Consider the following 140,356-nt stretch of genomic DNA (forward strand, 5'->3'; position numbering starts at 1 on the left):
TGTTTGTCGCTCTAATGTGGTCAATTAACCCTCTGTTGCCAATGCTCGTTTTCTGTTCTTTTAAAGATCTTTACTTACTTCAATCTCCTGAAGATATGGGTCCCATATTTTCTTCCAGAAGCTTTGTTGTTTTGCCTTTTACATTCAGAGCTATAATCAGCTTAGAGTTGATTCTATTGTATGATGTAAGGTGATGCCAGGATTTATTTTTTCCACGTACCTTTGTCATTGAAACAGCACTCCTGGTTGAAAGGACCATCACTTTCCCATGGCGTTGTGAGTCAGTTTCTGTTCTGTTCATTCTGTTCCACTGGGATATTTGTTTATCCTTGCACTAATACTGCCCTACCTCAATTACTGGAGCTTTATAGTAAACCTTGATATTTGCTATAATATTGTACTAAATATAACCTTCATTATATTTCCTCAGGAAGGTGGTTATCGGGGTTCTGAGAGCCGAGAGCAGAGGCCAGGCCTCTTCTTGGGTGAGCCTAAATGCTCTGTCACGCAGCCTCCCATCCATGTTCTGCCTTGGGACACCATGTTCTTCAGCCTTCTCCATAGATCTCGGAGGACCATACTCCCAGGCTTCCAGCCTGAGCTTGTCCTTACGATATTACTCCACCTTGTTGCCCATAGTCAAGTGTTGTCACCTGACCCCTGTGATGCTGGAATCCTGTCACCCCAATCCGAACCAAGTTGTAGTTCAGAATCAGCATCTTTGAGAGCCAATCAGCATCTGTCTACCGAGGAGGCTGGAGGAACCAGGAGAGTGTGCCTGGGAGTGGACACTGGGTGGTGGCTCAGGGGAGAGGAATGAAACACTGGATGAGAGGGACTTTGCTGATGCAGAGTATTTGAGGGCACAAGTACCATCTTATGGCGGAAGATACAGAGGCCCACTTTGTCCCTGTTACTGGCCACATGGTTTATTAGGAGCAGGTGGCCTGATTCTCAGATGCTCAGTCACCTGCTTCCTCATGAGTGGACCTTCTTTGGCTGGTTATGAATTCCTGCCCCACCTGACCTGGCCCCAGTTACTCCTTATCTCTCCACCTCTCCTGCTCGGATCTCCTTTCATTTGTGGAGCTCCGTTGCCCTCTTACCTCCTGTGAATCTCATCAGCATTCCCTGCGGTGAATTCTTCTTCCCCTTTAGCAGATGAGCTGACGCTACAGAAGGAGGTACAAGTCTTACCCTTGGTCCCCAAACTAGAACCGAGACCTCTACTTGCTGGTCTGGTGCCCGAGTCCCAGTGGCTCCCTCTCATCATTTGTCTTCCGTCCCACAGAAGGACATTATGTCCCCACAGCACACTTGGCAAGCCGTTATCTTGCAGTGGATTTCCTGCAGGGATGGGGCTGGAGCAAGCCTCAGCAGCTGGGCAAGCATCTGTCCCTTACTGGTCAGAGGGAGCCACACACGAGCGAGGCCAGTCCTCCAATCCATGTGACGTTCCCTCTGTACCTGGGGTCTGCACAGCTTCATTTGGGACTCTCAGGTGTGTCAGGAAACTGCATTTCTGAGACAGGCAAGGGGGTTCTGCCCTTTCTGTAAGGGGTGAAATTGTTTTCTAGGTTCCCCCGTCACGTGGAGGGTGAGGCGCAGGCCCTGGAAGCAGGATTTGGGTTCCAGCAGGTGGAAGAAGGTGAAGATGCAGTTAGGGGGGTAGGAATGTTTTATTCAGAGGTGACAGCAGCCTGCAGCCTCCAGCTTCAGATTTACCCCCCCCCCAGTTCCATGGAGCCCCTCCCTCTCTCCCCCAGTAGTTCCATTTTACCTGCCCTCCCCTGAGTCAGTTCCACAGGCCCTTTTATATGCAGGCCACACAAAGAAGGCACACTGCCCACAGGTCCCTGTGCATGCTCACGGCACATCTGTGACCTTGAGTACATACACTGAGTCAGAGCGTTTCTGATCCTGACCACACATCGACCTTAATACAATTGACTCATGGCCTTGGCCACACACTAAAAACGCAACAGAACCTGCGGGAAACCGTGGTGAAGGAGCCTGACTACAGCCATTGTGGGCCTGCCCCTGTGTCCCTATTCTGCCTGTCCTAGGGACAAGGGTAAAAGGGATACACTGCTTTGCCACTTTCTTGACTACAGATAGAATAACCATGGCCAACACATAGAGCAGGCACCACCTGCCAGTATTCTCCCAAGAGCTTCATCTGTACTAAAATCTGATTTCCACAGTAAACTGGGGACTCTGCCACCATTCTCACCATTTTTACTCATGAGGACACAGACACAGAAGTCACATGGCATCTGGGATCTGTTTTTTCCTGTACAGGGGATTGAATCCAGGGGTGCTCTACCCCTGAGCTACATCCCAGCCCTCTTGATTTATTTATTTTTTCATTTTGTTTTGAGACAAGGTCTTGTAAATTGCTGATGCTTGAACTTGCGATCCTCCCTCCTAAGCCTCCTGAGTAGCTGGGATTACAGAATCTGTGATTTTTTTTTTGACAACTTTGATTTTATTTGTTTTTATTTTGATGTGGTGCCGGGGATCGAACCCAGTGCCTCACGCATGCTAGGCAAGTGCTCTGCCACTGAGCCACAGCCCCGGCCCCACAATCTGTGCATTTTAACCAGAGGCTTTTGAGGCTGTTTTGGCTGCTGCTGGCTCCGTGCCCATCCGTCCCCAGAGCTCCTCTCCTTTATACATTCGATTTCTCTGGCTCCTAAGTACAATTTTGTTTGCAAAATGTATCTTGTAATAAAATCATTGGGAAAGGGAGGATGGGAGGCTACGTAGGGGATACAGAGACATTTCCAAAGAACAAAGTGCAGCTTTATTCAGTGCACGTGTGTGTGTCTGTGTGCACACGTGAGCTGGGGCAGTTGGTAGAAGAGTAGAGCCAGGGAACCCTGATATCAGGGAGGCTGACAGACTCTGGGGGCAGAGGAGCTGTTTAGGGGGAACGTGGGGCCCCAAGGAGAGGCTCTATTTAAGGGAGCCATGAGGAAGAGCTGTGGGGAGCGCCAGGGTGCAGGGTGGACGCCCACTGGATGCTGCAGCCTGCCCGCCCTCCATGGGGAATAATTTGGGGCACAGAGCAGTAGAGAGGAGGTCCAGTGAGTTGGCAGCCTTGTCCCTGGCCCCGTAGTTTCCTGCTGGGGACAGACTGTGGTCCTCCTGAGGCCGGGTCTTGGAATCTTCTGACCTGATGAAGATGGACATGAAATCCAGGCAGGCAGCTAACACACAGGCAATGTGTTTGGAGCTTCCGTTTAGGAAGGGAGATGCAGTTCTCACAAGAAGACATCAGGCTGGGCACGGTGGCACACGCCTGTAATCCCAGCATCTGGGGAGGCTGAGACAGGAGGATCGTGGGTTCAAAGCCAGGCTCAGCAATGGCGAGGTGCTAAGCAACTCAGTGAGACCCTGTCTCTAAGAAAAATACAACTAGGGCTGGGGATGTGGCTCAGTGGTCAAGTGCCCCTGAGTTCAATCCCCAGTACCAAAAAAAAAAAAAAAAAAAAAAAAAGAGAAGACGACATGGGCTGTAACAGTTGGGTTGTGTATGTATCAGTCCTGGTCACTGTAGTGTGCACATCTGCACATACAGCATCTATGCTGGACAGTGGACTCCTGCAGGTCAGGATCTGGACTGGCTCTAAACCCTCATCCCAGACATGGATGGACACTAGAAACTCAGAATTTCTTTATTTTTATTTTTCTTTTTTTAGTTGTTGATGGACCTTCATTTATTTATATGTGGTGCTGAGGATCAAACTCACTACCTCACATGCTAGGCAAGTGCTCTGCCACTGAGCCCCAGCCCCAGCCTGAGACTCCGGATTTCTGCAGAGTGCAGAAGCCGGGCTTCAGGGTCAGCAGGTCTTAGGTTCAAATCCTGACTTTGTCATTTATTAGGGTATGCACTTGGGAAATCTAGCTCAGCTCTCAGTTCCAGTTCTGTCAATTAATGGGATCGCCTGTCATGCAGGGCATTCTCAGGGATTAAACGGGAGAAGCTTTGGAAGCTCTCAGCACCCCACCTGGCGTGTGGTAATGTGGCACTAATGGCAACCGCTTTGCATTATCAGCAGTGAATGAAAGTTGGTTGAATGACTCACTGGGTACATAATGGGAGACTCGGATTCCACTTGCAAAGCCCCAGCCGCTCTATTACCTGGGGCACAGCAGACCTCTCCCCCTTCCACTCCCTGCTATTCCAGCCCCATAAGATTAGGAAGGCCAGAGGGCTGGGCATGGGGGCTGGGTTGGCAGGCGCCTCTGAGCCCCAGGGCAGGGTCTTGGGTGTGAGTCTCCACCAAGAACAGGGTCATGCTGGGGCAGCTGAGGGAACAAGCCCCAGGCTCCCAGCCTGGGCCCAGCCCAGATCCAAGTGCCATAAAAGGGGCACCTCTTCACCCTGGAGCACACCTCTCTCCGTCTTCCTCCTGGTGCCTCTTCCTCAGGGTCTGGTGAGTCCCCGCTGCCTCTTGCTTGTAGGTTCAGGCGCAGGGCCCTGGCCCGCTCTGCTCACAGCAGGAGACTCTCCCTGGGCGGCAGTCAGGGTGCTGGACAGTCATCCCCCATCTGCATCCACCTCGGCCTCAGCAGGCTCCTCTGGGCAATGGAGAACGGGCTGGGTATCTAGCTCCTTTCTGTTCTGACTCCTGGTGGCTCTGTGACATCCCATCCTTCATCGGGAACCAGTGGGACAATGTCTTCCCAGGCAACTGAGGACATGGCCGGGTCTAGGTTTCCAGAACTGTCTCTACCCCTACAATCCTTCATCCTGTGGTTTGGGGGCCCCTGGGCTCAGGTCTCCTCAAGATGCTCAGAGGCACCGAGGGGCTGGGGGTCAGCCCTTGCCCCTAGAGCTGGGAGAAGGACAGTCCTATCCACAGTCTCGAGAGCAGATGCACCACTTCCCTTTGGGGATTGCATCCCATGACCTTGATGGCACTTGCCAATGCAGCTTCCACTCTGGCAGGGCTCTGGGGGGCTCTTCTGGTTGGGCCCAGAATGTGTCCAGGATAATTGTATGTGAGTGGGGGGCCCTAGGACTGGCCCAGCCCCTCCCCGTCTGTTTCCTGCAGCCTCTCCTTGGAAGGTGACTTGCCGGGTGACTGCGTGTGTTTCCTGCAGCTTGTTGGAAGACGGGATGGGTAACACGGAGGCCGAGAGGATGATGACGGGCTTGCTCCACCTCTACCACCAATACGCCCAAGACTCAGGGGCTTTGGACAAAGCTGGCTTATCCAAGATGATGCAGGAGAATTTCCCCACCTTCCTGTCGGCCTGTGTGAGTGGGGACCTAAGTGGGACGGGGCAGGAGGGGGCAGCAGTGAGCAGCACTGTGGCCCTGCTGTGCCCCAGAGTGCCAGCTCACTGGGGGGCAGCCACAGGACCGGGCTGACTGGCGTCTTGTACCTGGACCCAGCCTTTGGCAGGCCCATCCCCTTGAATCCAGACTGTGGTGGACAGACCCAGCTTCCTGCGTAGCCACTGCCATTTCCGTGTCACACTGTCACAAATACCAGCCACCCATTCCCCCTAGTTACCTCAGACATCTCATGGCGACACGGGCACCTCTTTCCCAGGGTTGTTATGAGCATTTAAATGGGCAAAACACGGAAAATACTTTGGGAAATGGAAAGAGGGGTAAGGCGGTAACAATTGTTATTACCTAGTCAGCCGACATGGTGATCTGTGGGTCAGGGAAGGTCTCTGACGTGATTTTCCCTTTCGGTACTTGGGATTTAACCCAGGGGTGCTCTACCACTGAGCGACTTCCACAGCTGTTTTTACTTTTTATTTTGAGACAGGGCCTCACTGAATTGTTGAGGCTGGCTCTGAACTTGCAATCCTCAGCTTCTTGAGCCACGGGGATTACAGGCTCTCTGTTTTGAGTAGCAAAGAGTCCTCCTTTTAGAGTACAGCTGCTTCTTTTCATGTACCCCTGGGAGTCGAAGTAACACATTAGAAATCAGGTGCCAAGTGAAATGAGATACCCCCGAAACCTCCAGCCCTTGAATCTGCTCACCATAGTCCTAACCTCACTATTGAGTTATCAGCACACACCAAACTCACTGCACAAAGAATTCAGTAGGTCAAATCCCAGAGGTGAGACCCCAAGGGCCCTCAGCGTTGGCGAGTTTGGATGGGAATGAGGGTGGAGGCCGTTTTGAGGTCCAAGGGGTGCCAGGCCAGGAAGAATGAATGTGCTTATCAAAGGCCGTGGGCAGAACCTCCTGCCAACTCTGACTTCCTGTGTATGTGCTCACTGGAGCCCAAGAATTGCCAGTTAAAAAGCTCCGAGTCAGAGGGAGTCTATAATGCCAGCTACTCAGGAGGCCGGGGCAGGAGGATGGAAAGTTTGAGTACAACCTGGGCACCTTCGTGATGCCCTGTCTCAAAGTAAAACAGAAGAAGTTTTGAGGATGTAGCTCAGTATGAAAGTGCCTCTGGGGTCAACCCCCAGGACCAAAACAGAACAACCACCACCCCCAACTCAGGCGAGTCCCCGGCTCTGTCCAGCACGGTCATCTCACCGTCCCTCCTGCAGTCCTTGCCCTGACCCCCAGATGGTCCTCCCCCTCCATTCCCTCCTCTTCCTCCTGTCCAGCCCAGGTTGTAACTTCATTTTCTTTTGTTGGTGATCCTCTCTCCTTAGGAAAGAAAGAGCCCGGATTTCTTGGAGAAGTTCTTTCAGAAGCAGGACGTGAACCATGATGAGAAGATCCGCTTTCCTGAGTTTCTCTCCAGTGTTGCGACAGTGGCCATGGATATGTACACCGAGTCCCAAGGCCAGAAGCCCTGTTCCGAGGGCTAGAGACCCAGCCCCACCCAGCCCCGCCCAGCCCTGAGGTCCCCACTGAGGCCTGGGGTCAGCAGACCCCAACCAATAAACTGCTGTCTCCGTTGCTCTCGGGGTTGGTGTTATTTGCCTCTTTCAACCCTTGATGGGTTGTTTCATGGTTTTAAAAAGTTCTATTTCCCCTTATAGCTAAGGTTTGGAAATCCGACGCGTGCATCAACACACACACACACACACACACACACACACACACACACACAGACACACACACACAGACACACACACACAGACACACACAATTTTTGTGGTTTCCTTTGAAATTTAAACTTGCACACAATATAAGCTAGACTGGAGTCTACTCCTGAACAATATAAAGAATTCGCTTTGAGAGATTCTCCTTCCAATTTATATACTATTATTTCTCCAGCCTTTGAGCTCTACCTGTTAAAAACTTCTCCCCTAATTAGGAATTATTATTATTATTATTATTTATTTTTGTTTTTGGTACTGGGCATTGAACTCAGGGGCACTCAACCACTGAACTGCATCCCCAGCCCTATTTTGTATTTTATTTAGAGACAGGGTCTCCCTGAGTTGCTTAGTGCCTCGCTTTTGCTGAGGCTGGCTTTGAACTCATGATCCTCCTGCCTCAGCCTCCACAGCAGCTGGGATTATAGGCATGAGCCGCAGCGCCTGGCATAGGGATTATTATTTTTGATTGATACGAATATTTGGTTTGAATTCCTCCCTGGTCTACTGACCACTCCCTTTGCCCTTCAGCTCTCCCTCCTAGGGTGATTTTCTTTTTCTCATAGTACTTGTTTTTGAGAATCTGTGGGGGTTAGCACTCTCAGTTTTTGACTATCTCAAGGTGTCCTTTCACCATGTGAATCTTTAAAAAAATTATGAAGGATTTTTTTTTCAAATACAAAAGTAGAGAAAATAATGTGATGATTCCTCGTGTATCTATTGCCCAATTTGATGATGGTCCATACACAACCAATCCTGTTTCATTTGTAATTTCACCTACTCCCATCCCTAGTTATTTTGGAGCATATTCCAGTTATGATATCATTTTATCACTATTCCAATTTGTATTTCTAAAAAATAGGGACAACTTAAGAAACCCATAGCCACATTACTGCTGTCACACCTAAAAATCACGGACACTGTTTCTTTAACAAAACCAAACATCCAATCAGTGTTCTCATCTCCAAATGTCAGGGAATTTTTTCCTAAGTTTTTTTTTTTTTAAACTGAGATCAAATAAAATGCATACATTACAAATGGTGGATGGTTCTTGAAATCTTGAAAGGGTACACCTTCTACCCCCATGTCTTCTTTTTCCCCATTATTTTTGTGGTTGTCACTGAAGAAAATGGGTCATTGGTCCCACATGATTTCCCAGGGCCTGCCTCCATTTCACCGATTGCATTTCTGTCTTGTCAGTTAACAGATTCCACCCCTTCTTTTAAAATTGGTAGTTAGGTCGACAGCTTTGGTTTTATTCAGGGCTCATTTTTTAAAATTTATTTTTCAGTTATACATGACAGCAGAGTACATTTTGACATATCAACCATACATGGAGTATAGCTTCCCATTCTTGTGGTTGTACGTGATGTGGAGTCACGCTGGTTGTGTGTTCATATACAAACATACGAAAGTTATGTCTGATTCATTGTACTGTCTTTCCCATTCCCATTCCTTCTCCCTTCCTTCATTCCCCTGTTCAATCCGCTCCCCACCCCCATTGAGAGTCAGCATCTGCGTATCAGAGAGAACACTCAGCCTTTGTTTTGGGGGAGTGGCTTACTTCACTTAGCTTGGTAGCTTCCAGTTCCATCCAGTTACCAGCAAAGGTCATGATTTCATTCTTATTTATGGCTGGGTAATATTCCATTTGGCATATGTACCACGTTTTCTTTATCCACTCATCTGTTGAAGAGCACCTAGGTTGGTTCTTCAGTAGCTTAGCTATTGTGAATTGGGCTGCTCTAAACATTGAGGTGGCTGTGTTACTATATGCTGATTTTAAGTCCTTTGGGTATACGCTGGGGAGTGGGATAACTGGGTCAAATGATGGTTCCATTCCAGGTTTTCTGAGGAATCTCCATACTGCTTTCCAGAGTGGTTGCACCAATTTTTAGTCCCACCAGCAACATTATAAGTGAAGCTTTCCCCACCACCCTCACCAACATTTATTGTTGCTTGTATTGATAATTGCCATCCTGACTGGAGTGAGGTGGCATCTCAGTGTAGTTTTAATTTGCATTTCTCTGAATGCTAGAGATGTTGAACACTTTTTCATATATTTGTTGATTGATTGTATTTCTTCTGTGAAGTGTCTGTTCAGTTCTTTTGCCTACTGATTGATTAGGTTATTTATTTATTTATTTTTGGTGTTAGGTTTTTTGAGTTCTTTATGTATCCTGGAGGTTAATACTCGATCTGAGGTGCAGTGAGAAAGGTTTTCTCCCAGTCTGAAGGCTCTTTCTTCCTGTTCTCGATTGTATCCTTTTCTGTAAAGAAGCTTTTTAGTTTGATATAATCTCAGGGCACTTTTTTTAAAGCCAAGTTACTTTACACGTGGCTTTGACTATTTGTGTCAAGAGTACATATTATCTCTCTTTTTTATCAGCCATGAATGATTATTGCCAGCACCAGGGGAGTCTCCCCCTGCCTATCCCACTCTGACTTGTGCAGTGGAACTTGTCGGGAGAAGAAGACGCTGACCTTGTTGACAGGTCACACTTTGTGAATTTGTGCCCTCTGTCAGCACCTGTTCTCCTGGGGTTTTTAATTTTGTGTCTTTAAATAATAGCTATCTGCTTATGACTTCTCAATTATATTTTATCCAGAACGTCTCCCCTGAACTCCAGGCTAGTATGTCTAATTACCTATTTAAGTGCCTATTTAAGTAGGTGTTACCTATTTAAGTGCCTATTTAAGTAGGTGTTACCTATTTAAGTGCCTAATAGGTCTACCTAACTTGACACGCCTGATTCAAACTTGTTTCACCTGCAGTCTTTTATATCTCGTTTAATAGCAATTCCAAACGCCAGGTTGCTCAGGTCAAAAAAATCCTTGGCATTATTTGTGATTTTCTCTTTACATTCAAAGTCATATAAGTTAATGCCTCTTTTAGCTCCCATGTGTTATGTGCTAGGGCTCAAGAGAATTCTACATAGTTGCGTTGTTTGTGTTAAAAAAGCAGGTTTTATTGGGGGAAGTTTACAAACTTTCTGGCAAGAAGAGAGGACCCAGGTTCCACAGTTCCCTCCATTGTTCCCCCACACGGCACATTAAGACATGGAATTTCATTGAATATGCTGGTGTGTGGATATTTCAGAACTTTCACTTTTTATAGGGCAAAAACTATAGCACCCTTGAAAATGGAAGAGTAAACAGACTTTTGGTGCCAGGCACTTGGAGTTAGGGTACCAGCTGTGCATAGGCATAACCTGTTTGGCAGCTGTGACTCCCGGGGAGCCTGGGAGCCATGAGTTGCACGCCTACTTATTCTGTAGCGTTTGGTTTGCTTCTGCATTTCTGAGCCATAGTCTGGAATCATATTTTTTGCCTGTATTAATTTTAGAATGTTTATTTAATGAGGTTATGCTTGAAGATGTTGTTTTGCTTTCATTTTTAAAAGGATGTGTATGTGTGTGTGTGTGTGTGTGTGTGTGTGTGTGTATGTGTATTAAGATATTGTTCCATCGTCTCTGGTTTCCATACTTCTGCTGAGAAGTCAGGCTGAAAGTGTTTTGGTGCTCCTTTGAGGGTAGTGTGTCCTTTGCCTTTTCTCTTCTTTGTCTTTGGTTATCTTGTACTTTACCGTGGCTTGCTCGAGTGTGGTTTTCCTTGAATGTACCCTAATTGAGGTTCATAGTGTTACTTGAATATGTTCCTTGACAGTCTTCCTCATTTTTGGAAAATTTCAAGTCCTTATATCTCCAAATATTGCTTTTCCCCATTCTCTTTTGCGTCTCTTAACTTGTTTTCCATTTACCTACATGTGAGACTTTTTACGTGAGCTACATCCCCAGCCCTTTTTAATTTTTATTTTGAGATAGGGTCCTACAAATTGCCAAGGCTGGCCTCAAACTTGCAATCCTCCTGCCTTAGCCTCCCTAGTATGTGAGATTACAGGCATGTGTCACCGTGCCTGGCCAGAGAGACTTTGTCTTTTTTCTTTTTTGTAGTGGGACTTTTTAATTACAACTCATATAAAAGTCTCAAGTGTTTTTGTGTTATTTTGCATTATTTTCTCAGTGTGATTCCAAGTGATTATTTTCTACCAATCTTCCAACACTAATTCTCTCTTCCCTGTGATTAATTTACTGTGAAGTCTGCCTGCTGCAGCCCTCATTCTAGTTTCCTTATTTTAATTCTGGAATTTTCAATAAAATCTTATATTCTTTTAAATTTAACTTCTCTGTGGGAATTCTTTATTTTGTCAGTTATTTTATTGAACACATTAATCATATGATTTTCTCAAGGTTATGTTTTTATTAAAAAGTTAAGCTCTACGTTTGTGCCTTCCTTTACATCTGAAATGATTATATAAGCCCTTCAGGCAGTGGCTTTGATTTTGGGTTTTTTTGGAAGTTGTGCTAGTGGGTCCCACTGGAATATTGCCTCTCCCTGGGCACTTCCCCTGGGATAATGGCTCCTGCCTACGCATGTGCTGGACAGTTTGTCACAGTTAATTTTATTAATGTGGATGTTCAGTAACTAGATCATCTGGGGTTTCTTCCATTTTCTCTTTGTCTATGTCTTTTGTCGGGGAGTAAATGGCATAAATAAATATATTGGTTGTAGTTGGACACAATATATTTATTTATTTGTTTGTTTGTTTGTTTATTTATTTATTTATTTTTGTGTGGTGCTGAGGATTGAACCCAGGGCCTCGAATGTGCTAGGCAACACTCCATCACTGAGCCACAGCCCCATCATATTTTTTTTTTTTTGACTGAATGCTAAATCCCAAATGGGAAAATTTTTTTTATAGGCTAAGGATGCTTTTTGTTTTCCTCTATAAAGAATTTTCTGGAGGGCAAATAAACTTAATTCTAAGATGGGATAAAGTTGATTCGAGACTGGGTTTTAGGATTTGAAAGATTTGTTTTATTTCTGATCTGTACACACTTCATCTTGGGACCAATTCTTTCAGGGTTCTAACTGAAATTCTGGAATTTTAAAGGGTGTTTTAACTTTGGTAATCCTCTGAGCTCTGGTTTTTATCTTCCAAAGGTTCTGTTTTTCTATTTGAGCTCTTAATGGTATTAAGAGTGTATGCCCAGGGCTGGGGATGTGGCTCAAGCAGTAGCACGCTCGCCTGGCATGCATGCGGCTGAGGTTTGATCCTCAGCACCACATACAAACAAAGATGTGTGTCCACCTAAAACTAAAAAATAAATATTAAAAATTCTCTCTCTCCCTCTCTCTTTAAAAAAAAAAAAAAAGAGTGTATCCCCCCCCCTCGGGGGGGAACCACAGAGAGTTAGGCATTCACCATTCTTTGCTTCCTTTTTATTACAGTCTCCGTCCTTCAAGTTCTGGCTGCCTTGAAAGTTTTAAACTCTGTTTTTCACCTCATCAGCCCTGATGGATTATTGCAATCTCAATCTTCTTTGCTTTTTATAAATTACTTTCAGTTTTGTCCAAAATACTTAAGAACTAATTTGTGTTCAAAATACTTAAGAACTAATAAATGCCTCAAGGAGAGAAGGGGCTTAAAAGTTTGAATTCACTCAGTGAGTTTTCTTTTTCTTGCGATCAAAAATTTTCAAGTTTTGGCTACTTTGGTAAGTTTCTGATACCTTTTTTTTTCAGTCGTGGATGGACACAATACCTTTATTTATTTAGTCTATTTTTATGTAGTGCTGAGGATTGAACCCAGCACCTCACAGGTGCTAGGCAAGTGCGCTACCACCAAATTACAACCCCAGCCCTCTGACACCCTTAAACAGATTATTTCTTGAATTTTATCCATCTTCCCTATATGTTTTATTGGGATAACTGGTCTGATAATAAAATACACTGTGGTCAGGTGCAGACATTTTAGCAGTCATATTGAGCTACAAGGGTTCTTAGTTCAGCTAGAGAGAAAGAATTAGTCAGGCTAAGAGTACATGTAGCCTGTGTCCTACTTAAATATATATACTCCAAAGAAGTACTCACATGATCCACAAGGAACTCATGTACCAACATACATCATAGCATTTGTGTTGGTAAGAAGGGGGAGGCAATCTTGGGGTAGAGCTTGTATCTTTGGGGGAGCTGTAGACAAAGTATTGTGGCTTCACATTATTAAGTAAATGCACATTGGATATAATAATCTGAGAACAGCATGGATACAAGTTGGAGTTCCACTAAATTTCTTTAAAATTCTTTTGTTGGAGTGCATGAATTACAGACTCATGTTCTTATACGTGATTGTCACAGAAGTTGACTGGCTCCTGTGAGCTTCCTTAATGTATTTTGAAAAAATGCAAATGGATAACGTAAGATTAAAAGATAGTCAAATAGCAAAAATGATGCTAAGAAGCCAAAGACTCAACAAGAAATTTGGAGTCTTAATACGAAATTGAGTATAATCAGAGACAGAATCATGCGCCCACTGAGAAGCAGCCAGCATTTAATCCAATAATTTTGAGGTGGGGAGGAGAGGAGAGCCCTGGAACTTATCTCATGTTTGTCAAAACTCTTGTAAAATAGAAATTAAAACAATGAGATTTTATCTTACACTTAACTGAATGTATTTATTCTTAAAAAAAAAATCTTGATTTGTTCTTTTAGTTATACATGATAGTAGAATCCATTGAATGTATTTATTCTTTTTGGCCCATTAATTCCTTTCCTGGGAAAGCATACTAAAGAAATTATCTCATAGATCTGGAAGGATACAGGCATGGGAATGCTTGTTATGGGCATTGGAAACAATTTTTCAAACACATCCTGCTCTTCGATGATTTTCTGTTCTTTCCCATGTGCTGTTTTCTGCTTGGAGAGTTGAGCTCATACTTCAGGACCCTTCTCAAAACCCACTTACACATAGAGAGAAAAATAGAGTTACTGCAGAGAAGGTTAAAGGGTGCTGAGAGCGGTGGTGCACGCCTGTAAATCCAGAGATTGAGAGGCTGAAGCAGAAGGATCACGAGTTCAAAGTCAGCTTCAGCAACTTAGCAAGAGTGTTTTTATTGAGAAATAAAAAATAAAACGGGCTGGGGATGTGGCTCAGTGGTTGAGCGCCTCTGGGTTTAATCGTGGTACCGGAAAGAAAAAGGGTGAGAAGAGGACACTACGGTTCAGCACCAAGGACAGTAACACGCTGGTAAAGTTTATCGACCATGCAAACGTTACTGGAGTCCTGTGATCCTGGGATTCCTTGGGATCCTTTGGATTCCCAGATCTTTCTCATGTTGGCTGTCATGTGAGTTAATCACAGAGTTATTAGTTATTCTTTCTCTTTAACACTAACATAATGCATAAATTCTACTAAATTGCTCTTGATCAAGGGATCAATCTTGCTCTAGTATGTTTCAGGATGAAGGTTCAATTCTGATCAGGATGATTCTAAAACTTGTACCCTTAGGCTCATTCCTATGATCGTCTACTTTGAGTCTCAAACAATATCTTGATTCCCTACCCTGTTACTTGAAATTAAAAAAAAAAAAAGTCTGGTGAAAGCCAACTCAGTTTCCAGTTTGGTGACTGGTGCCCTGGGCCATGGCCTGGCTCCCTCCCTCCTTACATCAGTGCTCTTCTGTAAGCCACGGGGTGTGCTGGGAAGAACGTGTTTCTCTTGACTTCCTGCCATAGCATGAACACCAGTATCTCAGGACGTCCGGGAATTGCAGGCGAGACACGTGGTCCTTGCCCTCAGGGAGAGCTCCTCTCTGGGATGACATGGGAACATAAACCGAAAATTCATGATAGGCGTGATGAACCCAACTGGCATAGACAGAAGAAGCACTTGGAATGTGGACTATTCTCAGGACCACCACTAGACAAGTCCTGCTGGAGAAGGTCACTTTGAATTCTAGACAAGAAGGATGAAGAAATATTTGTCAACACATTTCTTCCTGAATTTTATGTGTCGTTGCCAGGTGAAGGGAGCATTGTAAGGTTAAACCTGTGCTGGAAAAGAAGAAGACAGGGCAAGCCGACCTTGGGATCATGGTGCTGGGCTAGGGGTCTTTGGTATGCTGGCAATGAACTTCAAAGTCCAGTGACCTGCACGTTTTATTGAGGGTCTTTTCTCCTGGGGGACCAGGAATTGAAACCCGGGAGGCTTTTAGCGGTTTCCGTTTGTCTTTTAAAACTGACTTACTTATTTATTTTTCTTACTTTTTTATTGGTCACTTTTAGTTCCATTAATCTTTGGACCTGATTCTTGGGGTGCTTTCCTCTACTTCACAGCCTGCCTACAGACTTGATACCAAAGGTTTGGCCTTTTTTTTTTTTTTTTTTTGATGCTAATCCAATAACGAGGATAAGGTTTTGAGAAAAAGAAGTTTCATTGCTTTGCTAAAAAAGGGGGAGTCCGCACAGGGGAACCCTGCCCCAGAGACTGTGATTTCAACTTGTAAGGGGGAACATGGGCTTTTACACAGGGGACCTAAAGGCCATGCCCCACCTGTGCCCTACCAGGGGTCATAACCTTGAGAGATAGTCCTGTGGCCAATGAGCTGAAGTACAGGTAGCATGGCCTGGGACGGGAAGAGGATTGATCTTGCTTCCTCCATAGTCACTTAAAGAATAAGGCACAGGGGTAGAGCAGCAAGGTTTGTATTCAAAGGAAGAAGTGTCTTCCTGTTAGAGTCTGGAAGGTTTTAGATTTTGAACTGCTGTTAATAGTGGATTTTTGACCAGGCTTTAGACAAATACACTTTCATTAAAAAAGATTCACGGTCCCTGTGATGGGCTAGGGATGTTGTAATGTGCCGGAGTTCCTATGTGGCTAAGGTAGGTGATTTTCCTCCATAACTCGGGGCTGTCCAGGAAGGCAGAGGGGAAAACTGTGATTTGGTTGCTAAAGTAGGTTTGGGTTAAGAGGTGCATGTGAGGGAGACACCATTTTTGGGGGGGTAGAGAGTTGGCAGTTCATTCTCTAAATGTCTAAGTAGAAGTTAAGGTTAAAGTTCAGTCTTGAAATTTGATGGTAATCAGGCAGATTAGACATTGCCATGTATTTTATGGGGAGGGAGCAATTGGAAAGATTGATATTGAGGCAAGAAATAAAGAGATATGTTGAGGGTGGGCAGTTGCAAATACTTAGAATTGTAGGAGCTAGTTAATGGGGTTCCCAGAGTCCTGGCCGGACAGGAGGTCAGACAGCATCTTTTGGAGGCCTGGCATGATGGTTCCAAGCAGCCCTGGTATGGGGGACAGAGGACAAATGGGGGAGGTGGATTCAGGTTTGGAGATTCTCAGGAAGCTCTGGCATAAAGGAAAGGGGCAAGGGAACTGACATTAGGTGAAAGAGCAATTATTGTATAGTGGTTCTTGGGGAGGCAGGCTGCAGAGGGAGAGCCACAGGGGCTGATAAGGAACACAAATGACATTTTCGGGAAGACAAGATTTTGTGATTTGAAAAGAAGCAGAATGAGAATGAGGGAGGGAGCTGGGAGCAGTGGTGTGTACCAGTGACTGGAGAGGCTGAGGCAGGAGGATTGCAAGTTTGAGGCCAGCTTCAGCAAATTAGGGAGGCCTTAAGCAACTTCGTGAGACCCTGTCTCAAAATAAAAAGGGGTGGGGATGTAGCTCCGTGGGAAAAAAACCCTGGGTTAAATCCCTGGTATCTACTTCCCACTCCCTATTCCAAAAAAAGAAAATGAAGAGGGAGTGGGAGTGAGAGGGAGAAGAAAGTAAGGGTCAAAGGCTAAATATTGGGATGTACCCCTGAGTCATGACAAGGCGAGGAATATGGTCAGGAAACGATGCTCCACATGTGGAGAGGAGGTGGTGGTCTATGAATAGAGGTGCTAAAGGAATGGTGTGAGCAGGGAGTGGACCAATCACCATGTTCACAAATAACTCACTGCACGCGCTGCCCACAGGTGGGATTAAAGAGAATCTGCAAGACAGCCGCCCGATTCTCCCAGGAAGCCTGGTCTAACTAAGAAGTTCACAGGCCTGTGGCCAGGAGGGAGGGTAGGGCTGGTCGGACAGACGAGGTGACTGTCACGGAGGTGAAGCTAACAGCAGCTCTGGGGGCGTGGTCTGAAGGCTGCAGAGGAGGTGAGATGAGGCCCACCCTGGGCTGTGGCCTCTGGGGACCCTGCACTTCTGGGTAGAGTCAGCCCTGCACTAAGGCAGCCCCATGTCCTGATGTTTTCCTGCGTCCTCAGCCTCTGCACAGTGCCTGCCCAGAGTGGGCCACCTGTAAACCCCTGTGCACCCACCTGCAGAGAGAGAGGCCGCGAGGTCTGAACCTGGCCTGACTCTCCGTCCCTGCTCTTGTCAGCCTTCCCGCAGTGCTGCTGACCCAGGCCGGTCTCCTTCCTTGGGCCTGTGTGGGCTTCCAGACCACCCGGGCTCCTCAAAAGCTGTGACTTTCCCCACCCCGGGGACCCGCGGATTCTCACTCCTGGCGTTTGACAAGCCATTACTGTGGGTCAGCTTAGCATCAGGTGGACTCTGTCACTTCCGTAAGGTCACCTATAGCCCATACACCCAAGTCAACAGCACCCAGACAAGGGCCCAGCCCTAGGGCCCACCCACAGGATAAGGCAGCAGCCCTGAGGGCCCTGCTGAGGCTCCCATCCACCCAAGGGCCCTGGGTCCTGATGCCCTCCAAGGAGGTACTGGCCTCCCCTATGCCCTGGAGGAGTAGATGGGACAGGAGCAGAGTTGGGGACAGGGGCATGGAGCCCAGCAAGAGAGAGACGTGGGCTCCTTCTCAGTGTAGGGTCTGAATAACTCTGACATCCGAGCTTTGACAAAGAAATGCATCCCTGCCACCTGGCAGAAGGCTTTGCCCAACCTCCACCCTGGAGGCCGCCATGTTGGCTGCACTTAGGGGTCAGGAACAGGGGGGACACAAGGTCCTTTGAGAGAAGTGGCTTAGTATTGCTGGAGACCATAGGGAGGGACATTGCTGGAACATTCCTGGTTGAATCCCCTCAGGGAGATTCCCCAATAAAGTTGACCAAGAATTGGTGGCTTTAGCCACGTTGGTGACCATAAAGAAATAAGTAATGAGTGAACGCGGTGAGTGTCCTGCAGGAGGAGACGCTTTATTGTTCTTGGTGGTCTCTGGTGGTTCCTGGGCTGGGCTCGCTGCTTTTCCCCGGAGCAGGGTGATGTCTGTGAGGATGTCCCCAAGCAAGGACAGAGCTCAGAACACTCAATCTTCTTATCATTATTCTTGTCCTTTTTCTCAAAGATAATGACCAAGAAATCTGCTCCCTTTTGTCCTGTGAGGAATGAAACATACAAACAAGAAAAAGTCAGAAACAAGAACGTTGTGGCTGGAAGGGCAGATGGGGACGGAGGGACAAGGCGCTAGGGCTGGTGTCTCTGAGGCTTTTGTGTGTGTGTGTGTGTGTGTGTGTGTGTGTGTGTTACTGGCGATTGAACCCAGAGGCACTCTACTGCTGAACTGCACCCTGAGTCATATTTTTTTTTATTATTATTATTTTTGAGACTAGGTCTTGCTAAGTTGCTGAGGTTGGCCTTGAACTTGGGATACCTCTGCCTCAGCCTTCCGAGTCAGTGCCGTGACAGATGAGCACCACCAAGCCTGGCCGCCTGGAGTCCTTTGTGGGGATTCCCTGGCTAGGACATCACTGTGGAAGGCAGGGGTCAGAGTGTGCAGCAGGTTCTGCCCAGAGTGCTCTAATGAATGGACAGGGTGGGCAGGGGTGTCCGGCCCTGTCCCGTTTCCCCCTTTCCAGCCTGACTGAGAATTCACTCCCCGTCTACACCAGGGACTCAGTATAGGCCTCATGCCTTGCTCTCCTCCTCCCCAGCCTTCCTCCCCGTTCTTCTCTCTCTCTTTGCAGCGCTGGGGATGGGACCCAGAGCCTCGTGCATTTTCTGCAACAAAACCTGCGTGTTCTGAGTTCCTTCTTCTTGGTACCTAGACTCAGGGTTACCTGCAACCCACATTTTGTTTGTTTGTTTCAGGTTTGTTAATGAGCGTTGTCAATTTTAAAGAGGAATGTTCATTTCAATTAGTGGTGGCTTTAGCATAAGGTCAGGTCAAGTTCTGTCCCATGGAGTATCAGTGACAATGGGGAGGGGACCCATTCACTGCCCACAAGTCGCACTTTGTTGACCACCTAATATCAACCCTTTAGATCCACATAACTCCCCATCTTCATGCCTTTTCACGTGGACACTTTACATGTCACAATAATCCCCCTTTTGCAGATGAGAAAATTGAGAACCAGAAAACAAGGGTGACTCGTGCAGGGTCCCAGAGAAAAATGAATCCTCAGCCTTGCCAGGGCTCATCCCCACTCAGATTCCCACTCACAGGCCTTCAGGGAGTTGGGGACGTTCCCCTTCGTCTTCAGCACGTCTGGCTTGTCCACTGTGTCCTTTTGTCCCATGTATTTGTGAAACATGTCGATGGAGGCCATCCTGGATTTCTTAGTGTTGCTCATCTCTGCTTATCAACAAGCTTCAAAGAAGACAAACAATGACCCGGTTTTCCTTCCCCTCACCTGTGGCTCTGCAAATATGGGTGATGGTGCATGGGAGGGCTGAGGACCAGGGAAGGAGGGTCAAGATGGGGCAGAAGAGATTTGATTTCCCAATGTGAGGGATAAGTTGCTCAAAAGCAGAGGGTAGGTTGGTGTCTGAGACCCAGGCCCCACAGGTCAGGGTCTTAGAGGAGATGTGCAGGGATAGCAGAAGACCAGCTGTGGGAGCCCCGGCAGCACGGAGGTCAGCCATTCAGAAAAGGACTGAACCCCGAGGTGCCACACCCAGAATCTGGTCGACCAGCAGCCCCAAATCCATTTCCTTCAGCGTCAGAGTGGGGGTTAGCGTCCTTGGGGCCACGTCCTTAGGATCTGCTCTCTGACCTCTGTGGGATGAAGGAACTGGACACCTGGGGGCCCGTCTTGACTCTCTGCAAGCTCTGAATGAAACTGGAGGCTCCAGGTGTGAGTAGGAACGCGAGTGTCCTGAATGGTGGTGGAGGTCTTCTGCCTCCATCTTTGGAGTGAGAAAGAGGAACTGGTGAGAGTGGTTGGCCTCACTCAGAGGGTAATAAACCCCCTTGGAATTAAAAGCTCCGAATTGCCTTGGCTCCTGAACTTCCTCATGTTGAGAATGGAAACTGAGACACTGTCCCCAGAGCCAGGTGGTTGGTGCTAGCAAGGGCTGAAAAACAGGAACCGTGACATGTTCTCTGGGTAGCATCGCCTACCGAGATCCACATGCGCACATCTCCTGTCCTTCATTCCTATGAGTTGTAACTGCTCCTTCAGGACCAGCGGAGACAGACTCGCTGCTTCTCCCCAGTTTGGGCCAAACTGCCTCAAGTTCCTCTCCCATCGTTGGCTTGTTTCTTAGGCGGGCTTGTGACCGACTTCGGTGAGCCAGGATGGAGGCGGGTTCCTGCCTTGGCTGCTGGGAACAAGATCTAGAATAGACAGGATGCCCTGGTTCTCCAGCTGTTGGATGGGGTGGAGTGGGGCCTTTAGATTGTTCTTGTGGAGTGTCAGCCCTATGCTCCTCTCTTCCTTCTGGATTGCCAAGGCCTAACCCTGTTTTAAGAAAGATGAAGTAGAGTCTATAGCTGACGGATCCTCAGCTGGACTGGACTCCAGGTCAGAGAAGTCCAACAGTGCGGCTCTCAGACCCCAGGCTCCCCCGAGAATCAGGAAATGGCCTTGAGGTGTCTGACTTTAATAAACCAGCACTTCCCCGTGCCTTTGGAAGTTGTGTCTGGGTCTTATGCCCAGAGCCAATGGGCATTTCCCAGGATGCAATGGGAAGTGCTATAACTTGTCCCGAGCACAGAAGGCTGGACACAGGGCACTATCCCTAGATAGGGCAAAGAGGTGGATGTCGACTTCCTGGGGGAGGAGGTGTCTCAGAGAGGAAGGACGAGTGAGATGTGTGTGTCTGCACAAACAGCAGCTTTATAAGTCACAGTCTCATCAGGGTAGGAGCCCCAGGGCCACCTCCGCCATCAGTTTTCTGGAACCCTGTACCGTCTCGGTTGGGCAGGACACACCTGGACAGCTGAGCCCAGAATTTCCGGACAGTCTCCCAGTGATGGGGGGCTGCGCTTTCTGAAAGGCCTCGCCTGGAGACTTCTCTTGTTCCCACTTGGTCTGGGACTGGGCGGCCAGTGAGTATGTTGTGATAGAACAAGGGGTAGGGGAGGACCCTGGGTCTCTGGGTCCCTGGGCCCTGGGGAGCACTGTGGCCTGTGTTCTCATGCACCCTGTCCTCCGACATGTTTGTGGAGATGTCGAGAGACCTGCTCTGCATTCCCCTCTTAATTCTTACTCTCCTGTGGAGTAGGCAGGTTACCCTCATTTTAGGAAAGGGAAAACTGAGGTGTTCAGGGTAAAGCAAACTTCCCAACTCTGCTAGACAAACAATATTTATATATCTATTTATTTTTAGCTGGACACCGTACCTTTATTGTATTTATTTATTTTTATGCAGTGATGAGGATCGGACTCAGGGCCTCACACCTGCTAGACAAGCGCTCTGCCACTGAGCCACGACCCCAGCCCTGATGCAAATTCTTACTCCGGTCCCCTCTACTAAGCCTCCGGGATCCCATCAAGGCCTGCCCTCTGGGAGCTCACCATCCAGGGAGGAGGCAGCTTTGCTTCAGTGACATCGGCTGGTCAAATCCCCTTGGGACCCTGCAGGGCTAGGGCTGGGGCCCACGGTCTAGATTCAATGGGCCTGGAGGCAGGGGGTCAGGCAAAGTTTCTTCCAGGCTCTGAGACCCCGGCTTCCCCTGAAGTCCTCAGTCTCCCTCCCACCTCTCTAGGCAAGGCAGCCTGTGTGGGAGAGGTAGTCAGGCCTGGGCTCTGAGGTGCCCTGACCTGCTGCAGAAGGCCTGGCTCAAGCCGGGGACGGCAGGAACGGGGAGTCGTGGGAGGGCTGGGACACAGCGGGAAAGCCATGAGTCCCTGAAATGAGCCCTTCCGCTCCTCAGTGTCAAAAGGCCCTAGATGACCCGAGTGACAATTAGAATGGAAATGGCTGAGGATTATTAGACCTACACTGTAAACATTATGCAACTGTTTAGAATGAAAATGTACTGGAGGGGCCGAGGTTGTGGCTCAGTGGCAGAGCGCCTGCCTGGCGTGCGTGTGCGAGGCCCTGGGTTGGACCCTCAGCACCACATAGAAATAAATGAGTAAAATAAAGGCATTGTGTCCATCTACCACTAAAAAAATATTTTAAATATTGTACTGGGAATGTTTTTTGTTGTTGTTGTTAAATAAGCAAAAAGTATTTTGTTTGATCGATTTTTAAAAATAGACTTTTGCTTATGTACAATTATGATGCAACCTTAAAAACATGGAAAATCAATTTTGGGGGAGCAGATTAAAGTTCACAGCAGCATTAAGAAGAGGATGCAAGCCAGGCACGGTGGCGCCCACCTGTAATACCAGTGGCTCGGGAGCCTGAGGCGGGAGGATCGCAAGTTCAAAGCCAGCCTCTGCAATGGTGAGGTGAGACTCTGTCTCTAAATAAAATACAAAATGGGGCTGGGGATGTGGCTCAGTGATTGAGTGCCCCTGAGTTCAATCCCTGGTACTGCCCCCCAAAAGAGAATGCAAATATTCTCCATATGTTCCCTGCCCCTGTACCGCACCCCACATTATCAACATCCCCCAGGATAGTGGTACGTTTGTTAACTGATGACCCTACATTGACACTTTGTCACCCAAAGTTCATGGGTTACATGAATGTTCACTCTTGGTGTTGTAGATTCTATGGGACCTGACAAATTAGGATGACCTTTATAGTATTGTACACAATAAAGATGCTATAAACTGTTGTTTGCAGGTTTTTTGGACACAAATTTTTAAACTCGTGTAGGTAAATCAAGTAGCACAATTGCGTTATTCTAAGGTAAGAGTATGTTTAGTTTTGGAAGAAATAGGCAACTCTTTTCCAAAGTGGCTGCACCATTTTGCATTCCCACCAGCAATGAATGAGGGTTGTATTTCCCCACATCCTCGTCAGCATTTAGTGTCTTAGGTGTTCAGAAATTTTGCCATTCTGAGTGTGTAATGGTCTCTCAATGCTGTTTTAATCTGCATTTCCTCGAGGACATATGACATGCAGCATCTTTGGATATGATTATTTGCTCTCTGTGCTTTTGATAAAGTGTTATGGTCTTTTGTCCATTTTAAAATTAGGTTGCTTGTGTTCTTACTGTTGAAGTTTTAAAGCTCTTCATATGAATATACACTCCTTTTTCTGATGTGCCTTTTGTAAACATTTTCTCCCAGTCTGTGGCTTGTCTTTTTATTTTTTGTCATTGCATTTAATAAATCAGATGTTTTAAATTTTAATATAGCTCAATTTATTAATTAATGGATGTGCCTTTAGTATTGCATCTAAAAAGTCACTTCCAAACCCAAGATCATTTGGATTTTGTCCTATATTATCTTCTAGGGGTTTGGTAATTTTGTGTTTTTGCATCTATCTGTGACCCATTTTGAGTTACATATGGTCACTTTTTAGGAAAAAAAATGAGAAGAAAAGCAATACCAAAGAAATCAGGCCCAGCAATATTAATATAAAACCACATAGAATTTCAAGAAAAGAGAAATTAAATGGGAAAAAAATGGACATTTCTTATAGGTTTTATGCAAATCACCAAGATGCAAAAGCCTTCATCCTTACACGGAAACATAACCTTGAAATATGTAAAGCAAATGCTGAAAGAAGTAAATGGAAACTGACCAAGTTGAGATTCCTTGGCAGGTTTCACCAGAGTCTCTTGGAGACCTCGCAGTAGGAGTAGAAACGTCAGTAATGACACGGGCATGTGTGGCTCACCCTGCGTCAGAGCAGACACAGGTTTAAATTCACAGACCCACGACTGCGGCTTTGTTCCAAGTACAGTTTATTTACAGAATCAGGAGGCCAATGAGCAGTGCTCCGTCTCTAGGGGACAGCTCCAGTAAGCCAGTCACTGGCAGTGGGGACGCGGGAGGAGGGCAGTGGAGTGAGAGGGACCTCAGAAGCCCCCTGCAGTCCACAGGTTGCTTCCTCTGTGAAGGCTTCCGTGGTCAGAGCCATCATCACCCATGTCCTTGTGCATCTTGGTGACAGTCCTGCTCACACACAGGTTTTCCTGAATGGTTCAAGTAAAGTGAATGGGAATTTTGAGGAGGTTGAAATCACTTTTCTGCTATGGGACACTGCCCAGGCTGAGACACAGAAGAGGGGCTGTGGTAGGAAGGCGGGCAGAGGGAAACGGGGAGAATGTTTAAGGTCAGAAAATCGTAGGGGATTTTTTTTTTTTTTTGGTATGGGCCTTGAACCCCGGGGTGCTTCACCATTGAGCTACACCCCCAGCCTTTTTTTTTTTTTTTTTTTTAATTTTGAGAGAGGATCTCAAGTAAGTTCCTGAGACTGGCCTCAAACTTGGGATTCTTTTGCCTTGGCCTTCCGAGTCTCTGGAATTACAGGTGTGTGCCACCACGCCTGGCAGTAAGGGGAATATTTAGGGATGACAAATTGTCCTGAGTGGGGCTGTTGGTGTTGTGCTGGCCAGGTGCCTGCCGGGACTCAAGCAGCAGTTAGGGAGGCAGAAGGAAGTCTCACAGCACCCATGAGACATCGTTGGAACATGTTCCTGCTGCTCACCTCTCCACACTGGAGGGTGGGGACCCAAGGGAGGGTGAAGTCCCCACCCTGCACAGCAATGCAGACTACGCATCTCACTCAATTTCCTTCTTTCTTTGGTACTGGGGATGGAATTTAGTACCCCTTCTTTTTTTTTTAATTTTAGAATTTGGGACGGGGTCTTGCTAAATTGAGGCTGAGCTTGAATTTGCAATCCTCCTGCCCCAGCCTCTCGAATCATTGGGAATACAGGCATATGCCACTGTGCCTGGCTGATAATCTCGCCTAATTTCAAGAGAGATAGGCTGGTGCGTGTAGGCCGGAGCTGCTCAGGTGGAGAAAGCAGCGGTGGCTCAGTCCTCAGGTGGCTAAGGGGACTTCATGATTCTGAGGTGCCATCAGGGCTGGAATGCTTGCAGCCGCCTGGTTTTCGACTCCCCCAGCTTCCACATGGGGGCGCTATGGAGCACCTGCCTGGCCGCTGTTAGGATGGTCTTTCCAGGGCAGCTGGGCTGTCTCAGGGTTCTTGCTGCATGTTGGCCACAGCTTTACACCTTATTCTTTTTCTTTCCTTTTTTAAAGAACCATACATCTTCTCGTCTACACTAAAACCTTCCAAAGGGCCTAGGGACTTTCTTATTTGTATTCAACTGACTCTAGAGCTCACCAAAGAGCTTGTGCCCAAAATCATATTTTGGAGAACGGCTTCAATCAGAATCGTATTTTCACCAGGAATTGAAACAGGGGGGGGAAAAAGAAAATAACTGAATTTTTAGTCGTGATGGATTTTGATACAATATGTGTATAAAATTCCTGTAATAATACAAAATGTATACTTGGTGTTTGTTCCTGACACTGCTGAAACCCTTAGAATTTCCTGAATATTGGGGGCATCTTTTGTCATTCAATACAAACCCTTCCAACCCTCCCGAGTTTGTGCTAGTGAGGTGACTCTGGTGGCCCTTGAGCTCTAGGATGGGGCCCTGATTAGAGCATGGAGACTGTCTGCCTCGCCTTTCCCGTCCTGGGGAGGACGGCTGGAGATTGGCTCAGTCACCTTTGGCCAGGGACTTCAATACTGATCTGAGGAGCTTGAACACATGGAGGGGCTGGGAGAGGTGGAAGCGCCATGTCACGCCCCGTACCTTGTCCTGAGAAACTCCTCCATTCGGCTGTTTCTGAGTTGTGTCCTTTAGGGTCAACTGGCAGTGGTGAGCCAAGGGGTTTCCCAAGTTCCGAGAGGAGTTCTAGCAAATTACCACATGTGAGGAGGGGGCCGCGGGAATCTTTACAGCCATTCGGAGTACGGGGGCCTCATCCTCCAGCCGACATCTAAAGAGGGGGCGTCTTTGGGGGCTGGGTCTTCAGTACTAACTGGGCTGGTTAGTGTCAAACTTGCTCTGAACAGGAGGACGCCCCCTGGTGTTGGGAGAGCTGGAGAACCGGTGGGTGGGGGGAACCTCTCCTCCTTTGGGGTCAGAAACACGGTTGAGAGTAAAGTGGCGCAGGACTGATCACACCTGGGGCAAGAAGGGCTTACTGTCAGGAGCCTCACCAGGCTGTTCTGCAGGGAGAGGGGCGGCAGCCACCCCCCCTTGGTTACCTCTTACGGGCTAGAATCATGGCCGCGCAGTAGAGGCGGGTTTAATCTTGGGGACTGGCATAGCAAGCATCCCCTGATCTTGTGGAAGGCAAGTTTGTTCCTTGGGAACAGAGACAGGCGGTTTTCCTATCTCTCAAGGAGGGAACAGGGAAACCAGCACATCCTCCCTCATCTTAGGAGCCGGTCAGCTGTCCCCTATCTGTCAATGAGAGAACAGGCAGAGGCCAGCGTGTCCCCAGGCTGGTAGCTTTATCTTGGGCCAGTTTCCATTTCTTGGGAATAACAACAGTGTTCCTAATGTGGGGCGGGGAAAGGAAGGTGTCTGTCCTTAGGCCAACAATGGTGAGTGTAGGGTTGTTGGTACGCTGGTGGTTATTCTCAAATGAAGGGATCTAGAGAGCAGAAGATTCTGGAAGATTCTGGAAAAGTCTTCCTTCTGATACCTCCCTTTCTGTTTAAAATCTGGACCCCAAAGAAGACAACAGGGCCTGTCCCCTGAGCTAACAACAGTCATACGGCAGGAAGAAGGATGAAGGTCTGTCAGCACACCTGTGCAGGCACTTGTCACTCACCTTTGTCCTCTGCTTCAGGCCTGTTACGGTTTGGATGTGAGGAGGCCCCCAGAAGCTCCAGTGTGAGACGATGGAGAAGGTTCAGAGGAGGAATGACTGGGTTGTGAATGGATCCCCGGATGGGATCAGCTGAGGGGTGGCTGAGTGGTGGGGTGTGGCTGGACGAGGGGGGGATTGGGGGCATGGCTTTGGGGAGACCTCTCTCTGCTTGCTGATCGCCATGTGATCTTCCCTCTGCCGTGCTCCTCTGCCATGGTGGAGCTGGCTGTGTAGGAACTGAGAGCCCTTAAATAAACTCTCCCTCTCTACAGTTGTTCTGGTGGGTCCTTAAGTCACCGCAGTGAGACGGCTGGCCGAAACAAGGCCCCGTGGTTTAAGGCATTGTCCACTCTGGGTGCCAGCGGACTTTGTCCCAGTCTCTGTTTTCCGAGCCCACTGACATCTCCTTAGAGTCGTTCCCTGTTCCCCCACATTCCCAATTCCCTCCCCTCCCGACAGACAGCGGGTATATGAGCTTCTGAATAACTGGGGCCAGTAAATAACCTCCCCGTGCTGCGACTTCCGTCCTGTCATACATTCTATGCCTTTTCTCCCACTTAATCTTTGTCAGTTTATTCCAGGAAACACTCAGAGGGCAGCAGGGTGAGCAGGGTGTGGGATTTCTCTTAGCTCTTACAGTAAAAGTGGCTCAGAAATCCAGGGTAATGTGCCTGGTTAGAAGGAGAGACACAAACGATACCTAGGATGGTGGTGGTGAAGTGCTTAAAGAATAGTCCTAATTGGAAAAGGTCATGGGAAAGCAGAGCACTGACCAATCCTAACTGAAAGACCACAGGACAAGTTGGCTGTGGCCTATGAATGGAGGGGTGGTGGGGTGGGGAGGGGGGCTGTAGGGTGTGGCATGGTATGGGGAGGGACTTGAGGGTGGCAAGGCCCTGCAGAAGAGGCCACAGCGCTCTGTGCCGAGCTTGTTTTGAGTAAAAAAGTCACATTAGACCTTGGAGGCATGGCAGAGGGGAGATACCCCCACACGGGTGAGAGAAGAGTCGGCGGTAAACCTGAGCTTCGTATTTACAGTTGGTGGATTTTCCGCAAGGATTTCAAGACAGTCATGTGGGAAGGATAGCGTTTTTAGTTATGTTAGTTAGTGAGCCAGGGACAGAAGGACAGACGTCAGGCCTGTGCACCAAGAACAACTCAGGAGTCCCAAAACGGAAACCCCAAGGTACCTACCAGAACAGGCAAGCCGTCGGGGAGCCCGGAGTGGAGAGCCCGACCTTCCCCAGGTGGTAGACCATTGTTATCCTTTAAAGGAACCGTCACTTAGACTCATGGGGACCCTAACTGAAGCAGACAGACTTAGAGAAGTGGTGTCGGGTGGGTCAAGACCTGGCCAGCCCCTGTTAATTATAACCCCTCATCTGTTTGCAGATCATGTTGCCATCGTCTCCTGTGACCAAGTCACCAGGTCCCTCCCTTATCATAAAACCGTGTCACAGCCACCAATCACCCTGGCCACCAGAACATCAGGACTGTCAAGAAGAGTTTGCTGGGGGCTATCCAAAGGGAAGTCAAGCAGTTAAGGGGGCAGGGAAATTGAGGCGAGAACAGGGAACTCAATTTCCTCAATAACTGCAGCTCTAGGAGCGCCACGGCGCCCTCTCTTGGAGGTGGGTGGTCCGCACCGTTGCTGTGCGGTGCCTCCCCTCCTTCTCACTCTGTGTTAAACGTTGATGGCCACTCTGTGCTGTGCTCAAATTCTTTCTGGGAGAATCACAAGAACTGGTACCTAAGGACCTCTGTGGTTGCCCTGGCTGTGCAAGGGACCTTGACCAGTGACATTCTCAACACAGGGTGCTGGGACAAGCCAATAGTCACATGGAAAAGAATGAAGTTGGGCCCCTTCCTTCCATCATATACAAAAATTAACTCAAAATGGGCCACACACCTAAATGTGAGACCTGGAATCATAAAGCCCTTAGAAGAAAATATAGAAGTAAATCTGTAAGACTGAGGTCTTGAATGTATTTTCTTACGTTACAGAAGCTTTATTACTTCACCTTTTTACATTTGGACCCTACAATTTACTTGGGATCAATTCACGTGTGCTTGCTGAGGTCCGGTTTCATTTCTGTTTCCTGTGAATTAATGTCCACACGATCCAGTGAAAAGTAGGCAGGGCCATTTATTTCATAGAACAAGTATAGTGGATGCTCATGCCTTTTTCTTGGCTTTCCACTAAGTTCCGTTGGTCTCTGTGACCAAGTACTCGTCCCTTAGTACTTTAGTCACCGTCGCTGTTATCACAAACCTCAGCATCCTACTGTCCACCCTCCAGTCTCTGGTTTTTCAAGATTGTCTTGGCTATCCAAGACTTTCACATTCCCATATGCTTTTTAAAATTGGCTTGTTAATTTCTACAAAGATCCCAGCTAGGATTTTGGGTTTGGAACACACTGAATCTGTGAGTGCTTTGGGGAGACTTTGCTGTTCTACATTATTAGCGCCTTCTGGTCCATGAAATGGCATCTCTCTTACTGGAAATCCTTTAGTGACTTCCCATCCCCCTCAGAGTAGATTCCAAATTTGCAGAGTGCTGGGCCTCACCTCCTGACTCTCTGCTCTGCGTCCTCCTCCCAACCCTTCTTTTCATCTTTTGAACACACAGGGGCGGCTCCATCTGAGAGCCTTTGTTCCAGTTCTTTCCTCTAACCGCAGGGCTCTTCCCCTGGCCTTCCCGTGGGGAACCCCTCATTATTCAGAGGTAACACAGAGCAGTGGTTAGGCACAGGGGCCTCTGCGTGCGTACACTAGCTGTGTCACTGAGCACGTTGCTTTACTTAGGAAACTAGTTGCCGTGCTGGTTCCTTGTCAGCAGTTGTTAGTTGGGACGGTGAAATGAGTGGGCAGATGTAGAGGCCACGACAGCGCTCCGCCGGCTGAGGGGGCGGCTCAGTGGTAGAGCGCTTGCCTGGCCTGTGTGGGGCCTGGGCTCAATCCCCAGCACCAGACATGAAAACTGAATCAAAAAGACAGCGGCAACAACAAAACAGTGCTCAGTGCAGGAGAAGAACCCGGGGCTTTGCTGTGTCCTCCTTCCCCGGGAGCCTCCTGGAGTCTGTTATTCCAAACATTTCCCTTGAGGATTCTGAAGCAGCCAGTAGCCATCTGCCTTCTTCCAGCCAGATGCATCCCCCACCCAGTTAGATACTTTTTTTTTGAGGTAGGGGGAGTTACTGGGGATTGAACTCAGGGACCTCGACCACTGAGCCGCATCCCCAGCCCTATTGTGTATTTTATTTAGTGACAGGGTCTCACTGAGTTGCTTGGTGCCTCACTTTTGCTGAGGCTGGCTCTGAACTCCAGATCCTCCTGCCTCAGCCTCCCAAGCCTCTGGGATTAAGGTGTGCACCACTGCGTCTGGCCAGTTTAGATACTGAGTAGGATGTCAGTTTGCTCTAACTCTATAAACTAGGTCTATAAAATTAGACTGATGAGATTTGGTAAAAATCCCAAATAAGCCTCAGTATGTCACAGTAGAACTCGACTCATCATCCTGGGTGCAAAGATGACCCTGTTTCTTTAGTTTCCAAAGTAACTGCTTGGTCTCTTCCACCCTCCACTACCCTCTTAGCCAAACTCTTACTATCTTCTTGAGGTCTTTACCTGTCCTGGAGTTGTCTGAAACCTTGGGGGGCTTCAGGGCCATCTGGGGTGGACCCCTTTTCTCCAGCCAACCAGAAAGCCTGTCTCCTTTGCTGCAGGGGCTTCTGGACACCACTGACCGGCCTCCACGATCAGAGAGATGGAAGACTGGGAGGTTCGTGTGTCACACACTTACCCTGGCCTCAGGGTGGGTGTTGGGGGAGTTGGGGTGAGTATTGGGGAGGCACCGAGCTTGTGGCTCTTTGCCAAGCACCCTCCCTTGAAGTTGGGTCTGGATGTCTCACTCCACCTCCGACAGTGGACTTCTGGGAGGAGGAATGTCATTCAAATCTCTTCTGACCCTCTTCTCCCCAGCACCCAGCCCAGGTACAACGAGAACCCTATCACACGGCAAAACTCTGCAGAAATGTCAGTATGAAGTCAGAGTCGATATTAAAGCATATCAACTAAAGGCTACCCAAGGGTCTCACCAATAATGGATCAATAAGACCTTTCGATACATGCCAATGGTTATTATATGGCCATTGAAAATCAGGCTGGCCTTAGTTAAGCGTGTGAGAAGGTATCTAGAACACAACATGAAGGGGGTAGTTACAGCAGGGCTGCGAAGGAATTGTCCCTGTGTACTGGCATGCCATGTAGGGATATTTTGTCTTAGACTGAACAAAAGGCAGGAAGAACTATTGGTAGGATTGTAAATTAGTACAACCACTGTAAAAATTAATATGGAGATTCCTCAAAAGACCAGGCGTGGAACCACCATGTGACCCAGGTCTACCACTCCTCAGTATTTATACAGAAGAATTAAAGTCATCATGACGTAGTGGTCCATGCACACCCATGTTGATAGCAGCACAATTCACAATAGCAAACCATAGAACCAGCCTAGGTGTCTGTCAGCAAGTGAGTAGATAAAGAAAATGTGGGGTACACACACCATGGAGTGTTACTGAGCCATAAAAAAGAAGTTGTGTCATTTGCAGGAAAACGGATGGACCTGGATAACCTTACGTTAAGTGACATAAGGCTGACTCCACAGGGTGGTATGTTTCCTCTCCCATGTGTAAGGTAGAGAGACAAAGGGAGGACAGCCAGGGGGACCAGCAGAGGCAGGAAGGGAATGAGGGCTGGGAGAAGGGGAGGAATGGGGAAGAACTGGGGATGAAACGGACCAAATTATGTTCATGTAGGAATACGTCTCAGTGAAGCCCACTACTGTATGCAGTCATAACACCAATAGGAAGAGGATGATCTTTTGTTGTTGTTCAGTAAATGTTGGGCAGGGTGTTTGTTTATACACAGTGCTGAGAATCAAACCCAGAGCCTCACACATGCCAGGCAAGCGCTCTGCCACTGAGCCCCAGCCCCAGCCCCAGCCCCAGAAGAGGATTAAAAAAAAAATCAGGCAGGCGGGGTAAGAGGAGTAGGGTCTGACTCCCTGGACAGCCATGGGTTAACAATGGGATTTGTTTTGCGAGACCAGTTATTATGCAGCAATTGTCCAAGGATGAGTCACACTGGTCTCCTAAAGCTGTTAATTACCTGACCGCCAGGTTTTAATTTTATTTTTGTTTCTTGATTGTACATACTTCAGTGGTGAATGTTTTCCTTGATTATTGCTTTCAAAACCTGGCTAATGAAGTGCTTGGGATAAATTCCCAGGGAAAGGAGGGCTGAGTCGAAGGTATTTAATAAAAAAATTCTCTGGGCCTCAATCTAGGTATGGCCAAGTTGTTTTACTTTTTTTAGAAATTTGGGTCATATTTTTAGTTTAGAAATTACCAAAGTGCAAGCCAGATATGCTGTCATATGCCTGGGATCCCAGCTACTTGAGAGGTTGAGGTAGGAAGATCACAAGTTTGAGATCTTGACTCAAATTTAAAAAAAAGAAAAAAAAGAAAAAGGAAAAATAAAGGGCTGGGGATGTCTCTCCGTGGCAGAGTACCTCTGGGTTCAATTTCTAGTAAGGGGGGGGGCAGAGAGAGAGAGAGAGAGAGAGAGAGAGAGAGAGAGAGAGGGGAACCACTTGTTTGTTGAGGGAATTGTTATATTGGGTAGAGGGAGTCAAAGTGGAAAAGATAGTGCCTTAAGTATTTGCCTATAATGATGATGATGATTTTGGTGCTTTGGACCCCAGACCTGGCGCAGGCTCGCCCTCTGGGACTGAGCTTCACCCCATCCAGCCTGGGTGGTTCCCAGCCTTCAGGATGCCCCGGCGCAGTCTGGCTCAGCTGCTTATCCTTTGGCGCCCTCTTCTGGGGGACTCACGCATCAGCCTGTGTGGGCCTCCCAGGGAGCTGTTTGGGGTTGGGGGTAGGTGGAGGGGCTGCTGAGAGAAGGCTTGGGCTCTGGTGAGATGGGGAGGGGAGCTCACCTGTCACTCAAAGGCCCCGGTGGCATCTGGGTGGAGGCCAAGCCTCTGGGCCTTGCCCCATTCAGAGTAGAGCCACTTCCACATTGCAGTGGGTTCTTTCCTCAGGGACAAAGCTGGTGCACCCATCCACCACTCCTCACCCACCACCCTCAACTCATTAAACCCCTCTCTTCATAAATAGAAATGAGATTATGGCATTTGCTGATAAATGGATGGAACCGGAGTCTATCATGCTGGTGAAATGGGCCAATCTCCATAAACCAAAGGCGGAATGCTCTCTGTAACGCACAATAAGGGGGAGGGGAGGGAAGAATGGAAGTGCTTTGGATTAGACCAAGGGGAAGGCGGGGAAGGGAGGGGGAACGGGAATAGGAGAGACAGTAGGAAGAACTGGACATGAGTTTCTGTGTTCACCTATGAATTCGCGACCAGTGCACCTCCACATCATGCTCACCCACCAGAAGGGGAAGTCACACTCGTCATGTATAATATGTCACAATACAGTCCACTTTCGTATGTACCCACAGAGAACAAGTGAAGGAAAAGCCCCCTTGGCCTCTCTCCAGGCACAGGCCAGAGCTGAGCTCTCTCTCGGGGTCCAGGGCCCTTCGCCTCTGGTTCACGCGCTGCTCCAGCCTCGTGTATTCTTACTGCTTGTGGGTGCCCCGCTCTGTCCCCTGAGCAGGACTGGCTCTTTCAAACCTCCAAGCCTTGGCCCTCGCTGTTTCCTCTGCAGGAAGCCCCTGGGCCTCCACTTCTCATTGCAACCCACCACGTCTTCTCCGGTCCCAGCTCAAATACCACCTCCCTAAGGAAGTCTCTCAACTCCGCAGGCAGAAGGCGCGCCTTGCCAGGCGGCTGGAGCTCCCTGTTCATGTCGCTGAGTGCATCGTGACAGGGCATGATTGTCCCTTCACTCATCACCACCCTGTGGGCTGAGCCGTGTCTTATTTATAATGCCTAGCAGAGGGCCTGGCACACTGTAGGTGCTCTGAAATATTTGCTGAGTGAATGAATGAATGAGTGTGCCCTGACTGTGGAGTTTGGAGGTCACTAATTGCAGATCCAACAACAGTGTGTCTAAGTGTGTGCCCGACCCCACCTAAGCCCTGGCACCGGGAGGGTGAGCTCGGAGGCAGGAGACAGATGATGAGACCTTGGTGATTCTTAGATACCACGGATCCTGCTTCAGGGGCAGGTGGGTCCCTGAAACTGGATGAGTTCATCTGAGCAATGAGGGTCGTGACGTCACGTCAGGAATGCTGCTGAGGCTCCATCCTGGGAGCCTCAGTGTGTGCTGGGGACCGGGGAGAAGCACACACTGGCATAATAGGAGCACCAGGGATGTGGGGCCTGGAGGGGGGTCCCCTGCTCACATAACTGCCTCCTGCCTGAGCTCGGGAATCTCCAGGATCAACACGGGCTGCTCTGGGGATCCAACGGCCACAGGTCAACATCTCTTCCAAGAGAACCCCAGGGGCAGGGTGGGCTGGGCTGGTGTGCGTGGTTCTGAGGGCACAGGAGGGCAGCCCACCTGTTTTGGAGAGTATGCACAGTGTAGATGGGTGTCCTAACAGCATAACTGTGAGGCCCTAAGCCAAAAGCAGGTGTTTGGGCTTGTTCCCAAGGACAGGGGTTTGAATCCGACTCCAGGGGGGTCTGTTGTGTGATATTGAGAAACTTCTTGACCTCTTTGGGTTTCATCTCCCTACCCCCTAGGAAAATAGGGGTCATGGTACCTACCTTCTAGGGTCACTGTGAGGATTAAATGGGGTAATGTGTAGACGGTGCTTTGTCGCCTGCTGGCCCCATAAGGGTAGAAGCAGCGCCCGAGACAAGGTATAGGAATGTGGTCACGATTCCCACCTGCACAGGATTCAGGGAGGACAGCTGGATCCCCCAACTGGATCTCATCTCCATCTCTGTAGGAAGTGAGGTGCAGCAGGTGACAGGCCTCAAGGTGGGCACTGCACAGAGGTGGTGGTGGGGCCACTGGATTGGAGAGCTGCTGGCATGGCGAGGTCACACGGCGAGGGGATGGCAGGCAAAGGTGTCGATGCACCTGCTGTCGGTACACTTCAGTGAGAAAGAAAACAGCAGGAACAGACTGGGTCCCCGAGCATCTGGGTATTTGAATTTTCTGCTTGTGGAACAAAACTGTTCTTGGCAGGAACGCGGATACTGCCTTTTCAAGGATTTTAAATTTCCATTGTAAACAACATAAACGCTGTTTTGTTTCAGAGGGTCTTCAGTTCCCCCTCCTCCTTTGACGGCAGGTAACTCTTAAACCCAGGTGGTCTGGAGGGGAGGAGGACACAGTTCCTGCACCCAGGACACCTGTCCTCCTCAGTCCAAGTGAGGGGACACAGTGGTATCCTGGGACTCTGCTGGAAAGCTTCTTGCAGGGTAGTGACTTTGAGTCGGTTTGCGAGGGGCCAGGGGAACTGCAGGGAGGACACCTGAGGCCAGGTGCTGGAACGTGGGCAGGAGGAGGAAGGCAGAAGGTTCTGGGAAGAAGCCTCCGTCCTGCTGTGGACTGCCCCAGACCAGATTCTCCGCTGTGCCCAGCTGCTGTCCCCTGCAGCCCCAGACCTGCCCCCTGTCCCAGGTGGGAGCCCAGCAGTCATGCCAGACACACCAGTGGAGGAGTCCCTTTTCCAAATCATCCACTGCTACCACCAGTATGCAGCCCGCGAAGGGGACGTGGAGACCCTGACCCTGGAGGAGCTGAGGGCCCTGCTCACGGACAACGTGCCCCGCTTCATGGAGACCTTGGTGTGTGGGGTCTGGGACAAGGTGGGGATGAGGAGGGGATGGACGTGGGGTTGGCCGTGGGGTTGGAGGGGAGGGTTGGAAGTGAGTGGTGAGGGCGTTGGGAAGGAGCTGACTTCCAGGAGAATCTCCAACTTAGGAGGGGAAGTGAAGCAGAGCAGGGTCTGCCCAGATTCACTTCCCGCCCTTCCCTCCCCTGCCTGCCTCACTCCAGTGCAAGGCCCTCAGACCTCACCCCCAGACTGTTCGTCCATCTTGTCTGATGAGCACAGGCCCTAAATCCTCCCCTCTGTTGGCAGGCCCATCTGCCAGCGACTGCCCCCAGCCCTGGACCCCTTCCCCAGCCCTTTGAGCTCAGCTCCTTCCCCTGCCACTCTGTCCCCTGGGCCTGGGGGAGCAGAGTTCAGGCTGTGGGGGCCACCCTAGGACAGGCGGGGGTAGGAGAATTAACTTTCCTTCCCACCTCCTGCCCCCTGAGTGTTGCAGACCTGGACCAGCTCCGCCCACCCCAGAGGATCCTTGGGGACTGTAAGGCCCACAAGGATTTTTGTGGGTGCTACCCTCCGCCCTCTGTCCTGTCCCCTAGGGTTTCTGAACAGTCATCTCCAGAGACATGAGATTGAACCACTGACTCAAGGTCACCGTCATGTCCCATCCCTGCTCCTAACTGGGAAAGAGCAGAGGAGACAGTCTTGCCCTCTGTCACCTGGAGCGTACCCCTGGGCATGGGTAGGGGAGCTGGGGTGACTAGTCTTATTTCTAGGACACCTTTTCCTTTCCAGGGAAAACTCTTGGGGCTGTGCCAGGACCCCCCAGGCCCTCCATGCACGGGGCTCACAGTCCCACTTAGACACAGGGCCCTAGAGGACAGACACCTGGGCACGGGGAGCAGGCCTGATGTGGCACAGGTGAGGGAAGCCGGGGAGAGCCTGCTCAGGGCGGAAGCCTCCAGCCGTTCTCTGGCGCCCAGCCTAGAGGAGTGATAGGGCTATAGAGCGGAAGACGGTGGTGGGAGAGAGGCCTGCATCTGCCTGCAGGGATGAAGCCTGCCCACCGCCCCACGGCTGCCCACATGCCACAGCCCCTCCCCCAGTGCTTCCCAAACGCCCCCCCACGGTGTGGGGGCGCCATGCCCACCAGCCCCTGCCACGACCCCCTGCCTCGCCGTGCCCACCTGGCCTGGCCACTGCGTCTCCTCTCGGTGTCCCCTCCTCTATCAGAGCTCAGGGCTAAGGTCAGGGACGCAGCATGCGGTGTCCTAGTCAGCGTTCCCTGCAATGGGCAGGGCACTCTGCTGTTACCTGCAGGTGGCCGAGGCCCGGTGGGCGGGCTGCGTGCTTGGAGGGTGGTTGACCCTCTGGCCCCTCCTCAGGGTCGGAAGGAGCCCTGCTACGTCGCGGAGTTGTTCCGGGCAGCAGATAAGAACAAGGACAACCAGGTCTGCTTTGAAGAGTTCCTCTACATCCTGGGCAAGCTGGCGAAGGATTACCACCTGCAGTACCACCGGCAGCTGTGTGCCCACCACTGTGCCCAGCGGAGCCTCTACTAGGGCCGCTGGAGCCTGCTTCCAGGAGGGGTGTGAGCTGGCCACGGGGCCGGCCGAGAACTCTGCTGTGTGTGCAGCTCACACTCGGGCAGCCTCACACTCGTTTGGGGTATGGTCTCTTCATGGTCCTGGGCACCATTCACGGATGGGAGACTCAGCTTCTGCCTTCAAGAGGCCCCTGGCTGAAGGAGGAGGCGCAGCCCCGGAGCCCTCGGGTTCTTGTTTAAGTGGGGACGCAGCCCCGCCCCGGCTCTCAGACTGTGAGAAGGAGGCTCTTCCTTGGGGCAGTTGACCCTCTAATGAGGAAGCCGGGCCTCCCCAGTCATGTTCCTGATGACTCTCTCCCTGGACAGAGGGGCAGAAGGGAGCCACTGGGCAGGAGTACACTGGACATTGTTTTTGAAGGTGTCCCTGCTCAGAATGAGAGTGTCGATGACCCTGTATATCAAGGGACGGGCCTGGGCTCGGGGAGGGACCAGGGAGGGGAGAGGAGCACATTTTAGGAGAGGGAACGGCAGCGGAGACCCAGGACATCAGAAAGTGGGCCTGGAAATGAATCTCCAAGGGGAATAAACCCAGCTCTGTTTGAATAGGTGGGTCTGAGGAGCCTCTCTCTCTCTCTCTCTCTCTCTCTCTCTCTCTCTCTCTCTGTCTGTCTCACTGGGGGGCTGAACGCAGGGCCTGGCTGTGTGTGCTAGGTGGGAGTTCTGCACTGAGCTGCACCCCAGGTCCAGCACAAGACCCCTGCAGTCCTGGAAGGCCCACCTCTGGGGTTGGACTGTACCTGGGTAATGGACCCCGAGGGGCTGTCTAAGGTGGAGGTGATCAACACTCCCCCAGAGGCTACCTGGGGGCCCGGGGGGTAGGTCAGACAGGGGAGAGGCTCCTGCACGGCCTGGCCACAGGGCCATGAGGACGAGGTCAGTGGCTGTATGCAGGGAAACCAGGGGGGGCGTAGGCCCAGGGGAGGTGGGGACATCGAAGCCCCAGGCCTGGTGACAAACTGAGGGAGGGGGTCCAGAAGGAGGCTGATGTTTCAGGCGTGGGTGACAGAGGGGAACACGTGCTGGCATTCGGTGCCGGAGTGGGGAGCCGTGGTTCCAGGGAGGATGTGCCTTAGGCTTTGTTCCTGTGACTCAGAGGTGGAGACGGGTTGAAGAGGACAGTCAAGTCCGGCAGAGGGCAGACTCCTGTCACAGGGAGGGACTGTCAAGCAGGGAAGACTTCCTGGAGGAGGAAAGGTCAGGCCTGGTGTTTACCAATAAAACCTGCTGACGGCTGCGGTGTCCTGTCTCCCAGTTACTCGGGACTCCATGGTCCCAGCCCTCTGGTGGTCCCTGACCCCTCCCGACTGAGACCTGCCCCTGCCCCATCCGGGCTGTTTCTGTCTCGCTCTCCCCTGGAGCCCGGGAATCGGAGGCAGAATTCCTCGGGGAGGGTCTCATCTGCCTTCAGGCCCCGCCGGAGCCCGTCTTGGTGGGCTTCCTTTTCTGAGGATGGGTCTGGGATGGCCTGAGCTTATTGTGATCAAAAGGATGGATTTAGAAAGAAGGACGGGCCCCCATCGCATGCCCACCTCTGGGAGGCCTTGTGCGCCCCGTTTCCCTCTGGGTCTCTCCCTATCCAGGGGCACTTTTTCGGTTCTGAGGATTGAGCCCACGGACACTCTACCACGGAGCCTCCCCCCAGCCCTTTTTATTTTGAGACCGGGTCTGGCCAAGTTGCCCAGGCTGGCTTTGAACTTGTGATCCTCTTGCCCGGGGGCATGCTCTGTTCACTGTCGTTCTGTTCCACTCTCCGTATCCCCAGACCTGACCGTGAACTTGACCCTGAGTCAGCGCAGGGCTGGCTCAGCAGGTGTCAGCAGGGAGGGCTCTGCTGGCTGGGGACCCCGATTCCCCCTCCTGCAGGCAGACCCCTTGGTCAGGTCCTGGTCCGGTCACGGAGACAGAGTATTCAGACCCTCAACGTCCAGGGCAGAGGCCTTGCTGCCCGTCTCACCTGGGCTCTGTGGGGCTCTCCGGGGCTCTGAGGACTCAACCAGGGCACTGGGTTGAGTCCTTTGGGCCTCCCTTCACCCCCTTTCTGGGGATTTCTCCACCACTCTGCCTGCTCTGTCCTCACTTCCTCAGCCTGGGCATGGGCTGAGTCAGTCTGTTGGGACACATACTGGGGACTGGCCCTTTCCTGTAAACACGGCCAGGTTCCGCTCCGCTAGGTTGCCCCATGTCCCCCAGGCTGATTGCAGGTTCAGCCTTTCCCCCAACACGTTTGCCCAATTCTTGGCACCCATCCCCTGCCCGCTCAGCTCAGCCTCCTCTCTCCCTGCAGCCCCCACGTCTACCTATCAGAGGGCTCTGTGGGTGACCGCTCATGGTGTCCCGGGCCAGCCTGCACAGGATGCCACGAGGCAGCCCCCACTCATGACTGCCTTTAGTCTCCTGAGCTACCTGGAGGAGGACCTCAAGCCACACCCCATGCCTCAGTTTCTCCATCTGTCACACAGGGATAATGACACCAGTGACACCCACTTTATAAGGTTGCTGGGGATATCAAGCGAGTCAGTGGATGTAAACACATTTTGAAAACATGTGACACTCTGGGATAAGGTAGTGTATGGCAGGTCATATAGGATAGTCCCTGACGGATACTATATACCATTGATGGGCTGATCACTGGTTGAAAACTTGCCCTGGTACATGGTAGAAGGGGCACTGTAGTCTGACCTAGAGGTTGATTCACCTCTTGTCAAGAAAGTTAAGAGTGCATTTGGCTGATGGATTCATACGCTCTGCCTTCTTCCCCAAATGGCTACGTGTAACGAAGGGAATTTTTGCACTGGGTAAAGAAAACACTGAAATTCAATTTTGTATTCATTTATTACCTAGAGGTGTGCAAATAAGTGGTAGGTTCTCTTCTAGAGCGTTTCCCAGTGCCAAAGAAAAGGGAGACCACAAACAGGTGAATCCTAGAAAGTCAGGGCCAATGTCGTGACGGAGAGGGGCTTGGGTGGCACAGAGGAGAGAAGAACTAACCCACGTTTATGGGGTGTGTGTGTGCGGGGATCAGGTGGCCTCAGGACTGGGCTGGGAAGGATGAGAAGGATGTCACGAGGATGAAGAAGACATCCAGGCAGTGTCACAGCGTATCCTGAATCTCATTGTTCTGTCTCTCCTTGGATCTCGGTTTCCTTGTCTGTACTATAGAAATTGCAAAGTATGAAACTCATAGGATTATTGTGAGAGTTAGACGAAGTGATGCAAATGAAGCACTTATAATGATTCCCGACGTAGGATACAGACTCAGCAAATGCCAGCTGTGATTTTGCAATTATTTGTTTGGGTGTGCTAGGCATTGTGCTGGGTCCTGGGGTCAAGGGCAAAAATGCACAGTCTGGCTCTGGAGGGCTCACAGCATGGCTAGAGAATCAGGCACAGGTCTGGGGCAGAAAGCATGGCTCACTGCTTTCAGCACCAAACATAGTGTGTGTGTGTGTGTGTGTGTGTGTGTGTGTGTGTATAAACCTTTTATTAAAATATAATGCTTAGTAATAAGTCCCAAATTTTCAACTCTGCAAATATTTCAGGGAAATTGACACAAGTGCATTAAAATAGGTTGTATACCATGAACTAGAACTGACATATCCTTTATGATCATTAAGAACAAAAGTCTGGCCGGGCACAGTGGCACAAGCCTGTAATCCCAGTGGCTCGGGAAGCTGAGGCAGAATTGCAGGTTCAAAGCCAGCCTTAGCAACTTAGCGAGCTCTTAAGCAACTCAGCGAGACCCCGTTTCTAAATAAAATATAAAAAAGGGCTGGTGATGTGGCTCAGTGGCAAAGCCTCCTTGGGTTCAATCCCTGGTGCAACCCCCCTCCAAAAACAAAAACAGAAAAAATACCTGTCCGAGTATGGTGGCACATGTTTATAATCCCAGTGACACTGGAGGCCAAGGCAAGAGGATCACAAGTTTGAGGCCAGCCTGGGCAACTTAGCGAGACCTGTCTCAAAATAAAAAGGGCTGGGGATGTGCCTCAGTGGTAGAGCATCCAGTACCAAATAAAGGGAGGAGGAGGAGGAGGAGGAGGAGGAAATGAAAATATAGATTGGCTTATAAATCTATAAAAGGGACATTGGGACAACATAGTAATATACATATATATGTGGCCTTATAAATAGAAGATTGGCAAATATGACATCTGGGACGACGGGACAAAATGTGCCAAGAAAAGTGCATAAGTCATAAGTTTTTAGCTCTATTATTAATCCTCACAAGGTACAATTCTTTTTTGTAGGTGGAAGCATTTTAAAACAACTTAAAAAATAATTGTGGCACAATATACATAACATTACATTTATCATCTCCACCGTTTTTTAAGTGTACCTTTCAGTGGTATTAAAAGTACACTCACATTGTTGAACAACCAAGCTCCAAACTCTTTTCATCTTGCAAAACTGAAATGCTGGACCCATCGAGCAGCTACCCTCTACTTTCCCTCCTCCCAGTCTCCAGCAGTGGCCCTTCTACTTTCCGTCTCTATGGATCCAACTCCTCTAATGACCTCATGTGAGTGGAGTCATACGGCATTCATCTTCTTTGATAGGCTTATTTCACTTAGCATGATATCCTCAAGGTTCATCCATATGGTATCAAATGTCAAGATTTCTTCCCTTTTTAAAGTCTGAATAATATTCCACTGTACATGTGTATTTGTTTATCCACTCACCTGTTAACGTCCTCTTGTGTTCTCCCCTCTTGGCTCTTGTGAATTATATTGCTATGAACATGGGTGTACAAATATCTTTTCAAGACCTTACTTTTACTTTTTTCTGGTATATACCTGGAAGTGGAATTGCTGGATCATGTGATAAACATGTTTATTTATTTATTTTTTGAGAAGCCAACATACCATTTTCTTCAGAGCCGCCAAACCATTTTACATCCTCATCCACAGCACTCAAGTCTTCCGACCTCCCTAGGTCTTTGCTAACGTTACGCTGTTACTTTTTTTTTCTTTTCCTTTTTCTTCTGGTGGTACTGAGAATTGAGCCCACAGCATTTTACCACTGAAATATACTTCCAAGTTCTTTTTATTTTTTATTTTTGAGACAGCATCTCTCTCACTAAGTTGCCCAGGCTGGTTTTGAACTTGCGATCCTCCTGCCACAACCTTCTGAGTAGCTTGGAGTCATGGGCCACCCTCTCAGATATATATATTTTTTCATGATAGTAGCCCTCTTAACAGGGATGAGGTAGTATCTCGTTCTGTTATTTTATTTTATGTTTTTAAGATGGACACAATATCTTTATGTCTATTTTATTTATTTTTATGTGGTGCTGAGACTCAAACCCCGTGCCTCACGTGTGTGAGGCGAGCTCTCTACCGCCAACCTGTAACCCCAGCTCCTCCTTCTGTTCTGGTTTTGGTTTGCATTTTCCTGATGATGAGTGATTCTGAGCATATTGTTCATGTGCTTGTTGGCCATGTGTATACCTTTTGTAGAAATATCTATTTAAACCCTTAGCCCTTTTTTTTTTTTTAATGAGGTTGTTTTTTTCTGTTGTTGCTGAGTTGTCTAGAGTTTTATTGTCTTCTGGATATTAACCTTTTATTGGATACATGTTTTACAAATATTTTCTCTCCTTCTATGGGTGGAAGGCTTACTCCATTTTGCATCTCTATTCATGAATCGCTCTGACTGAGGCACAGAGCAGGTAAGTAAGCGCTCCAAGGTCCCACTGTTACACAATAAGTGGCCTAGTAAAGCCCAGAGGGCTGATCCCAAGGAGAGAGACTGACACCGTCTCCCTCCCCTAGGTGGCGCCGACGGCCCGGGGCCCGGGGAAGTCTGGTCCATATTTGATGATTAAAGGAGGTAGGGAAAGAGGGATTTTCCCTGTCAGTCATATTCCCATCAGAACAAGTTCTAGAACTGGATCCTCTGGGGTTCCGTGCGGAATTTGTCACACCTGCCCTGGGAAACTCAGGGAAAACCCCTTCACCTTTCTGGCCCTCCGCTTCCTCACCTGTCCATCTTCCTAGTAGGCATGCTCTGGAGTCTTTAAAAATCTTTTTTAAAAAAATTATGTTTTTTTTTTTTTAAAGTAATGCATGACAGCAGCATCCATTTTGACAGAATTCCTCAAGCAGGGAATACGCCTTATTCTGATTCTGACCCAGTACCCCTCCTCTCCCTTCCCTTTCCCCACACCTGCCCCCTTCCCTCTGTTGATCCATTTACCCGTGGTCTTTTTTTTTTTTTTTTTTGACTAATTTCTTGTGGATGGACTTGATGGAGAGATTCCCTGGGGTGTTCCTATGTGTTCCTAGGAAAGTCACGTCAGCTTCATTCCGCGGCCTCCTTTTCTCCAAGGTTCTTATGAGACATAATGGAGGTGGCTTGCACTGTGACAGGAGAATCACGCCACAGATCCTCAGCCGTGGAAGCAGGGAACGGGACTGGCATTGTGGTAGTGGTGGGGAGGGGTCGGCCCCTCCTGAAATCCTGGAGAATTGGCCACCTCCCCCTCTCCTCTTCAGCCTGGGGCCCACCCAGCTCCTCCAAGAGCCCTCCCTCTCTCCAACCCAGAGCTGCCTTCCTTCCTCTGGCCCAGAAGAATCACCCCAGAGAGGGGCAAGGCCCTGCTGGGTTCAGGCCCTGGCTCAGCGCCTTGAGGTCCCAGTGCACAGGACCTCAAGCCACCTGACCCCCCGGGGCAGGACGGTCATGAGGGGTGCCAGCAACAGGAGAGGAACTGACCCGGCCGATGACACCACATGTCCCCACAGAGTCCCACCACCCACCCCAAACACAGCACCAGAGAAATACCCCACCCTTCATCCCTGAAAACCAGCAGCCAGGCCCTAGGTTTTGCCTTTCTGGGGTTTTTGGGCCCTTTTGAGAGTCTGATGGAGCCACAGAGGCATGTCCCCCTGCACACACCCTCCAAGGCCCTTCCAGAGACGCGCAGAGTGGCTGACAGGCGCAGCAGCAGCAGCAGTGGCGAGGGCTCAGGAGTGAGGCTGTGGCTGCAGCCATGCAGGGGGCTCCAGGGACCCAGGAAAGGACCTTGCGATGGCCTCCCCCTGGTTGCTGGCCCTGGGCCTGCTGCCCTGCAAAGCCTTCCCTCCCCGCTTCCCCCACCTCCCCACCCCTCTGAAATTCTGGCTGTGCCCAGTGCTTGCCACACCCACCTGGTTGGGAAATGGGAGGCTGGAGCAACTCTGCAGGAGAGCTGCCTCTCTGAATGGCCCAGCCGCAGGGAGCTGGCCCAGCCTCCCCGCTATAAAGGGGAGTGGATACTCAGCGCTGGAGATCCTCTGTCACGCCAGCTTCAGGGACATCTGGTGAGTGGCGCTGCCTGGGTCGGCCCTGCCCTGGAGGCCTCCCTGGAGGAAAGGGCTTTCTGTGAGAGAGGAGGGGGAAGCTCAGGGAGATCTCAGCCAAGACCTGGTGCTCTTGGAGAAGAGCGCCCAGGAAAAGTGGACTCTTCCACTCTGCCAGCGGGCGGGCGAGGGAGAGCACGTTCATTTCCTAGGCAGGGACTTCTTTGACAGAGGGTGGTGCCATAGGGAGGAAGGAATGGGGAGAGAGAGAGAGAGAGAGAGAGAGAGAGAGAGAGAGAGAGAGAGAGAGAGAGAGAGTCCCTCCCATACCCACATCCCACCCTTTACCATCAAAGCCACGGTCACCTCCTGGTTTAATAATTTGGATGGTGGAGGCCGGGTCAAGCCATTACTTGGGGATGGAGCCCTTCGAGTGTCCCTTCCCTCTTCCATGGGCAAGGGCACCACCTCCAGCTCAGGATTCCCCACGTGGCTCCTTCCTTCAGGTGAGCAGACCCTTGGACATCATGCCGACCGATCTGGAGAAGGCCCTGGACTCCTTAGTCTGTGTCTTCCACAAGTACTCCCTGAAGAAGGGGAATTACCATGCCCTCTACAGGGACGACCTGAAAAGAATGCTGACTACAGAGTGTCCTCATTACACCAAGGTGAGGAGGGGCTGCGTGTGGCTGGGGGTCTCTGCCTGGCTCTGAGGAAGCCCCGGGGCTCACTAGCCTTCCTCGCTGCCCTCTGTAGACAGCCATGCTTTAGCTGTCTCTGAGAGATTTAGGCTCTGGCTTCTCCCGCTTTGATCCTCACAGAATAAGGATGCAGATACCTGGTTCAAGGAGTTGGACGTCAACGCAGACAATGCTGTTAACTTTGAGGAGTATCTCGTGTTGGTGATCAAGGTGGGCGTGGAAGCCCATAAACTGTCACACAAGGAGTAGCAGAGCTGTCCCGCCCTGGGGCTGAGCCCCTGTGTATGTACCTGCAGGATAATAAAGTCACCGTACCTCAGTCCTCTCCTGGTCTCTCGCTTTTCTCTCGTGGGATGAACTTCCTGGGGGTTGCTACCCTCACCCCTCAAAGCCTCCAGTGCTCCCCCTCCTCGGCTTCCTCCCCTCTCTCTCCCCAAGTTACTCTAAGTCTCTTCCAGCTCCGTGGTCCCAAGTGATTGGTCCTGGGACTTCAGGATTTAAAAAGTCCATAACACGATAGATGATGATTTTATGGGTTCCCCTCAAATGAGAGATTTGGGAACAGGGTGGAGTTGGGAAAACTAATACTGTTCTCCCAGTTACGTTTTAGTTTCCAGCTAAATGTCTTAGATGTGGCTCTAGGGAAACCAGCGAGATAGCTGTGTAAGCGTGTGTGTGTGTGTGTGTGTGTGTGTGTGTGTGTGTGTGTGTGAGAGAGAGAGAGAGAGAGAGAGAGAGAGGCTGATTCTATGACCGCTCGCGGATACTGTTTAGGTTCTTGCCTTAACAGCACGAGGAGAGATCCCTGGTCGCACATCTGTAGTTTGACTTTAGGGATTTGGGGAAGATTTTCCTCCCTTTTCACTTCCAACCTCCCAGCTCAATTAAATGATACAGGAAGGGGCAGACAGGCTAATCCATTAATAAAATCCAACTCAAGAAACAGGTTATTCAAATGCTGCTCTGTGCGATTTTACTCTCTGGTGACCTGTGAATTATCTAAAATAAATTCCCCAACCATTCATCTGTGGATTTTTTCCAAGGTGGGTTAAAAGGGAGGGACAGAGAGGAACGGGTACCTCTGAGCAGAGTTGACTCTTGAGCTGGATTTCCAAGTTGAGGCTTGGGAAACTTGCTGATGTCCCCGCCTGGGGGCTGGGGCACTGAGGTCAGTGATGGGGAACACGGTGGGGAGCTGCCGCCCAATCTCTAAACCAGGGTCCTTAACTCAGCCAGTCCGCGCATCTCTGGAGGGGCCTTGGAGGGTGTGTGCAGGGGGACATGCCTCTGTGGCTCCATCAGACTCTCCAAAGGGCCCAAAGACCCCAGAAAGGCAAAACCTAGGGCCTGGCTGCTGGTTTTCAGGGATGAAGGGTGGGGTATTTCTCTGGTGCTGTGTTTGGGGTGGGTGGTGGGACTCTGTGGGACACGTGGTGTCATCGGCCGGGTCAGTTCCTCTCCTGTTGCTGGCACCCCTCATGACCATCCTGCCCCGGGGGGTGAGGTGGCTTGAGGTCCTGTGCACTGGGACCTCAAGGCGCTGAGCCAGGGCCTGAACCCAGCAGGGCCTTGCCCCCTCTCTGGGGTGCTTCTTCTGGGCCAGAGGAAGGAAGGCAGCTCTGGGCTGGAGAGAGGGAGGGCTCTTGGAGGAGCTGGGTGCGCCCCAGGCTGAAGAGGAGAGGGGGAGGTGGCCAATTCTCCAGGATTTTAGGAGGGACGGACCCCTCCCCACCACTACCACAATGCCAGTCCCGTTCCCTGCTTCCAAGGCTGAGGATCTGTGGCGTGATTCTCCTGTCACAGTGCAAGCCACCTCCATTTTGTCTCATAAGAACCTCGGAGAAAAGGAGGCCGCGGAATGAAGCTGACGTGACTTTCCTAGGAACACACAGGAACACCCCAGGGAATCTCTCCATCATGTCCATCCACAAGAAATTAGTCAAAAAAAAAAAAAAAGACCACGGGTAAATGGATCAACAGAGGGAAGGGGGCAGGTGTGGGGAAAGGGAAGGGAGAGGAGGGGTACTGGGTCAGAATCAGAATAAGGCGTAGTCCCTGCTTGAGGAATTCTGTCAAAATGGATGCTGCTGTCATGCATTACTAAGAAGAACCCATAAGTTAAAAAAAAATAAATTTTGAAAAGTAACTTCAGGGCATGCCTACGAGGAAGATGGGAGTGGAACTGCCCCTGGACAGGTGAGGAAGCGGAGGCGCAGAAAGGTGAAGGGATTTACCCTGAGTCTCCCAGGGCAGGTGTGACAAATTCCGCACCGAACGGCAGAGGATCCAACAGATGATTTAGGAACTTTGGCTTTTTGTTTGTAGTAAACTGGGTCATATTAAAATGCAGAGGAGAGGGAAAGGTGGCAGGTTAACTCTATTCACTAAGGCTTTCATTTACCTGCCCATTTTATGATGGTGGCATATGAGTGACAAGGGTTGGAAGCCAGCTGAGGTGGAGATGGAGACCTGAGCCGGGTGGGAATCCAATCACAGAACGTGAAGATGGCTCCTGCCAGGTGAGTGGGGGCCCAGGGAAAAACGGTTTTCTTCTTGGTTTTGTGGAAGAATATCTTTGATCACTCTCAAGCCAGTGAGACTGGAACGCACTCGCAAGATGGAAACACGGATTCTGCCGCTCTGAGAGGCACCGCAGGGATCTCGCCATAATTTTCTCCAATTTGTAGTGCAAAGGCGAGCAGCTGGCCCAAATGTGGCTCAGGCCAAGAAAGATGAGAAGGGTCCCAGGGTCACCTAACCACATCCCAGGCGTTGCTGGAGGCTGAGGGGGGGGTGGTTAGTGGGTGCAGAGAGAATTCAGGAATACAGCAGGGGAGAGTACACCGGTTCTGCCTCTTAGTTACCTACGCTGATGGCGGTGGTGATGGGTTGTGTGTGTGTCAGGGTTGAAGTGGGGGGTAACATATCCTAGTGCCTTTGATTGCCCTTAAAAATGCACAGTTGGACTTGCCATTAACCCATTTTGTCCCATTGTCCCAGGTGTGGAACACCAAAACTACCTTAAATACAGTACATAAAATATTGTATGATTATATCATAATATCAACCAGGGGCTGGGGCTGTAGCTCAGCGGCAGAGCGCTTGCCTCGCATGCGGGAGGCACTGGGCTCGATCCTCAGCACCACTTAAAAATAAACACATAAAATAAAGGCATTCTGTCCATCTACAACTACAAAAAAATTTTAAAAAATAATATCAATAAGAATATTATCACACTATAATATGGTGATATTGATACAGTAATATGTATATACTCTAGATTATTATTTCCAACTTATTTTAATGCACCTGGGTAAATTTCATTGAAATATTCACAGAATTGAAGACGTGGGACTTCGTGGTTTCGCGGAGTCTTTGTTAGAATTTATACCATCGATAATGTCTGCCTTTGGTTGGAATGCCTGTGCGTCTGCCTTTTCTGAGCCCATCCAGGGGAACCCTGGGGAGGTGGCCCAGTGCTCTGTGGAGTTTTACCCTAAGTGATGGGCTCTGGTTGTAAAGAACACCCATCTACCAACAGTTGGTTCCTGAGCTTATGGTTGGGCAGAGAAGGTGGCCCAAGTGGCTCTGGGAGCTTGGAGAAAGAGGAGGTGAGGGGGGCAGTTTTTAGAAGCTTCACGGAGGAGGCAGGTTTGGAGATTATCACTGACAAACAAGACGGTGCCTATTACAGGAACCACTGGGCAGAGTCAGACAGGGTTTGTGGCCCAGAGCAAGGTGATCTGGTTTCCCGTTCCCCCAGCTGACAAAGAAGAACAAGGCAGCGGGAAGTTGAGAAACAGTAGTTTGGCAGGAAAACTCGTGCAACGTTTGAGCCCACAAAACAGACCTTGGCTCACCAATTGAGGCAGATCCGGCCATGGAGACTTCCGGAGATGGAAAGGATGACATTGTCTGAAATCTTGCTTCTCCATCCCGGTTCTCCACCTAAGGCTCTTGTGTGTTTGTGTGCGCGTGTGTGCCAGGGATTGAACTCAGGGGCACTTGACCACCAAGCCGTGTCCCCAGGCCTATTTTGTATTTTATTTAGAGACAGGGTCTCACTGAGTTGCTTAGCGCCTTGCTTTTGCTGAGGCTGGCTCTGAACTCACGATTCTCCTGCCTCAGCCTCCTGGGCACGGAGAGGATCTGGAACTGGGCAGTTGGTCTCCGGTAGTGGAGCAAAAGAGCTTATCCCAATGGAAAAGAGTTCCCCATACATTCTCTACTCGGGGACCGAGCCATTTTGCTTGGGGCCAGGTCCCAGCCCACTTTCTGGTGGTCCTGACGTAGGGATTTCCATCTAAATTGAAACAGGCTGAAGAGGGGAGAGGAAGCTCCCTATGCCGTTCGGGCTCCAGCTGTATGTGTGTGTGACAGTGAAACAGAATTTCAAACCTGGAGAAAGACAACATGGTGATCGCTTGGGTTTTCAATCTCATGTGAGAGTTTGTCTGGATGAAAGTAGGTCTTGCTACTTATCATGACCTGACACTTGAGAATCCTGGTGAGCACAGCATGTTTGATTAGCAGTTCACCACAGAAAAAGGAGGAGATAGTTTTTATTTGCTAGACAGGGTAATAGGGGTGTGCAGCCTGGTCAAGACGCTAAACCCCAAACTGTCATGCTTTCTATCTCCCCATTAAGAGCTAAAAAGTCTTGGGCTGGGGATGTGGCTCAAGCAGTAGCGCGCTCGCCTGGCATGCGTGCTGCCCGGGTTCGATCCTCAGCACCACATACAAACAAAGATGTTGTGTCCGCCGAGAACTAAAAAACATAAATAATAAGTATTAAAATTCTCTCTCTCTCTGTCTCTTTATATAAAAAGAAAAGTCTTACATGTAACTTAAGAATCTTACTTAGGCATTCCTTTTCTGACTGTCTTTGTCTATTCCCAAATATTATTCAAACCACCTTTTAAAAGAAAAATCTTCCTTGCCAGTTCTCTCATGAACAAAATCAAATTTTGGTGTAGGCTCAAAATTGTTGATAATTTTGCTTTTCAGCACGAAACGCCAAGGCAGTTGGTTTCGTCTGTTTCCCATAACAAGCCTATGAGAGGTGACTACTGTTTCCATTTTGCCTATGGAAAGACTCGACAGTTTCCTAGTCTGGCAAGCGGCGGAGGGAGAATGAGGACCTTGGAGCTGTCACAAGCAGGAGAGCCTTCTTGCCACCCAAATGTGCCCTTTCTAGTTGGTCTTCCGTCTTGTGTGTGGACAGGACCAGCCTTCGTCTCTGCGTGCCTCTCCAGCCTCTTTCTCTTTGGCCCCTGCCCCACCCCTGCTGTCCAGAGTGACAGGTAGGCAGAGCAGGTGCCGACGGACTTCTCTCTCCTGGGTCCCCTCTGCTGTCTCAGACACACCTCAGGGCCCGCAGTGCTGTGAGTTTTTCCTGGTGTGAGTAACATTTCAGACAAGGATATTCTTGCTGCACGTAGACCAAAGAGGATTGATCTTTTCATCTGGCTAAGCTCGGAGGGGTTGACCCAGCAGCAAGTTCCTCTCCCTTCTGGGGCGGAGGAGGCTTCCTTCCAGTATCCGGAGCTTTGGGAAGTTCCCAGGTGCTTTGAAGCGTGACTGGATGGGCCACACCCAGTTTTGGAGCACTTCCCTCCAGACTTGAAGGGCCTACGTGTGGCCTATCGCCAGGCCAATGGGGGTCCCAACGGCCCTTGGCAATTCCGATTGGAGAGTGAGACCCTCAGTGTGGGTGGCATGCCTAGAACATAGATATAAAATCAGACAGATTCAACATTGCCAGTGGAGTGGGAGGGCGTGTATGTCCTGCGGATTAATCCTGCCACCTCCTTCAGGGCTAAACCAGACACAGGCTTTGTACCATTGTGCTACGCTCTTACAGTGACCACCCTCTAACTAGGTTACATGCACTCCCTCATATATTCCTTTGTGGGGTGCCTGTCACCCTCAGATGGGGCATGATGTTTGGCAATTTTGGATCCTTAGGTATTTGTGCCAAGTGACACTCAAAGCTGGAAAGGCTCACGCTCTGAACACACCCCGCCAGCCACACAGACTCCATTCCTCTGTCTGTGACCTCGTACCTGGAGGGTGGCCCCCAGCCTGTCATGGACTCTGGTGGAGATGGCCAACACTGCCACCTGGGCTCTTTAGGACCAACAAGACTTGCTGAACTCATGGGCCAGGAGGATGGTGCGTGGCTGAACGGTTTCTGATTCTGTGCTGGAAGAACAGGGTGGTGTGTGGTCATTGCCAACACCTCCTGCTGTACTTACAGAGACACCGTGGGAGAGACCCAGAACCAGTCCCCTACCCCCAATTGGTTGCAAACAGTGGAGCCATTTGAAGGATCCTTCTTTGGCCTCTTCAGCACCTTCTTCTCTAGATGGCTGGGGAGATGTTAGGCCTATGAGATGAATCATCTTTGCAGCCTCCTGGCTTGCAGGGTGGACTGCAGAATAAGCTCCCACATGGCCTTGCTGACCCAGCTATTCCAGTTGCCCCTGGTGTATAAAACCCAGGGAAGAGTGCTCCAGCAACATGGGTATATGTGGGTGAGACTCCATCCTGCCTGGGTGTTTTTCCTGAACCTTGGGGGACCAGCTCACCATGAATTCTAGGCGTCTGTGGTCCGTGGTTGCCAATCTGCGAGCTATAATGTTGCTTTGCAGCTGGGTACAGAGGTGCAGGCCTGTAATCCCAGGAACTCAGGAGGGTGGGGCAGGAGGGCCACATGTTCAAAATCAACCTGAGCGACTTAGTAAGACCTTGTTTCCAATATAAAAAATAAAAAAGGACTGGGGATGTAGCTCAGTGTAAAGAACCCCTGGGTTCAATCCTCAGTACCCCACCCCCAATACAGTTGCTTTGCTTAAATTCGTGGGATCGTTGTGTCTCACTGGACTTGTGCAAGTGGTAGAGTAGCCAGTGTGTGGGCCTGTACTTTACAGGTAGTGGTCACCCTAGTCCAAATTCTCAGGCAGTGTGATGGGAAAGTGAGTGGACAGAAGACAGAAAGGCATTGTTCTCTCCCTTCCTGAAAAGCCCTGGGCCCTGCTTTAAAAATTGATCCTCTACTCCAGTGGCCAGCTTTGCGTCCCCCAGTAACTCAGGGAGAGTTCTTCTTTCTTGCCTCATTGGCTTCATTCATTTCTTCCACAGACAAGACAAAAACCAAACCCAAAACCTGAAGGTGACATTCGGTTTGCCGGAACCCAGGGTCGGTACCTATTCTGTTAAAACAACAAGAAGCAATGCTTCCTCCGGCCCTCTTCACCTCCATCCCCACCTGCTAGAGTCTGGAATGTTCCTCCAAAGACCCATAAGCTGGAGGCTTGGTCCCCCGGGCGAGAGGTGGGAACTGCTCAGAGGCTAGAACTGATCTGAGGTTGCCCATCTCTCTAGACCCAGAATCCCAGACCCCTTTAAAGTAACTCTGCCCTCTTTCTCTCTCGCTGAACACCTGGGAGTTTATTTCCTCTCTGGGCACGGTAGCTTCAGAGAAATGACTTGGTGGTGGGAAGATCACTTGTCGTTATGGAGGGACTCCCCAAAGCCAGGCTCTGGGTTAACTTGCAGACGGCTGAGCTGGGTGGGGGAGGGCGGCGGCTGCCATCCTGCCCTACTGGAAGTTGCGGGCATATCCTTCCCTATTTCTTGGGTAACTAAAAGAGTCCTTTGGTTGTCATAACTTTTTTTTTTTTTGTATTGCTGACTTAATTTTTATATTACTTTAATTTGACATAATTTAGTTTGATACAAGTTAAAACTTAGAGAAAAATCACAAGTGTAGGGTTGGACATTCCCATATGCCCTTGACCCACGATGACCAATGTAAACCTTTGTTTCTGTTTTTTTTTTTTTTAAATTCGAAGCTGTCTTGATAACTCTTTTTTTTTTTTAAAGGAGCTATTTTTTTTTTTTTTTTTAGAGAGAGTGAGAGAGAGGGGGACAGAGAGAGAGAGAGAGAGAGAGAATTTTAACATTTATTTATTTTTTCTTAGTTCTCGGCGGACACAACATCTTTGTTGGTATGTGGTGCTGCTGAGGATCGAACCCGGGCCGCACGCATGCCAGGCGAGCGCGCTACCGCTTGAGCCACATCCCCAGCCCCTTGATAACTCTTTTCAGATGCTTGCATGATGACATTCTCTTAAAATTCTCCCTTCTACTTTAGAGTACCTATTTATTTCTAGTTGAGATTGCAAAAATTTGGATCAATCATGCTTTTACCTGTTAATTGTTTTTTCAAATGTCCTAGGTTTTTCTATCATTTTTTCACAGCGATTTGATTGATTTAAGAGAGGGAGTGGTGAAAGTGAGCTTGACTATTTAAAAAGTTTGAATCTTGTGTTGTATTCCACTACTTTTTGTACACAGTGATTTCAGGTGTGGCGGTACTTTTTAAAAATCAATGAACTATCTGGTGGTGGTAAGTTCCGGGTTTGCAGAAGACCTGAACAGAGAGTGCAGAGGGTTCCCATATGCCCTGGGCTGTCTCTGTTTCCCTATTGACCCCCGGCATTGGGGTGTTCGCATGCTAATTGATGGGCTAATATTGATCCTTATGGCCATTAAAGCCCATGGCTTACCCCAGGGTTCAACCCAGCAGCTGTGCCTTCTATGGGGTTTGGTCTAATGACTCATGTGCTGCCTTGTGGCGCGGTACCCAGCGGTTTCACAAACTTTGGTCCCTTGGCTTCCCTGAGCGCCAGTCTTCCTGCACAGCCCAGACCCCAAGGATTTCCTGTTGGGTGGGGAAGACAGGGGCAGCCCCTGGCAGCCAGGAACTTTGCGCGGTGCTTTTTCTGTGACAACACCCTTGATCCCCTACCGCTTCCTTGGCTGGGCACCAAACAAGAGGCCGGTGCCCGGGTGGAGTGAGAGGAGCTTCCTGGAGGCGAAAGGGAGCAGCCACACTGTCGGCTGATTGCTCTTACTCCACGCCTGAGCCCGGCCCAGGGCCTTCCCACAGTGATTTTGGGAGCTTGGGCTGCCTTGAGGGAAGAATTTTTAAACGGAAAATTGAGAACTGACTGTATTAGGGGAAAAAAATTGGAAATAAAGACAAAGGCCTGATATAAAACTCTCTACATCTACTAAAAATCATATATGTATATATTTAAAAGAATGAGCAGGTATCGTTTTATCATAACAATAAAACTATTCTCATCTTAGGGAATTTCTTCATCTGAAAAATAGGGCTGCTTTGAAGGTGTGCTGAGTGCCCAATGCCTCTTCACTTCATGGCAAACAGAGACTCGTTTAGAATAGTTTTAGGTTTATAGAAAAATCGGGAAGATAGTACAGACAGTTTCAACGTCCTGGCACACAGCTTCCCCTATTACTAATATTTTACATTGGTGTGTTACATTTGTTAATGTGAATGCCTCACTATGGATATTAGCAAAATTCCATTTATTCAGATTTCCTTAGCTTAAACTAATCTCTTTTCCACCTGATAGACCCAACCTGATCTTTGCTTAAAATTGGGAGCCATCTCGCCACAAAGCCATGAAAAGCTAATTTCGGCTCTACTATAAATTACTGCAGATTCTGAACCTGCCTGGAATGCCTGCCCGTGCCTTGAACTCACCCATGCCTGGCTCTCTGACCAGATAGCAGCCCTCTCTGAAACTTTATTGAGGCCTCACAAATCTTGGCCTTCCCTGGCCAGACAACGACCCTCTCTGAGGCTCTAGTGACCTTCATAAATTCTGATGTCGGGGCCAGCAAAAACGTAAACTACCATTAGTGTGATGCTCGTCAGAGTTCTGTTATCTGTGACCCCCCCTTTATGTAACTTTCTGGGCTGTAAAGCTGGGCTGCAGGAAAGCTGGGATGCTGTCTTGTTCCCGCTGATTTGGGAGGGAGAGGCAGCCTGGCCGGTGGAAATAATAAGCTTGCTTTAATTTGATTTTAATTGGTCTTTTCTTTCATCCTGGTCTAACACACCTTCCAGGATTACGTGTTTACTTCAATTATTTTGATTCTCATTATTGTTTTTGTTGTAATAGGTTGTCAACAAATACCTCTCCTTCTCCTTCCCTAGCTTGCTCTTAGCCTTTTTTTATTTTTAGGAAGTAGGGTGTGAAGCTGAACTTGAAGGCTGGACACTGGCCCAGGGCTGGGGAATGTGCAAGGCCCCTGGGTGTTGGTGGGTGGCCAGTGCCGGGGCTTTGCTTTGAGCCGAGGAGGAATGTGAAGTTCAGGGTGGGTGGGTGGAATCTGAGCTGCTCAGGTTGCAGTCGAAACCACAAGCCCAAAGCTTCTGTTGAGCAACAGAGTATCTTCCAGCAATTGCTTCAAGATGAATCAGAGAGATTTCTTGACCCAAGGTTGAAGGCGAAGTCTAGACTGCATTATAAAAGCCTCCTGGGCTCACGCTCTTCACCAGTGCCGGCTTTCCGCTGCTGCTCCACGCTTTTGTGCATTGAAGGGTAAGTGTCCTTTCCTTGGCTGGCTCCTTAGGTGTCCCATAGGATTGTGATCGCAGGTGGTCACTTTGCAATCACAGGTGTCAGAGGCCTCCGCTTGCCTGGGCACTTCTGGGCTGCTCCCACATTTTGAATTCAAGCTCCTACGGTGCTAGGTGGATCCAGCCTCAGGCATGGCTTACCAGGGCTGGGGTGTCTGTAGACGTTGCATGGCCAAAGTATGGTTATCTGGGGAAAGCAAAGAGCAACGTCAGCTATAGAACCCTTCGCAGGGAGCCTAAGTGAGCAGTAACCTCTAAATGGTCTTGCCCGGTGGATGAGGTGGCGTGTGACACCACGGGCAACTGGGGTTGATTCTGTCAGACTTTAGACAGTGTCTCCTTCTCTCCTATCCACAAATCAAAAATTCACCGTGGTGCCAACTTGGAGCAGAGAGACCCCAAGTGGATCTGGAGGATGTCCGTCATGGTTTTTTCTGCTCCCTAGATACAGAAAGAGGGGAGAGTGGATGGTAAGGTTTCGGGAGGAAGTGAAGCTGGACCTCTTTTGTCTTCTAGAAGGTGAACTTGAGGTTGGGAAGATGTCCACTTTGGAAAAGCACTTGGAAGGGATCATCAACATCTTCCACCAGTGCTCAGCTCTGGTGGGGAATTATGACACCCTCTCCAAGAGTGAGATGAAGAAGCTGATAACGAGGGAACTTGCCAACACCATCAAGGTAGGTGCTGCCCATCTCGTCACCACTTGTCCTCCCCCGGCACCGAGGAGGTGGCGAGTTCCGGGAGAGGATGGCGGGACAAGGACTGGGCTCCCAAGGGCCTTCTCCCCCTGCAGTGGGGTCGGGCTTCTGCTGCCCTCTCTCACACTCGCTCTCCTTTGGGGCTTTACTCAGTTTCTCACTCTGGGATTTGTGTCCTCAAGTGCCAAGGTGCCGGGGAGGGGAGGCCTGGGTGAGACGCACTGCAGAGCACTTTCCAGGTCAAGCCTTGCCGGAGTCTGGGGTGGCTCGTCTGGAATGTCAGTCCCATCCTCTGTCTTGTCATGTGGCATTCCCCAGTGCCGCCTCAATGACTTAGTGTCCTAGACGTCACTAAACTGAGTCCCGAGGGCTGAGGGGTCCAAGAAGGGTCGGTGGGGGAGTTTGATACTGAGGGGCTGAACTCACGGTCTCTGTTCTCTCTCCTAGAATACCCAAGACCCAGCTACCATTGACAGAATCTTCCAGGATCTGGATGATAATCAAGACGGACAGGTCGACTTTAGGGAATTCCTGTTACTGGTGGCCTCTGTGCTGGAGACAGCCCACAAGAACCTCCACCGAGAGTAGCCACCTCTCTGAGAGCCTTTTCCCCATGTCCTGAGGCGTCTGTTTCCCCCTCACCACAGCCCTGCTTGGCCTGACGGGAGTGAGGGTTAATAAAAATTAATTTCACGAAAAATTCTTAACGGCATCTGTCCACTTTTCTCTCTCTCCGCGCATGGTCCCTTGACTTAGCTACACGTCACCTTGCTATTCTGACAGCCTCATTTAGACCCTTTAAACCCCTGGCTCCATTTGTCTACCCCATATTTACTGAAAGCCCACTGCTTGTTTAGAGAAATATTCATTGAATATTTGTGACAGCCAGAGACCAAAATAACAAAGTCCTTGTCCCCTCAGAGTTTATATTCCACTGGGAAGTAAATGAATAGTCAAACATATATATCATGGTAACATCGTTAGGTGATAATAAATGATGTGAATGAAACTGAAGCAGGGAATTTGGGCCGGGGTAGAAGGAGAAAGAATGGGATGTTAGTTTGGATGGAATGTTTTGGGTATGCATTGGAGGAGAAGTCGGAAAGAAACGAAGGGGAGTGGCCTGCAGATATCTGGCATCCGGGAGTTCCTGACAGGGAAAGATCAAGGTCCTGAGGTGGGCCTAGGCTCAAAGAATGGCACAAAAGCCAGTGTACCTGGCACACAATGACCGAGATGGGGAGTGGGGGTAGGTGGGATACGGTCTGCACGAGAGAGGACTACATCACATCAAGGATATAAAAATTCCTATTTAGATATTTTACATTCTTATCCTTTGTTTAAAGTCTTTGAAATCCAAGGTGTATTTTAGACTTTCAGCATATCTCATAGCTACAGCTACATTTTTTAAAAATTTATGTTTTAGTTGTAGTTGGACGCAATACCTTTATTTTATTGATTTATTTTTATGTGGTGCTGAGGATCCAACCCAGGGCCTCGCACGTGCTAGGCGAGCGCTCTACCGCTGAGCCACAACCCCAGCCCCGCTACAGCTACATTTTAAGGGCTCAGTAGCCGCGTATAGTTCATGGCCACCATATTGGATATTGCAGCCCAAGGTCATTGGTCGGAAGCCGGACTGGGCTAGGAGGCTGGTGACAAGGAGAAATCAGATGCTGAAGACATTCTGAAGGTGGAAAGTGAGAGATCACAGTTTACTCCAAAGGGTTTTTTTTTTTTTATTTTCTCTCTGACATTGAGCTGGGTGTTGGGGATGTAGAAATGAAAGACTAAGCGTTGCCTTCAGGTGCTCGATTCTGGAGAGGAAAACTGAGAGTCAGCAGAAGTTTCCATGTCATGTCATGCGTGTTTCAGCACGGGACACTGTGGGAGAACAGGAAGGTGGCCCGGCTCAGGGGGGTGAGGCTGTTGGGCTTCCTGAAAGAACAGACACTTGGAGATGATATTTGGGGTAGAACTTTGAAAACAGGGAAAATAATCCGGTACTTGCATGTTTCTGAGCATGGGGTTGTAAGGAACAATCTCTCCGGTTCTCTCAGAAGGGACAGGAGTTGGGAAGAACAGAAGTAGGGACCAGGGAGTAGAATGCTATGCTCTGTCCGACCTAGAGTAACGGGCAGGAAGGCCTCTCTGTGTAGACCCTTGATGGTCCAGGCCAAGTTCTTGGCTCAACACCACCCGAGAGGGGTGCGGTCTCCTTTGGTGTCTCTCTCTTGTCTGTGAGCCACAGAGAGGCACAGGCATCGATGTGATTTTGCTTAATGCCCACACCCCAGTGGACCGGGTTGTTTGAGAGCAGGTGCCCAGAACCTGGCAGTGGGGGGTGCTTGCTGTTTGGGTCCTTCCAAAATTCATGTTGAAACCGAATCCCCGACGTAACAGTATGGAACGGTGGTGGCTTTAGGAGGTCAAATACCATGAAAGCTCCACCCTCACAGAGAGGTACGGTGCCTTATTGGAAAGGCTTACTGGGGTGAGTCCCTTTCTCCACCTGAGACTCAGCATTCATCCCCTATGGAGGATGCAGCTCCGGGGCCTCCTCTCGGAAGCAGAGAGCAGCCCTCGCGAGACATGGAATCTCTCAAAGTCCGGGTCTTGGGCTGTGAAGCGTCCCCAAATGGGAGAAATAAAATTCTATTTTATAAGTTCCCCAACCTGCGGCCTTTTGTTGTAGCGGTACAAATGGACTAACTCAGTGTCGGATAAGTATTTTTTTAATGAAAAAATGTGTGCACATCAATAAGGCTATGGGTTTGGTTTTCTCTTTAATTTTTCTTTCTTTTTTTTAAAAAATATTTTTTGATATTTATTTTTTAGTTATAGGTGGGCACAATATTTTATTTTTAGGTGGTGCTGAGGATCGAACCCCGTGCCTCATGCATGCTAGGCGAGCGCTCTACCACTGAACCCCAGCTCCAGCCCTAAATTTTGTTGATACCAAGGTTTGAACCCACTTAACCCCTGTGCCACATCCTTTGGCCTTTTATTTTTTTATTCTGAGACAGAGTTTAGCTGAGTTGCTTAGGACCCCACTAAGTTTCTGAGGCTGGCTTTGAATTTGTGATCCTCCTCCCTCAGCCTCCCCAGCGGCTGGGATTTCAGGAGTGCACCACCACACCTGGCGGTTGGTTTTCCACAAAGGGTTCCAGAGGAGAACAGAGAGTATGAGCCCGGGGTGCAGGAATGATGTCTGAAAGGGCCAGGTGGGTTAGTGTTCCAGTCTGGTCATCGGGAGTCAATGGAACCTCCCTGTCCTCCGATCCTGCCTCCCTCCCGCTAACGCTGATGCTCTGCTGGGATGGATGGGGAGCTTGGAACAGGAGCAAGCCCTGCCCTTGGGAATCAGATGGCTTTATCAGAATGTCAAGGTACCCAAGGAGAGGCCCCCAGGGCAGAGCCCTGGGCTCTGGCAGACCGGTCACTGGCTGCCAGCCTCTCTTTCAGCAGCAGGCACAGCTCAGAGGGTAGCATCTGAGGGAGATCTAAGGGACGCTCTACCCGTGGGTAGATATGGGGAAGTCCAAGAGGCGCGCTGCCCATTGTGGGGACACAGCTTGGCCTCGGGCTTGTTGGGTGAGAAGCCACATGGAAATGACGTGCAGGACGCTGGGATCCCCGGTCCCCGCGCTGGTGTCTGAGCGGAGCAGAGAGGAAGCAGGGAGGGTTGAAAGTGTGCGAGGACGGGGCAGGGCAGGAGGCCAAAGACGGTGAAGGAGGATGGCAGAGGAGGAAGGGTTGGAACCCAGAGAGGACGGTCCTGGGATTGTCAAAGCCCGGAAGCTTCCATCACCATGTTTCCCTCACTTTGAGGAATCCAAAGGAGTTTTAGAATTTCAGTTTCAAGGAGCTTCAGACTAGGCGAACACTAAGTTGTCACCCACTTTTGACGTCCTGAGAGACTACGACTGGATGGAGGGGGATTCTGAGGAGGCCCAGAAGGGGAGCGTCGCTTCACGTGAGGGTACCCAGGGTGACCTCCCCAGGGTGCACTCGAGGGGAGCAGTCGAGGGGATGGGGACTGAGTTCTGTTTCCTGGCTCTTCTCCTCGTTTGGCCACTTACTCATTGTGAAACTTGGAACAAAGAACTTCAAATCTTTCAACTTTAGTTTCCTCCTCAATCACACGGGGCTAACCATGGGAGCTTTCTCCCAGGGTGGGTGGGAGGCTTAGCTGGTCTCCAAGCATCTGTCAGCCACTTGGCCCCAGACGCCGCCCGGGAAGTACTTAAGAGAAATTAGTAAGAAGGGAGTTAGGATTTGCATATGAGGCGTCTCCGCAAAGCTCCTGTGTTAAGGCAGGAATGCTCTGAGGTGAGATGAGCGGACTGTGGGAGCCGAGACCCATCAGTGCGTCCCAGTTCGAAGGGCCTGGGTGGTGACTATAGGCAGGAGGGGCGCGCAGGACGAGGTGAGTCACCGGGACCTGCCCTGAGAGGCGCATCTTCCCAGTGGCCTTTCCTTCTCTCCCCCTTGTTTGCTTCCTTCTGCCGTGAGCTGAGCGGTGCTTCTGCACACACCCTCCTACCACGAGGTTCTGCCTCACCTCGGCCCAGAGCAGTGCAGGCAGCTGCCCATGCACGGAACCTCTGAACCTGTGAGCCAAACTGAACCCTCCCTCCTCTAAACTGTTCTTTGTTCTTGTCAGACTGTGATCACAGAGATTCGAAGGTGATTAACACAAACAACAAGGCAGTTTGTACAAGGGATAATTGCAGCTCACCTATTCTCTGCAATGTATCAACAGGTAGAGATTATTTTACACTGAAGCAAAGATTAACGTTAAATTTAGGGGAAGCTTGGGTCGTCAAGTAACCAGGGGTGACTATACAATAGCTTCCTTTCTTTTATTTCTCAAATATTTAGTTTTTAGTTGTAGTTGGACACAACACCTTTATTTTACTTATTTTTATGTGGTGCTGAGGATCGAACCCAGGGCCTCACATGGGCTAGGTGCGTACTGTACCGCAGAGCCACAACCCCACCCTACAATATCTTTCTTTAAAGGCCTTTGAACTAGATCAAGCTGCTGTGTCATTTAATGCACTCACACGTATTTCTGATCATTTTGGATGTAAATCATAGTAAAACCAACAACCAAGAAGAAGAACAAAACCCAGTGTATTTGCTGTAGCGAGAACATTCACTAGGATTCTTTTCCCGCTATAACAACCTGCTGAGCCACAAACTGAGCTGAAATCATAGGAAGAATTCATGAACTGATAAATCTAGTCAAGAATCCATCCGTCAGAGGCATGCAAGGGTGAAAACAGCCTTCGAGTTGCAATCACTCGAGATGGATCGACTCCTGCTTCAACTGCTTCTTGGCCTTGTGGCTTGGGCTGGTGGCTGTGCAGTTCTCCGAGCCCAGTTTTTCTATCTGTAAAGTGTTTGCACTAGTGACCGCTAGTGCCTTCATGAGAACAGAGTCTAGACTCCGAGACTTCAGCAGGTGTCATTAAACAAGCAAACAAACACAAATGCTGTTAGGATCACGGAGCCACAGAGAGCGGATCTGTCCTCCCGTGTCCACTATCAGCCTCTGTCCACCCGCTGAAGCTCTTTGTCCCGCCCCTCCAGAGCATGCTCCGGTTTTCCCAGGAACTTTCGGACTTCCCGGGTTTTGCTCTCGCTCTCTGGTTTCAGTAAGCGAACATCTGGCAAGAACAATTAAAGGAGGGTAAGTTCATTGGGGGCCTGTAGTTTCAGAGGTCTCTGTCCAGCGGCGGTCAGCTCCAATCTTGGGGCCTGAGGTGAGGCAAACCGTCATGGCTGAAGAATGTGGCAGGACATGGCACCAGGAACACAATACATACCCCAAAGGCATGCCCTCCCTGGGGACCCCCTTCTCCAGCCACACCCCACCTGCTTACAGTGTCCACCCAGTTAGTCCCCATCGGGGGATTTGGGAGACGCATCTAAACCACACGGTGCCCTGTGATCTCTGGGTCTTCGGTGCCCTGGCTTCTCTCCATTCCCAGCCCTGCCCGTGTCTCCTCTCCTGTGGGCACTAGGCTGTGTGGCTCTTCTCTGGTTCTGTCACTCCTACGGATGCCCCAAGGTCCAAATCGAATCTCATCGTTCAGGGCGTTCACCTGCCCATCCCCCCGTGGCACCCTTCTATGGAGAGGAGAGTTTTAGGCTGACCTGCCTGTTCCTCTCTCAGGGTCCTGCTGGGCTGTGGCATTACCGTATGGTAAAGGACACTAAGGCTATTCCAGTGGGTGCTGCATGTACCACCCTTACCCTTGAGAAGACATTTTGGAAGGCTGCGGGCATGCCAGAACCAAGCCCGCCTGTGTACCCGGGCCTTGGAGGTCAGCCAAAGGGCCTGGGGTCCACAGAGAGACCGCCAGCAGCCCCTGATGTGAGACTGGCCAGGACTCGCATCACTTTGACTTGGCCGACTGAATGGAAGCAGTTAAACTGTAAAAATCTGGAGGGCACAGACCCTGACTTCCTGCCTCGTGACATAGGCAGCACGTCCTGTTCCCTCCTTAGCAAGGCCTGGCCTGGTCACCTACGCTCCCAGCAGTCACTCGATCACATCTTCCTCGGGTTTTTCTGGGAACCCACCGCCTTCTGAAATGGCCCCGGGTGGTTTCCTGCTCCACTCTCCCCAGCTGCGGACCCCCAGAGAGCAGGCCTCCCATGACGGTTGACCTGGAAGGGAGCCCTGCGTGCGTTTGGTGGACACTCAGTGTGTACTTGCAGCATGAAGCCACACCCAGGAGCGGTGGTTTCCCTGAGTGGAGTCACGGTGCTTGGCCAAGGGAAGGAAGGGCTGGCACCGAATGCCAGGAAGAGGCTTATGGAGGTGCTGGGGGCCTGGGAGGGGCTGGCAGCAACGAGCCACAGCATGAAGTGTTTCCAGGCCGTGTCACGGAGTGGGCCTCTCTCCCAAGGACCTGGCAGTGTCTGAAGGCAGGGGTCATGGCCTCCCTTCCCCTTTCCCTAGACTCGATACCCCCGGCTCTTCAAGGAAGGCCATGATGATGTCTTGGTCAGTGGCAGACTGAACATGGGACAAGAGTCTCTTAGGATTTCGATGGAGCTGGAAAATTTCTATCACCTGGTGGTGACATGGATGTACTCTGCAGCGCCAGGCACTGCTCACATGATTGTGGTGACACTGGTGTAAACTCACTTGGCCAGTTGTTTAAAAGAACGAATGGCTCACACAATTATGTGCAGTACATCAAAACTGACAAAGATGAGAAACGACCGTGTGACTGGTTTATGTGTTTACTACACCCTGATTTTCATTGTTATTTTGTGGTGTGCTCCTCCTACTGAAATTTAAGAAGGTTTACTGTACAACCACTAGTGTGAAGAGAAACCTACAGAATGGGATAAAATCTATACCACATGTACCTCAGATACAGTATTTAATCTCCAGAATATACAAAATACTCAATACCCCCCCCAAAAAAAAACAACAACAAAAAACCCAAGTAACCCAAACAATAAATGGACTAAGGAACTGAACAGACACTTCATAGAAGAAGAAATACAATCAACCAACCAATATAGGAAAAAGTGTTCAACAGCTCTAGCAATTAGAGAAATGCAAATCAAAACCACCCTAAGGTTTCATCTCACTCCAGTCAGAATGGCAATTACCAAGAATACAGGCAACAATAAGTGCTGGCGAGGATGTGGGGAAAAGGTTCATTCATACATGGCTGGTGGGAACTGCAAATTGGTGCAACCACTCGGGAAAGCAGTATGGAGATTCCTTGGAAAACTTAGGATGAAACCACCATTTGACCTAGCTATCCCACTCCTCGGTTTATACCCAAAGGTCTTAAAATCAGTACACTACAGTGATGCACCACAACCATGTTTATAGCATCTCAGTTCCCAAATAGCTAAACTGTGGAACCAACTTAGGTACCCTACAACAGATGAATGAATAAAGAAAATATGGTATATCTATAAAATGGAATATTACTCAGCCATAGAGAAGAATGAAATTATGGCATTTGCAGGTAAATGGATGAAGCTAGAGGCTATCATGCTAAGTGAGATAAGCCAATCCCAAAGAACCAGAGGCTGAATGTTTTCTCTGATTTGCAGATGCTAATCCACAATGGGGGTGGCTAGGGAAGAATAGAGTTACTTTGGATTAGTCAGAGGGGAGTGAAGGGAGGGAGGGGATATGGGAGTAGAAAGGATAATAGAATGATCTGGACATTATGACCTTGTGTGCATATAGGATTACATGACCCGTGTAATCCTATATCACGTACAACCAGAAGAGTGGGAAGTTATACTTCATTTATGTAGTCAAAATGCATTCTGTTGTCATGTATAACGAATTAGAACAGAGAAAAAAAATGTTTACTGTGAAAACAGTACGCTGCATCTGACGGCAACCGCCTTGTACACCTCGTGTTTACTGAGCCACTGTACTGCATCAAGAGGCCACCCAAAGTGACGGACCTGTTCCTTCCAGCTTCGTGGAAGCACACTCTAGATGTTTGTACAACAGCAAGTTGCCTGGTCTGTGTTAAAGGACACACATAAATGGGTCTCCTCTAGTGACTTTCTCCTTTTGTTATTAAGAGGAGATTTGGAAACTGAACTCCGTGGGTTTTTTTAAGGAATCATCCTGTCACTGGACATGGGACTGAGGAGGTCCCTCCAAGGGGGCAGTGGGACCTCAATTTGGCCCAGGCAGGTTCTTGACTTGTACCACCAAAAAGAATTCCAAGATGCATTGAAAGCAAGGCACAAGCAAAGGCTTATTACAGGGCAGGTATACACGCCCCAAAGGCAAGATGTGGAAGACCCTCACGTTTCGGAGAACGGAAGCACCACGCGCTCAGGGATGAGCTCTCTGAGGGTATATATGATATTCCTGGGAAGAAATGTACAAGTTCCCAGGCAAGCTTTTTTTTTTTTTTTTTTTTTTTGAAAATCAAGTCTCATGTCAATCACTTGATATTTAGGGTTCAGAATGTTTCCTCTTGGTTAAGCAATGGAGCCATAAATCAGATGTAAGCATACGTGTCGGTCTTTGACTCTGAGGCATTGAAATGAGTGATGCTTTTGTTCTGGTTGGTCTGGTAGAAGTCAATGCCGGGGTTTTGTTTATGTGACAGACAAGCAGGGCTGGTCACGCTCCTAGGTCCCGGGCTCCACCGAGTGAGGGTCTCTTTCTCTGTCCCTGAGAGTTCACCTGCCTCAATCCCTGTTAGATAGGAGTCCTAGCTCCTTCTCAAAGGATTCCCTGAAGGGTCCCGGGTGACACAGGGCTGCTTTTCACCTCGGAGAACTGGAGGTGGGGGATGCAGAAGGCAGCCGTGGGGAAGGGCTCTGAGGGAATATGGAGTAGGTGGAGGGAGAAGGAGAGGGGCGAGTCAGGAGGGAAGGGGCGAGAGTTGGGGCAGAGGAGAGAGCAAGGCGAGGACTCATACTGGGCTGGGCTGCCCGGGCCCCACCCCGGGATCCTGCACTCTTGCTGTGCCAGCTGGGTGCCACCCTCCTCTTCTCTCTCATCTTAGGCCTTGGCAACGATCCCCCTCCTCACTGTAAGTTCTGCCTGTGACAATTGTGGGCAAAAACGGGGGAACTCATGGTGGACGGGGAAACCTGTAGGCGGCCGGCGACTCCCTACTGGGCGTCGAGTTCCCTGTCTCTTGGGACTGGGGGGGATCTTAAAAGATGGGTGGAGTCCACCCTGGCCAAGGAGCTGACCTTGGGATAGAGGAATTGGTTCAGGTCTGAGCCCCAGGACGCAACAGGACTTGAGCAACCAGTTTCAGTCCTGTTGTCACCGTGGGGCCTGGAATGTCAACACCCATGATGCAGGGCTTTCTAAACTAGAAATTTTAAGCAACTGCTGGGAGGGGGCAGGGCTCTGAGGTTGGATCCTGGAGTTTACTTCAGAGCGGGGCCTGCATCAGGGTTGGGTAAGATTGCTTCACGGGGCTGGTGAAAGCAGCTGCCTCTCTTCCCGGCAAGTTCTTGGCAAACAGCATCAAATTATAGCATCTTGTTTATCCAATAGGGGATGCAGGTTGGGCCTTTCCTGATGGAGCCTGGGATGGTCTGAGATTACGAACAAATCTGCGGTTTCTAAGAAGGGCCACTGGGGTCTCTGTTCAGTCCCCACCCAGAGTATTGCAGCAGGTCCCCAACAAGCGGGAAGTCCCTGGCCCTGGTGGGTGTCCCCTGTCCACTAGGATCTCCTCCCATACCCCTCTCCTCTCCCCTTCCACCCCTGCTGCTCCTCATTCCTGTTCAACCCCACACCTGTCACTTTCAGGCCTCTGCCCACCTGCTCTCCTCCTGCTGAAGCACCTTCTGGTCTGTTCTGGAACATTTATAGCCCCCAGCCCCAATGCATCTCTGATCCCCTCCCCTCCAGGGAGACAGTCCCTGCCGATGGGCATGGTTCCCACTTCAGCTCCATGGAGCCTCCAACCTCCCCTGTCGTTTGTCTTCCTTGTTAGGATAAGGTGAGGACCTGTCCTGTTGCGCTGCAGGTCTGGGAGTTGCTGGACGGCAGAGCCAAGTCTTATTTATCTTGTTCCCCTCTTGCAGGTTTACGGGGTCCAGTGGACACCTGCTGAGCGAATGAGCAGGGAGACAAGTGAATTCATGTATTCCCCCCAAATTCCAGAGCCAGTCCATGCCGCCCAGACCCTGGAGGGCTTTCAGAGCCGGCTACAAATCTGGGCAGAGTCCAGCAGCTCAGGTCACCATGGCGCGCCTTCCTTGTTCTTCCTAAAAAAGACATCCAGAAGTTCAGGTTCCACTGCTAGCCAGATGGGAGGCAACTCCCTCTTCTAGCAACTGGGGGACAGTCATCTCTGGTTCCTTAGACACTACGATCCTGGGGGAACCCCAAGTTCATGTTTCTCCAAAGAACACGCTCATCTGAGAGGCAGCCTCTAGCTCTCCCTGCAGTGGAAATCTTTACCGGGACCCTCTTGCTCTGTGTCTGAGGGAAGAGGCTCTGCTCCCCTTTGGTCATCAGGACCATGTCATCTGTTTAATGCAGGGGACTAGTGGGAAGGAAGGGGCTAAGCTACCTTGACCAGCTCTGTTCAGATCCCCTGGGGCCTGAGAGAGTGGCTTGCTGTCAGACCTTCCCTGGGTTCTAAAACAGAACCCTGCAGCGAGACAGAGTTTGTGGAGAGATGAGGGCAAGAGGATGCATTGCCAGCACCTAAACGGGTCCATTCTCTCTGCTGTGTCAGCCTCCAAACTGCCAGGCAGCTGGTGTGTGCAACCTCTGGGTCCTGCCTGTGAAGGACCCAGGTCTGTTCCAACCTCTGCTTCCGACTCCCTAGGGCCCTAGATCCATCCATGATGCTCAGAGTCTGCACTGTGCTGAGATCCGGGGACGTGGAGCAGGACAACCACATCCTGGTTTCAGGAGCTCACAGTCAACTTGCAGACAAGGAATTCCAAGTCATAATTGGACATGCCATGGCAGAGCTGTCAAGATGGGCATGGTGGCGCCTGCCCGTAATCCCCGAAATCGGGAAATAGAGACGGGAGGATGGCAAGTTTGAGGCCGGCCTCAGCAACTTAGCAAGAGACCCTGTCTCAGAATAAAAAAATAAAAAGGGCTGGGGGTTAGCTCAGGGGTAGAGCGCTCCTGAGTTCACTCTCTAGTACTGGTGTGGGAAAGGGGAGAGACAGAGGGGAGAGGGGGAGGGGGAGGGAGAGAGGGAGAGAGAGGAGGGAAGAGAAACAAGGATCAGAGTTCTGGTCTTGAGAAGGGAGGGAGGTGGTGGGGGGCTTCAGAAGTCAGACGCTGGCTGAGACTTGATGGATACTGAGGAACTTTCTAGAGACACCAGGATGGGGAAGAATGTTCCTAGTGTGAAAATGAAGAGGCTGGAAGAAGACTGGGCGTATTTATGGAGAGGGTTTTGGGGAACTGGATGGGTGGACGGTTGAAAAGGGATTAGATTTATTCTGTGTCTCACATAGTTCTGTTCCCCCGAAGGAGGGGGACTAGGATTAATGTGTACCAGGCACCAGGAGACGGGTCTTGGCTCAGTGTAATGAAGGATGTTCGGGGTGTCAGAGCCAAAGGAGGAAGCCCCACTTCCCTGGAGGAATTCAGGCAGGGTTGGTTCAACCTCTTGGCAGGGACGTCGGGGAGAACCACTCAGGGGTGGAGCTGGGACAGCTCACATTCAAGCAATGAGTCTCCATTTTTTTTTTCCCCACAGCAAATCTGTTTTTCTTCAAATCCAAAGTTCCAGTGTGTGTGTGTGTGTGTGTGTGTGTGTGTGTGTGTGTGTGTGTGTGTGTGACATAAAAGCAGATTTGAGTCAACACAGTGGGGGAGGGGCCTTTGGTTCCCATAAGCCTGCATCTCCAACCTTCAGGTTCCAGGGTCTAAGATGTTAACCCAGAAGCCTTCCATTTACATGGCTTACTCACACTTTCCTCCTCCTCCTCTCCCCTCCACCTTCCTCTGAGAAGAGAGCACCTCAGGAATTTTAGGACATTTAAACAGTTGGCGTTTGTTGGGATCCTCCTATGCTCCATCCATCCCTCTGGGTGCTGGGGCTAAAGTGAGAATAAGACAAGGGAATGGACTTTGCCACCCCCGAGTTCACAGTCTAGTGTTGCAGACAGAGTCACAGGTACATTTCGGGGACATTGTGGTCAGTAATGGGCAGAGAGTGGTGGTGGGGGGAAGCACCCGCCTGCCTTCCCCTGAGCACCGAGTCCAGTGCTGGCGCTCAGGCCTCCTGTCCCAGGTTGCTTCTTTCCCCTGTGCCAGCCGCACTCAGAAGAGGGTAAAGGGGGTGAGGCCTCCCTGGACGTGCGGAGGGGTAGGAGCCGTTAGAAGATGCACCAAGTCAGGCACTGAGGGCTGGTGAGGGCTTCCCAACTCTGTACCCAAACCCACAGCCCGGAGACATCCGTGGGCTCCTAAGTCCCCACTCCCACAGTGGAGGCCTGGGGGCTTCAGAGTAGGAGCATGCTACCAGCAGCTGGGGACTCGCGACAGTAGGTCACAGCGGGAGGCTGCCTTCTCCTTGCTCAGCTCTAGGGAAGGAAGGGGGAGACTCAGGCAGTGAAGTGGGTGGGCTTCTCCTGGCACTATTTGATCCACTCTGCTCCTGTGTGACCTTGCACTAGTCTCTGCTGTATGGGTCTCTTCATTTATTTAAAAAAAAAAAAAAAGGAATAGAGGACTGTTAGTCCTTCTTCAACTCCCCCAATCCCAATCCTGTGTCTTCTCCCTGCGGCAAGGCTGGGGGCCTCTGTCGCTGGGGAAGACGTGCCTCTGAAGCAATGTTCTAGAGTTCCCAGAGAGACGGGGAGCTTGACCCAGGACCAGCAGGGCTCTTGGCATACGCGACGGAGAAGAATTTCAGCATGAGCCCATCAAAGACATAGACAGGTGTTTATTTAGGAAAGAAAATACATAGTCAAGGGGGAAGGGGGCAATCTCAAGAAGAGCAAGGAATACAAATTCAGGGAAGATGTGGGTTCTCTCCACAGCAGCAAGCCCTCGTGTGGGGTGGAGCCAGGGTGGAGTCACTCCTGGTGTGGGGTGGAGCCAGGGTGGAGTTACTTAATTTCTTGCCAGTTTTCCCCGAGCTTGCACATTTTTGGTCCTTTTACAAGAGCCTGGGCTAAGGGCATGCCCCTCAGGATTTACGACTCTTCCTCCTGAGCATTTTCTGCATCTCCATGGCTTATGAGTGATTTTTGAGATGCAGTATCTCTCTCTTGATCCTGAATCTCATGCAGGGAACCCTGAACTGGGCTGTGGTTTTTGCAAGGCCCACACCAGCTGGTTGTGACCTGGGATTTTAGGAGCAGAGGTCAGGGAGATGAAAGAGGAGTCACTTGGACGTCCCTGAGGTGGGCACCTGGGTCTGGGGGATGCAGGTTTTGCAGAGAGGAGTAAATCCCACTGGCCCAAGCTCTCAGCTACCAACCAGGTGCTGGAGAAATCTCCACTGCAGCAGGGAGATCAGCTGGATCTTGAGGCTTAAAATCTGAATCTTCAGGCCCCAGATGATCTGCGGACTCAGGGTTCAAGCCCTCCCTGGTACTTCTGAAGGTTTTACCGGGCCTTGTCACTCCACCGTCCTGCTGGGGCTGGGGTAGGCATGGGCTCACTCCTACGCCCACTCACTGAGCACCCCGCCCCCTAACCCCACATTTAGGATGCTAGGTCTGTTAGGAGAAATCCAACTGCTGTCTTGGATCCAGAAACGAGTTGGTATGTAATCATCCCCATTTGTCCTTGTTCCCACTGCCCAAGTGTTTTTTTCCCCCAGATGTGGCATCATCCTGGTCCCTTTCTGGGAGACTTCAGAGGGTTAGAGTTCTAATAGAGAGAGATGACCATCTGGACAGTGATGGGCCAGGCAGGGCTGGGAGGGGGTAAGGAAGTACGTGGCACACTGAGGGACAGGGATAGCCTGCTTTTGCTTTCTGCGGGGACCAGGCCGTGTTGACAGGCAGGACAGGGTGATGGGACCTGAACCGGAGGGTCTGATGTCAGGGAGGAGGACATGGTCAGGTAGGTGAACCCACGAGGTCCAGAACAGAGCCACGTGTTTCTGGTTCTCCTTTTGTTCTGACCCGATGGAGGGCGGAGCTGCAGACACGGGTGGGCTGTCCACCCCTCCTGATCCCCTAATCCCTCAGACTCCCGGGAAGGACAACTTGGGACGGTGGCAGAAGCAGCACACGGAGTCCTTGCACGGTGAAAGACTTTATTTCCCCTTGACCTCACGGCCACAGCCAAGGCCGTGGGACCCATCATTCCCTGTGGCCCTGGCTGGCCAGATGCAGGGTGGGTGGCGTGGCCTCCCAATTAGCAGGACCCCCCCCCAAGGCCTGGCCCGTGGCTGTGACCCTCCGTATTGGAGGCGTTCTTGTGCATCTCCTCGTGGGAGGCATGGACCAGCTTTGCTATCAGCATGACGAACTCTTCAAAGCTCAGCTGCTTGTCCACGTTGGTGTCCAGGTCCTCCAAGATGTGATTGATGAGCTTCTCATTCTTACCCTCTTTCTGTGGGTGGGGGAGAGAGGGCAGTAAGGGCTGGGTATGGCCAGGGCGGGGGGACCCAGGAGCACAGTGAATGGCCAGATAGCAGATGAACGGGGAAGGTCGGCCCCCGTTAAAGACACTTCAAGAGGACCATTGACGGGGGAGCAGACACTAAGCGTGTGCTGAACACTTTCTATTTGGTTCCCCAGACCTGCCCTCCAACGTGAGGACCCTGGCCCTCTATTTTACAGAAGGTGGTCCTACACTTTGCAAGTCTAGACATATCCCCTCGTTCGATCTTTTTAACAACTTGAACAGGTGGAAATCGCATCTTCCTAGGAAGACTTGGGTCTTAGAGAGGCTCAGCCGTCCCGGGGTCGAGCAGGCCTGGAAGCCCAGAGGTGGAGAAGCAGAGTCAGGTCTGCCTTGGGCCTGTGGCGTCCTGTTCTCTTTACTCCCCTCAGTCCCCCTCCCCTCCTTCCCTAGAGGTCACCAGTTAGTGAAGCTCATCCAGCCTCACGTCGGGGGGAGGCACTTAGGAAAGCAAGCTGCTGGGAGGTCCTGGGCGGGGGCAGAGCCTGGAGGGGCTCTGCTGACCTCACAGGGTAAGACAGAGCATGCCAGGAGGATGGGGGCCAGGTGACGGGGTCCAGATGAGCCCAAGAGAACCAGCTGCCCGCTCGCTCTGCCATTCTCTGGCTGGGACCCCTCTGCTCAGCCTTCTCCTGGACTCTGGTGGCCCATCTTGTAGGTCCCCTTCTTAGCCTACCACTTTGCTTCTGGCAGGGGACCCTGGGGTGGGGGACGGGGAGCACGTGGGTGTCCCACAGAGGAGAATGTCGCCCACACGGCCTCCTGGTGCCCTGTCTACCTCATCCAGCCTGAGACCCTCACCTGCAGGGAGTTGTCACTGTCCCTCAGACCTCCCAGGGTGGCCATTCTCCATCTTACCAGGGAGGGGCGAGCACCAGAGGGGGATGGGGACTTACCCCAGGACGGCGGGCCCTGGGGACAGGATGGGGCCTGGGTTCTACGTCCTTCTTAGTCTAGGCCTCTGTTTCCCCATTTCCCCAGATTTATAAAGAAAACAGAAAGAGTGTGGGAATGAACCCTTCCTTTTCCTGGAAAGCGTTTTCAGAACAGGGAAACATGGGTTCTCCACGTGCTCCTTATTTCTCAGTTTTCTTCCCTGGACCGGTGGGATTGGAAAAGCCCTCTAGGTCCACCCCACATTCCCAGCTCAGTCTTAGCTTCCTGCCGAGCGCTGAGTGTAGGTGCTTCCCTTCCCAACACTGTCACCTAAAGAGGCTCTTCCTGTCCACCCCTCCTAATCCCCTCTGCCCTACCCACCCAGACCACCACCCTATTTGTTATCTCCCAGGCACTTAGAGGAGTTGGATTTATCTGTTCCTTTGTTGTGTGTCTCCCACCACAGGGCTTCACACACAGCACATGTCCAACCACACAATTTTTTGCTGCCTAGCTTTGAGCACCTCTAGTGCCTCTGGGTAGAAGAAGCTAGTATTCTCCCTTTCTCTCTTTTGGTAGGAGTTGAACCCAGGGGTGCTCTACCACTGTCTTATACCTCAGCCCTTTATATTTCTTATTTTGAGGCAGGGTCTGGCTGAGTTGCCTAGGTTGGCCTCAAATTTGAGATCCTCCTGCCTCAGCCTCCTGAGTGGCTGGGATTCCAGGCAAGTTCCCGGCTACAGCTTTCTCCTTGATTGCCGCAGACAGCACCCGCTCCTTTCTCTTTGACCAAGGCCCTACCTTGAGGTAGTTTTGCAGCTCTTTCTGCACCATCTGTATGAATTCCTTCTGGTTCAGGGTGTCTCGGTTCCCTAACCTTACTGCGTACTGGTGAAAGACGTCGATCACCGTCTCTATGCTGCGTTCCATCTGTGACAATTCGGAAGCCATCTTCTTGCACTCTGTCAGAATAATGGAGAAGCAAGGATTGGGACATTTAGAAGAGAGAACAGGCTGCCAGGCTGCCTTGATTGTCCTCTGGCCACAGGCAGGAAGGAAGGGAGGGGGAAAAGCAGTTGGGCATGGAACACCCAAGAAATGTGAAGGATGCTAGAGAGTATCCAGGGCCAGACCAAGGAGGGCTTCCAGGAGGAGAGTTTGGAAGAAGGTTGGGTGGGAGGAGAAGAGAAAGAACTGGAAGGCAGGCTTCTGCCAGTGCGCAGTGAGTAGCTCACTCACCAAAGTCCAGGATCCTACAGAGCCTCTGACAGGGAGGTGCTGGCTTGGCATTTATAGGCAGCTCCGGGCCAGCGCTCTCTGGGCAGGATTGCTTCACAGGCCATGGGTTTGGTAAGCCTCCAGGAAGGGGGCTGGGCAGGACAGGAAATGTTCACATAGTTCCTTTGCCTTTTTTTGTGAAATTGCCAGCCCTGGGCCTGGAACTGGTTTGGGAGGAGGCTGGTGAGTTCAGTCCCCTCAACTCCAACCCCCCCTCTCTCCCTGAGCAAGTCACCGGCCTGCCACTCCCCTGGTCCCTCTCACATCCCACCTCTGTGACAGCTAGAAGTCCTCTGAGGACCGTGGTGCCGACCCCCTCTGCCTCCCCTCTCTTTAGCCCCCTGTGCTTGCCTGGCTCTGTGGGGAGGAGGGTCTGGCATGAGTTCTTAGATTTGGAGAGTGGAGGTTAGGATTAGAAAGATTCTTAGAGGTGATCGACCCTGTGGCATTGCAGATGAAGGACCCCAGAGAGGGACCCCAGCAAGGTCACAGAGCTGGCTGGTGACGTGGCAGGACTTGGCCTCAGACATCTCGGTTCCTGGTTAGGGGCAATGGCAGGTATACGTCCTTCTTACAGCCAGAGTGAGAGGTCTTCAGGGCCTGCCTCTTCTAAATCCCACTCCTCACTGGGCTCCACACCCTCCAGGAACTTACGGCCTGGAAGATGGCTATTGTATGTCGCTCCTGGTGGGCAAGGCGGACCCCTCCCCTCCTGCCACCTTCGTATGCATCTCCCCACCGCCCACAGAGCAAACCGATATGGCTTAGCCCTCTGCACTAGGCCCCAAGGGGCGTGGGCTCGGTCTCTCCTGGCCAGTTTCCCCTCCGCTGTGGGCACGCGGGGCCCACCTCGCTCCTGGCCACAACGTGATGGTGAAATCCAAACCCCACCTCCGGGCTCAGCTCCGAGGCTGCCTCACCCTGGAAACCTGGGCTGCTCTTCCCATCAGGAACACCCCCTGGGCAGGGCGGCCTCCCCCAGGCCACTTCTGGCTCCTAAGGCTGCTTTCGGGGAGTCAAGTGATTTGCATACTTCGCTGCTGTCTGTTTAGTGCCTGCAGATCCTGAAAGAGAGGTTCTTTCTCATCTCCCACATCACCTCCCACACACACAGTCGGGGGAGGGACACCCTTGCTTTTGCGGGATCATCATTTCCTTATTGGCATCCTGACCCCTCGCCCCGGGACGGGTCCATGGTGCATGGAGGACGTAGCTCAGGTATTGTCCTGCCTTCTCGCTCTTCCCAGCCTCTCTCCCGCCTTCGGGGAAGGTGTTCCTCCTCTTCCACCTCACCCGGTCCTTTTCTCCAGTCTTCAAGAAGCCTTCCCTCATTGCCCAGGCCCCTCCTGCCCACTGCCCTCTGGAAGCCCCGGGCAGCCCCAGTGTGTGCTAAGCCCTGCTCCTGAGCACGTCCTGCCTGCTCTGCTGAGGTGCACAGAGCTCAGACTCACTGAGTGAGACCTTAGGCCATTTATTGAACTTCGCTGTTTCACTTTCCTTAATTGGTAAAATAAGATACGAATAGCGCCTTCCTTGAGGACTGTACGAGACATGTAGAACTGGGAAGAGTTCAGGAAATGAGAAGCAGTATTATCAGTTACCTTTTCATTATTATTGGTACCAGCACAAGATGCTGGGGGATCTTGGTGAGCGAGTCACAAAACACAGGGGAGACATGGTTTGACATCCTGTCTTCCTAATCACACTTTAAACCCTTGGTAGTTTGGAGTAGGACCTGGCACTATGTTAAGCGCACAGCAGTTATTTAATAAATGCATGTCGAAGGCACACTTGAATGAATGAATGAATGGTGTCGACATGGCTGTGAAATTATTATTTTTGAGGAACTGGGGTGCCCAGGGTGCTCTACCACTGAGTTACACCACCTCCAGCACTTTCCTCTTTTCTTGTGTTTTTGAGACAGGGTATCACTAAGTTGTTCAGGCTGGTCTCGAACTTGCCATCCTTCTGCACCAGACTCCAGAGTAGCTGGGATTACAGGTGTGCCACTGCGCCCCCACCAGCCAAGAAATACTTAAATGGAAAGTTCAGGTGCATTTCCCAACGGAGGATGCCCCTGACTGTTTAGAGGAATCACTGAATGGAAGTGGACCCTGTGTGCCCACCTGCTCGGGCGGGTAAGGAATCTACATCTAGTTTCAGGCTTTGTAAGCACCGGCCGGGTGCCTTTTCTTATGCTCCCACAGCGCCCTCTGCTGCCTCAGTTGGAGCAATTTCACCTGCACCAAAGATTCACACCCTCCTGCAGAACAGGCACACGGTGAAGCCGGCCAGGTGTGAGAAATCAACACAGCCAGTAGGGTGACTTTGGCAATTGATGTGGGAACTCTGGGTCAAGGACACTAGGTAGCTGGATGAAGGACACTGTGAATAAACCCCCAGGCACTCCCCTATCTGCAGCTGTTCCCCCACCCGCCTTCCTGCTAAGCGTGTGCCAGGAGAAGTCTGAGGTCAATGGGAGCCTTAGACATTTAGAAGCTCAGGCCTCAGCTGGAGGGAGGCAGGAAGGGAAGCTGGGGAGAGCGCAGAGGAGCTCAGCCTGGCCCCCACCTGACTGAACTGATGACCCAGGGGACTTCCCTACCTGCCCTCCTGTCCCACCCTCATGTGCCTGCCAAAAGTACTGACCCGCTCACCCATGACCCGGCTCTGTTGAACCCTATAAAACTCAGACCCCTGTTGTGGCCCGTTGACGTCGCCGATCCACTGAGGTCTGTCCCCATTTGGATTATTTTTGCTTTCAGTGGAGACCGGCTGACGGGAGCATTCTTAACTTGAAGGACAGCCAGCCTTCAGCCTCAGGGGAGGGCTGCCCAGGACCCGGCGTTGCTGGGTTTCCCCAAGGCCTGGGGAATCTGCATTCTTACTGCAAACTTCCACTGATTTTAAAGAAAAGCAAAAGCATTGATGATGCAGCAGGGTGTGTGCCCGTGGGTGGACGGGGGGTGCCCTGCTCTGCCGTGGAGTTTGTGACTCTCAGGGGGCTGTCTCCTTCACTGGCTGTGGCTCAACCAGGCAGGTATGTGGCTCTGCTCACCTCTGGGACCCTGGCACCCAGCGAGGGCCTGACTTGCTGGGTGCTGGGTGTGCAGTTGCTGAGTGGGTAAACGCAGGCGTGCAGGAATTCATGAAGGGCACGAATGTGGAATGGACACTGGTCTCTTGGCCTTTGCCCTGTGACTTTCTGCAGAGCTGCTGACTGTCATCCTATAATGTTGGTTCAGGATGAAGGTAAGATGGGGAGGGGGAGGGGAGATGAGGCTCAGCTGCTGGCAGGAGCCAGCCTAAACGCAGACACGGAATTTGCACTTGGGGAATCCCATGCCGTCAGTTGGTCCCATCTCAGGAGGCCATGGCGGGCCCCAGATCCCAGCTAGTTCAGGCCCAGGTGACGTCAGGGCTGAGCCACCAGGTGGTGACTTGAGCCACCTGTTCCTGGCTGGAGCAGTAGGTGCTCCAAGCCCCACCCTCATCCTCAGGCCCAGGTAGCACTGAGGGCTGGTGGAGGTGGAGCTCCTCGGGTACTGGTTTTCCCGGGAAACTCAGGGCCTCCTGCCAGGACATGAATTGGCCACTTTTTTTTCTGGCTCTGAACAGTAACTCTGGATGTTGTTTTTAGGAGAAAAGGGTGTGGTTTCTGGATAAAAAAAAATGTGTAAGCCAACAACCAACGGGCAGAGAATCCTGTAGCGACAATGAAGTCACCAGCCCCTCTCCCGGGCTCAGGACCCACGGCAGGCCTGAGCCTTTCTGCTTCTCTCACGCTCGGCTGAAGCCAGGTTGAAAGTCAGGCAGTTAGAGTAGCTAGGTGAATTGGGTCTGATCCCGAGCCTAGTAAAGAAAACCAAGTCCCTAAGGAAAACGGAGTCAACCTGAGCCCAGGAGATTGAAATGTCCATGTCCCCAAGGCCAGGCCCATCCTAAAGAACTGTTAATGAAGCAGCTCCCAGCAAATAGGGAGGTGCTCATCAATCACCCCAAGCCCCTTCTTCCTGGGGGTTGGAGGTGAGGGGAATCTTCTCTGCTGTCTTTAGTAAAGCCTTCCACTTCCACTCCACACTTGCCGCCTCTCTGCTGTTACACTTCAGCACTCCCAGCATCGAGTAGTCACGGTAACCCTGGGTATCACTGCTGCGGCCCTCAGGCCACTTGGTCCACCTGTGCGGCACTGGGTGTCACAGGGGGTGCACGTGGGACTCTCCCCACCCCAAGCTCTCGTCCTCCAGTCTGCGGGACCCTGGTGGAAAGCGTACAGAGGCTGGTTCTAGTCCTAGCTTTGCCGGCTCACTGGGGGCCATTACAAGTCTCTCCCTCCGTACGGCCTCCAGGTTTGTCTCCGTTAAACTGAGAGCTTGGGTCAGCTCAGTCACTTCTTGGGCTGGCACCAGGTTTCGATGGCATCTCGGTGGGCTCCATGAACACGGCCCCGATGCCCCAGGGCCCTGTGTGATTCCTGGATCACGTGCTGCTCCCCACCAGGAGAGGAAGGCAGGTCCCCTCCTCAGAGCTGCCCCCTGGGGCCCAGACTAAGCCCAACTGCTGCCTCTTCTCCATGCTGTCCCTTCCCAGTGGCTTGGAACTCTCTGGATCTGGGCTTTCTGACTCCCCATTCCCCACTTCAGTTTGGGTGTCTGGTGCATTAGGATGGCTCGGAGGAGTCGTCCACAGGGGACTTCAGACGGTTGTCCTGCCATCTTTGGCCTCCGATCTCACCAAGCCTCCACTGATGGCCATCCTAAGGTCAGCCTGAGGCCGACCCATCTCCTGTCCCCCCCTAGGCTGCTCTGGCTCCACAGTGAGGCCTCTCTGGTAACCGGGCTTCCTAGATCCTGGGTCTGAACACCTCTCGTACTCCACCTCAGCTATCTGTGCACAGAATTCTCTTGATTTCCAGGAAGTGTTGCCTTCCAAATCAAGAAAGTGGATGTCCCCTCTTCTGTCCCCTGGATACCGGTTTTCCAGTCCTTCCTCCTTTCCTGTTTTCTAGCTGTTGTCCTTACTTTATCCCACACTGAAGTTTCAGATCTCTCCAAGACTCGGGAGGGGTATCCCAGTATCTCTGCATTGGCTTCCCCTGCCTCTCAGAAATCCCCTTTGTAGAGAATAAGGGCTTTCACAAACATCACCCTGTGGGCACTGTGATTACCGGCCTTTGACTCCCGCACTAGACGATTAAATCCCGGAGAGCCAGCTTCTCCACTTACTCCTTCTTCAATGATCAGCTTTGCACGTGAGAGACATCTGATAAGCATTTGCAGGGTAAAATGAATGACTGACTTGGCTTTCCAAAACCTATGCTTAGAAGGCCATTTCCGGTAATTAAGAAGTTGTGCAACCCAGGAGAAGGGAGAGGAAGAGAAGGAAGTGGAGAGGAGTGAGGGTAGACATGGGGAGGTGGGGGAGACGCCCGGTGTGTGTGTGTGTGTGTGTGTGTGTGTGTGTGTGTGTGTGTGTGTGTGTGTGTGTGAGAGAGAGAAAGGATGCCAGGATTCAAGGGGCGGTGCTGCCACCTGGTGGCCAACCTGCACCAGCGCTAGCAGCATTCATTTGCCCCGGGACCTCTAGTTCTCAGGACCCCTTTGTACTTGTGAAAATTACTGACTATCCCAGAGAGACGATTGTGGGTTATGTCTAATCAATATTTGCTGTTTTTTTTAAATTTGAAAAAGTTTGATATATTGATTAATTCATTTTAATTAGCATTAATAAACCCATTACATATGAATCTCTGTTTCAAAAATTTAAAATAATCATACAGATGTTTTGCAAAGCTAGTGAGTGTCACTTTTTAAAACATTTTCTCCCACTACTTCACTGTGTAGATGAAAAGATGAAAGGCTGCGTTTCCATATCTGCTTCTGCATTCCACATGTTGCAATATATTGTTCTGGTTGAAGATGGGAAGAAAAATCCAGCCTCTCACAGACAGGTACTTGGAATGGGGAGGAATATATTAGTGACCTTTAAAAATAATATTCATTTTACATTTTTTGATATACATCCAAACTCAACAGCTGGTAATTTGTTAAAAGTTATTTGTAATGTAGATTCTGAAGCCACATGAATGAACTCTTTGTATTTGTCTTCATTAGAATCAATTGGTCTATCTTAAAATTGGAATGGATATCTTATTCAAGCGTTATTTTGTAACATCATGTATTAGTCATTCAGAAAATATTGGCTCCTTGAGGTATGCACATTTTCTAAATGCTGATATGTTTTATTACTTGATATATATATACATATATATATTTATATGGTGTATGTTTGTTTGTAAATCACATTTGGCAACATCATCACTGATCTCAGCCATCGGTAAAGTCTTTCAGTATTGGGAAGCTGTCAAATCATGGTGACAGACAAAAATTTTTCAAAATTCTAATTTTTGCTTGAAAGTACTGATTTTACTAAGCTAACCAATTCCATCAGTTGTTTTCCTTGAAACCAGAGGCACATTTGTATATTTTCAAGAGGAAGTCTACCAGGTACCCAAGTATAAATATGTAGTTTGACTGTTATCTGTGCTTTCAAGTAAAAATGGTGTTCCATGAAAAAGTGGTCAGTCTGGTTCACAGCTCAGTCACACAAATGCTTTTCCATGACAGAACCAGGATTGAGATTTAATAAAATGAATGATTTTCTCTGCTTCATTAAGAAGGTTCTTAGGTAAGGCCCGGTGTGGCGGCAATGACTATAATCCCAGACACCTGGGAGGCTGAGGCAGGAGGATCACAATTTGGAGGCCAACCCGGGCAACTTACAGATATCCTGTTTGAAAATAAAAAATGAAAGGGCTGGGGATGAAAGTCAGTGGTTGAACACCCCTCGGTTCTATCTCGTACTGAAAAAAATCCAAAAAACAAAACCAACAACAAAACAAAAAATTTAAAAAATTTGAAGCAGGGTCTCACTAAGTTGCCTAGGGCCTTTTAAATGGCTGAAGCTGGCCTTGAAATGGGCAGAGGCGGGGCTGTGGAGGAACAGCCCGTCCCCAAGGGTCAGGAAACCCCTAGGTGCCTACCGCAGTGATCTTGGGCTGCAGCTCTTGGTGGCCTTCATCTTGGTCCTGGCTCTGCCCACCCCACCTTCCTCTGGGCAGCGCTCAGCAGCCCTGGCTCGTTCTCACGGCATTGGCTGGGCCTGGGCACATGACTGGCAAGAACGTGGGTGAACCTGGGGAGCATTCAAGGGCTCCTGTGTAGGGAGCTTCTCTTGGGACCTTTGACTGAGCGTGAGACTGACTAAGGGCAGCCTTTCTAGATCTGGGCATTCCTCAGTGTCTCTAGAGGCTGCCCCACCACTAGGAGCTGAGAGGTCCTCTCCTCCATGTGCACCTGGCTGTGTTCTGGGAAAGTGTCAGGTGGAGCTCCCTCTGCAAAGATCCACAGCCCAGGAGAGCAGCGTTGCGGAGCCTGAACCTGAAGAACAGATGAGCCAGGAGATGACCCAGGAGTGGGCGAGGGACTAGAGATGCCAGGCTTGTGGGAGGCTTCCTGTGATGGGTGACAGCTTGATGCCAAGGATGCGGTGTGGCGGGAGGGAGTGTGACGCACGTGTAGACACAGGGTCAGAATTAGGCATAGGGAGCTGGGCACAGTGGCTGCGCCTGTAACCCCAGTGGCTCGGGAGGCTGAGGCAGGAGGATCACAAGTTCAAAGCCAGCCTCAGCAAAAAGCAAGGCACTAAGCAACTCAGTGAGACCCTGCCTCTAAATAAAATACAAAATAGGGCTGGGGATGTGGCTCAGTGGTTGAGTGTCTCTGAATTCATCCCCCCCCCCCCCCGGCCCCCATAGAATTGGGCATGGTGAGCTGTCCCCCGGGAATACAGATTAAGTTGGGGAACCCAGGGGAAGGGGACTGGGTGGCATGTTGGTGAAATGACCTCAGACCTGGAGCAAACCTGTTTCCCGGGGCAGGAAGTTGGACACAGCCCCTGGGTCCCACAGGCTGGCTGGGGACTGGGATGAGGAAGGAGCTCGGGAAGGTTGGGCAATCCTGCTTTTTCCCACGGAGGAGATTGCTGGACTTGTTCACAGGGCGGGTCCCCAGGTGCTCTCAGCCCCGCCTGGTTCCACCGCGGTTCCTTTCAGAGCCGTTGTGGAAGGAGCCAGCTCTGCGTCTCAGAGCTCTGTCTTTCCTTAGGGATCCCAGGCTTTCCCGGGAAGCCCGAGCTGGATGCGCCATTCCCAGGGAAGGAGCGCCCTCTAGTGCTGGGGAGAGGGAAGGCTGGAGGAGAAGGAGCTGCCAGCCAAAGAGGAGCCAGCGGGCTGCACCCTGACCTGCTGGGCCGGGACAGCGCAGGGTCCACAGGTATTTCTGAGTCTGAGTGTTTCTTCTTCAGAGTCCCCCTCCAGGAGAGGGGGCGGACTCCACCAAATGGAGAGTTAAGATCAGATTTCCTCTCCCTAGAACTGGGATCCTCCCTTCCCCCACTCCTGCATCTCCCTCCTGGTTCTGTCCCCAGCTGGAAAGTCACCCTCACAGTGGACTCATCTCGTAGAGTTTGGATTTCTTGGTTGGACCGTTTTGGGGTCTTGTTGCCCTTGTCTGTAGAAATGGGGGTCAACCTTACAGAGATGGTGAGCACTAAGTAAGACTCATGCACAAGTGTCTGAACAGGCCCTGCACTCAGTGGATAGTCGATAAAATCGAGTCGCCATGACAACACCCTTGTCCCTTTCCTGTGGCAAGCATGAGCCTCAGGAGGCCCACAGTGCGGCAGGGAGTCGGGCGGGGTACGGTGTAGTCTGGGGGTGCTCCATCTGTAGAGTGAGCGTCGTAGTCACGTTAACTGTCAGTGTCTCTCCAGGCCTGCCGCTTGCCTAAGGGCTGCTAAACGTACCGTTCCCATCGGTTCCCATCGGTGTGCTGGGCCCCTGTGAGGATGCTGCCCTGGCTTCTCGTCTTCTCTGCTCTGGGTCTCCAGTCCTGTGGTAAGTTTTCTTTCTCTGGACCAAATACTGACTGAGAGCATCTTTCCAAAATTTTGTACTAGGAATTCCCTGGGTTGAAAGAATCGCTTTATACTTAGAGCGTGGAACTTGGACTCTTTCAACCTAGGTTTGAGTCCTTGCTCTGCTTCCGATAATGATTTTAAATAAGTTATGAGTTAACTCTTAATTTTCCAATCTGAAAGTTGAGGTAAGGTCACCAACCTCGACAACTTATTGGAGAATCAGATGAGATAACACACACAGAAGGACTGAGCACCTGGAGAGTAAAAGCAAATAAACTGGAACGCTGTATTATCATGATGTTATTCAGAGGCCGACTTGAGTTAGGGTTTTTTATGTTAAAAAAAAATGTTCCTTGGAAAGAACAAATTTTTTAAAAAGGAGGGGTTAAAAAAAAAAAACCCCAATCAACCACAAAAGAAGAAAAAGAAAAAAGTTCTTTGGGAATATCACTCACTAGATGTAAGTCGATGCCCTGATGCTCTGTGCCCAAACCACGGCTGTCTGTCCTTCATGGACCATGGAGCCTGGGTTAGCACATGCCCTCCAATCACTCACGCACTGGCCTGCTTCATGCAAGTAATCCTATATTGTTTCCCCAAAGACTCTTTCTCATGTTTCCATTAGCTAAAATTCACACACAAGAGGATTTTGTGGTTTGGAGGTGCCCAAATGCATTTCCAAGTTGTTTTTGTGACTTGTGTGTGTAGATGCCACTCATGAGAACAGGCTGATATTTCTGACTCCCTGCCCATAACCATTAAGTCTCATGCCGGGGGGCGGGGACAGGCGACTCAATCAATCAGGCTCACTCTAAGTGAATTTGGGCTGACTAAATAAAGACACAGAAAGTTCCTGTTTCTTTGGGTTCAGTGACTGCTCCTCAGCCTCAGCTCCCATAAGGGGGGGCGAGGCAGGCAAGAAAGAGAGGAGCGCGCCTCGAACCCCGGTTTTATTAGTGGGGGGAGCTAATCCATGGAACACTCTATCCAAAAAAGGGCAAAGGGTAGGGTCACAACAAACAGTGGGTGTAGCTCAACCCCACTGGGTGACGCCCACTCCCAGCTGCACCTTTCTTATCTGAGGGAGTTGAGGTCCAATCGCTTTGCAGTGGGTGGGGTACCAGCTCAGTACCTCTTCACTCAGCTCCTGTCCAGAGCGGCTCCCGACACCAGGGCTTCACCTCGCGTGGGTGTTGGAGAAAGCCATGCCTCCTTCTGCTGTGGGAGGTGGTCCTCTGGTTGGTTGAGAAGGATTGCTTGGAGGTGGCTTGGGCATCTGGGGAGGCCAAGGGGCCGTGGAGAGGGGTTGGCTCCTCCTGGTCAGAGCCTGAGCCACCGAGAGGCCTGGTATCTGTAGTTTGATGCACAGCGGAACCTTCTTTTGCAGCTGTTTCCTCCTGGGACAAAGCACACACCACACCGGTGTCGGAGGGCCTGCAGGCCTTGTTTGGCAACATCTCCCGGCTCATTGAAGGAGGCAAACTCGGCCTTGATGGTGAGGAATCTTGGGGAACAACTGGGGTTTCTCAGGTGGCTGGAAATGTTTCTCAGGTCTGCACAGCCACGTGACACCACATGACATGGGACGGGGCGAATGGAACCCCGTAGAGAGTACCACTGGCCGACCACTTCACGGATTGTCCTTGGGACGCAGGGTCGGTGCCAGGTGGTGATAGAAACCCTGACCTCGGGGAGGAGATTGGGGTGGGAGACCCAGCCCTGCCTAGAAGGAGCCTCGGGGCCGAGGAGGAGATGCAGCCCTCTCGGGTGCTGCTCAGGACCCTCCAGGGAAAGTGGGTGAGAAGGAGCTGCTCCCTGCAGTAGGCGCCTGGGCAGGGCAGGGAAGGAGCTGGGAGGCAGTGTCTCATTGTGGTTGAGGATGTGCTGGGGTGGGGCAGCAAAGCTCCGGGCTCCCGGGCTGGATCAGACTCTGCCTAAGGGGTGGGATGCGGATGGCATGAGCTGGGGAGGGTGTACCTGCCTGCCGAGGGCTTCCTCCTAACGCTCATCCCCCACCACGGGGCAGATGCGGCCCAGACGTGCACCTGCAGCCCAGGTCGCTAGTGGGCGACCACAGGGCAGGGTGCACCGAGTGACATCCCACGGTTCCTTCCACAGATGTCTTCCCCATGGTCTCGCGCAAGGAATGGGGGGCAGAAGCTGTTGGCTGCCGCTCTCAACTGATCATGCTGGTGGATGTCCTCGTCACACACCATGTCCCTGGGCTGGAGTGCCACGACCAGGCGCTTTGCAGCCAGAGGCTGCGGGAACTGCAGGCCTATCATGTCCACAGCAACCGTTGGTGTGACGTGGCCTACAAGTAAGAGCCGGGGCCGGGTCTCGAGGCACAGGGCCAACCCTGCTCTGCGGGGCTGCTTCTCCGGGTCCTTCTGTTTTTGTCAGCTCTTTGTTCCTGTCACCAAAATACCCCACAAGAACAACTTAAGAAGAGAAAAAGTTTTGTCCAGGGCTTGTGGTTTCAGGGTCCGTGGGTGACCGACTCCATTGTTCTGAGACCAAGGTGCGGCAATACCTCAGGGGGGGAAGGGCCCAGCAGAGGGGAGCTGCTCAGCTCACGGCAGGGTCAGAAGACAGAGAGGGGGAGAGGGCCACAGGGAGATGAACCCTTCCAAGGCACTCCCCCAGGGACCTACCCCTCCTGTCGTGCCCCCGACCTACATTGATCACCCAGTCAGTCCTTCGAAACTAAGATGGCCACATTAGGTCACAGCACGCACAATCCAATCACTTTTCCTCTGAACGTTCCTGCGTTAACAGGAGATTTTGGGAGGAACCTTATGTCCGAACCATAACACCTTCGCATTCATTTCCCTCATTGTCTAGGTTGTAGTCATGGAGGTTTTATAGTGAATAAAACGTTTCAAACCCTCATGAAATCCAAGTCCTTTAGAATTTTCCACCAAGTCCCTGTCCCTGGGAACTCCCCAAAGAAAATAAGGACAACCAACCTTCCTACCCAGGCCAAGCTTGGTTTCCCCAGCACATCATAGGTCACAGACGACGGCCTGTCCCTGAGTGCCTTTGCTCCCTAACAGCTCTGAGTTTGTCTCCACCTGCCCAGGGAGGAAGGAGGGAGGCTGTTGGAGGCACTCGTCCCATCTTTTACTCTTAAGACCCATCTAGAAGACTCACATCTGACTTTGGCCACTTACGGACAGTTCCTGAGCATGGTGACGGCTTCTGCCTCGGTGTCCAACATACGTCAGGCTTTCCCAAGGTCCTGGGCGGTGAGGGGAGAGAGGAGCTGATGAGATCTCCCTTGGCCCCCAGCCCTTCTGAAGGACGGTTATAAAATATGCATACGCGGTTCCTCAGAAGCACATGGGTGATGTGGGCGGTGGCAAGCGGGGTGGCCCCTGCCAAGCCAGCCCAGTGTCTCCTTCCTGTCTCCCTCTCCTTACTCCCTCCCTCTGGCTTCTGGGATTACTTCCGAACGCACCGTCTGCTTGCATGTTCCATGTCCTTGTTCAGGCAGCAGGTATACGCAGGACAGGGACCCTGCAGGGAGAAATCAGGTGAATGGTCCGTGTAACAATTACATGGGCACCGTGCATTTTGGAGGAGGGAGGAGAGCCTTGGGTCGATTCTAATTACTGTGAAGACCAGGGACCCCTCCTCCTCTGAGTGCACGGGATGATTTATGTTCAGCTCCAGGTCTGGGCAGGGGATGGGCAGGAAGGGAGTGCTGCAGCAGGTCAGAATGTTAAGGACTAGGATGAGTGACCGGGTCTTCCACAGTTTGGGAAGAACCATGTGAGCTCCTGTTAGTGAACATGGCTCAAGCCCTTGTCCATCTGGAGCCTGGTACGTGGTTCCTCTCTCTGGTGGGTCACCGCGTCAGCCGCTCAACCTTGTTCCCTTGCTGACAGCTTCCTGGTCGGGGACGATGGCAGGGTGTATGAAGGTGTTGGTTGGAACGTCCCAGGCTCGCACACCCAAGGCTACGGCAACATTTCCCTGGGCGTCGCCTTCTTCGGCACCAAGGAAGGTAATGACCGCCCCGACCAGCCCTCTCCAAAGAGTCCTTGGCACTCAACATGGCCTGCTCAACGCCAGGCAGCCTTCCCAGACTTCTCCCAAGATCCAGCCCGGAATTCAGTCTCCCTTGGCCTCCCTGTCATGGCTTTGTGAGGACGCTTCTCCACCTGCCCTGACGTCTCTCAGTCTCCATGGCAACCCCTCTTCTTCTAGCCATCTTGTAGGAAGAGCCGCTCATGAGTTTTCCCTCTGCAAACACATTCCCCTGCTCTTCTGGAAAGAGCCGGGCTTCCTCTGTCACCTCTGGGTGAATGACTATCTCGTCTTCCTCTAATGTCAACTTTCTGTAGCCGCAGACTGAACCCCCAGATTCCTGCCTGACACCGCCTCCTTCCATCTCTCACTCCCGGATTTTCCATACATTGTTTAAAAATGACTCAGAGGTCCCTGATCTCTGACTCCACTTTCTTCTAGCCTATTGCTCCACATGCCATGCCGTTGGCCTTGGCCTGGGAACCTACGTTGTCCGGGGCCATTTCCCTGAATTTGTGCACCCCTTCCTGTTAACCAAGATCTTGAATACCTGCTCGTCCGTTTGCCTCCCCAACACTCTCTGAGGTTGTCCAGGTGGATTTCACAGTCTCTGTTACCACAGGGTCAGCCTGAGTTTCAGAGAAGTAAATAACTCACAGCGACACAGCCGTGATAGAGGGATCAGCACGAGAGTGTGTATCCTCCACGGCCAACTCCGGGGTGGGGCGTTTCCAGCCTGCCAGAGACTCACCGGGTCAGCAGTTTGGTTTACTTATTGATTAGCTGATGTATTTCTTTATAGATTTTGATGACTACTTGTTGCCTCTTGTTGGTTTGGGATTTTTGAACGTGTTACTTTTTACAGCCTCAAGTTCCTCTACGTGGATCATGGGCTTAACGATAGCTTCTGCCTCAGAGGTTTGTGGGGAGGATTAAACGGTTGCCTGTGGGCAGAGTCTGGCTTGTGCCTGCCGGGGCCCTACTGACGGGGGACCCTGGCCTGAGCTGGCCAGCGCTGTCGAGTGGTCGCCGCCTCTGTGTTCTCTCGTGAAGGGAGGGAGTCGACAGAGGAGTCCTGGCAGGTCACTGGGAAAGGGCTTCATCCTGGGCCACAGAGAACTCTGTCCTGGCGGACCCTGGCCTCTCAGGCCTGGGAAGGGGCCTGCTGGGCAGGGCTTGGCTGGTGTCCCTTCTCTATTCAGTGCCCTGAAGCTCAGGTCAGACTGAGAGTCCCCACAATTGCTCTCTCCCAGGCCTCAGCCCCAGCCCTGCCGCCCTGTCAGCCATGAAGGACCTCGTCTCTTACGCCGTGCAGAGGGGACACCTGTCACCCCGGTACACCCAGCCACTTGTGAGGGGCGAGAACTGCCTGGCTCCTCCCCCAAAGGCAAGGCTGAGGCACGGTGAGACCTTCGGCCCTGCTGGGCTCCATCCAGGCTGGCTCCTCACTGGACCCGGGGGTGACTTCCCACCAGGCTCCCCTCAGATTCCTCTTGAAACTTTGGGGCTGGCAGACCTTGAGGGGGACGCTCCAGGGCACCTCTTTCCCCCTCGGATTCCTAGAATGGCAGAGCCTTGGCATTACGCCTGGTGTTATCTCTGTGCACCTGTTTCTACAAATTGATAGACACTTACTGAAACACCTACTAGACCCTCAGGATATACGAAATATTACAATCCCTGACCTCGTGATGTTTCCATCGACAGGGCAGAGAAAGATGCAAATAAACCAGTAAAACACTTGGCATGTTATATGGTAAAGAATGCTAGGGGTCGGGGGGGAAGAGTACAGAAAGGGAGAGGGTGTTTCTACACCTATTTATATATTCATATGCTGACATACAAACACATTTCTGAATACGGGTGGTGCATACCTATAAATCTAGCGATTTGAGAGGCTGAGGCAGGAGGATGGCAAGCGTGAGGCCAGCCTCAGCAACTTAGTGAAACCCTGTCTCCAGATAAAAACTAAAAAGGGCTAAGGATGTAGCTCAGCGGTGAAGTGCACCTGGGTTCCACCCCCAGCACCGGCCTCCTCCCGGCAAAGTAGAACCACACCAGGGCTGAGGAGACTTAGGATCCCACTTGTATGGATTTTAAAGGAAGAGCTTAATTATCATTGTGTTTTTGCCCTGCCATAGCTTGCCCTGGCATTGTCCCTCGGTCTGCTTGGGGGGCCAGGGAGACCTACTGTCCCAAGATGACCCTTCCTGCTAAGTACGTGGTCATCCTGCACACTGCGGGGAGGACCTGCGGAGTGTCTGAGGAGTGCCGCCTGCTGGTGCGAGACCTGCAGTCCCTCTTCATGGACAGACGCCACGCCTGCGACGTGGGGTATAAGTAAGTGGGCCCCAGCACGGGGGCTTCTTTTCCGGGTTCTGGGGGCAGAATCTGAGCTCTGAAGGGAAGGAGAGGGCAGTAGCATCTCCTGAGTTCTCACCATGTGAAAGACCCTCCAGGCTGGCCTCAGGGATCCCCATCCAGTCCCGGGAGGGTCTTATTTAGGAGTTATCAAAGGGGGTGTTCGTGGCCCTGGGCAAGTTCTTAAGACACGTGCCTCTCTCAAAGGTAGCATATTGGCATGACAGATGCCCAGACTGTTGAAATCCACCGGGGAGGCACCCGTGTGCCAGGGGAATCTTCAGACAAGACCATCTCAGGTGGTGACCTTTTCATGCAAGTGCTTCCCTCTGCCCAGTGGCTCAGGCTCCGTCCCTCAGTGTGGCCTCATCTAGAAGCTGTTCCCACTCAGGACACAGTGTCATCCTCTGCAGCCAGCCTGTGGGCCTACTGCGAGAGAGTCTTCCCTGTATGAAGGAGAGGGAGGGGCTGCCAAGGTCTGGGAGTCTTCATTAAGGAACACACTGACCTAACGGGAGGCCAGACCAGTCCTCCCTCCCTCCCTTCTTTTTTTCTCCTCATTAAGCGTAGCCCAAATGGGGCTCAAAATTCCGTGTCAGGTTGTTTCCATTTAGAGTGCCAATTTTAAAAACTTGTCCCTTAATACTGGCACACAGGAACCAAACGGCCCACAAAACAGGTAGAGGTGTCTCGAGGATGCGTCCAGAGCTTGCAGATAAGACATTTGGGGGCTGCACACCGTCTCACGTCCCATCAGATACAATCACATTCAGTATTAAGTCTCAGGACAGGCCACGGCTAGCCCAGTACCTATTCGTACACATTAATAAAGGGAACCCCCACTTCTGGGGACATTCACAGCTTAGCAAAGTGGAGCTGGATGTTAGTAGCCCAAGCTGGGCACCTTTGCATAGGATGTGGCCTGCGGAGCCCTGGGCGGGGGCCTGTCTTAGATGAATTTCCATTGCTCCATGTGGGCCTCTGGGCTGCTGAACCTCTGTTCTGTCTCCATTTTAGTAATAACCCTTTCAAGAGAGGATATAATGTTTTTTCCAACATCTGTCATTTATCAGGACCTTCCAAGTGCTTTGTTAGGTCCTGCCATGGAGGATTGATGTCCTCCTTAGTGACACTTGGGTGTCTGAACATTGACTGTGAATTTGGAGATCCTGAACAGGGAAATGACGGAGGCTGAGGAGGGGTCTTTCCCCCTTTCTACTCAGATTGCTCAACGCTGTCACCTGTCTTTTGACTTCTGACTTTTTATTGTGTCCCTTCTATTATACTATATGACTGTCATTTTGTCACCTTGGGAGGACCTGGAGTCAGGATAGACACTTGCTTTTCACACGAGATCGCCCTAGGCTGTGCTCTGGGGATGCTGTTTGGACGGAACAGAGACACATTTTTGATTTTATGGAGCTAGTACTTTAGGGAGGGAGAAAAAGCCTCAGTGAGGTGCAGTAGGTGGCTGAAGGGGGGCTCGGGTTGCTGGGGAGATGGCTGCAAGGACACGTTACCTGAGGGAGTCACACACGAGCTGGGACCTAAAGACCCAGTGGGAACCAATCAGAGGAGGAAGAACATTTCAGATGCAGGAAGGGACTTCTATGGAAAGGCTTGGAGTCCAGCCCGAGAAGAGTCCCTTTGAGAAGCAGAGAGGTGTTTCTCGTGAGCACGGAGATGCTGAAGAGGGGTGTGGGGGGAACAGGGGCCATGTCTTGAAGACCTTGTGACTTGAGCTGGGGAGCTTGGACTTGGTGCCAAGGACCAGAAGCAGGATTTTAACGTGACCTGCAACGTGTTTTCAAAAGGCCACTCTAGCTGTGGCTCCAGGAAGGGATCTGAAGAGTGCGACGCTGGAGGTAGCCAGGTCCCAGGGCTGTGTAGCCATCCAGGCGAGACGATGTGGCGGCACAGCGAGGGTGATGGCCTCTGTCACGGAGAGAAGTGGAAGGCGTGATGGTGAACGACTGGGTGCAGGGGCAGGGGAGTGGCGGGAGACTGCACTGGGTTGAGCAAGTGGGTGGGCTGGGGACTGTGTTTGTGCCCATGACCCGTGGGCAGTGGGTGGCAGCACCTTTCTCCAAGATGAGCTCCCAGGAAGGAGCAGACGGGAGGAAGTGGGTCCAGTCGTGAACTTGTGGACTTTCGTGGATCGTAAAGGAGCCAAGGAGGTGGATGTGTTGAGGGAGAAGAGGCTTAAAGAGCAGGACCGTGAGGGGCCCCCAGGAAGGCCGCAGGAATCCGAGGGGCAGAGAGGGGGCAGCCAGAGGAGAAAGCTGGGAGGGTGTGGTGTGGGGGAAGCCACGGAAGAGAAGGTTTGGAGAAGGTGAGGGGGTCGACAGATCCAGTGTGCCAAGAGGCCAAGCCAGGTGAGCCTAGAGGTGGGCGCGTGTCCTCCGTGGAGGAGGCTGTGGGCCAGCTTGGAGAAAGTCGTGTTATTGGCCAGGTGGGGGAAGGCAGGCACGGCAAGCTGTCTTTCCAGTTTCCTCATTGACAGTGAGCTCCTCGTGTCAGGAGCGATGTGCTGGAGCCGGATGGGCACCGGCCAGCTCAGAGCACTGACCGTCAGAGATTCAGGAATTTTCTGAGCCAGCTGCTAAACAGCTGGGAGCCTAAAACCTAGCTACGGTGGGAGTTTTCTTCCCCAGAAATCTACAAATGCTATAAATCAGGGTCCCCCCACCCCCAAGCTGATTTAAGGACTTGGTCTGACTTGTTTCTGTGAGCCAGGGCTTAGAATTTAATATGATATCTGGTGAGGAGAGACACGAGTGACTTAGGAAGGACGATGAGAAGCCATCCCAGAGTGCCTGTCTCTCATGCCCATCTCCACCCCCTCGTGTCCCCCCTAGCTTCCTCGTGGGCCAGGATGGTGCCGTTTACGAAGGGGTCGGCTGGAATGTCCAAGGCTCCCGAACCCCTGGCTACAATGACATCGCCTTGGCCATCTCGTTCATGGGCACCTTTACAGGTAGGTGGATGCTCTGGGCAGTGGTGGTCATCGTATGGTATCTTAGGGAGAAGGTCTGGGCGTGGGTGATGGAGGCGTCAGACTCAGGCACTGTCTAAATGACCGCCCGTGTGGAGCTTCAAATCTGACATTAACCAGGCTGAGCGTGGCCAGAGGTGACCGTCAGATGGAACTCACCTCCTGCTCACGCAGCCAGGTCTCTCTCCTCCAACCCCTAAGGGACACATGGAGCCATCTTTGTGCAGACTGGTAGCTCATCTTAGCAGATACGGCATTTCTTGGTTGCCATGGCAGCAAGTGGCACCCCTTCACCTGTCACAGCATGGATAAACCCTGACTCTGCATTGAGACTGCACGCTCCATACAGTGAATATCGTCACAGACCAGAGCCCTTGACTAGAGTGTTTTTTCTTTTTTTTTTCTTTTCAATATTCAGGTGCTTTTTGTTGAATCCCTGGAGAGGGGCGGCTATGTCACTGGGGCTGGTTCAGGCTGACACAGAAATGGGAATTGGGTGGGGGCAGGAGTGACCCAGGACTGTGCCTGGAAATGGGGCTGACATGAGGTCAGGAGAGGTGAAGAAGGAGGACGCAAATCTCTGGGTAGAGCACAGTTTCCTGGCCTTGATGCCACTGACGGGTCACATCAGATAATTTTCTGTTGTGGCACTGTCCTGGGTCTACAGTCCTGGGCCTTAGGATGCTTAGCAGTATTCTTGGCTTCTGTCAAATGGAGGATAACAGATCTTCCCATTCTTAATTTTGACAACCAAACTGTCTCCAGACCTTGCCACGTGTTCCCTGGGGGAGGTAAACTTTCCCCTGTAAGACAGACTTTTGCAGTGGAAAAAGGCTTTGCATGTTCTCAGGAGAATGAGTTTCTTACCCCAGACTCAGCCTTTTGATTTGGGAAAACTTTGGCCCTGAGGCACTGAAGTCTAGACCTGGTTTCCTCTCTGTCCGTTGAGTGGCTGACTGTAAGGGCTCTGTGTTCAGGATAGGGGTCCCTGGTAGCTTCATGACCGTGGATGGTTGGTGGCTGAGGAAGTTTCTGTGCAAAGGCACAGAATGCTAGGAAACCCTGGCTGCTGTGGCAATGCCCTGCATGGAGAGGCTCTGCCTTAGAGTCTTATCAGCCTCGACCTTGTTCTCAGCCCCTGAGCTCCTGGGAATAAAGGAACTCTCTTGTTAGACAACCGCAGTGTTTCACCAAGCTCCGCTGGGCCTGGACCTGTCCACAGAACAGTAACTGTAACAATGGACTTTCTTGAGAGCTGCACAACGCTCCTCACGTTGCACATTGCAACCGTCGTCGTGTGTGAGTGAGGAAGAAGCTGCACAGTGTTGCTAACTCTGTAACCTGCCCAGTGACACAGTGAACAATGTGTACTTCTGATGCCAGGGACCTTGTGCAACCTATTGATACAAATAAAGCTGGCAGCTGGCACAAGGCGCTTCCGCCCCTGCCCCTGGCTTCTGTCTCCTTTTGTTTCTGTGACAGCTGATAGCAGTGGCCCCTACTAGCTTGGTGGTGGTGGTTGGCTCTAGGGGTGTGTCCTGCCCTGGACAGGGCCCCCTGGAATTCCTATGATCAACGGACCACTGTGTTTGCAGGTACTGCGCCCAATGCCTCTGCGCTGGAGGTGGCCAAGGACCTGATCCAGTGTGCCGTGGTCAAGGGGTACCTGGCCCCCAACTACCTGCTGGTGGGCCACAGTGATGTGGCCAATACTCTGTCCCCGGGACAGGCTTTGTACAACATCATCAAGACTTGGCCTCACTTCAAACACTGAGGGAGGCCCCTGCTCCTGAGGCTGCTCAACCTGCTGCTGGGACTCTGTCCCCACCTCCCACCCATCTGTGTCCCCCTCCCCTGCAAGTCCCACCTTGCCTCCCTTTCGCAGGTTGGGGTGATACAGTCCTCTCCTACTACCGTCCTGCAGCATCCTGTAGGTTGGGCCCTCACGGCGCTCCGCGTCTGGGCCCCGCTTCCCCTGTCTTCACCTTCTTCGTCCTGGGCACCACCTGCTCAGCCAGGAGAGATGATGGGCGGGTCCTCTGCCTGGTGCACCTTCCCCTGAGGTCTGCCTGGAAGCTGCCGGCCCTCCCCCATCGCCAGGCCCGTGCGCCCACTCCTTCCCTCTGCTCACACGTTGACTTGTACAGACTCGGGTGCAGCTGATATTGAAGGGCTTCATTATCAGAGTGGTTTCTGTTCTCCAAGGGAAGGAACTGAGATTTATTGTCCCTTTGTCCTGTGTCAGTTCCTTACCCACGTCTGGAATTCAGTAGGTGCCTTAGGTGTTTGTTGAAGAAATGGATGAAAGAGTGGACGGGTTCCTGGTCACCTGGCCATTTTGCTCCATCATCTCCTCCCTGGGATCGTGCCCTGGTCCACCAGTATGCTCTCTTAGTCTAAGGCTCCGAGCTGGCTCTGGGGGCTTTTCTGAACTGAGTGCTATGTCTTTAGAGTCCCATGTCCCTGTCTCTCCAAAGCACCCTGAGGGAAGGGACTGTGTGCTCCTTCACGGGCAGAGAGGGGCTGTGACCCACACACTCCCCAGTGCCTGCGGCCTGCCTGTGCCTGGCTGGCCCCGCTGAGTGCTGGGCAGCGCGAGGACCAGAGCCCTGGCGCTCTCAGCCCTCCCTGGACTCTTCAACTTACTTATTGGAAGCACATGAAACATTTTCCGTAGACATGAATAAAAGGAATAAAACATGTGATCTGTCTAAAACATTTTCAGGTCTTCATATTCTGTCTTGTTTCCTTGTGTTTCCGTCGCTCTCATAACAGAAATAAATGTCGGAGCTCTCATAATTTTAAAGCAAATATCTTGTGCTTTTCTAAGTGCTTAAAGGACCTCCCTGTCTGCCCTTGGCCCTCAGGCTGTCTGTGTCAGGAGTGTGAGAATTGTCTCCTGCTTCCCCAGGGCAGAGTGGCCACAGAGATGCTGTCTCTTCTCGTCTCACCTGACAGTGGGATGAGGTTCCGGAGGGGAGCTTCCCCAGGGTCCTGCCCACCGCAGTCCTTCCCCTGAGCAGGCTAAGGGCAGGAGAAGGTATCTGTGTCCTTCCTTGCCCTCTGCTGAGGAGGTGACTAGGAAGTGAACAAAAGGGGAGAGACAGGGTCTCAGAAGTGGTGACCCGAAACAGGGGCTGTCCAGACTTCCAGGCCTCCACTCTTATGTTATCAGGAGTCGAGGATTTCTCAGTCTCTCCTTGCTTCTTTGGGAGGAAATCGAGCCTCTCTTATGGTTTGGGTCTGAAATTCCCCCAAAGCTCAAGTGTTGAAGGCTGGATCCTCAAGACAGCCACATCCAGAGTGGGACTTTGCAAAGGGAAGTGACTGATCAAGAGAGCTCCAACTTCATCAGTGGATTAATCCATTTGATGGATTAGTAAAACCAGTGGACTACTGGAATGCGGTGGAAACTGTAGGCAGGTATAAGGTTGTTTGCAAGAAGTGGTCACTGGGCACATGCCCTTGGGGACTATCTGTTGTCTCTGCCCCACCCCCACCCCCAGCCTTTCCTGTTACCTGGTTGCCATGAGCAGCTCTCCTCCACCACCCCCTTTCCCCGTGATGTTCAACTGTATGAAGGAGAGGTGAAGGGAGGGACCTGACCCGGACAGAGGGCAGGCAGGGACACCCGTGATGAAGGATGAATGGGTAGTTGAGTCTGGGTCTCTCTGGTCTTTTGGGTTGTCAGAGATTAATAAAGATTTGTACATCTTCCATCAGTGATTTTCAAAAGCATAGTATTTTCTTCAAGTGAAGATTTATATGGACTCAGGTTGAAAATGGCACATTTGGTTTAGATCCAAGCCAGAGAGGCGAAGCCAACAACTCAGTTAAGATCACGCAGCAGTGACACATACCTGCAGTCTCAGCAACTCAGGAGGTAGTGTAATGCCAGATTCGTGGGACCCCGATAGACCTCCAGGAGCCGAATCCGATGCAATCACACGAGAGTCTTTATTGCAAGCTCGAGCCTGGACTCACAACCGTTCCCGACACAGCGGTCTCAGGGAGTGAGTCTCGGTCCTTTGTTCAGTGAGATTTTATAGATTTTGGGGGGGATACTCTATGTGTCACAACATCACACAGTAAATCATTCCATACCACGGGAAAATCAAACAACAACTCTTAACATTGATTAGCACATTCACTGGCGGGAACAAGTTGGGGAGGGGTGATTGATTAGTACAAGAGGGGGATTCTTTTGAACTGATTGGTTTAGGCCACGAGGGGTGTACGTGCTGAACTACATGGTTTCCCAATGTGTTATCAACCACCATAAACTACTGGGGGGTCATCAGGCATCCCAGGTATTTCCCTGTCTCATGCTGATTGGTGGCTGCTAGGGGGCTGCTATGTATCCCCACCTAGCCTGACTGAGTCAGGGACACCTTGCGCCTCAGACCTTTCCCGTTATTTGCAGACAAACAACTCAGCAGGGTGGGTATGTGCCTAGGAGTGCTCTGTGGGTTTTTCCAAGGACAAGGGTCATGCCCCCTTCCTTAGGACAGGCCTTGAGGTAGCAGCTGCTGTTATTTATTTATTTTCAAAAATGGAGTCACATCAATTTCTCAGTAGGAAGATCACAAGTTTGGGGTCAGCTGGGAATTTAGCAAGACCCTGTCTCAAAAACAAACAAACAAACAAAAAAAAAACCTTTCAAAAGAGCTTGAGATATAGCTCAGAGGTAGAACACTCCTGGATGCAATCCCCAGGAACACACACACACACACACACACACACACACACACACACACACACAAATTGCCCACTAAGTTAGGTGACACACATTACACTCAAGTCCTAATGTACTCCTCTGAATTTGTTACTGCTTTGATAAAATAAAATACCTTCTGTGGCTATTTTTCAGTGTGACCATAAGATTTTCCACAATCTGGTCCAAATTTACTTCTCTTTATTCACCCAGATCAATGAGCATTTTTCTGTTTTCCAACCTTACTATGTGTCTCTGTACCTCCAGAGATCTGTTCCCACCATTCCCTTGAATACTGATTCTCTCCCCATTTATACCTGTCAAGTGGTTCCCTCATTTCTCTCTGATAGCTAATGAAACTGGCAAAGAGAGGTTAATGAATATGTGTGCTGTCATCTACTGTCACACAGCTTTTGAGGGTTAGTGCCAAGGTGGGGTTGTTATCTAGGTATATCAGACTTCAAATCTTTTGGGAATTATACCGTGGCATGCTCTCCCCAGATTTCAAATTCCTTCTTAAATGTGTGACCAGACGTGAATACAATACTCCAAGGGCCCCTGACTCAGACAGAACTCAGTGGAGACCTCATTTCTCTTACAGCAGTCTACACTATGTATATACAGTGATGTATGTGAAAATGCTTTGTAAATGATGGATCTCTCAATTGATGATTATAATGATTACGAGGCTAAAGAGTGAATGACCTATTTTGATAGCTACTTTCTCCTAATTACTCTCATTAAGAAAAGAAAGTTAGGTCTTCTAATAATACCTTTAATTTTTTTTTCTAGTTGAAGATGGACACATACCTTTATTTTACTTATTTATTTTTATGTGGTGCTGAGGATCCAACCCAGTGCCTCACTCATTCTAGGCAAACATTCTACCATGTGAGCCACAACCCCAGCCCCTAAAAATAAGTTTCATAAATCCAGGGAACACAAAGGCTCTCTGCAGGACCCTGTTTGTCAAGGTGTGTGTCGGGGGCCACTCTGCTGGTACAGGCATGGAGGCAGCTGTCTTGACTGTGTTTCTGGTGCTGTGTCGTGGTCACAGATGGGAGCCATTGAAGTTTCCTCAGTTGGGTTATTCAATCATAAAATGAAGCAAAGCAAAACAGAGGTTTATATGCCTACAAGCTAATCATCACTTTGCTTCTTTTCCCAGGAGAGAAAGTGAATCTGTGTCTCTTTCCATCTCTGCATCCTGATGGGAACTTTTCTCTGTCTAGATAGCAATCAATGGCCTTTGAAACATGGTTTCATCCTCCCCTAAACACTAGGCTGCAGGAGGGTGTTGTTACATCAGATACACAGATGATTGTCCCAGGGTCTTATCCTTTAGCTCTGCAGGATCAGAGGCTTCTGGCTGAGAGTGTTCACTAGACTCTGGGAATCAGAGCAGGGTTCTGGATTTGGATCGGGCTATTGCTAGAGCTGACTAGAGTTTTCAGAGACTGTATTATTATGAGCCTCCAGGGTCCAGGATGCTTCTGAATCCAGGGGTACCTGTTGCCCCAGCAGCAGAAGAGCCCCTGCTCTGTTCATGTATTGATCCTTCACTGGAGGGGCCTGGTCTGCAGGGAGTCACAGACTTTAAACCTGGCTCCTCATGCCTACCACTGCCTCCTTGTCTCCCTCCTGCATCCTAGGTCACTTCCAAGGTGCTTTCTGCAGCCATAACATTATCTTGCATTATTGTCTGCAACTTCCTGATGCTTTCCAACCCATTCTCTGCCCACCCACTCCCCTATGCCTCTTGTGTATCAGAGAGTCTCAGAATAGCTAACGGCATATTTGGAGCATGGTCCTGCCTTTAGTTCAGTCCACACAAGGCCTGACCATCCGGCTGGCCTCTACGCTGCTTCAGCCTCCACACTGAGAACACTCCCATTATTTTCCTTCCTTTAACCTTTTCAACTTCGAATGCCTTCCTGTGACTCCATCCAGTTGTCCCCAGTGCTGGAGCTCATCACTGACGGGAACTACATCAGCTCTCATAGTGAGAACCCTGTAAATCCCTTCTGAATCCCCAGCCTCTTCTGACATTTCCACATCTCCCAGGACTTCACTCCTTGCTGAGGCTAAGCTAGAAGCCATGGGGTGGTGGGCCCACTTAAGAGCCTCAATTCTGGCTTTAACAGTCCATTCCTGGCCCCTTCATGCCCCCTTAAAATTTCTCACCTTATCGTTGAAACAATTATTTTTGAGCCTGTGTCCCACAAGCTACCACTGACTCCTTGAAAGTGAACTGGTTCTCATGGTGGTTGTTTTCGGATGATGAACTTCACACAACATAAACCCTGGTAGCCGTGTGCAGGATAAGGGAAGGAACAGTGGTTTGATATGGAGATATGAGGAAGACCAAGGCAGCCGGGGAACCTGGGAATGTTAGCGATGGAAAAGTGGACTCAGTCCTCAAACGTCTACACTGCCACCTCCTGGGCTAATTAAAGACAGTTTTCAGCTTTTAGAATAATTCATCCCATTTATATATTCCTTCATTCTTTCAAAATATTTTTGTAGTGTGCTTGTCTGGACAGGGTGGTAATACTTGGGATGACAAAGTTAATAAAAAGCTCACGGCCCTGTTGGGGCCGAATGGTCATAAAAATACTCTACAAAAACATCTGTGAATACAGCTAAGGGAATTATCTCATTAAATGTAAATAATGGGAAAAAAAAAGAAACGAAAACTAATGAGATAAGAAGATTTCATCTCAAGAGACTGGAAGACAAGTGGCAGCATTGATCCACAGAGAGTGAAAGGAAGGAAATGATAAAGGTCAATGAATTTAACGGAATAGACAAGAAGACCACACGTTATTCTCAGAAGAGAGTCACTTTGCATTCCCAATGGGTTTAACCGAGAAAGGACAGGGCCACCTGGAACTGATGGGGTGGGATCACTCTGGGCCCCTCTCTAGCCGTCCACCGTGGCGGTATACTGTGAAGGCCCCTGGACCTCAGAGTGAGTGGAGTGGAGATGAGCGGACTGTTTAGCCGGCTTTCCATCTAAGAACAACTTAGAGGAGAAAAAGTTCACCTGCAGCTCATGGTTTCAGAGATCCGGTCCACAGACGGCAGACTCCACTGCTGTGGGCATCAGACAAGGCGGTACATTGTGGCCCAAGGCCCCATGGGGGAAATCTGTTCAGCTCCTGGAGGGGTCAGGAAGCAGAGAGAGAAAGACAGAGGAAGGGGCCACAGGAAGAGGCACCTTCCAGGGCTCCCCGCTTGTGCCCTCCTCCTGCAGCCATGCCACCTGCCTGCTGTTACCCCCAGTCAGCTCATTCGGACTGGGGTAGTCGGCTTGGTTAGAAGCTGTCACAGCCCAATCATTTCACCTCTGAACCGTCCTCAGTAACAGGAGCTTCAGGGGGACACCTCATGTCCAGACCAGAACACCTCCGTAACTCATGTCGGAACTGAAGAGGAGAACTTACTGAAGATCATTAAAGAGTTGGTGAGAGGGCAGCATGAACAGCTTTACCTGATAGAGTTGAAAACCTCTGATAAATAGAAAAATTCCTAAAAGATACACCTCAACAAGTTTGACCCCAAAATGAATAAAAATATGAATCGTCTTCTAACTCTTGAAGAAATGGCATCTAGCATTAATACCCTCCTATAATGAAACAAAACCATTAAACATCTTCAGGCGAGATAAGTTTCACGGGTGAATTCTATAAAACAACAAGTTGGAAATCATGTCAAACTGATTCGTTTCCGTACTGGGGATCGATTCCCAGGGCCTCACACACGCTAGGTAAGGGCTCTAACACTGAGCTACCTCCCCAGCCCAATAACACCAATTTTTAAACAGCTATTTTCAGTATCAGGAGAGGAGAGACACTCTCCAACTTATTCTCTGAGGCAGCACAATAAAAACACCCTTCTGTTAAGGAAAACTTCAAACTTATTATAAACACAGAGAGATTAACATAGATAACACATAAGTGCCAATTAGTTGGCTTCAATAATGAATACTTCATGACTATTTAGATTTCAAGTATACTCCCCAACTATTTCCTCAAAAGAAATCCCTGTGCATTATATAATTTTACCTGTAAATATTTCAACATGTATCTTTAAAAGATAACCCTGTTAAGAACATACCCAGTATCAATACGGTGACTAAAAGAATCGACAATAATTTCTCAATAGCATAAAATATCGAGTCTGTGTTCAAATTTCTCTCACATTCTTTTCACAGTTTGTTAAGTCAAATAAGGTCCACACACTGTGTCTGACATGTCCTTTAAGACCCTTTTAATCTATTGGCTCCTGGAGTCCCTCTTTTTCTCCCCCTTGCAATTTGTTTGTTCAAGAAACCAGGTTATTTCACTAGGCTTTTCCACAGCATAGATTTTGCAAATAGTGTATACCCATGGCAAAGTGGAACACATCTCTCTGTTCTGTAATTTCCTTTAAGGTGGTGAATTCAGAGACTTGAGTAGATCTAATTAAAAAAACTGGAGGTGTTAGAATACTTAACAGTAAATTGGTTTCTTTAATTGAGAGAAGCATAATGGCTGAATGCGTGCTTGACTCTTCTTTTTGATGTTAGTAGCCACTAGTTATCAAGTTCAATAACCCATGAGGCATAATTAAAGTGATGATATCATAATCCAACCATTCCAGCTCCTTTTATTAGCTGGAATACTTTTAGAAGGAGAAACTTCCCTTCATCAACCATTTGGATACCACAAGATAGAGCTGATACAGAAAAAACACACACATACACAAAAATCCAAAATAAAATACCCCCAACAGAATAAAGCTCAATTCATAGAATGATGAATCGGCTCCGCAGTGTAGCCCTGGCCACAGCAGTGCTGCCTAGCCAACCGCCTGGAACCTAGCAGAAGACAACAACACGCATTTGTTCTTCACACAGGAGTCTGCAGAACAAGCCTGAATGAGCTGATTGGATGATTGATTGGTAGGCTTTGTGGCTTCCTGCTGTGGCTTTGTGTGGGTTTAACTCCTGGCTCCAGACACAGATCAGCCTCGTGTACATTTATTCTGAGGCCCAACTACACCTGTAAAGTCCAAGTCTTGGCTCCTCACTTCCATATGCCACTGGCCAAAGCCAGGCACCTGGCCAAGCTCCCCTCCTCCCGCAACGCCCCCCCCCCCCCAACTAAGACCCCAGGAAACACTTTGCCTCCACCGGAACGAGGAGTGCTTATTGGTGGTACTGTCTTTATAACAAATGGTGCTGGATAAATCGTATTTTTCTATAGCACAAAATACAGTCTGCCCCTCTACTTCACTTCATAAACAAACTTCAATGCCAGGTGAGCTGTAGGTCTGGAAATACAAGTGTATTAGAGGATAGTATATTATCTTTATTTTTCATGGGATAGGAAAAGACTTTTTAAGAATAATAGAAATAAATGTTAACCCTAAAAGAAAGTGTTATAAATTGCACTGCATTAAAACTAAGAATTTTTGTTAATCAAAGAACACTGTTAAGAGGGTGAATAAGCAAGCCACAGAGTTAGACAAGATATTTGCAAAACACATCCATGACACAGAGATCATACACACAGGATTAAAAAGATCTACCATTTATCAGGAGGTGAGATTCCTAGAAGTAGCATTACCAGTTTGGATGATCAGAAATAGTATTTACATGAAGTTTAAGTGTGTATTTTTCTTACAAGTAACCTTGAGTGTATTTCATTTGTTTAAGGGAGATTTGTATTTCTCTCTTTTAAAAAAATATGTTTAGTTGTAGATGGACACAATACTTTTACTTTATTGATTTATTTTTATGTGGTGCTGAGGATGGAAACCAGGGCCTCACACGTACTAGGCAAGTGCTCTACCACTGAGCCACAACCCCAGCCCTGTATTTCTCTTTTCATTTTTTTTTTAAATTTGCCCATTTTTCTGTTGGATTGGTGGTCTAAGAGCTTTCATATAAAATATACACATCAGGAAAATCAGCTCGTTGAGAAACTAATTGCAAACAATTCTCCCTATTTTGTTGTTTGCCTTTTGTCTTTGCTTATGATGCACTCTTAATTTCTGGAATATACAGGCATTTTTTATTTTAGGTAGACAATTTATCATCTTTAATAAAACAGAATTCACTTATGGTTCCTCAAGTACTTCAATATTTTTATTCTCATATCCACTTTTGATTCACTAAGAGTTCATTATGGCATATTGCATATGTATACCTCCAAATATTGTTACATCTCTCTGGGTTTGAGCTCCTAATTATTGAAAATTCAAAGTGCGTTTATATGTTTGATAATTTCATATATACATAATTATGCCAAGTGATGGTTTATCATGATTGATTTCTCATTGAGAAATAAATAACATTAAGTACATTTTTTTTTTTTTTTTTTTTTTTACCTGTGGAAGGCACACCTTCTGTTATTCTCATATAAATACACCTGGGCTAGCAACAGCCTTCCCTCAGGTTTTCTGCCAGTGAACCCCTCAGGCGCCCTTTAATCTGTATTTGGGGACCTCAGGGCTCTACGTACTTTCCAAGTCTTCAGAGTGGGAGAATCTCATGGATTCTTCCTAACTTGCTGTTCTAAAGATGAGCTCACAAACGATTCTCGCTTTAAGGGCTTAACTGCGGATCATGGTAGCAAACATTCAGTCATAAATAAAAATCTCAGGCATGAAGATGCTGCTGAGGCTTAAGAAATGCGTAACATGGCATCCAGCATTGTCACCAACTGCAATTCCCCGTCCTCTTGCTACGTGTCTCTCCTTGAGGCCCTTGTCCCGGGTCCCCTGTGTCCCTGGAGGATGGAGCTCACTAAGCATGACTCCTTCAGAGGTCAACAGGCCGATGAGGCTCCGGCTCCTGGGAGAGACCTTTCTAGCCTCTGTCCCTGCAGAGCATGGCTTGGCCAATCAGTGTGCAGGACGCGTGGCTCTTCAAGGGCCCTCGCGGGTGGGCAGAGTAGGTTTTAGGACCTCTGGTCTGAGCAGTGCCACTTTGAAGGGCTGCCACTCAGGTGACTTTTGCAGAAAGTCTCATGGGTTCGTCTTTTCAGAGATGGCTCAGGGGGACGGGGCTGAGGAGTCAGGGCCACCGTCAGGCATGGATGAGGAGGTAGAAAGGTTTGGTTTGTGTCAGGGAACAGTTTGATCGGAGGCAGGGGAGGGTCATGAATGGCCATGGTGACTACAGAGTTACAAGTACCGACGATGGCACGTGGTGAGCCGCCTCCTGAGAGCAGATTTCTCTCCTCCCATCCTGACCCTGCAGGGACCCTGGGTGAAGGGGGCTGGGTGGGTGCTGGTGAGAGGTCTCCGTCTGCAGTCTTGAGACTCCTGAAGCACGTTTGTCTCCAAGGATGCCACACTTCCAGATGTCAGGGACACAGCCCACCTGTCCCCAGGATCCCCAGGTTGGCTGGGGATGAGGAAGGAGCTCAGGGAAGGTTGGGCAATCTTGTCCTTTCCCAGGGAGGAGGTTCCTGGGCTCATTCTCAGGGCGGGTCCCCAGGTGCTCCCAGCCCAGTCTGGTTTCACCTGAGTTCCTCTGGGTGCTGCGGAGGCAGCCAGTTTTGGAGCCTCTGTCCTGGGTCTTCTGTCGGGGATCCCAGGTTTTCCTTTCCTTCGGAGAAGCCCGAGCCGCAGTGCGCCATTCCCAGGGAAGGAGCGCCCTCTAGTGCTGGGGAGAGGGAAGGCTGGAGGAGAAGGAGCTGCCAGCCAAAGAGGAGCCAGCGGACTGCACCCTGACCCGCTGGGCGAGGACAGCGCAGGGTTTTGTAGGTATTTCTGAGTCTGAGTGTTTCTTCTTCAGAGTCCCCCTCCCCAAGAAGGCCCTGGACTCCATCAGGTTAAAATGTGAACATGGTGGAGAAAGTTCCCCTGACCCCCGTCTTGGACTCTTTTCTGTTCTCCATGTTTCTAGGTGACTTTGGTACTAGCCCTCCTTGATCTTTCTCGCCAAGGCTGTGGGTCTTGGAGTTTCCTCCACACAATCCCTTCCCTCTCTGTCCAATCCCTGTTACGTGTCACTTGTCTCCTGCTCTGATATTTATTTATTTAAGGGTAGAGATGGATGGCCACGTGAGCCAGGGCGCCCACCTACCCTGCCAGCTCCGGGTCTGCAGCTCCAGGTGCCAGTGGGAGACACTACAGTCCTGTCCCTGGGGAGATGGAGGCTGGATTTAGGCCTCAAACTTCAGTTGTATGATGGGAGAGGTGTGGGGCAGGGTTTGTGACATTAACCTTCGTGGTTGGGGAAGCACCATTAAGTGACCGTCATCCAAACCTCTCGTTGATCAGGACTGGCAGTGGCTTCTAGGACTTTTACAAGGGGCCAACTCCTTTTCTTGGAGGCCAGCTACAGGGTTTCCGTCTTGGGAAAGTTAATCCTTGTGTCCTGTTTGGGTAAGGAGGAAGGCTGAACACTGTCCCAGACACGTCTTTGGTGACTGCCTCTTTTGTGAAGGGGTCATTTTGTCTTTGGTGCACAGTTTTCCTAAATGAATGAAATCCTGGTGTTATTTGCTATGAGCTTGCTTGTCCTGATCCAGGAAGCTCCTATATCTTCAACCCTTAAGCTGTGGTTCTAAGAATTTTCCACCTGGAGACTGAAGTATTAAATGAAGGTGATGATTTATCCCATCATCTCTCTCATCTAAACCTCCTTCTATAGTTTGTTGGCATTTTGCTTGATAGCTTGATATTTCATATTGACTGAACATGAGTACGCTATTCACTGCTGTCTGAAAGAGCAGAAAAAATTCCTGGAGATGGTGGTGGTGGGGACCGTAGTGATTCTGTGGTTTGTCTTCTGGGGCCACATGGAGAATCTCTGCCATCAGAAACTCAGGCAGGTTGTGGTTTCAGGCAGAGGTTCTGGGTCAGACAGACCTGAGAAGTAGAGGTTGGTTCTGGGTAGTTGGGTGTGTTAGTCAGCTCTTCAGCACTTGTGACAAAATACCTGAGAAAAATAACCTAAAGGAGGAAAGATTTATTTTGGCTCATGGACTCAGTCCAGGGCCAGCTGATTCCATTGCTAGGGGCCTTGGGTGAGCATCGTGGTTAGACAATCCCACGATCGTGAGATTAGAGCTCTCATGATCCAGCACTTCTCTAAAGCTCCACTTTGAACATTGCTGCACTGGGGATTAAGTTTTCAACATGTGAGGCTTTGGGGGATTTCACAAATCCAGATCACAACACTGGGGAACTTCAAGCAAATGATTTAAACCGCTTGAGGCTGTTTCCTGATGGTAGGTGTGGACTTAATGAGATGGTCCATGGAATCTTCAGAAAATACCTGGACTGCAGAAGGTGACCGGTAACTGCCGTCACTATTCTCATTTTCTAATGTTAAGATTCGGATCTATACTCTTCCCTAGAGGGTCCCACGTTGAGGGCTTAGTCCCCAGTGTAGCAGTGTTGTGTTGGGGTTTTGGGGTCACGAGGTGATTGGGTCGCGAGGGCTCTGATCTTATCAATAGATTAATTCATGGATGGGCTCATCGTTGAATGGACAATTGGGCAATGGCAGAAACTGTAGGGGGGGGACCTAGTGAAAGGGAGGGGTCCTGGGGCAGGCCTTTGGAGACCGTATCCTGAGGTTCACTGATCCTGAGGTCAGGGATCTTTGTAAAGTGAAGAACCGAATCGATGACTTTACACTCCTCTGACTCTCCAACAGGACACCGTCTGAAGACCAAACCTTGTCATTTGGTCCAACTGAACCTCAGTGTTCTTATCTGCAAAAATGGTGTTCAGGTTTACCTTGGAGGGATTTTGTAAGGGACAGATGTAAAATCAAAGCACTACCTGTGAAGATAGCCCCGCAGGGTTGATTTGTAATCAAGAAATATGAGAACACTAAATGCCCATGTCTAGCCACGACTCTCCCCACCCGTTAGTGTCCTCACCTTTATTGAGCACCTGGTGTGTGCAGAGGACCTTGAGAAGCCTGAGTCAGGTGCTGGCCCTCAGGAAGCAGAAACGGGCACCAGTGGTATGTGAGTGCTCTATCTAAGGAGGGAGCATGTCATATTCACTGTCAGTGTCTCTCCAGGGTCACCGTCCTCCCAGGCCACCACCTGCACTCTGTCGTTGACCTGAGGTCACGTGAGGATGCTGCCCCTGCTTCTCGTCCTCTTTGCTCTGAGTCACCAGGCCTGGGGTAAGTTTTCTTCCCTTGCATCAGAAGTACTTTTGTTGAGTGACAAATGACATCTTTACATTGCATAACAGGATTGCCCCTCAAAGCTCCTCCTTTGCTAGAGGGTGGTGTAGCTTTTCAGTTTGGAGCACTGTTCTGGAATTGACAGATCCCTATTCCAATACTTTGCCTGTCATTTGCTATAATCTTCAACAAGTTAACCAGAATCTTTGCATTTTATTTGCTTCCATGATGGAAGAATAATATTGCTAATTTCTTAAAGTTGTTTGAGGATTGGATACAAAGTGTGAGACAGCATAATGCTCAAGTAATAAGCCTCACTGAGCCTCAGTTTCCCACCTGTGGAGGGAGCCGGTATTTGCCTTGCTTATGTCATGAAGTTGTTCTAAGCCACGATTCTGATGGCATATTTGAGGGGTCTTTGTCATCACAGAGCTGGCCTGTGGGAGGTGGCCTTGGGGACAGTTGCCGGTTGTCATTGCTCCCCTGGCTTCTGGTGTTGACCAGTACCAGATGAGGGATGGGGGAGGAGGACAAGTTGGCACTGGCTAACCCTCAGTAGGACTTGTGTTTTGAGACCAGACCCATGACCCATGTGTGTCTGTTTTAAGAAATCTGTGTGGCACCAACAGGTGCCTAATGTAAGTATGAAGTGTTGACTCAAAATAATGGCCCCCTGGATGCATGAGCAGGTATGCAGGTGGTCCAGGAAGGCAGCCCTGCTCTGATAAGGCAGCAGGAAAGACTTGGGGATGGAGGGGGATTGGAGCAGGGACGGTGGACAAAGTCGTCCTTGGAGCCGATGTGGGAGGCAGGGCAGGCTGAGACCAGAGATGTCGATGGTTCTCCTTTGTTGCTTCCTACAAGATGTTCTGGGCCTTGGGAGGCTGAGAGACCGTGGGCTGTGGGTGGGGATGTCTGGAAGGTGCCCCTGGGCAAGCTGGCCAGGTGCTCTCTGAGGACCAACGCAGGCACCTCTGCAGGGAATGGCGCACAGTTCTCCTGGGATGAGACCCTAGACAGAAGAATCTCAGAGAAGCTTCTGGATCTGTATATCAGCGTCTCACAGCTCATTGGCAGGAGTCACAACGGTGAGATTGTTTGGGGGTTGCCCGGGGTTTCTCAGGACTTGACACTCTGGGCTGGGAGTGGGTAAGGGGGGCAGAGTTCCAAGGGGCTCGCCTGTCAGTGACTTCCAGGGACTGTCCTGAGTCCGTAGGGAAAGGTGGGTTCCTTGGTCTAAGGATAGGAAAAGAAGAGAAAACCAGGAGAAGAAAGAGGAGCGAAACCCAGGCAGAAAGGACACATCCCTCCCTCCCCAGCTCCCAGGGTGAGAGAGCTCCTGGGGCTCTTCCGATGAGGAGGAGAAGGGGAACCTTCTGGGAGCGGCCCAGTCCTGTGTGGGTGTCTTGCAGCCCTGCCCCTGGACACTTTCCGTCTGGAGAGAGTCTTCTTCCTGTGTGCTTGCAGCCCCTGGGTGAGGCTGTCAGAACTTCCCCCAGAGAGTCACTAATCTGGGTGAACACAGGCAGAGAACAGGGCGGAGGGAAACACACCCTAACCATCCATGCTAAGGATGGACGAGGCGGCTCAGAACCCCAGGGCTCTGTGTGGGGTGTTGGCTAGGGGTGTTTTAAGGAGGGGCGATCCTACAGGCCAGGGAGGCGGTGAAGCTGGGCTTGTCCTCTAGGTACGTGTGAGGGGAGACTGTCTGGGGACCAACCTGCCTCCCAGGCCGAGGGCGAGGCATCTCCTGGGAGGTCGCTGAGCCCAGATGGGGCTGTGGAGATAGGGAGGGGCTGCAGGTGGTAAAGGTCCCCCCCGCCAAGGGCTCCTTGCAGGCAGGCTGGGCTGGGTCTGCTGCACGCTATCTGGTGTCTCCCCTGCAGGCTTTCCCACCATCGTCTCCCGCAAGGAGTGGGGGGCTAGACCACTCACCTGCAGGGCCCCCCTGAGCCCACCCGTGCCCTTCCTCATCACGGAGCAGCTCACGGGGATGGAGTGCCAGGAGCAGACCCTCTGCAGCGAGATGCTGCGGGGCCTACGGTTCCATTCCGTCCACAGCAAAGGCTGGTGCGATGTAGCGTTCAAGTAAGCGGCCAGTCGGGGCCCAAAGCCCCTATCCAAAGATGTGTCCCGTCCCCCCTCCTCTCCTTCTCCCGTATTCTGGGCTCCATTTATGTTACTTTCATAATGAATTTAAAAAAATGTTAAAAAGGAGATCAAACAAAATCCACAGCCCTCCCGAGATCACTAGGAGGGGCAACTCTGAGCCACGTCCTCAGGTGGACTTTGACCTTGGGAAGTCCTGAGAAGAGGGGAGGAAGGTTGTGTGACAGTTATAGATGCCCCCCGGGAGCTCACCAAGCATCACAGTTGGCAGAGGTCTTCACAGGTATCCCCCAGTGAGGCCCGCCCAGCTAGTGAAAGAGTGGGTGCAGGAAACAGCATCCTCCTTATTTCCAGGTGAGAATGCTGTGAATTTGTTCAGAGTGACACAGGAAGGGAGCATGTACCCAGGATAGCATCTAGATTGCCTGTTAGTCCAGCCCTGTCCCCTCCAATCCCCCCACAGGGAGTCCCTGTGTGGTGAATTCCTACTCATTACCTTGAAGGGCCACCCCAGGGTCACGTAGGGAGGGGTGGGCATGAGGAATGGTGGGGAGGAGGGCCCCAAAGTGAGTACACACTTACACACCACTGGGTCTGTAGATAGGGCAACCTCTACAGGGATCAACACGGAGCTTCCTCAAGAGACTAGGGTGGAACCAGCGCGGGACCCAGCTACCACCCCTCAGTATTCATCCTAAAGAATTAAAGTCAGTATGATATAGCAATCCATGCACACCCAGGTTTACAGCAGCACAGTTCACCATCGCCAAACTATGGAGCCAGTCTAGGTGGCCATTAACAAGAAAATGTGGGACGTATACACACAGTGCAGTTTTATTCAACCTGGAGGAAAGAAATGATATCATTTGCAGGAAAATGGATAGAACTTGAGAGCATTAAGTAAAGTAAGCCAAACTCAGAAAGTCCGTTTTCTCTTATATTGGGAGCTAAAGAGAAAAAAAAGAGAAAACAAAAGTGGAGGGCGATCTCATGAAATTAGAAGTGAGACCGTAGAGGAAGGGAGTGGGGTGGGGAGAGGAAGGACTGGGGAATGAAACTGGCCCACAGTGTCTCTGTGCATGCGTGAATAGGTCACAATGCAGCTCGCTATCATGTGTCATTATAATGCACCAACTTAACAAAAAAGAAAAATGTGAGGCTGAAAGATCCTTGCTCCGTGTATGGAGTTATCCACACTAAGGATGATATTGAGGCCAGGCACCTTTTCTCACTTAGTACAACCCCTGTGGCCATCTGTGGAGATCAGAAGGCTAGGAATAGAATCACCATATGGTTCCATTTAGCTTTATTTATCTAGAAAGCGAGAGTTGGAATGGGGTTTTGTCTTACAGAATCCCAAAGACAAACAGAAATGATGTCTGAATTATCCAACTTGGAAAGGATAATCCACACCTGCTGGTTTGTTTATTTTGAAACACTAATAAGTAAGAACAGTTGGAGATCTTGGTTGTAGCCACGGCCATCCCTAGGATGGAGGGGCATCTCAGCTCACCCTCTGGGGATGCTGTTTTGACTGTGTTAACCGAAGTGCCTCTCCTGTCCCCGCTTCTCGTACCTACACCGCCCTGCCATGGTCACTGCGGCTTTGCCTACTTAAGCACAGCATGTGTAAGCGATTTCAACCACTGCACCTGGAAGTCAGGTTTCTACAGTGACCACTTAACTGTATCCACTTCTTACAGCTGACTGTAGCCCTGGAGGTCTGTTCATATTGGACTAACCTCAGGCTTCTGCAGGGGATTTGGTGGACGTGTTGGGCTCCCACCCTGATACTCATTGTGAGGTGGGAAGTCAGTTTGACTGAATGCAGGGTCTTTGCTTGACTTTGGGGAAGTGCACGTCCTTCAGTGTTCAGTTAGCTTCGGAAACTCATGACGTAGTAAAGCTCAATATGGCAAGAGTTGTGAGAATATCAATTCTGAAGCCTGGAACGAGGAGTATATCTATAAAGAGGCAGAAATGAATGAGCAGGGAGAATAAAAATGAACACACCTTGGATTTCAAAGTGAAGTGAAAAAAAAAAAAGAGAACATTCTAAAAAAGTTTCTATGATAAAGAAGAGCTTGAAGGAATTCCTAAGGAGAAACCAAAGAAAAAGGCACTTTTTAAAAGGAACTCCTGAGGGTCGGGTCATTGTTTGAAAGAATGTTCAAGTGCTTGGTCCCGTAATTTAAAAATACGATTAATGAATTCTCAAGCCCTTGAAAATATTGAATAAATGTCCCTGAAAGTCACACATTCAACTTCCACTTTGAAACAAATGCGTATTTTAAAGTGAGATTCCGGAAAGCACAAGTAAGCTAAGTAAAACGTTGAAGTCTATTCCCGTGTCTCCTAGAGGTCTAACATCTGTCATTCTGTCCCCCTGACTGTTATGTGTTATTGAAGCACAGTGCTTACTTATGAGCATCTAGAATCCCATTTGCCACTGAGGATTAGTGAGGGGTTTTCTGTTACAGAGATTTCCCCTTAAACTCACATTTCCTTGTTTGGCAGCTTCCTGGTTGGGGACGATGGCCGGGTGTACGAAGGTGTCGGCTGGAATGTCCAGGGTTCGCACACCCAAGGCTACAACAACGTCTCCCTGGGCATTGCCTTCTTTGGCAATAAGATAGGTAATGGCCGATCCCCGTGGTCTCTTTGCCAGAGAGTGGTCTACAGCCTCCTTCATCTCCAGTCTCAACGCTTTCACCTTTTCAGCCGAAATCATGCCCATCCTCTGATAATCACCCGTCTCCTGAGGTTCTTTCCTCCACTGGATTCTATGACCGTCCCCGTCCTGCTGAGGCCACCCTGCACATTTTTGGGGCTCACAGTGATCGCCATCAGTTCTGGGGTCTGAAGTTATCTGACCCTGACGCCCTGACATGGGGTATTTCTTCTTCCAGTGTCTTCCACCGTAGATCCTGACCAGAGCTCACGGGGAAAGGAAGCCAGAGAGATGCAGTGTGTAGGACTGTAGCCAAGTGCAATCCTGCACAAAACCAAAGCGGAGGAGAGCTCAGAGCAGGGGTGGAGTCGAGAGCTAATAGATAATAACTGGCACCAGTTGATAACTGAGGCTAATAATGGCATTTTTCTCAGGGATTTCCAGTGAGAACTGCGAGTTCATGGATGTAGAGAGCTTGCCACATGCTTGGTCATGGCAACTACATAGGAAACACCCTTTTCCCCATGCGGGGCCTCACCGTGGGTCAGTGGGCCTTTTTTGCATGCATCTTTGACCTCCTTCTGGTCCTTCACCCACAGATGGAGCAGATAAATAAAGCCTCAATTGGCATTGGGAAGAGTGTGTCTGAATAGCTCTGACCCTCTGTCCCAGCTATTGGACCAGTTTCCTCTTTGTCCATCCACCCGTCACTCGGGCTCAGGTGGTCATCTTATCTTCCCCAGTCCAGCTTGGACTACTGACCGTTCTGTGTCCCATGTCATCCATTTCCAGGCAGCAGACCCAGCCCAGCTGCCTTATCAGCTGCAGAGGGCCTGATCTTCTATGCCATCCAGAAGGGTCACCTGTCACCCAGGTACATTCAGCCACTTCTCTTGAAAGAAGAGACCTGCCTGGCCCCTCAGCACCCAGGGGTGTCCGGTAAAGGTAAGACCCTCACCCTGCCTCAGACTGCTCCTCTTCACCACCCAAACACGCTTGGGAGGGCTCTCCCCTGCTGAGATCTCCTGGGCTTCCTGGATCCAGAACATCTCACACCCATCACCATGTCAATACCTGCAGAATTCTGAGAGGGCGCTGTGTGAGCCAGAGTTGTGTCACTGTGGCCAAAATACCCAGCAAACCCTCTTAGGAGGGGAAAGGTTTATCTGGGGATCATGGTTTCAGAGGTTTGGTTCAAGTTCAGCCAACTCCATTGCTCTGAGACCGAGGTGAGCATCATGGTGGAGGGCAGAGTGCAGGAAAGCTGCTCACTCATGGCAGCTGTGAAGCAGGGGATGGGCAGAAGGAGCCACAGCAAAAGACGACCCCTTCCAGGGCATGTCCTCAGGGATCCAGCTCCGTGGGGAACACCTCACCTGCCTACACTCACTGCCTGGTTCCTCCATTCCAACCAGGATGGGCTGATTAGGTTGCTGCTCTCACAGTCTACCTGGAATACCTCCAATGTTCCTGTGTTAACACTGGAGTTTTTTGGGGACACCTCATATCCAAACCATAACAGGCACTTTCCTGGACTCTTCTCTATCCCATTAAAATAATATTGCCGTGACTTATATATAACAGGTACCATCTTCAAGAATGATAACTCCTTAACATTTGTAATTTTCAAATAGATTTTTGAATAATTTCCATATACGTATAATCAGTTCAAAAATGAGCTGATTTCTGCTTATCAGTCTTGTTACATCATATACACGTATTTGTAACGCGTACATAAACATGCAGGTATACTTTGTTATTTAAAGAAGATGGCCATTCCTCTGTTTGACTGACAGTGTTCCCTTTTGCTTATGCAGTTTTTCTGTAGGTATCAGAACCCTGTCCCTTGGCTCCAGCCACCTGACCCAGACAATCCATTCCTGAACTTTCCAAACTCCTAGAGTCAAGTTCATGTTAGGATGTGCCCGTGGGTGCTGGACACTGGGGTGAGACGGAGGTATAACTCACCCTGTGGTGGTGAGGTTGTTCACAAAGGAGCAAAGGCAAATCCCCACTTTCTTGGTTTTCCCTCTCTCTTCAGCTTGCCCCGACATCACCCCACGGTCTGCTTGGGAGGCCAGAGAGACACACTGCCCTCACATGAGCCTCCCAGCCAGATACGTCATCATCATCCACACTGCCGGGACCAGCTGCAGTGTGTCCATGGACTGCCTGAGCAGCGTCAGAGACATACAGTCCTTCCACATGGACAAGCTAGACTTCTGTGACATCGGCTATCAGTAAGTGGGACCCACGGGCGCATGACCCCTTGCTTCTTCAGGGCTGTGGAAAGGAGGGCTGGGAAGGAGCTGGCGATGCCTGAGCCCTGCCTTTGTGGCAGGACTTCACTTAAGGCATTGCATTTTGAGTTGCAAGACTCTAGACTGAGAGTCATTAGAGCATTGGTAGGCTACTTTTATCTCGTGCACACATTATCCAAGAGTGGTTGGGGAGACCCTGAAAAGAAGGCTCTGGAAGCAGTAGAGATAAAGCAAACTGTGAGACCCCCAGGGAGGCCACTGAGCGGGTGTACACTTTCTCTGCAGCCCCTTCTGGTCAGTCAGAGGCCAAGGCCCTGCTCTCCCACCACCTTGTCTAGCCCAAGCCCACACTGACTCTCTGCGGTATTAGAAGGCTGCTGTGCTCTGCCGTTCGCTCTGTTTATAGATACAGAAATTTTTAACCTCTGTGGGTGGTTTTTGTCTCGTCTCTACAGTAGGGACAATGATACGTTTTCTGTTTGAAGACAGGGAATGAGATTAAAATGTGCTCCTTTGATTCCCTTTATGCCAACTGTAAGATGAAGAAACCTGTTAAACTAAGGGAATAGCAGAAGCTACTTGGGAGGTGCCTTGGATTTTCATAGAGTAGATTTAGGGTTAGCATAGGAGAAATTTCATTTGTAACTTAATCTCAGCAATTTTTTTTTTAATACCGGGGATCGATCCCAGGGGTGCTTAACCACTGAGTTACTTCCCCAGCCCTCTTTATTTTTTTATTTTAAGACAGGGTCTCACTAAGTTGTTCAAGGGCCTTGCTGAATGACTGAGGCTGGCCTTGAACTTCTGACTCTCCTGCCTCAGCCTTCCTAGTTGCTGGTATTATAGGCGTGGGCCACCACACCCAAGACAGGTGGCTTTTATAGACAATGACTGAAACCGTGGCAGCTGATGATTGTTCAGGGTGAATTCTTTGAGTGGAAAGAGAGAAAGGGCTAGACCAGGGTCCCAAGGAAGGAGTCCAGGGTCCTAAAGATCACAACTCTTGGTGAAGGGAAGTGGGGTGGCAGAGAGACCCAGGGGAGTCGCGGAGTGGGGGGATCAGGATGGTGTGGGCTTGGGGAAGATCATGGTCAGCTGGGTCAGTGTTTTCCAGAGGTAAGTGTCCTCTGTATTTAGTGCCAAGGAGGTCACTAGTCCTCTTAGGGGGTCAGATTCGGGAAGTGGTGAGGACAAAGGCACATTGAGGTGGACGGTGTCTTTGTCTGGGGCCTCTGTGCACATTGGCACTCGAGAGACATTCAGACAGTACGTGACGATGGATGAGAGAGTGAATGAATGGTGGAGGGAACGAATGCACAAACTCTGCTCCCGGGGGTGACTGTCTTCATTTCCTTTGCCCAATTCTAGCTTCCTGGTGGGCCAGGATGGCGCCGTGTATGAAGGCGTAGGCTGGAATGTCCAAGGCTCCCACACCTACGGATACAACGACATTGCTCTAGGAATTGCCTTCATAGGCAACTTCGTAGGTAAGGGAGGAAGACGGGCAGAGGGGTTCTGGGAGATGAAGTCCCCTGCGGAATACTCAGGAATACCCTGGGGGCACAGGTGGCAGCGGGGGGGGGGGGGGGGGGGGGGGGCGCTTTCTAAAGTGGCGGAGCCAGTGGAATATTTTAAAGTGGACTTGGTCCAGAGTGCATGTGTTAGACCAGGACGCAAGAAAAGACCACTGACTCCAATTAAAATCAAATTAAAGCAAGCTTATTATTTCGACCGGCCGGACTGCCTTTTCCTCCCAAAACAGCAGGAACAAGACAGCCGCCCCTCCTTTCCTGCAGCCCAGCTTTATAGCCCAGAAAGTTACACAAAAGGGGGGTTACAGATAACAGGACTCTGACAAGCATCACACTAATGGTAGTTTACATTTTTTGCTGGCCCCAACATCAGAATTTATGAAGCCCATTAGAGCCTCAGAGAGGGTCGTTGTCTGGCCAGGGAAGGCCAATATTTATGAGGTGCCACTAAAGTTTCAGAGAGGGCTGCTATCTGGTCAGAGAGCCAGGCATGGGTGAGTTCAAGGCACGGGCAGGCATTCCAAGCAGGTTCAGAATTTGCAGTAATTTATAGTAAAGCCGAAATTAGCTTTTCATGGCTTTGTGGTGAGAGGGCTCCCAATTTAATAAAAGATCAGGTTGGGTTTATCATTCCCCCCTTTTCTTATGTGTCCCTTTCAAATCTTTGATAGGGTAGGGGAAGAGCACTGAGGGAATTTTAATCCCTCAGGTAACAGTCTCCAAATTTTTAGAACTCACCCCAAACCGGTCTCCCTGATTTTACCTGACTTAATTAATTACTTATATTGATAATCTATTTATTTTTGGCTCCATTGTTGTAAGAAGACAGGCGTCACTCATTTTGGCTTTTGAGCTGAGAGAGGGTGATGTGAGGAGGCACGGCGTGAGGGACATGAGTTGCCTTTTAGAAGTCAGTTCGGTTTGAAGTCTGGTTGGGGAAGAACAGGTTGTAAAGTCATCTGGGGATGGGTGCTTCTATGAGAGAAACAAAAACCATGAGTACTGAGTAAATGTTGCAGCAGCTGGAACGTGTCACTGTATAGAAGTTTCCTCACCAGGCTTTAACAGTTATCAGGACTGTAAGCATAACATTTAACTTTTAGTGTTACAGATGTCCTTCCCCATAAGATACAGTTTAATAATTTAATGCCATCTGATCTTGCAAAATTTTTTTACTAGTATGAGCTCTGTGTCTAATAGAGAAACCTTTAATTCTGTTACTCAGGGCTGGATAATCATACTAGCAAACACGAAGCCTACCTGTGTAGGTTAGGAATAACTGTAGGCCTTAAACTAAAAACTTCTGTCTCTGGCAGCTCCTCTTGATAGTCTCTTTTTATAGTTATCAGACATTTCTGTCTGAGAATCCTTCTTTGTAGCCTCCAGTCTTACTTATTTTGGGAGGCTAACATAAAGTGTATACCTTAAATAATAATAATAATTATTATTATCATCATTATTATTATTTAAAATGCCCAGGAATGGCTGTATTTTGGTTTTAACGGTCTTTGCTAAGTGTTTAAGATGAAGCAGTCAAACTGACTTTTGTTTCTATCTATTGTTAACAGTCAGCTGAGCTTTTATGGGAGTCATTCCTGGGGAAACTTCTCAGTTCTGCTAGTGCCATTTGCGCTAGGATGGGTCTAGGTCTTGCTTGACCATGTGGCTTCCCTCGGAAGCACCAGGGATGTCTCCCTTCTCTGATGACTCTCCTCTTTATAGCAAATGCACTGATTGGCTTTCTGTTCTCCAGTGGTCTCATTAGTCTCCCTGATCGGGAGGTTATGTGGCCCAGAGTTGCAAAGCTCTTTAGAGAAGTCCCCTGTTCCCTGGATTCAGACTGACTCAGAGGGCAAGAGCCGAATATTGGTTTTTCTGGCCCTTTTAATTTAACTTTAATTTTAAAACTTAATCTTAAACATCCAGCAAATAAATTTTAACAGCCTTATATTAAGAGTACTGGGCTTTAATGTCTATAACTTTATAATTATTTATCTTTTTATTAATTGGGATCTGTATTATCCTATCTGTCTTGTAGGTGATGGCTTATTATCTCAAACTAACCCATGTTGTGTTCTTAAAGCAACACTTCTGTAAAACACTAACAGGGAATCTTTAGATCACTTATAAGGAAATTACAAAATAAAATTAACAAGAGTAAAAACACTTAGTTCGTGTAACAGCTACCCTGAATTTTTGGCTGAGTTATACATTATATCCCCTGTTTGAGATCCTAGTAATCTTGACAAAAAAAACAACAAAAAACAAATTTTTGAACATAACTTTAAATGAACTAAAATCTGGCCTACTGTTTTCATAGTCTTTCTCACATGTAGTAAGATGGGACACAGAGCCTCATCTCAGGTAAGGCAGGGCTCTTTATAATTCTTAAGTGTTTTAGTTCTAAAGCTGATCTTTGTATTTTTAATTATCATTTTACAAAGTTTACATAAATTGTTTGAGGTCACATGAACATTAGCTAACACCATTTGATATCACATTTAAAACATGAATTAAAGAAAGGCTGAAAGTTTTAACCTTTACATAGATTAGGCTCTCATTAACTTAAAAATACATTTAAATTGTTCCCCAATGTAAGAAGTAACAAAACTTTACATATCTTATTGATAACAGGTAAATAAATCCCCAATATATTTTTTTACCATACAACTTCCGAACACCAGCTTGATATAATGCTCTTTTAAAGTTTCTACCTTACAGACTTGTATACCTGGAAGATATGAGCACATTAACAGCATCACAATTACATTGATGTTTCTACATTAACCAAGCTTAGCTTTTAAAGAAATGGCAGTACAGTGCTCTAAAATAACAGTTCTTATTTAACCAGTTGTTTAATTTTTATGGTTGCTTGCTCTAGAAAAAAGTAAAACTTAATAAACACAATGTTATGGGTAAACTTATATTTTAAGAAATTTTTGTCTCTTTAACACATGACTGATTTTTACAATCTTATACAGACTTTAGTACAAACTTATACAGACCTTAGTAAATCAATCAGATATCTAACAAAAGTACTCATGAATAATCCCATATCAAATTTTCTTTACTTATTTATCAAAATATTAGACAAATGTATTGAACAGTGTAAACCATTTTTTGTTGAAGGAAAAGTCCTAGAACCAAGGCATATTAGACATTTTATAGACATTAATATTTTATGAGTTTTTTGAACACCTAGAAAAACTTGTAAGTTAAATTTAAAGACATTTATTTTTATCTGTTTATCCAATTTAAATTGAACCATTTAAATCACATGAATTAAAGATCTTTGGATCCATTTTTTTAAATTTGTTTTTATGAGCGCTCCTTATATATGTTAATTTGTATATCATATATATGATATACGGACATATGTATATATAGACATACAACACATAACAAAAGTGTGCACACATAACAATAGTAAAGGCCTTAGTAGCTTTTCGCAGGTGAAATCTCCATTGCAATGTTTCAAAAACTCCACAGTTGGTCAAAGATAGGACTGATCAGAAAAACATTAACCTAGGTCTGTAGGGTCAAAATCATGAGCTCAAAAAAATACAGAATCTAAGGAAAAAAACAAGAGTCCTAGTAAAAATGACTGGCCAGTAATTAGTAAATACCATACAATTTACTTTTTTTCCTTAGGTCTCAGATCAGTCTCCTACTGAGCTTGCAGGCTTCTTTCATTTGCATTTCAACATAAGTCCTGGCTGAGGTCTGGAAGGAGCAGGGAAAAACTGCTATTCTGAGCAGACACCTCAGGCCTAAGGCATTTTAACTATAAGTCATAATTTTCAGGTTCCAATGTTGAAAATTATGATACAAGTTTAAGATACAATTCACAAAATTTTATATCTTTACATCTTGTTTTGTCAACAGATACCATACTATGATTTACTATCCTTGTCCAAATTAATGCACTGGTACACACAGTAACATTTTCCCAGGCTACCCAATTCAAAATTGGTGAAAAAAGACTGAATGATTGGGAAGTTACTTGCCAACTTGGAAGTAGAGTTCTTTAGTTTTCCATCCTAAGTATTTAAGTTCTCTGGCATGAATTATCTGAAATCATAAACTAAACAACTACCTAAACCCAACTTTTAACTGCAGCATTGTGCAATGCATCAAAAACCCATTCAGATACCAGATTGTTACAATAAAACATCATCTTTTAGATACACATTCAGCCAAGATCATTCCCAAGAAACAATTTATAATATCAACACACTATTGCACATGTCTTAAAGGGTCAGAAACAAAGACACAGGACAGACAGAGAGGAGCTCCAGACTATGGCTGACAGAAACATTTTAAAACAGAGCAGATAAGAGAAAAATCTCCTACACCAGTGGCACCATAGATGTCCCCACAAGGGGACCAGATGTTTTCACAGAGGAGCAATCTGAAATATAAAATCAAGGGTCTCCATAGCGACTTTACTGCATTAAGTGTCTCCTTTTTCTTTTTCTCTTTTCAAGAAGACAGAGGTGGCATAATCCTTACAGTGCAGGGAAAGAAGGAGGGAATCCCCGAAGCAACAGGGCTTCGGCAGCTGCTGGGAGTCCCTCAGTCCCTCCTTTTACTTACAGGATTCCACCCCAAGCACATTTCATCTCCTAACATTTCAGTAGTCAGTTCTCAAAAAGTTCTGGGGGTGGGGGGGTATCAAAATTTGTAACTGAAAGTTTGGTTCCTGACCTTAGAGCCAATTAATGCCAATTTAATAATGAGGACAGGGTTTTGAGAAAAAGAAAAAGGGAGTTTTATTGTTTTGCTAACAAAGGAGAAACACCGGGAACTCTGCCCAAAGGTTGTGACTCTCTTGATCTGGAGGGACAAGGGGTTTTAAAGGAGTCTCACTTGTTAACCTGGGAGATACTCAGTTCTTAGGTCCCCAGCAGGCATTGCCCTCTGCACTAGAGGTGCTTCAAGCAGCCAGCTAGGGGCTTCTCTCCTCCTGCTTAACAAAGGGGGGTACAGTTCATCACAGTTCCTTAAAACACAGTCCAAAGTGGTGTCAGGCTGACTTGCTTTATTACCCATTTTCACGTCCAATATCCTTAAGTTTCTATCACTGAAATCACACAACAAAACGCACAAAAACAAACAAACAAAAAACATATAGAACACAGAACAAAAACAAGAAAACAGAAACCCGGCGCCGAAACAGAAACAGAGGAGCAATGCAACGTCTTGCCAAAGCTCCGGGGTAGGAGTGCGTGCGTGCCCGTCGGCACCTCTCTACCCTTCCAGAGGAATTCCCTACAGAACAGAACAGAAGACAGAACGATTTCTCGTACTGTCCGGACAGGAGTATATGTGAGCCTCGCCAGGCCACCTCTCTGTCATCAGAAGAGATCTCCCTTAACCGGATATCAGATGTTATAAAGGCGCCACTTACCTATGGAGGCCTCCTCCACCAGGTGCTTGCTAATAGTTTTAGTGCGGCAGTTCACTGCAGGGTTCCGGGGACCGAAGGCTCACTCCGAGGCCTTGGAACGTCTCAAGTTGCGCACCCCCTAGAGTGGCTCTCCAGCCCGGAGCCCTGGAGCAAAAGCCGGCTTCAGAATTTCCAGCAGTCTGGTCTTGTGGTCTGGTCGGGCAGGGTCATCTCGCTGGGGAACTCCAAAATGTTAGACCAGGACGCAAGAAAAGACCACTGACTCCAATTAAAATCAAATTAAAGCAAGCTTATTATTTCGACCGGCCGGACTGCCTTTTCCTCCCAAAACAGCAGGAACAAGACAGCCGCCCCACCTTTCCTGCAGCCCAGCTTTATAGCCCAGAAAGTTACACAAAAGGGGGGTTACAGATAACAGGACTCTGACAAGCATCACACTAATGGTAGTTTACATTTTTTGCTGGCCCCAACATCAGAATTTATGAAGCCCATTAGAGCCTCAGAGAGGGTCGTTGTCTGGCCAGGGAAGGCCAATATTTATGAGGTGCCACTAAAGTTTGAGAGAGGGCTGCTATCTGGTCGGAGAGCCAGGCATGGGTGAGTTCAAGGCACGGGCAGGCATTCCAAGCAGGTTCAGAATTTGCAGTAATTTATAGTAAAGCCGAAATTAGCTTTTCATGGCTTTGTGGTGAGAGGGCTCCCAATTTAATAAAAGATCAGGTTGGGTTTATCACATGCCATCAAGAGCCCCTCCCAGACAAAACATTATCCCCAATTCGCCCCTCCCCACCCCCAGCCCCATTTCACTTCATGCCCATGTTCAAGCTAGCGTGGGGCAAGGTAGGGAAAATATCTTTTGCAAACTTTGGGGCTGTTATGACTCAGCTGGCAAATGTGTCCTCTTCCTTGGTAACCATGGCAACAGTGTTGACTATGGCCCAGGCCCGGCTGGTCCTGGATCTGCTCTGTTCTTGTTAAGAAGTGGTGTGTCACGCTGGAGTTGTACTCCAGGGCGGCTTTTGACTTACTGGAAGAAACTTTTGCCATGGGGAGTGGGGAGCACAGAGCCTTGTCCTCTTTCTGTGTCTGATTGCCACAGTTCCTGTGAATTTGTGGGTCAGGGTGATGGTTGGATTTATTGGGGACTGAAGAGGAGAGAGTGGAATCTAGCTGCTTGTCCCTGCCCTGAACCAGCACCTTGATACTCTAATGATTGACGGAGTAAATATGTTTTGCAGAAAAACCTCCGAATGCGGCCTCCCTGGACACAGCCCAGGATCTGATCCAGTGTGCCGTGGTCAAGGGGTACCTGGACCCCAACTACCTGCTGGTGGGCCACAGTGATGTGGCTAACCTTCTGTCCCCTGGGCAGGCTTTGTACAACATCATCAAAACGTGGCCTCACTTCAAACACTGAGGGGGGCCTGCTCCTGAGGCTGCTCTCCCTGCTGTACCCCACTGTCGGCACCTCCGCCCCAGGGTCACCATCTGTGTCCCCTCTCCTACAAGCCCCACCTTTCTCAGGCTGAGGTGACCGTGTCCTCATGCCAACGCTCCCCAGCATCCCCCAGGCTATCAGCTGGGTACCCACAGCCCTCTGAGTCTCAGCCCAGTCCTCTCCCCTGGGCACCACGTGCTGGGCCTGGTGAGATGGTTGCCTGGTTCCCGTCAGACTTCTCTTTCTTTTGTACGGGTCCCTCTGCCTGGTGTGCCTTGCCCTGTGGCCTTCCTGGAAGCCCCCCGCCCTCATCCGTCACCTGGGCCAGGCTGCCCACTTCTCCTCTCTGCTCACACATCAACGTGTGCAGATTTGGATGCAGTCTTTATTCCATAACTATATTTTTATAGTTATGTCTGATTCTTTTCTTCTGGGTCTGAGTTTCTTAGGGGAGAAGCTGAGTTCTGCTGACCCCTGTGTCCTCTGCTCCTGAGCAGTGTCTGTTTAATAGGAGCTTTAGATGTTTGCTGAAGAGACGGTGAATAGGCCAGTGACCCTAGCTCCTGCTCACCTGGCCAGTTCCCCCCTCAGCCCTCTCTGGGGAGCCTTCCTGGACGCGCCCCGGTCCCATCAACACTCTCTCTGTCCTGTTCCCTCCCACTCTGGAGCTCAGAGCTGTTGCTGGTGGCTTGTCTGAAATGAGTGCTGTGTCTCTAGGGTCCTATGTCCCTGTCCCCCTAGAGAACCCTGAGGATGGACTGGGTGCTCCTCCGGGGTCAGTACAAGCTGCCCAGTGCCTGCCCATGCCTGGTTGGACCCAGCTAGGTGCCTGGCTGGCCAAGGACCAGGAGCCACGGTGCTCTGCACCCCTCCCTGCCCGGGCTCCTCCTGCCTGCAGGGAAGAGCCAGACAACCCACTGCTTCCGTGGAAGCACACAAGAGCTTGCTTCACTGGGCCTGATCCAAACACCGGGGAAGAGGGGAGGAGGAAGAAGGGGTGGAGTAAGGGGAAGGAGCCAGAAGTGTGCCCCCCCATACCTTCCTCTGGTGTTTACACTGTGTTTTGCTTTTAGAGGGTTTTCACATCTTTACCACAGGCATGTTTTAACAGCCTACCTCTCCACAGCTCTGTGCTTCTCAAAGACTCCCCCAGTCTCACCGGATTATCTCTGTCCATTAGTTATTTCTCCTCAGGCACCGGGGTGGGTAACCAGGCGAAGGAATGGTTTGTTTAGAGGGTGACCAGAGACACTGTCACTCCTGATTTGCATGAGCAGAGAAGTCTCTTTGTCTGCCCTGGGCTTCCTGTGGGTGTGGGGCTGGGTGCAGACTTTCCTGGGGAGCCCTACCCCCCCCCCCAGGGTGAGTTAACCCCTCCTCCTGCAGGAAGCAGCCAGGGTGAGACTGAGCTCCTGAGAAATGGTCTCACGAAAGAGCTGTTTGCTGTGGTTTGAAAGTGTTTCTCAAAGCTCATGTGTTGGAAATTAAGTCCCTCATTGGCGACAAGTGTTGAGAGATGGAACTTCAACAAGGTGATTAATGCATTGACCTTATTATGAGCTGGGTTTGTTATAAAAGTAGACTCAGCTCTCTCTCAGAGTGTGCACGCGCATGCTCCCTGGCTCTTCTCCATTCTGCCACGGAATGACACAGCAAAAAGGCCTCCTCAAACGTGGGCCTCTGGACTCTGGACTTCCCAGCCTCCAGACTGTAAAAAATAAATGTCTTTTTAAAAAATACAAGTGATGCAGTCTCAGTCATTCTCTTCTAGCAGTATAAAACAGATGAAGACACTTTCAATTTCTGGGCCTTCCTTACAATCCTCCAAAGTAGATTTAAACCCTATTTCCAGGCCTCCGGGGCTTGTTGGCCTATCCCCACACAGATTCTATCCTGGAGAGGGATTTGTACACTCCCCCCTGTCTCTGTCAGCATCCACAGAGGCCTCCTCCAAACCGCAGTGTTAAATGAGATTGATCAAATTATGTTGTGTGTGAGCACAAAGATGGCATAATGAATCCCACCATTAAATATAACTGTAAGGCACCAATAAAAAAATTAGAAATACCCCACAGTATTGCATGGTCTGGATTATTCCTTTCTCCAATTATCTACTTTTATTGATCTTAAATATACAATCTGAGTAAAATCAGAGCCCTCAGCTGGCAGAAGTTTTCTCAAGGCAGATTCTGAGGTAGCCTGTTGTGTGCAGTTAGCATCTTTATGAGATATGTATTGGTATCTGGGGTTGAACCATATCCCTGATGCACATCCCCAGCCCTTTTTATATTTTAATTAGAGACAGGTCTCGCCAAGTTGCATGGGGCTTTGCTAAGTTGCTGAGGCTGGCGTTGAACTTGTGATCCTCCTGCCTCAGCCTCCTGAGCTGCTGGGATGACAGTGAAGCCAGATTTAAAGTTAGGTAGTCAGTGTAGTTAGGTAAATCGGGTCTAATACTGAGTGAAATCTAAAATGGAGGCCATGCTGGGAATGACTCAGGGACAACATAGGACAACTCATGGAATGTTAATGAAGTCCCAAAGAGGCCCTAGGCCAAAGTCCACCTCAAAGAAGTATTAATGAATAGCTCCCAGCAGATTTGGAGATAGCCCATCACAAAGAAGTGATAATGAAGTCCTTCCTGCTCAGACTACTTCTTTGGCCCACCTGTGTCCCACCTTCTGGGTCCCCTTCTTCCTCTGGGAGAAGTCTCTTCTGCTGTCCTTTAATAAATTTCTAATCTCTACTCTGACCTTGCCTCGGCGTGCTTCTTTGGTGTTATTCTTCAACATCGGGGAGCAAGAACTCGTCACCGGTCAACAGCGGCAACAACAGGATGACAGGTGTCCTCTCTGGGCTCTTTTACAGAGAAATTCTTCCTCTCTCCCCTATGATCACTTAAAGTGGGGGTTATACTAACAGCCTCCTCAAATGATTGCTGTGATGTTTAAATCTCTGGGTTTTACGAATATCTATCCAATGGAGGGATCTTAGAACCATCCCCAGCATACAACCACGGTTCCATTAAAATTAGTTGAGGATCATGATGATTGTCACCAGTATAGTGACTGTCACCATTATAGACTGTGCTGTCTGTTGGTCCTGTTTGACTCTGGCAGGAAGGATGTGCTTTTGTGAGCACTGACCTCAGCCCCCTGGGGGGGTTTGTGCAGCCTGAGCCCAAACCCTGTGACAGCCGGGAGGGGCCTGGCACCCAAGCAGGCCCTCAGGGCTGAAGAAGCCAGGTGGGGAATGGGAGGTCGTACCTCTTCCCAGCCCCCTGGGTGTCAGGTTGGGAGGGACTCCAGAGCTCACCCACTCGGCTGTTTTCCATAATTTTAAGTTGGGGGGAGGGAAACTCTCCAGAAATTTCTCGGGTTTCAGAATTGTGAATACTAGGCTGATCAAAGCCCCCTATTTTATTGAAGATTGAACCCAGAGCGGAAAGATGATCTGTTCAAGTTGGTAAAGGAAGGGGCACTCGGGTTCCGAGCTAAGGCACGGTTCCCGCCACCCTCTGACGGACATCATGTTATGCCTCCTCTTTCCAGCAGAGTCAACGGGGCTTCTGCCATCGAATTCCCGTCTACTCTTTCCCTGAACCTGCAGGATTACTCCGAGCCTCATCCTTTGGGCTTCCCATCCTGATGCTTTCTCTCCTGCCACCCCCCACCCCACATTTTGACGTCTCCAGTTCCACCTGCTCTTTACAGTGCTTTCTGAAGGCTAGCTCTTCCACAAGGCTCCTTGCTTCGCCACATCAGAAATGACATCTCCTTCCCCAAGTGCCCATGGCTTCTCTAGGCTTACCCCTGACCCCTCACTTGCCCCTTTTTCCTGACCCTGGCCTCCCCGGGGCCTGTGCCATCTTGAGGGCCTCCTGCAGGGCCAGGCACATTTCTGGGGCCACCTGAGTGTCTGGAGTGAGAGGCAGGGTGAGGTCCCCAAGGGCGGGCGGCAGCTCTTCTTTCAGCTGGTCTTGGATGCTTGCCGCAGAGTGGAAAATTCCCGTCTTCTTGCTGCACGGGCCCAGCCCACTGCCCCGACTGGTTACATTTCTCACCGGCTAATTCCTTCTCAATTCCAGGCCATGACTCATCCCCACCCTCGGGTGACTTCCCCACCAGTGTGACACATGAGGGAAGACATGCTCTCCAGCACCGATATGCCCCCCACCTGGGGCTTCTGTGACTTTCTCAGTGTGGTGACCACAGCCCCGCTGTCCTGTGCTGCCTCCCTCCCACTGGCCCACTCAGGAAGATTCTTCCTGGGGTTCTGGCAGATACCCGGTCCATGCTTCCTGGGCTCTTCCTCTTTGTCTATTTCTGTATCCTTCTGTTCTGCTCTGTCTGTTCCCGCCTTTGTCCTTTCTCTAGAATATGCTAGTGTGAAAAAAATAGTGGGAGAGGGGTGGCGGTGCTGACCAAGCCTCAGTCCTGTGGAAGCACCTCAAAATCACCTCTTTAAGAATTAAAGTCCCGGGCTGGGGATGTGGCTCAAGCGGTAGCGCACTTGCCTGGCATGCGTGCGGCCCGGGTTCGATCCTCAGCACCACATACCAACAAACATGTTGTGTCTGCCGAGAACTAAAAAATAAATAAATAAGTATTAAAAAAAAAAAAGAATTAAAGTCCCGTTCACACAAAAACTTGTATGTAGCAGCTTCAGTCATGATGATAAAAGAGCAGAGCCGACTCGGGCGTCCATCCACGATGTGTGGATAAACATCTAGACAGTGGGCATCATTCAGCCACAGAAAGGAGTGGAGTTTTGACACAAGCTACACGCGGATGACCCTTGAAAACACTACGCTAAGTGAAAACAGACAGTTGCAAAAGGCCACACATCCATGATTCCATTTGTACGGAATGCACAGAACAGAGAAAGTCACTGAGAGTTATTCTACAGGGGCTGGGGGTGGGTAGGGAGGGAGAAACGGGAGCGATTGCTAATGGGTTTGGAGGGGGATGAGGCAAACATTCTGATATTAGGTAGTGGAGTTCAACACACAATGCGTGAGTATTCAAAACCAGTGAATTACATATTGTATCAAAAAGGTAGGCTTTGTGATAGTCATTTCATCTCAATAAAGTTATTATTAAAAAAAGAATCACCTCTTCACCCTGCCCGAGGGCCACGGGGTGCCAGGAGTGGGAGGAGATGGGCAAATGGCCAGGAGCAGGGTGGTTCTGGGGAAGGTGCACATTTTCCAAAAGTTTAGAGACAGAGCAGGATTACGTGAGTTTCTGGCCCAGCAGGTTCTGCAGGCAGCGGGTGGAGGGAAGGGCCCTAATTAGAGGGAGCTCTGAGAGAGGGAAGGTATAATTAGGTAGAAGGTGTGGTGGGTGGGGGTGGGGCTCCTGGGAGGGATGGCAGTGACCTCTTAGGGAACTTTCCACAGTGGGCTGGGGTAAGAAGTGCCTCCCGTGGGCAGGGAGCTGGGCATTCTCCCCCAGGGAGACTGGTACGCTCAGTGGCTGGTAGTCACAAGAGTGATGTGGCTGTCCTCCCAGGAGGGGCGGAAGGAATCCCCCCCCCCCCCGCCCCCCAGTGCTCAGATCACACGCCACGGCTTCTAAAGGTCCAGCTCCTAAAGTCCTCAAATATAATTCTCCTATTTTGTTCTTCTTTGGCGCTCTGTTCATTTATGATACTTATTCATATATGTTTTCTCTCTCTGTCTCTGTGTGTGTGTGTGGGCACACGAGCGCACACACACACACACACTTTATTTGACTTTCCTACTAGACTTTAGGCTCTGTGAGCCCTTGTTTGTCACTCTGATGCTCTTGTTTGATCCTGGTGCTCAGTAGAAGCTCAGCCAATATTTCAGACAGACTGAATCCCAAGGTCTGGGGAGCAGGTGCTGGAGCAGGCAGCAAGTGCAGTTGGTTTGCCTGAGTCTGTCTGCACTCAGCTCCCCTTGGGTGGTGGCGGGGAAGGATCCAGCTTATGAAGATGGAGGGGTGAGCAGGAAACTGAGCTGGGATCAGCAGGTGGCAGCAGACCCACAGAGCAGATTCCCTACTGGGGGACTGGAAGGGCTGAGTGCCTAAAGACATCTGGTTGTCCTTTCTGCCTGCAGATTCTGCTAGGCGCATACCATACACGACATCATTTAATCCTCAAAACGGCTTTGCAGGAATTAGCATTTCTTTTTGAAAGCTGAGGACTCTTGTTGGAATCAGAGGGATTCAGTTAATTCGGCCACACAGGAAGAGCAAGCCTTTGTGCTGTCCACACCGGATGTCCTCCGGGGGCTCATACGCCTTTCACAGTTGATGACCGGAAATGGATGCCTGGAGTTCACTAGAGGAACTCTAGTTTCTTGGTCCAACAATATTCTTCAATTAATAGGGCAACACACGTAAAAATCCCGTGGAATTGTGTAGTTCTGAGTCATCCTCTGGTCACACCACCTGCCCCCACTTCATCATAACTGCCATTAACCCCCTCTTACCCATCAAGCCTTGCTGGGCCTGTTTTTCAACCTAGCTGCAGGACTCTGGTTTGTCTTGATTTAGAGTCACAGTTGTCTTTCTCCATAACTCAAATCTTTTGAAACCCTCTTAAATCTCAATTCTGTCATCCTCTGTGATTCATTGCTCACTTTTTTAAATCTTCAGCATTTATATTCAAATCCTGCACCATCACCCAGCATCCATCAGACATATGCATTGGGCAATGAGTGCAGGCACTTTGACACAGATCACTCCACTGGACCCTCACAAGAATGCTGCTGTGAACTGGGAGGGCACGTTGTCCCCATTTTACAGATGGTACCAGACTCAGCCCGAGGTGGAGCACTTGTTTTCCTGTACTATTGTGGCCTTGTGCTGTCTTTGCAGAGATCTCCCTCCAGGCTGACAATACAACCCATTAGCCATGAATCTCTGCTTTGGTTTGTGGCCAAGCCCAAAGGTATCGACAGCACGGGGCATCTGAGGATCCCTGGAGCATGCTTGTGTTTGTGTGTTGTACGGGCACCAGACGTTACTATCAATTAGTCCATTTTTATTATTGAGCACCCACAGTCATCAATTTCATTCATCATTCTTCTTCTTCTAATGAGTCCCAAATCTGGAACTTTTATAGTAGTTTATCGCTAAAACATGAGAGTATCTCTTAACTCCATTCTTACTTACCCTCCCTCCTCTCATAGTCTTTTTACCCATGTGACGGATTTCCTGTTTCAAGTGGGCATCTTCTGGAATTGTGGCTGGTTGACCCAGAGAGGGCACCCCTTAGCTCTTGTCGTTCACTCTGCGCAAATCACCTAGACCTGAGCCGGGCGTGTAGGGAATAGTACTGTGTTCGTACAGTGGGAAAAGTGTAAGACTTCTTCCCCTCCTCCTCCTCCTCCTCTTCAGTATTAGGAGGAGGCGGTATCACTGAGCCACCTCCCCAGACCCTTTAATTCTTTTTTTAAAAAAATTCTTTCTTTCTTTCTTTCTTTCTTTCTTTCTTTTCTTTCTTCTTTCTTTCTTTCTTTCTTTCTTTCTTTCTTTCTCTCTCTCTCTTTCTCTCTCTCTCTTTCTCTCTCTCTTTCTCTCTCTCTCTCTCTCTCTTTCTCTCTCTCTCTCTTTCTCTCTCTCTCTTTCTCTCTCTCTCTCTTTCTCTCTCTCTCTCTCTCTTTCTCTGTCTCTCTCTTTCTCTCTCTCTCTCTCTCTCTCTTTCTTCTCTCTCTCTCTCTCTCTCTCTCTCTCTCTCTCTCTCTCTCTCTCTCTCACTCTGGATTGAACTCAGGAGCACTCAACTACTGAGCCACACCCCCAGCCCTATTTTGTATTTTATTTAGAGACAGGGTCTCACTGAGTTGCTTAGTGCCTTGCTTTTGCTGAGGCTGGCTTTGAACTTGTGATCCTCCTGCCTCAGCCTCCTGAGGATTACAGGCGTGCTCCACTATGCCCTGCGCCCCTTTAATTCTTTATTGAGAAAGGGTCTCACTAAGTGACCCAGACTGGCCTCAAGCTTGTGCTCCTCCTGCCTTGGTCTCCCAAATTGCTGAGATTACAGGTATGCACTACTGAGTCCACCGCATAAAGACTTTTCTGATTGACTTTGGCCTGAGAAAGTGGACAGAGCTTCATGACCACGGATTTCTGATGTTGAGGAGGTCACAGCACATTCTAGTTTCCAATGAAGCCCAGGGTACACACTGAGGGAATAATAAAGTTCTCTGGGTTGCTTTCTATTTTAATTTTTGGTAGGAGGTTTGGGATTGAACTCAGGGGTACTTCACCACGGAGCCACATCCCAGCCCTTTATTTAGAAATAGGGCCTAGCTGAATCGCTCAGGGCCTTGCTAAATTCCTGAGGCTGGCTTTGAATTCGTGATCCTTCTACCTCAGCCTCCCGAGCTGCTGGGATTCTGAGCGTGAGCCACTGTGACTTGTTCTGGGCTTGCTTTTAAAGGAAAGACAAGAATTTATAATATCACAAATATGTTAAAGGATAAAATACACATTATAAAGCCGAGTAAACTGAAGGCAGGCCATGTGGCCACTTTGCATCACAGCATCGTTGGAACTGTACCCTTAGTTCTGTGGCTGTTTATTTCATGTCACTTTTGCTGGATCCACAGCTAACTCCAGGAAGGCAAGGACCTCTGCAAAGCATCTCCAGCTCCTGGTTGTGTGTGGGGTAACTAGCTCACAGCAGCAGCTCACTAAATACGTGGATGACTGAGTGCTCCCAGGACCCTCCTGGTAAAGCAGTGGGTTGCAACAGGTGACCTGGGCCTTCTCCAGGCCTGAGGTGCCTCGGACCCCAACTTCCTCAGAACGGCCTGGCGTCCTGCCCCGGCGGCCGGTAGGTGGCGCGGGTGAGCCGGCGCCTCGACTCCTGGACCCAGGCGCAGGGAGCGCGCGAGGCCGCTGCAGGCGGAGAGCCGTCGGGGCAGTTGCTGCAGGGTTTGGGTCGGGTGTTGGAGTCCGGAGACTCCGGTCCCCAAGCCGTTCGTGACACTCAGGGTGCAGAGCCACAGGGTGGCGGGTCAGAGAGCCCAAGGTCAGAGGAACCCAGCCGGGTCTCCGGGAGGTCCCCGGAGTTTCCTTAGGACAAATACGTCCCGGTGGCCCTGCTTCCACTGTCTCTGCGCCAGCTCCCTCCCAGGCTTCCTTCCCACTCTGGCTCTTGGCCGCTGGCAGGGTCTCGACTCCCTTCCGGCTTGCAGAAGCCCATGCACCCCTCTCCCCAGCTCCCTTCACATGATCTTGGAGGGACGAAGCTCCCCTCTTCAAGGTCTCTTCTCTGCTCAGGACCCTCCCATCGCTTCGGAATAAGAGCCAAAGCCCTCACCATGGCCTCAAGGCCCTACATGATCCAGCTCCTGCTTGCCTCCTTGGTGGGCCTTGCCTGGTCAGGGATGCTCTTGCCTCAGGGCCTTTGCCCTGCTCTTCCCTCTGCCCGGGAGGCTGTTCCCTCATACATAGCTCCCCTCCCGCGCACTGTTCATACTTCTATCAAACACCACTTTCTCAGTGAGATTTGCCTGCTCTCCTGCACTCTTTTCCCCCCTTTTACTTATTTATCTTGTTTATTATTTATCTCCTGCAACCAGGGTGTTCGTTTCCTGGAGGTGGGGATTTTCTGCTGTAGTATCAGCACCTCACAAAAGGGTCTGGTATGCCAGGTGCATGGGCACCCGAAATTCCAGTGAGTGGGGAGGCTGAGGCAGGAGGATTGCAAGTTCAGGCCGGCCTCTGCAACCTGGGGATTCTCTGAGCAACTTAGTGAGAGCTGGGAGTGTAGCTCAGAGTTAAAGTGCTCTGGGTTCCATCTCCAGTTCTGTAAATAAACAAAACCCCCAACCAAATAAACACCCCAAACAAACAAGCCAAAACAAAACAAAACACCCCAAGAGGGTCTGGAATACATAGTAAGTATTCTAAAAACTTTGTAGGATAAATTTGTTGAGTTTCCCAATTCCTCTGTGCTCATACCCACAGTCTATAAATATACCCAAGACTCTTCCTTCCTGACCAACTAAGTGCAAAAGCAAAACTGACTGTGTTTTAAGCCACCTGTCTGCAGTGACTGTCCAGCCTGTCTTGTCTCCTCCAGCCTTCACTTTCAATTTTTTTAATGAAATAGGATACTAATTATAGTTTTCTTAGGTGAGAAGGATAGGCTATGCAATTGTGAATGCATGATATTCTGCATTTATCAAAACCCATGGACTTGTACAAAACTCTAACTGATTTTTAAATGTATGTAAATTTTAAAAGACTATTTAGGAGGTATGAAGAATTTCAGGATAGAATGCAGAATGTGTGTGTGTGTGTTTTTTTTTTTTTAGCTAACCATATTAAAAATGTATGAAACAGTCTCTCTGACAGGAGTAGGGGCAAGGGGCTGGTCTAAATGACTTTGGAAATGAGCAGTCTGTAAAATTAAGGGCAAAAGAAGCCATACGTAAGGAACTGCCATTTCCTGAGCTGAGGAAGTCCACGGCAGAGCAGAACCTGATGGAAATGATCAGATCTCGTCTCTGGATCATGTGTGTTTTATACACACACACACACACACACACACACACACACACACATACATACACCCGCAAACATGTGGGTTGTGTGTGTGTGTGTGTGTGTGTGTGAGAGAGAGAGAGAGAGAGAGAGAGAGAGAGAGAGAGAGAGAGAGCGAGAGAGAGAGATGGGGGTGGGGACAGGTATGTCTCCTGAGATATTTTGCCCAGTTTGTAATTGGGTTGTTTCCTTTTCATTGAGTTCTCAGAGTTCTCTGCACATGGTGGACACGGGTCCTTCATTAGATGTGTGTTGTACAGATATTTCATCCCAGTCTGTTGCTTGTCTTTCCGTTCTCTTGGCATTGTTGTTATAGAGCCAAAGTGTTTAATTTCAAAGGAGTCCAACTTGTCAATGTTTCTTCCATGGACTGTGCTTTTGGTGTCATCTCAGAATTCATTACCATGACCAAGGTTACCTAGATTTTCTCCTAATTTTCCTTAAGGAAAATCAGTCGTTTTTGTATATTGCACTTTTGGCCGTGATCCATTTTGAATTAACTTTTGTGAAAGGTGTCTGTGTCTTGATTTGCTTTTATTCCCATATAGACCATCCAGGGTTACCAACACGATTTCTTACAGTAACTATCTTATCTCTGTTGAATTCTTTTGTTAAAGCTGATTATTTTGTGTGTGGAGAGTCTCCTTTTTACATTTCCTTGATCTATTTATGTCTGTTCTTTCACCAACAATATGCCAACTTGATTACTGTAGCTTCATAACGCATCTCAAAATCAAATTTTCCAACTTTGTTTTTTTTCTCCAACAAGTTAGGTCTTCTAGGTGTTTTTGTCTTTCCAAATAATTTTAGGATCAGTTAGTGGACATATACAAAACAGCTATCTGGGATTTTTTTTTTAAATCTATAGATCAATTAGGCAATAACTGATAATACTATTGAGTTTTTTAATATATGAATACAGACCACCTCTCCATTTAGTTTTAAAACTTTCATCAGTTTTGTCATTTTCTACATATAAATCATATATATTTTTATTATATTTATACTCAAGTATTTATTATTTTGGATATATTGTAGACAGTATTATTATTATTATTATTGACCAGGGACTGAAACCAGGGACGCTTTACCACTAATCTACATCTTCAGTTCTCTTTTGTTTTTATTTTGAGACAGGGTCTTTCTAAGTCTCCCAGGCTGGCCTTGAATTTTCGATCTCCCTGCCTCAGTCTCCTGGGTCGTTGGAATCACAGGCAAGTACCACGGTGCCTGCCTTATATGGCATTATTTTAATTTTCCAATTCTCGGGTTCATTGCTGGTAATAGGAAAGCAATTGACTTTTTAAATTAACTCTGTGTCATGTGATCCTCCTCTATTTACTGTGACCAGGAGTCTTCCGTAGGTTCTCTGTGATTGTCTTCGTAGACAGTCTCCCCCTTGGTGACAATGCATAGCTCTGTTGCTTCCGTCTCCGTCTGTACACCTGTGTGTCCGTGACTCTCTTTTGGGGTGGACATTATGTGTCTACGGACACGGCTGATCCAGACCCCCCATAGCTATGACGTGTGATTGGTGACTGGCACAGGAAGGGGAATCAAGACTCTTCCCCTGAGTGGAAGCCAGCCTGCCTCTCTCTCAGAGCACGCCACGGAGTCCATACGAACATGTTACCTGTCTGGACTCTGAAAAGCATAGGACGGCGTTCTAAGAACTCCATGTGGCACCAGTGGAAACTATTTTATTTGCCAAGTTCTCTGTCCTTGCAGACTTGAGAGCTCTCCTACAAGGGAAGATGTGAAAAGTGGCATTTCTCAGGCCTATATGGGTGTAATCCCAATGTTTTCATTGAAATTTTATCCTGTGGGTAATAGAGACCCTTTGGGGGCTGACAGATCTGCTGTATTTTTGTTTATCTCATTGATCTCTGGGCTGGCATTCTGAAATCCAGGTTTGCAGATGATACTGTTTTCCTTGGCAGAGAAAACCCACACTCACAGGAACCACTACAGGGAAGGCACGCGGCTCTGGGCCTCCTCTGGCTCCTGGGGCTGCCTCTTCTCAGACCTGTCTACCAGTTCTTTTCCTCTACCTGCTGGGGATATTGGCTTCCCCAACTCTGACCTCTTCTCCACCCTTTCACAGGTAACCTCACTCGTGGTCCCATCTAGTAATAATGCTTAATTCTAAGGGTGCAGCCAAGCTCGTCTCTGAGCATCGAAGCTCCGTGTGCAGTGGGCTGTGGAATGGGCTCACCGGTTCCCACATGCTCAGCAGCGACGGTACCGCCTTTCCCTAGAAGCCTTTTTCCAAATTGCAAATCTCCACGTCACCCTTTCCCCATCTTCGTTATCCATATCCAATGTGGGAGGCCATATAGTTTAGCATCTATAATTTGGATCCAGATAGAACTGGGACCAAACTAAGCCTCTGATTCCAGATCTGCAAGATGGGATACACAGGTACAGGAATGATCAGGCTATTGTGAAGACTAATTGAAATCGCTCACGGTGCAGTGCTTAATGGCAACCAAGAGGATAATAGGCATCAATATTTATGAACTATTATTCACAGCCAATTAGTCGCAAACCTTATGATTTTGAGCTCAGAAATGTCTCCTGACTGTAATCTCTACCTCCCTTTCCCAGGTCACCACCCAAGTCATATTCTCGTCGTTCTTACCCAAGTGCTTCATTAGTGACGTTACTGGCTTTTCATTCTTCATTCTGCTTGTGTGGCAATCTTCTTTTAAAAACAAAAGACAACAATCAATCAAACAAACAAACAACAACAAAAACCCCACATCTGGCTTGTCAGGCCCTGCGTCCCCATGAGCCACTGGATGGTTTCGGCACACTGGCCCCTCCCGAGTCTGCACCGAGACCTCTCTTCCAGCACCCACCCCCTTCTTTGTCTTCTTTGTCCTCTCCCGACTCAGCCACAGAGCTGTGGTACCCCAGACCTCGTGGGCGGGTGCCTTTGACGTGCCTCGGTGTTGGGTAACTTAGTGCTTCTCGAAACCCCCAGCCCACCACACGTCTGTTTCCCCTTCTAGTCTCTCAGGGCAGAGCTACCTAGTTAGACATCCTGAGAACTCTTGATTTGCATCCTGTGCTGGGCTTGGGGCTTATTTTCCTGGTGTGATTAGGAGCTTTGGGGAGGCTGAGACTCTTATTCTGAGACGTGCTCCAGCTCCGAGGTGACCCATAAGCGTTGGTGGGATGGCTAATGAACCAATGGTGTCAGGAATTCATCTACTTGTTTCCCACCAGAGCTGGGGCTCCCGAAGGACGGGGACGTGTGTGCTGCTCATCTTTGTGTCTTCAGGGTCCAAGCCACTTATTAATATGGTGGTTGCCTAATAGCTCGTGTGAGTTGCTTTATACCTTGGGAAGATCAGATATAAATTTCTCTGTGGATGTGGGCAAGGGAAAGCTCTCGGGTGAAAGTTGCCTTAGGGGGTGAGGGCTTAGGCTGTCAGGCTCCACCCAGTCTGGGAGCTGGGAATCTGCTGGTGGTTCCTTGAAGCAGAATTATCTTCTTCCATGGAAATGACTTCCTGAGTTTGTCCTCGGTCTCCTCCACAGCTCACTTGTAACAGGGCAGTGGGGTAGGTTGCAGACAAGCCAAATAAAGTACCCGGAGATAGCATGGGAGATCTATGATTTACTTCATGTTTCATCTGATGCTTCTCCAACCCCAAAGGGTTTCCTTTGACGTTAGCAATGATTTCAGTGAGTGCAGCGCTGTGTAGGTAAACTTGTGCCATCAAGCAGCTGTTCCAAAAAAAGTTCAGTGGTGTTAAACTGACAGCATCTCTAGCCTTTAAGGTGATTGCCAAGCAGTGCCTCTCTCTCTCGGGGTGTCTTGTACAGTGGTGGCCATCTGGACAGGTGACACGTCTTCTTTCCACAGTCCCTCAGTCCCTCACTTGTCCTCACTAGGAGATGGATTTTACATCTCAGGCTGCAGGAGCAGAGACATCATTAGCATTACCTTGCTTGGTTGCTTGTCTGACCAGCACCCCAGGGAGCAACTGAACCAGCACACATGCAAGAAGCCAGCTCTTTGCAGATGACACTAACTTGCCTTAGCTCCTAGTACTCATAAGAGAAAGCCAATGTCTTTCAAGACAATAGGTATGTGTCTTTTCCTGCCTAGGGTTGCTCTTGTTGTTCCCTTGACTTGGCTGGGTTTCAGGAACAGAAAGGGGAAGTTCATTTTCTTTAGTGATAATGCATTCTCCAGTCCTTATCCCGAACCTCCCCACTACGTTCTACTGTAATAGGTTTCCCTTGAGTTTCATGTCCAATAAACAACAATACAAATAGAAACAAACATACATTTGGTGTCTTTGGGTGGATTAACTAATACCGCTGAACCTGAATTTCTTCATCCGAGTCTCTAAGATGGGAAATCTGCTCTGTTTTCCACAATGACGGAATGATAATCTTTTTAGTAATAAGATGTGTTTGTTTGGATCTCTTAGTATTTTAATTTTTCTTTAAAATATCAAAAGACTTAAGAAAGGTGATAACCGAGTGCCTCTCAATAAATGCCAGTGAGAAGCCAAGGTGGCGGAGCTGCTCAGGTAACAGAATAAGATCTGCAATGTCCAGCCTAAATTTAAAACTCATGCACTTTCCTTTGTCTAGGCTATTTATCTATGCTTAAGTCCATAAAGGATCCAGGGACACTCCATCCTTTTGTGGAAATCATGACTAATTCCAGTGATACTGTGTCAGAGAGCGTTGATTGCTCACAAGCTTACCTGCACAGCGCTGCACCGACTGAAATCATTGCTCACCTCAAAGGAAACCCTGTGGGACTGGAGAAGAGGCAGATGGAAACATGAAGTGTAATTCCAATATTCACCAGTAGGGGGCAGGCGAGGCCACTAGTGGGATGCAGGTGTCTGGATCAGAGACTCTTAGGTTGGGATCACAAAGCAAGGACGAACTTCTTTCTTCTAGGATTGTAGCTGTGAGCTCCACAGTGGCTGTGTGAGGTGGGCTTTGTGGCCCCCACCTTACAGAGCTCCCGAAGGTTGGGTGATCTGCGCTAGATCAAGCTCTGGAATCCCTGGTCCCCAATCTAATTATTTCACTTCACATTTTGGACTCTTTCTGGCACATTACACTGGCTCTTTGGTAGACCTGACACTTTCAAAGTGTCTATTTTAATAAAGACATTTCCCCATACTTAGTTCTTCCCCCTCTTTAACCAGAGGATTATCCAAAATTCCCAGCAGCAATGAGCTCACCACCTCCAGACGCTTTCCTTCGGCACAGAAGGGGAGCCTTGAAGGGAACTGTCCAGTGAGCGCTGTTTTTCCTAGTCCAGCTGTAGAATTAGGGAGTCTTATTTATTCATTCATCAAGTATGAGCTAGTGATTGACCAAGTAAGCACAAAGTACTTTGCTCAGGCTGCCCTAGCAAAAGACCACAGAAATGTGTTTTCTGTCTTATCTGGAACTGGAGGGCCAAGGTCAGGATGCCCCCGTATGGCTGTATGCTGGGGAGAGCTCTTTCTCTCTTGCAAATGACAGAGGGATGGGGTGGGAGAGGGACAGGGTCGGGGTGGGGGGAGGCAAAGACAAAGAAAGAGAGAAAGAAAAAAAGGAGGAGGAGGAGGAGCGGCAGGAGGAGGGATTGTTAGAGGAGGAGAAGAAGGAGAATGAATGAATTCTGTAATTCTCTGGGTCTCTTTAGAAGGGCACTAGTCCCCCCACCCCCATGATCTCATCTAACGCTAATTACCTTCCAGAGGCCCCTTCTCCAAATACCATCATCGCATTGGGGGTCACTATTGAAAAGTTGCTCTAGAGCTAGCTACTAATAGCTTCTCCTTGTATGATGAGGGGACAGTCAAGGCTGGAGCCATCCTTAGACAAAATCTAACTCTGGGGGTTTTGAAGAATGGACCTTGGATTACCTGTGCCAGAAATATTGTGGGTAATCATTAAAATGTAAAATCCTAGATTTCACTTCAGACCTCTTAGATCAGTAAGATATTCGATAAAGCTTGGGAACTGCATTTAATCCTGAAAGTCCAGGAAATTTCTATGTGCACATAAATGTTTAGAGACACTGATCTAATTCATCTCTCTCTCTCTCTCTTTTTAACAATTTCAGAGATAATGTCAAGCAATTTGTCTTACAAGTTGTTTTGACAGCTGATTTTTTTTTTTTTTTTTGGTACCAGGGACTGAACTCAGGGGCATTGGACCACTGAGCGTCACACCCCCAGCCCTATTTTGTATTTTATATAGAGACAGGCTCTGAGTTGCTTAGCATCTTGCTATTGCTGAGGCTGGCTTTGAACTCGTGATCCTCCAACTTCAGCTCCCAAGCAGCTGGGATTAATAGAATTTTGTTTTTTCCTTAATAGAATTTAGAAACTTTTAAATTTATTAGCAGACTTTAGAGTGGTTGTAGATTTACAAAAAAATTACACAGGCAATGCAGAAAGTTCCCATATACTCCCCCTTTCCTCTATTAACATATTATATTAATATATTTGTTATAATTAATGGATCAATATTAACTAAAGATTTCCTTTATTTTTGTATAAGGTTCATTTTATGTTCCAGAATCACATTTTACTGAAAAATTATATTCATGTTTAGTAGGAAGAATTGAACCCAGGGGCAGTTACCACCGAGCCACACCCCAGCCCTTTTTATTTTTTATTTTGAGACAGGGTCTCACTAAGTTGCTTAGGGCCTTGTTACTGGCCTTAAACTTGCAGTCCTCCTGCCTGAGCCTCCCTAGACTCTAGGATTACAGGCATCCGCCACCACTCCTTACTGAAAAATTATATTTAATTCTTCTGTCAATTGTCCTGTTAGAATCATGTTAATGTGTCGTGTTAGTTGTTCACATTACACTTAATTGTCATGTCTCTTTAGGTTCCTCTTGGTTGGGCCATTCACCTTCAGTTTTTTGGATTATGAATCAGATTGAAAATCTGATAAAGGCTATGGATCCTCTCCACATAAAAATTCACGTGCTTCAGATAGCTAACTTAAGGGAGGTCCACCCACAGCAGATTCAGAAGCACTCCTGTAGGAGGAAAGGATGATTTTTAAAATATTCCCTCACCCAGATTTGGGTTCTAGTTCAGGCTTCCCCTCGGATTTGTTCTGTGACCTGCAGCTTGTGGCCTGAGCCTGTTTTGTCAGCTGTGATCCCATGTCTGAACCCACTCCTGGCAAGGTAGAAGATGGGCATCACCGGAGTCACCAGCATCTAGGAACAAGGGTGTGCAACAAAGGCCCAAGACAGGTTAGGCTGGGGAAGTGGACGGGTTCCTCAATAAGGTGGCTGCAGTCAGGAGAGAAAACCCAGCTCCATTTCATAGCTTTGTGGGTTTTGCAAGTCGTGTCCGCCCTCTGGGCTTCAGGTTTCTCATTTCCAAAATGAGCAGGCCCTGCTTCTGGTAGTTACGAAACTCCTTAAGGTTACCCAACTCCACCTGTGTTTCTTCTTTTAAGAAGTTTCTGTTTAGATCTTTTGCCCATTTATTGATTGGGTTATTATCATTATTTTTTTGGTGTTAAGTTTTTTGAGTTCTTTATATGTTCTGGATGTTAATCCACTATCAGAAGAGTAGCTGGCAAGGATTTTCTTCCACTCTGTAGGCTTCTCTCTTCATG

The 140,356-nt window shown here is 49.5% G+C and overlaps 6 protein-coding genes and 1 long non-coding RNA gene across 7 annotated transcripts; 5 read left to right on the forward strand and 2 right to left on the reverse strand.

The window, feature by feature from the left end:
• The first annotated feature begins 35,426 nt into the window (after positions 1-35,426).
• On the forward strand, positions 35,427-37,122 carry LOC101971518 (protein S100-A15A). Its single transcript, XM_005331252.3, has 2 exons — positions 35,427-35,576; positions 36,946-37,122. The coding sequence occupies exons 1-2, from the start codon at positions 35,427-35,429 to the stop codon at positions 37,120-37,122; spliced, it is 327 nt and encodes a 108-aa protein (XP_005331309.1).
• A 7,223-nt stretch (positions 37,123-44,345) lies between these two features.
• S100a8 (S100 calcium binding protein A8) lies at positions 44,346-45,466 on the forward strand. Its single transcript, XM_078024955.1, has 3 exons — positions 44,346-44,467; positions 44,953-45,114; positions 45,268-45,466. Exons 2-3 carry the CDS (start codon positions 44,974-44,976, stop codon positions 45,394-45,396), a joined length of 270 nt encoding a protein of 89 aa, XP_077881081.1. The 5' UTR covers positions 44,346-44,467; positions 44,953-44,973; the 3' UTR covers positions 45,397-45,466.
• A 9,952-nt stretch (positions 45,467-55,418) lies between these two features.
• On the forward strand, positions 55,419-57,004 carry LOC101970943 (protein S100-A12). The gene is made up of 3 exons (XM_005331250.5): positions 55,419-55,568; positions 56,123-56,283; positions 56,752-57,004. Exons 2-3 carry the CDS (start codon positions 56,146-56,148, stop codon positions 56,890-56,892), a joined length of 279 nt encoding a protein of 92 aa, XP_005331307.2. The 5' UTR covers positions 55,419-55,568; positions 56,123-56,145; the 3' UTR covers positions 56,893-57,004.
• A 14,015-nt stretch (positions 57,005-71,019) lies between these two features.
• Positions 71,020-73,634, reverse strand: S100a9 (S100 calcium binding protein A9). The gene is made up of 3 exons (XM_005331249.4): positions 73,523-73,634; positions 73,085-73,245; positions 71,020-71,335 (listed from the first exon to the last, which is right to left on the reverse strand). Exons 2-3 carry the CDS (start codon positions 73,232-73,234, stop codon positions 71,138-71,140), a joined length of 348 nt encoding a protein of 115 aa, XP_005331306.2. The 5' UTR covers positions 73,235-73,245; positions 73,523-73,634; the 3' UTR covers positions 71,020-71,137.
• Positions 73,635-82,311: 8,677 nt separating this feature from the next.
• Positions 82,312-94,621, forward strand: Pglyrp4 (peptidoglycan recognition protein 4). The gene is made up of 8 exons (XM_078027534.1): positions 82,312-82,517; positions 83,928-84,035; positions 84,659-84,860; positions 86,431-86,549; positions 87,826-87,975; positions 88,714-88,912; positions 91,792-91,910; positions 93,524-94,621. Exons 1-8 carry the CDS (start codon positions 82,469-82,471, stop codon positions 93,700-93,702), a joined length of 1,125 nt encoding a protein of 374 aa, XP_077883660.1. The 5' UTR covers positions 82,312-82,468; the 3' UTR covers positions 93,703-94,621.
• Positions 94,622-103,830: 9,209 nt separating this feature from the next.
• On the forward strand, positions 103,831-122,530 carry Pglyrp3 (peptidoglycan recognition protein 3). The gene is made up of 7 exons (XM_078027867.1): positions 103,831-103,840; positions 108,676-108,877; positions 111,416-111,534; positions 112,362-112,514; positions 113,611-113,809; positions 115,199-115,317; positions 122,011-122,530. Exons 1-7 carry the CDS (start codon positions 103,831-103,833, stop codon positions 122,187-122,189), a joined length of 981 nt encoding a protein of 326 aa, XP_077883993.1. The 3' UTR covers positions 122,190-122,530.
• On the reverse strand, positions 115,899-121,499 carry LOC144368508 (uncharacterized). Its single transcript, XR_013428268.1, has 2 exons — positions 120,773-121,499; positions 115,899-118,093 (listed from the first exon to the last, which is right to left on the reverse strand). It is a non-coding gene; the product is annotated as an uncharacterized LOC144368508 (long non-coding RNA).
• Positions 122,531-140,356: the final 17,826 nt, after the last annotated feature.

Source organism: Ictidomys tridecemlineatus, chromosome 11 (assembly GCF_052094955.1).
Source record: "Ictidomys tridecemlineatus isolate mIctTri1 chromosome 11, mIctTri1.hap1, whole genome shotgun sequence".
In the NCBI taxonomy this organism is placed as follows: Eukaryota; Metazoa; Chordata; class Mammalia; order Rodentia; family Sciuridae; genus Ictidomys; species Ictidomys tridecemlineatus.

Coding starts and splice junctions, on each gene's coding strand:
- LOC101970943 (XM_005331250.5), top strand. CDS start 56,146: ATGTCCACTTTGGAAAAGCACTTGGAAGGGATCATCAACATCTTCCAC. Junction 56,284..56,751: donor AACTTGCCAACACCATCAAG/GTAGGTGCTGCC, acceptor TCTCTCTCCTAG/AATACCCAAGACCCAGCTAC.
- Pglyrp3 (XM_078027867.1), top strand. Junction 108,878..111,415: donor TGGTGCGATGTAGCGTTCAA/GTAAGCGGCCAG, acceptor CTTGTTTGGCAG/CTTCCTGGTTGGGGACGATG. Junction 113,810..115,198: donor TTCTGTGACATCGGCTATCA/GTAAGTGGGACC, acceptor GCCCAATTCTAG/CTTCCTGGTGGGCCAGGATG.
- Pglyrp4 (XM_078027534.1), top strand. CDS start 82,469: ATGCTGCCCTGGCTTCTCGTCTTCTCTGCTCTGGGTCTCCAGTCCTGT. Junction 84,861..86,430: donor TGGTGTGACGTGGCCTACAA/GTAAGAGCCGGG, acceptor CCTTGCTGACAG/CTTCCTGGTCGGGGACGATG. Junction 91,911..93,523: donor GTTCATGGGCACCTTTACAG/GTAGGTGGATGC, acceptor CTGTGTTTGCAG/GTACTGCGCCCAATGCCTCT.
- S100a8 (XM_078024955.1), top strand. CDS start 44,974: ATGCCGACCGATCTGGAGAAGGCCCTGGACTCCTTAGTCTGTGTCTTC. Junction 45,115..45,267: donor AGTGTCCTCATTACACCAAG/GTGAGGAGGGGC, acceptor TGATCCTCACAG/AATAAGGATGCAGATACCTG.
- S100a9 (XM_005331249.4), bottom strand. CDS start 73,234: ATGGCTTCCGAATTGTCACAGATGGAACGCAGCATAGAGACGGTGATC. Junction 71,336..73,084: donor AGCTGCAAAACTACCTCAAG/GTAGGGCCTTGG, acceptor CCCCACCCACAG/AAAGAGGGTAAGAATGAGAA.
- LOC101971518 (XM_005331252.3), top strand. CDS start 35,427: ATGCCAGACACACCAGTGGAGGAGTCCCTTTTCCAAATCATCCACTGC. Junction 35,577..36,945: donor CCCGCTTCATGGAGACCTTG/GTGTGTGGGGTC, acceptor GCCCCTCCTCAG/GGTCGGAAGGAGCCCTGCTA.